Consider the following 144179-nt stretch of genomic DNA (forward strand, 5'->3'; position numbering starts at 1 on the left):
ACCATGTGCCGTTGACTGATCAGCCCGAGTAGCTGGGCTGCCTTTTGTGAAGGCCAAGCTGGAGGTAAGAGCTTTGATTTGCTTTTAAAGCTGGGGAAGGATTTCATTCCCAGCAGCAGTCTGCTTGGCCACCAGCACAAAACATTGCAGCTCATGGCTGTGCCATGAGAGCTGATTACACCTTGGCTGACCTGTCTTGACATTTAGATGTTTGGTAGAGCCAGCTCTGTGCTTGTTTGCTTGACCCTATCAGGACCTGGAAGGGCAACTAACGTTGACTAAAGTCAAGTAGCTCTGCTGTACAAATATAGGGTCTCCTGAGACCCCCCCCTGTTAGCAGCCCTCGCAATTGTGGCCAGCGAAGCTATAGGTTTTCATTAACAAAAGTGTTTTTAGTAGTGAAGGACTTTGAAAGGGATCCAAACTGAAGTGCAGAGGGTTAGGATGCTTGGCAGGGCTCTTAGTGGAGAAAGACTGGCAGCAGCTGGCATTCAGCATACACCAGGAACTGAAAAAGGCCATTCCTCGATTCCTATATCTCATTTAACTCAGGCAGTCTGTTGGGGTAACAGCGGCACTGCAAAGCAAAGATATTGCTAGTAGCAGTAGCACAACAGCTGCCATGTGCAGCATGAGAAATGAACCTAGTCAGTGGATAAACACCCTTGCGAAAGAGCAGAGGTCCAGGCCTCTGCGGCCATGGTGAGCAATTAGCACATGGAGGGCAGCATCGGATCCTGCTCTTCTTTACCTCGCTGTTAACATCTGTGGCTTCTTCTTACAGCAGAAATGGTTCCACATCCCTGTCACTTTGTGGCTGCGTGACACCCTGGCATGCGAGGCCTTGCATTTACAGCTCAACTTCACTGTTATTCCTGGAGAGATGGATTTTCCCTTGGTGAAAGCAGCATAGCTCCGAGGGAATGCAAGAGGGCTGTGCTGACTTGAGGTGAGCTGCCAGTTCAGTTTGCTGGGGGATTGCTTTTATTCTGTACCTCTACCATAGTCTCCAAGCGAACACCGTTTTAAACTCATCACTGCAGGGGTTGAAATCCCAACTGCTGATGGTACTACAGGGCTCTTCCAACACAGGCAATATTGAGGGTAACTCCTTCTGGATGCGGTGTGTGGTTGTGGGAAAGCTGAGCTGTCCCTTTCCCCTCTTATCAGTCTTCTGCCGAGCGGACGGATGACAGCTTTATTTCTGCAGGATGGAAAGACACCCATCTGATTTGTCTGGAAAAAAACTTCCAGCCAACATAAAGCATGAAAAAATACCCAGAAAAGCTTGACCTTCTCCTGGGCTGTTCCCTTGGTAACCATCACCTTGCTGCTCTGGTATTCAAAGGCAACTTCTAAACTTTTCAGAGGATATAACAAGGAGCCGCTCAAGCAGGGTCAGCAGGAGCTGGGAAATGAGTTTGCTTTGCTCCCTGGGCAGAGGCAGGGAGCCAGGCAAGGGGCAGGCTGCTATTCCCTCCTCCAATCACCGTCAGCTCATTTTGGGAAGGTATGAGCACGGCCGAGGTGTTCCCTCCCTTCCCTCCCAATTCCCTGCTCACAGAGCTGGGTTAGAGGATGAAGTCTGGTGTGGGTCAGCTCCTCAGCACCTCCAAGTTAAGCTCAAAGGATGAAACTAACTTGGAGGGGCAGAGGAGCATCTAAAGGGTATCCTGCCCATCAGAGTGCGGAGTGGGTATCTCCCAGCTTCTAAAAGGGATGCAATGGAAACATCTGGTCTAGATGGTTGCCTGGGATCTTCCATTTGTCATTGGAATACATACACAGCAACTTACAGCTGCCAGTTACTGCTGCCTTGTGTCCTCCATACATATTAAAAGCACATGCCTGCACAAACCTCTACTCTGTCACTGCAGATATACAATACATAGAAAATGCACTCCTGTATTTATTCATAGGTACATGCTCATTTATCAAAGAGGCAATCTCTGCTGGCATCAATATAATAAAGGGTCTCTCAAAGTAGTACTGCCAGGAGTCCTGTTTCCCCAGGGAATGTAATGCTGCCATGAATACGACAACAAGTCAACATGGGATAATGCTGCATCAGAGGGCAATAATTCCAGGGACACAAAGGGCTGTGTAAGTGCAGGTTAAGGGACACGGGAAACAACACGAGTGACTTCTACTTCTCTCTTCAGCATACAGCTGCACATCAAGTATCCTCTCTGTTCTGTATACGATCAAAGGCAGGTAGGCATGGAGGGGATAAGTGACATTTCCCCTGCCTAGCAACAGGTATTGATAAGCAAGGGAAATCAAACCTGTGCTTGAACCACTCCTGTGTGCTGGGCTCCACTCATCATACCGGCTTAGCACCCTCAGGAGCTGGGCTGCTCAGGGCAACCAGACAGGCATGAGCAAGCTCCAATCCAAAACCTGTGTGACCAGGTTTGCTTCCAGATGCAGGTTCAGGCTGGGCTCATGTTTGGTGCAGTCCAGTGGTGGTCACTTGGTCTCTATTGTTTTCTTCATCTGGGGGAGTGCGAGCACCCTTTGAGCTGAGGAAGGTGGTAGAGCAGTGATGTGGTTTGTATTCCTCACACAATAAGGCTCTTCATACAAGGAGTCAGTGTGATCGTGTGGATCAACTGAGCACAAAGTACTTACTGCCAGCTCCTGCATTTAAAGGAGGCCTCAGATTCCTGCTTAGCTTCACAGAGAGCCTTTATCTTGCTCTTCAGCCTTTCTAATGCTGGGGATGATTTATGGTTTCATGTGGAAAACACACAGAATGCCTGCATTTCCATGTCCATGAGGAAGTCTGCCTCCCATTTGTCACTGAGTTCACCATTTGGGCCTCTGCTTGGATGATTATCTCCATCTGACAGTGAGGTATTAGCTGTGGTCTGGGATTGCCTTCTTGTATTCATTCTGTGGTCATAACCATGAGGTTTTCACTATTTCTTTTTGATTCCTGGGTCTTTGACCAAGCACTAAGTCTTTGTAAACATGCTGATCTCCGCACTTCATAAATGTGAATGGGAATGACGGTTTGGATTGGGATTGGTAGGATTTGCGGTTTCTGCCTTGCTCTTCCTGAAGTTTCCTTTTGGGACAGGAAAACCCTTTTTTCCATCCCTGCTTATATTGCCTTGATGGAGCAAAACTGTTCGGTGGCCTTTGATGCTGAAGGATACAAGAACCTTGATTGCGGGGGTATTCATCCTGAAGCACCTTTGTGAGGGGGGACAGTGCTGCTATTTCCTCCACATCTACAGAGGGAGAACTGATCCTCAGTGAAACAACACCACAAAGGTTGCATGAGGCAAATGTAACCTGGCTGTCTGTAGGTCATTGTTTTTTGCTGGCTGCGTGTCCCTGAGTGACATGTCTACATATGTCCACCACTGCCCTGGGCATCCTGCTCCAATGCTTGACAACCCTTTCAGTGAAGAAATTGTTCCTGATCTCCAGTCTAAACCCCCCTTGGAGCAGTTTGAGGCTGTTTCCTCCCATTCTATCACTTGTTACTTGTGAAAAATGCAATCGGTGCGTCGCATCCTGGCAGGACAGCAGCATCCCGGGGAATGTCAGTGCCACAGAGCGAATGGCACGTGGACTCAGGAATGCTTTCCGACAGCTGGCTGGCAGGAGAGGCTTTATCCAGATGAGTCTGGAAATCGATATGCACAGCTGATATTGCTGGAAAGCAGAACTGGTGTGGGAATAGCTCGCACAGTGGGAATGCAGGGGAATCTTCAGCAAAGGCTTTTATCTACCAAACAATTCAGCTTGGGTGCAGCACGAAAGAGGTGTGTGTGCTGAAGCAGGGAGGGGAAAGGGGACTTCTTTTGCCTCTATTTATATACCCAGAAAGCTGTCCCAGCAATAAATAATTGCAAATAATAATCACAACATCAAATACAGGAAGGGCAAAGAAAGAGCCGCTCCCCCCCCCCCCCTTCATCTCTGGTGCTGGTGTTTGAGATGTCATCTGGATATGAAGCTGAGCCTGTTTCCAGTGCAAGGAGGATGGCAGCCAGTGCATCTTTATCACAATCTCTTTCATGCTCTGGTGAGCTCTGTGCTGCGTGCAGCAGCAGCACAGACAGAGATGCCAACCTGTCTCCGAGCAATCGGAAAGAGTTGGGCTGAAGCGTCAGCTGAATCCAAGAAGCCCCTTTGGGTGTTTTTCCAGAGTTGGCTGCTGGTTGTTTTCCATCCCCCTCCTGCTCTGTGCTAAGGCATGCGATGGGCCCTGCCTTTCCCTGCCTGAAAGGTCACTGATTTTTCATGTGGAAGAGTTATCGAGTTCATCGTCTTCTGCAGCTTCTAATGAACAGTATCCTCTTTATCTGCTTCCCGCAACCTCAGCGCCGGTGTCAGAGCTTGGAAGGGAAGATTGAAAGCACAGTTCAGTTTTAACACTGCAGAAACAGTCTCACGCTCTGGGGTGTTGCTCATCTGGTCAGGCTGCCAGAAGCATGTTGTGTTGCTGTGGTGACCCTCTGTAGCCTGCTCCTCCGGGCCAAGGGGATGGACACTCATCCCACAGCACCATTACACCATTTCCCTTCCATGTTTTGATCAGAAGAAGGAAATGGCAATGGGCAGAGCTCCCTTCTAGCCCCCTTCTAACACAGCAGTTCACCTTAGTGAGGCTTTAAAAGAGAGGATGAGCGAGATGGCTCAGTGGCAAAGTGAATCCAAGTATGAGAAGAAATTACATTCCCTAAGAGTGAGCTGGGACCTGTCCCTCTTTCCTCAACAGAAGGTTTCCCCCAAGCATGTCAGAATTTTACCCCATTTCATCAGTGTCAAACGGCTCTGGTTTGGGGGAAACTGGAATCACTGAGAACTATGAAGAAGAAGAAAACCTCACAGAAGAGCTGGAGAATGACATGGTCTCAGACAACGCACTGTACGTCAGGCCCTGAGTGGGGAAATACTCCCTGTGAACCCAGTGCTGAACTGAGAGCTGGGATGCAGGTATGCAATTCCGAGTCGTTTTGTTTAACCTGAAGAGCACTGATCTCTCTTTTTGCTGTTCCCCATCAGTGATTAGTCAATAATAGGAGGAGAGATTAACTAGAAACTTGTGTAAAGTTTTCTTCATCTTTCGTCCTCCTGATTTCTGCTCCTGAATCTCTCCTGTGGTCCCCACATCCTGGCCTTTGAGCACAATGTGTTTGCTCCACAGAGGAGCTCCTCCGAGCAGATTGCATTATGGCTGGAATAGGATACGTAGAGGAAAGGAGGCAGAGCAAAGGGGGAGCAGTGCCGAAGGAGAATGAGTTGACAAGGAGAAGTATGTGGAAGAGCACTTGGGACTTTGGATGAAAAGTAGTTCATCCCTTCTCAGCCCATTAATAAGTTAATAACTTATCAGAGATTAACTTAACACCTTGAGGCACAGAAGACATTGCCTTGTTCTCACATTAGCTTGGCTCTATTGTAATTCCTTTATCTTACCTTTTTTCCCCCCTCAGCTATTGCATACTCACCTGGGGCCACACTAGTATAACAGTATAAGATTCAATTACAAAAGACTACAATAGGAGTGCAGAATTCTCTTCCTGACATGCTGAATCAGTGCTCAGAAGCATTAATTATTGAGTGGATAGCAGAATTTAGTATTTCTTTTTTTTAAGTCGCAGTGGAAAAAGGAAAAACCCCCTTTGGCATCTCCTGTGCGTGGAGCAGCGATGCTCCAACGCAGGATGTGCTTGGCTCTTGAGGCAAGGCACAGGCAGGAGGAACAGGGACAGGAGAGGAGGAGCCAGGAGAAGATGGGGTGTTAAGAAGGAAAGGAAGGGATGAAGGGGAAGGAATGCCAAGCTGGCATGGTACCCTTCTGAGGAAGGAGCACCCCAGGCATGTTTGGCTCTTTCTATTTGCCTTGGTCTAAGCACAAGGCCTTTTATCACAAAGGAGAGCAGGGAGCCCATGTGGGGAGAAAGATAAAGGTCTGACCACTGGGCCTCTGCTTTGCCTGGATGGGGAATATCCTTATCAGCCCATTTGATGTCTTCCTGAGAGCCCCACCATTGTGTCCAGCACTCAGACATCCCTGTCCCTATCCCCAGAGCCGCCACTACCTCGAGCTTATCTCCTTGTTACAGGAGCCTCCATCTCTGGAGTACCTAAGCACATTTTACATGGTATGAACAGAGGGAACAAAGTAGCCTGTCCTCTCCCTGGCAGCTTCAGAGAAGCTTGGGTTTGAGGGGACTGGAAATGCAGCTCTTCTTTCTTATCTGGCAAGAGCTTGCAGATGGAGGCTTTGAGGCAGGGATGCTTATACTGCTGCCCTTTATTTTGTGAACCAAAAGATGATGCCAGGATCCAGGCGGGATAATGTGCCTTCTTTTATCCACACTAAGTCATGGAGTTTAACATCTCTCAGTGTCTCCTTGTCCCCTGCTACACATTGATTAGGTTCGCTGCAGCAAATGGAGCACTTTTTGCTGTACAGATCCCATATTCCCTCCCATTTTCCTTGGAGCAAATATAGAGAAACAGCAGTGCTCAGGGCATGGGTTTGCTTGGGATACCCCAGCAGACAGGAAGGGTTGGCCTGTTATTTCAGCTGGAGCAGCTCTAGGCTCACAGATGCCACTACAGAGTTACATGAGGATGACAAAGACCAGATGCAATTCCCTCATCTTTCTGCCATGCCTCCCCGTGCCTATATTTAAATGTATGTTTTCCATGGGGATGGAGACTTGGCTTTGGAACACAGGCGGAATTCTGCTGCCCCACACGGTTTGAGCCTTGTGTTCAGATGCACCGTGACAAAACCAGCCCTGTGTGTGCGAGAGGGAGCGAGGAGGATGACATCAGGATTACAAGCAGTGTCAGAGGAGACAGACTTGCCTTTCACAGGCTCTATTTGCATGGGTAACACAGGCTCCAAAGGCTTCTATCGCCTCCCTCCTTTGCCAGCGCTCTGTGTTAAAGCATTAAACATATGGCTCCACTTAAAGCAGGGGCCTGGCTCCCTGTGCAGGGTGAGGATTTCCCCCCTCATCCTCTTGGGAAAGTTTGGTTTGGAGTGAGTATGAAGGGCGGATGGAATCTGATTAGTCAGCAACGATGGCATCGCTGCACATAATCCAATCTCCCCACAGATGTCACACTGCCGGTTATAGGGAATGGCAGGAGGAGCAGCTGATCTAACAGGCCAGGACACAAAGCTGCAGGAGCCACACAGAAACCCATTCTGTGTTCCAACCAAGGAGGACAAAGCAGACATGTTTGGTCAGGTGATGGAGGAGATCTTAGAGGCTAAAGATCAGGCTAAAGCTGCTTTTCAGCGTAGATGACACTCTGTAATACCTTTAATTGGGCTAAAACATGAAATGGTGTGTTTCATGCTTGTGCTCAGAGCCAGATGGATTTGATTTAAAACTCATATAATCACATTAACTGTGTGCTGGTGAAAGATGCCCTCTCCCTTCACACAGCAGCAGAGGCAGGGCAAAGAGACCCTCACCCCATCATGGGGCACATCGACCCAAAAGGAGGAGTTTACCAAAACTTGGTGACCTCATCTTTCTTGCACATCTCTGCTGACACAGTGACGGTGTGCTTGTCTTCTGCTTTTGCTTTTCTTATGTGTTATCTATAAGCTTATATTAAGGCGGCCCAGCAGGTATCCAGGTAATGGTTATTTCTCCCTGCACCCTGCGAGATGAACTGGATTTTGCCTGGTGACTCAAACCAAAAGGTATGCTGTAGACACCTCATTTCTTATCCCCTGAGGCATCGATTTGGGTTTTCTATAGAGTTATATAGGATCTGAGTGGAGGTTGCTCTGATGTCCTTATCCATTCCCTCAGTGTGAGGCTCAGAGAAAGCTGCAAGATGTGACCATTACTGTAACAAATCAAATGTGCTTCCACAAGCAAGCCACTGAAGGTACAAAAGGCCCTCACCTCCCCCTTCCTCCTCCTTTTCTTCCTCTCTTCCCAGTCTTGGTTTCTCTCCCTTGAAAGATGCTACAGGGCTTTGTGTTTAATTAAGACACATTGTCCAACCAATTGGGAAGAAGGAAATAGCAGGAGATGTTTTACAAATAGAAACAATTCTTGTTCATTATCCCTTAATTGAGGCAACAAAAAGGTGCTGGAAAACATCCATCAGATGCACATTCATGTACATCATCAGAGAGGATTGGATTTAGGAACTCACAAAAGCGACGGCGAATGTTCCAATCAAGAGTTATACAGACAACAGGGAAAACAAAGAATCGGAGACACAAATACATCAGAATTAGCCCAATTACAGATTATATGTTTCTGGAAAACACATTCCCTGGCTCTCTTCCAGCATTTTCTTATTTCACACTCCTTTTCTGTCATTCCTAGCTGTGGTAGGGAACTCAGTGTTACTTCTGTCTCCTTTGGCCCTTGAGCTTCTCGCAAGGGGAAGCTATGGCTCTGGAGGGTGTTAGAGGAGCACGTAGTGAAGACACAACTGCCAACCTGCAGACTATCACCCCACATTGAACTCGGGGTACTCTGAGCATAACTTTGCCACCCTTGTTCCTTCCCATTCTGAAGTTCAGCTGCTCTGTTAAGCCACTGTTCTTGAGCGGAAGAGATAAATAACATGAGAGAGCTTGCTGAGGGGAGGATTTTGAGGCCAGGAAATCCTGTTACCCATTTAAGCGTACATTTTAAAACTTGCCTTCTCCTTTAAAGCTTCAGGCCTTCTCCTGAGCTCATTTACACTCTGACACCATGCAGAGTCAGCCTTTATTCCCACAGGTCTGCCAGACCCAAGTTCTTCGGCTTGTCATTTCTTAAAAGGTGCTTTGAGTTTTAAATGAGGGACAGAATATGCCAAGGACCCTCCAGATACCTCCTGAAATGTGAGTGTTCCTCGCTGCTTCCTGGAAGGAAAGCCGTCACCAGGACAAATGGCATCGCACCTCATTGAACTGGAGTAATAGACCCCAAACATGACAGGGTACTGCTAAAACTGCTCCTGATCAGTACCCACAGCTGTCGAGCTAATTATTCTCGCTGCCTTGACATAGATACTTAGATAGTCTCCAGGGTACCTGAGCATTTCACAATCTAATAGAGTTCTCTTTGCACATTCCTGAGAGACACCTATCCACCATCACCGCCTCCTCTCCTTCCCACTGGGATGACTGAAGGAGGCGGTGGCTTGGCAGCCAGTTCCAGTGCTGGGGAACATCATGGTGTTTCCCCTTGAGTAGCACACATCTCATTAACTGTATCTATTGCAGCATTAGACATGGAATTCAAGCTCCCATCAGTGATGGAAGGAAGAACTAGAGGTGAATTCTGCTCATCTGAAGAAAGGTGGAGAGCCTTGTGTGGGCTAAATCCCTCTAGGAAAGGGGAGCCGTGGGATAAGCATCCCAAGCTGGACCATCCTACAGGAAATCATGTGCTGCAGCAGAGCATCCCCTCAGCAGCCTAGGAATAGCTTGGAAGACATGAAACCAAACCTGAAGGCATCCTTGGGACACCCTACTTGAATCCAAAGGGAGTTTGGGCAGGAGCAGGAAGCTTAACAGTCTGTTGCTCAGCTCTCAAGGAGACTGTACAATACCCAGGTGAGGTTTTCCTGCGGGAAGGCTGGGGCAGGATATGGTTCTGTGTCCTGTTTTAGCTCAGTGGCTCTGTCTTTGCCTTCAGCGAAAAATCCCCCCACGATTTTCCCTTGTGCTTCCTCCAGCAGCTGCGATTCCCGCGTCGTTTTTCCCTGCCTTGTTTTGAAATTCCCACTGCGGACTATGGGAAGCGCTTGCGTTGTAGCTGGCGTTTGTTGGTTTTCTTTAGGTGGCTCAGGGCTGCAGGCATTCCTCATTACTTTTTTATTAGCCAATTTGAATACTCATTTAGCCCCACGAAGCGTGTGATGGGTTTTAATTGTTCCTTCAGAGGCATTTGGGCAGAGTCTGTCCTTGGTCCTCAGGAATAAGGCAGGATCCCACAGAGCACATATGAGAGGTGACAGCTGATGGAACAAGATTCATCAGTCTGGGCTCATTTCATGTCAATGGCAAGGGTGAGGCCTCGTTTTGTTTTGTCTCTTGCTTACCTTACAGCAGAGGAATCCTGTGTTTGGATATCCAGCTCCTGAGCACTGCTTTGGACCTGCTTCTCAGGTGTGCTGAGAACTCAGAACTGGACTAGACAGACCGTAGGTCTTTTCCATTCAAAAGCCAGACCAAAGCAGGGAGGTAATAACGGGATAGATGGTGGGAGGCAATCTGGTCCTGTCATTCTCAGGTTGTAAGGCCAAATAAATAAGCCATATCCCAGGGATGGATAGTCATGACGTGATACACACACCAGCTGCGGGGAGAGGGATGCCTGGGTCCTTTCAGCCCCTCTGGAAGGCTCGGGATACATTGCTGGGGTGGCAAAGGATAGAGCATCATCACTGAGGCCGTCCAAGCTGCGTGGCTGCTGTAGACAAATACGAACCTTTGGTCTCCTGGCCCATTAGTCCGTCAGTTTGCTCAAGCACTGAATCCACTTGCACACAAAAAGGTACATTCTGCTGCTTTTTCAAGTGTCTGGGATTCTATTGTGTACAAATTTACAAATGAACTGCTTGAGTGTTGACTAATGCTGCAGCCTGCAGTCAAGGTGAGAGCCCATTTATTTATAGGCTCTTCAAGGACAAGAAGACGTTGTATTTGTACAGTCTTCCAGTGGGTGCAGAGCACACAGCCTAACAGTTACCTGTCTCAGCCACGTTTCAGAGGAGGGACCCTCAAGGAAAACACACAGCTTAGCCCACATCTCCTGGCAGGAAGGTTATGCTGTGCCATCAGCTGTTGATGGTGGCAGAGCTGCAAATGTAGGAGGAAGGATGCCTTCCCTCACCATCAGTTTGATTGGATGTGTGTCCAGGAGGGTACTCGGGGTATCTACCTGAGCCGTGCCAGCAGCAGTGTGTGTGCAGCACCCATTCATTCAAATGAGGCTGTGTGTTTGCAATCGATGGGGCTGTCTGATCCCTGGATGCTGACGAGCTCCCTTTTGCTATTTCCCGTTGGTATTTACTTCAAAGGTGCATGACCACACAGATCACCACAATAACAAGAGCTCCCTAAAATGAATTAATGAAACTCTGAGTGTGTTTTACCCTGAGATCTCATGGTGCTTAACAAAGGAAAGGCACCATCGCTTCTTTTTATATGGGGGCAGAAAGAGGTGAAATGATTTATTTATCCACACTCATGCAGCGAATCGGTGGTAAAGCAGGGAGCTGGACCTTTCCAGCTGTGCTTTGAGGCTTCCTGTAATGTCCACTGGAACAGTCCTAAACCATTTACCCTTTGAGAATGCCTCCTGCCCCTGCTGCTTTGTGCAGAAACGAGCCCTGTGAAGGAAAGTTCAGCTCTGCAGTGGCCAGGGCTAGAGCAAGCAAAGAGCAGAGATCTGGTGTCTCAAAGCACATCGACTTAAATTCATGGTCAAAGAGGCAGAAGGGCACACAGAAAGGGCATGCAGGAAACGGGAATGGGAGAATATGAGATGCCTGGTGGATCTGGCCTTGAGATATTTAAACTCACTCCTGTGTTTAGAGGAGCTTGCGTCGGTTTGCCCTATGGACGTGCCTTTGGTGGGAGTTGGAGGAAAGGGTTTCTGCTCAGGCATCTGAGCAAAGAGCCTTTCTGCTTTGTCTATGGATTCTTCTGCATTCACAGCGCACAGCGTCGCTGTCATTAAGGCTCCAGGAAAACAGCACATCAGGGCACATCCAGAGGACAGAGATTGCTGAACCACTTGTGCTGAGCAGAGTAAAGGTGTGTAACAAAGCCCAGTGGGATGTGGTCCATGCGGCCTCTCAGCATGTTCATCAAATCCTCGTTCTTTGGGGCAAGGTTGGAGGCTCTGCCCGAGCATCCAGTCTATGGGAAAACATGATCCTGTGGGATATCTGCCTGCACTGCCCTTTGGCTGCAATGAGTGGTGGGAGTTTGGATGGGTGGGAGCTCTGAGAGGGCCATGGGCAGAGGAAAGGCCAGAAGTCCCCATTGCTTTGCATCGCTTGGTGAGGATGCACACGGATAGGGACAGCAAATCTACAGGTCCTTCCTACCTGGAGTACTGCTACCTCAGGCAGCCCAGCAGACATCATGTACCTGGGGTATTTACCCTGTATATCTAATCACTGCCAAGTGTTTAATTATGCAGGAGAAGATACCATTCAGGCTGAGATGTCTTGGCTTCATTAGAGAAGCTGCAGAAATCACTGTGCTCTACCCTTGGGCTCTGTGAAGGGAAATGCTGCTGATGGAGTCAACTGAATCCAGAGGGGACAGAAAGCCATTGAGCCCCAGGTTAGCAGAGGATTGCAAGGCAACCATGCCCATCAGTGTAACCAAGCTCCCAGGCAGTTTAAACGGGTGCTATGAGCTGATTACAGAATGTTTTCCCTGCAGCCCAGGGTTCTTGCTCCACATCCCCCCAAATTCCATTCACAGGGATGAATTTGCTGTTCATTAACAACAAATAATATCTCTCAATCCGTCTCGGGTAAGTGTCATTGTGGAATTGTTCTTTCACTTCCATTTTACAGGGATCCCTGTGATAAATTTAGCTTGTAAAGGGTGATTAAGGCACTTCATTATGTTTTAATGTGTCTTTAGGCCTATGTCTAATAGTTTTGCTCATTGTGGATCTCTCTGGGAATAGTCTGCTGCCGCAGCCCAGAAAAGAAGCCTGGGGTACAATGGGGCACCTCATCGACCTGGCCAGCACCAGCGACCCCTGCTTCATGGTGTGGAATATAGGGAAGTCCAGAACAGTGCCTCCGTTGCTGGAGGTCAGCATCTACCCCAGTGGGGTTATCATGGGAGGAAACAAGTTGGTACTTTCTTCCCCTCCCTACTCAGCTTATCAGTCTCAAAGCGCAGGGATGCAGGTGACAGGGAGGTCACAAGCAATTTGGGCCACACAGAACCTTGAATTCACCACCAGATTTGGGTACTCTCTCTAACAAGTAGCTCCTCAGAGCCTTGAATGGGTGAGGACAGTCAGTGAGGGGGTATTTGCACCCTAAACAGCAACCCAGAAAGCCTCCATCCCACACTGCTACGCCCTGAAGATGGCTAATTCCCCTTTTGTGCTTTGCTCAGCTGAAAACTTCATCCAGGCACACGTGGGAGCAGAAGTGCCCTGGTTTGGGAAGGCAGGCAATTATTTCCTGCCTCAAGGGAGAAAGTTCACACTGCGCTGTGCTTTGTGCTTCCTCCAGAGCAGAGCTCCTCCGATCGCTCCCAGGCTTTCTCAGCTGTTTGTCAGTCACCAGCTCTCTTCATGGACTATATAAGGAGCCCAAGTACCTCATTAAGATGTTTCCAATTGCTCTGTGCAGCCACGTGCGCGGCAATGCAGAGTGTAAAACCTAAATTAGACGCTGTAAAAGGCTCTCAGGAAGATGTCCACGGTTTAAGAATTCTGTCTACATGGGAGGGAGCATGTCCGAGCCCACTAAAGGCTTCTGCTCCATCACCTCCTCTGCCTTTCTCTTCCACTGCCACCCAGTGCCTGGTTTTTGTGGGTGGGCATTGGGACGTCATAAGGTAATGCAAAAGAGGAAGCTAATTTTGTTCTTCTTGCTCTCTCATATAGCATTTCCACTACGTACTTCAACTACTCTATTTTCAGGCACCTTTCATCTCTTTTAGAATTCTGAAGACCCATTGATAAAACTTTTTACATGATATTATGGCAGAGAGTTGGAATTCGATGATCTTAAGGTCCATTTCCAACCCAAAGCATTCTGTGATTCTATGATTATGAGAAATTCTAGATGCACCATCTTCTTTCTATATCTGCTGCTTCTTGTGAGCACCATATGAAGACTGAGCATGTTACTACAGATAACAGCATTGGGAATGAAGTGTTTAGCAAGGGAAATCTCTCCCATCCCTTCATGCATAGATGTAGTTGCGAGGGGTGCAATCCTTAACACAGGCAGACAGGACCTGTGTCCTACGGCAAGGCTAGCGTTGTGCTGATTCCTGGCACTTTGAGATAGCTGCAGCAGCCTTCCTCCCTCCCTGCATTCAACTGCTGTGCGGTGTTGCCACATAAAGAGGGACATCCTGGGAACGCAGCAATGGATGGATGCGCAGCAATGGATGGATGCGCTTCATAGATGAGCCATGCCATGCGCCATTCCTTCAGGATGATGAGCTGCTCAGTGGCCCGTGTGTTAGTCCTTGGGACATGCACTTTTTGTGCGGTCTGAGAAGAGCAAGGCAGTTGGTGCAGTCCCACAGAGTGCCCTTCTGGTCTGGTTAGAGCCTGTGAGCATCAAATGCTCTCATTCATTTATCGGAGGGTGATAAACAGCCTGGGAAATGCCTGCTTCACGCATTCTTGCTCTTTTCTCAATGTGACATCTTTAAAAGCGTATCTGCTAATGTCACAAGAGACCTGGAGGAAATCCTAGCCTGGCCAGCCTGGCGCTGGGTTTCCTGAAAGAGAAAATGCTCAGGTTGCTTTCTACAGGGCTGTTTCTACAGAAAATAAGGGATTTAAACACTCTTCTTTCCTAAAAGAAAATAATGTGCCCAATCTGGGACAAAGCTCTGCTCTTTAGACATGGGCATAATGCATTGGTGATCATATTTTGATCACATCACTTTGCCATGTTTCCGTGACTGGCAGAGCTGGGACTATGGATCAGGCAAAGGGCCACAGTGCTTGCCATGCTGTCAGTCAGCTTAAGGGTGGGAAGGAGAAAGTCATTCCTGTAACAGAATGGGAAGAAATCTATTTGATTCAGAACAAGGTGCTCACTGTTCCAAGAGCATGTACCCGTGTGGCTCTCCTTTAGCTGTCCCCAGGCTCTCTGCCCTCCCATGGGAGTCAAACTCCCTTTAAAGACCCTCTGATAAAGGGGAAACCTCATTCCCAGAGCTGACATTTAAGGAACACCATATGCTCCTCAGTGACCTCAGCCTGTTTCCTACCTTGTTTCTCTTTCTCCCCATAGAATACCAGAAGCACTTGCAACTCCCCTGAGCCAAGCTCACCAAGGCTGGATGGAAGCACTGGGAGCCACACAGGTGCCATGATGGGATAGACTCTGCGGTGCAGTGATTTTGCAGGAATCTGCAGCTTGTCCCTTGAAGAGGAGGCAGAAGCAAAGGCCCCGATGTCCTCAGCTGTGCAAAGCCTTTGGGCCATGATTGGAGCTCTGCAGCTGCTCCAGCATTAGCTTGCAGCAGAGCTGCTCAATGGGTATGTGTGCGATCATACAGCGCCCACCAGGGCGGGCACACGCTTCCATGTGCGCGGTGACCTTGAGCCGGGCTCGCTCCAAGGTTCCCATGCAGCTGCTGCTTTGCATTGCGAGCCATATGGCCGCCACCATAAACACTGCCTCTAATTGTAGCTCTCAACCTGCCAAAGTCCGAACCAGGGAGAGTGATGGGGACAGAAGCTGAGGGTGGGGATGAAACTGATAAATAAATCAGCGATTTGCCTGAAAAAGACCCAGGAAGGAGGAAAAAAGCAAAGGAAAGAAGTCCTGCAAGGCAGAAGGGTTCATTACTCTGATAAAAATCACCTTCTTTGACCTCGGGCACCTGAATCAGCTTTTTCCAAGTCCATATTTTACAGTAATGAAAGTGAGGAGGCACCAGGTGTGTGGGAAATGACAGCAAATTTGTGTCCAAAATAGCAGGGACGTCCCTTGTAATGGAGGGCTGGAGAGAACATGTTCCTAATCAAACTGCTGATCCTGACCTTGTTTCTGGAATCTGCTGCTTTTCAGTAAAGTGGGGTTATGCGTTATGGGGATTTAGAAGGTTCAGAGGGGCTCAAGGCAATGGTTTCGAATACATGGCTTGGTTTTATTAGCAGAGCATGGTCTTGTTCCTCCCTTGCCTGGCTGTTGTGCCAGTCTGTCCCTGGGCAAAGCTCATGCTAAGTAACTACCAGGTCAAAATGGAGATGCTTTTCACCTGTTGTTGTGACTGCCCCATCCCTGGCAGTGTTCAAGGGCAGGTTGCACACAGGGGCTTGGAGCAAGCTGCTCTAGTGGAAGGGGTCCCTGCCCATGGTAGGGGGCTGGAGCTGGATGAGCTTTAAGGTCCTTTTCAGCACAAACCAACCTGTGATTCACCCCACCAGATGCAGGCATGTCATTTTATTCAGGGAGGACCTTTCAACCAGCAATGCATAGGCATTCAGTGGGGTCCTCCAGGGTCTCGATTAGCTCTTTCATCTCAGAGGGGCCAGCCACAGCATTCTGCAGAGCTGGAAGACCCCAGGGATCAAAGGCTTTGGTTCAGTGAGGTCAGGAGAGGAGATATCCATAGACACTGCATGCTTTTCCAACAACGTCTACTTCCACAGCTCCAAGAGGAAAGCTCAGATCAAAGCCAAGATAACCCCAAAAGTGATGGGAGCAACCTGGGAGCTTTGTTTTGCAAGGTTAGGCCACTCATCTCCCTCTAACGTACCCAGGGACAGAGAGCATCCTGGTTATCCGCTTTGCCTTGGGGTCCCAGGAACTTTGCAGCATGAAGAAACCCACATTCCAGTTCTTTCAAAGAGAACTGTAATTACAAATCAAAGAGGAAAAGCTCTATCAGGAGCCAGCAAACCAGCAGAATAGGTAGACACCTCTGCCTCTAATTTATGTGAGCTTAGAACTCGTACCAAGATTGGCTTAATTACCTGGGAACAATGTATATCTCCTGGATTGCAGATCAGCTTGTTAGTGATACACTTTCCTTTACTTCCAGCTGAAATTGGTAATACATCCCTCACTCAAAACATTGTCTCCCAGTCACCATGGTTACTGCCAGGTTTTCCACAAGGACCCAGCATATTCATCTGTCAAGTATGCTAATGGGGAACGGACCCTGTCACACAAAGGAGCAGGCTATTCAAACATACACTTGCCAAATAATTGTACATGTCAAAAGAATGATGCTTGTTATTTGCCTAATATTATCCCCCAGAAGTGGGAAATAGTTCAGCTCTCAATGCAGAACGGCTTGCCCTTATCAAATAGGCAATTTGCTGATAATTTAGACTATTAGAGATCTTGGGGTGGGGAGACAAAGAGGGGGGTGGTGGTGGTGAATGCAAGTGGCCTTTTATAATTGCACTGAAAGCAAAATGGGACATAAAGTGCCCCAGCGGTGCAGCGACGAGGAGCATCAGGGGGGAGCACTGAGGGCCTAGGTGAGGGGCTGCTCGCAGGCTCCCCTCTCCCCTCGGCCAGGTAGCTGCTGGTGGGTGGTTAATGGTAATTGAGCAGGAGCACTTTCCTCCGCTGTGGTTTTTTATTGCTATTTATCTTCATGATGGGCCAATTTCCAATTTGTCTATTGTGGTAATTAAGCCAAAGAAAAACGTTACTGTAGGATTCCGCCAAGTTCCTGATGTTAGCAGCTGGAGTTGTCGAGCCTGTGCTGAAATAGCTGCGGCCAAGGCTATGGAGGGTCCTTTTCTCTCAGTGTGGGGCATTTAAAGGCTCTTCCCATTCAGAGCAGGTCAGCCCTGGCGCTGTGGCTGTCATCCACAGGCAAATGACTAGCAGAGAGGTGAGACCACAGACCCCACATCACCCGTGCCATACAGGGGAGGACAATCCTGGAGCACAGCTCTCTCCAGGTGAAGAACTAATGAATGTCTCTAAGCTGAGACTCGCAGTCTAAGCTGTAAAAGTGGCAAATACTCAGACATCTCTGTTTCTTTGAATGGGATGGGCAAAACCTCTCTCAATATCATCTCAGGGCAGGTGGGATTTCACGTATTATCGTTTCTCCCTTGTGTCGTTGTGTAAGGAAACAAGAGAGGCCACAGAAATTATTTCTTCTTCTCCCAACCCTTTTTCTACTCTTCCTCCACAAAGATCGGATTGATGCTTCAAAGAGCAGTGCTGCTGATGGAAGGCCGGGATGATGCAGCACCATCACATCCTCATTATGTGACGTTACTCCATCCCTGGCAGTGTTGAAGGCCAGGCTGGATGAGGCTTGGAGCAAGCTGCTCTAGTGGAAGGTGTGCCTGCCTGTGGCAGGGGTTGGAGCTGGATGAGCTTTAAGGTCCCTCCAACCCAAACCTGTCTGGGATTCCATGATTATTTGCTGGATGTGGCTGAGTTATGATTGTCTTCAATTGTGGATTCAGATTGCTGGCCCCCCCGTACTTGCTGTAAGAGTGAAATGCAGTTTATTTGCCTTGGGGAGGATGGAGAGACCTCCTCCTGACTGTAGCACTGAGTTCTGTTTGCCCTGGAAAAGCAAGGCCTTAAAATGCACATGGGGGAGGCAAAGTAATGTATGGTCAGGAAGTTGAGTTCAGGGGGTGACTAGTAAATATTGTGTGGGATGAGGACCAAGAGGGGTTGTAGTTTGCTCTCTCACAGTGTTTCTTGTGAACATTGTAAACCAAACGCTATCTTTATAATGAACAGAAAACAGAGGCAGAAAAAAACAACAACCAGCAAACGACCTAATCGGCTATTAAAATATTTCCAAGCAGTGGAATGAATACAATTCCCACCTCAGAACTTAATTTGCCTCTGTACAAAATTAACATAGATAAATAAATTAAAGGAAAAAACAACCTCATCCAAACTGCTTCCTAATAAAATGTGATCATAGTAATAATAAGCTGCTTCAGTGCGTGAATTTGGTTGTATTAATTCACCCCCGGTGTAATTGACAGCTCTCAGCCTTCAGCTTTCCGCTGAACAGCGTACTACGGCTGAGTTATTATACCTGGCACTTCAGACTCTTCCACATCTCATTGCCTAATTGTGTTCTCTTCTAGTAGGTGAGTGTTAAACTCAGACATTAAAGGATCTCTGCCAATTACCTGAAGCTCAACATTTGATCTGTCTGAAAATCTCAGCGCTCCTTGGGGGACTGCTCCTCTGTCTGCATCCTGAGTGCTGCCTCCTCCACTTGCTTAGCGCAAGCGTGAGTAACTCTACTCCTGGTTTTAAGGGGGTAACAAGAGGGAATAAACAGAGGGAATTCAGGCAAGCAATCCAGCCTCCCCTCTGCCTATTCAGCATTAATGCTAGCATTAATCCAGCAGCAGCTGCTAATTATATAGGATTTATAGGAGAATGTATTGCTTGCTTTGCCAGTTTTCCAGATGCCGTTTGACCGGTGCTTCTGTGTGATACCTTGTGCAAGCAGCAGCTTTTCTAGGATTACCTGCCCATTGTATTGCTTCTCCTGCTTGTAGTTCACTGCTGTGTTTCAGCCTGTGGTCATTGGAAAAGCCTGTATGGCTCCACGGTGCTTTGGAGACCCTTGTTTGCAAACCAATCAGTTAAATTAAGAAGCTGGATTCTCATTGCTGTGCGATGACACCTTCAATTTAGCTGGTACCCCAGTGAGGAAGTAAACAAACAATAAAAGTGTCACAATTCCTTCTAGTTCCATTAGACAAACAAGGAGTTTATTCAGCGTTTTGGCAAATGAAAATTTAAGCAAACTGTCAAGGGAGACGTTTTCCCCATCAGATGCTTTCTGAGAGGGGATTAGAACAAGAAAGAGCTATCACCCACCATGTCATTATAAACAAAGGCTCCTGTGAACCCCCTTTATTAAAGATTAGCAGCACTGATTACAGCCTCGAAGGCTGAGCCAAAGACAAATTAGAATCTCTTTGCCATGGGATAACTCACATTACCTTCCGGGGCACTGACACTGTTGCAAACAGCAGCATCCCGAGAGCAGAGAGTTTTCACCGCTGGCCATTCATCCTCTGCCATTTAGAAACAGCCCGGAGATCTGTCTAGACCTGTTTGCTGCCAGAGACCAACACTTCATTACACCTCCTGCCGTAGGAGACCAGCCAGTCATGCGATCAGGAATACCAGATTTTGGGCATTTCTCATGGATAACCCTTAAGGCTGTTTCAGAAAGGGTTGCCAAGCCAAGCGCCAAGGAGCTCTGTTCCAGCAGGGACAGACCAGGATGCTAATACGGTGCTTAGCAAGCCAAGGAAATTCAGCCTTCAATGCCATGTGGTGGCCACCGGCTTGGTGCAGAGTTAAAGACTCCTCAGGCTAGTTGCAAAGGGCTGAAATTACTGCCTGTGACTTCTAAACATCGGGATCCTGCTCTCGCCCACCAAAGTCCATGCACACATATATAGGAGATGTGTGTATATACCCTTCTGGCCATCAAAAATATCCTGGATAGCCCCAGGGACCAAGCAGAAACAGCTGCAGAAGGGATGTCAGTGCTGCTGTGCAGACTTCCCAGTGTGATGGAGACTGCCCTTCTGGCCTCCCAGATGGGGTTGTTGTCTTTACATCCAGCACAGGACAAGAATGTCTTTGTGGGTAAAGGAGAAAATAGCTAGGCTGTGTCACAACCATGTGGGGGGGGGTCAGCTGCCTCCATAGGAACCATTCCTGATGCAGCAGGGCAGGTCCGAGATGCGATGCTCCACTTAACGGTGTGGACCGACCTCTCCTGGATGAGAAGGACCACAGACCCACTGTCCCTCTCTCACAACACAATAACTGCACTGTTTCCCTCTTCTCTCCCCTTCCTACCCCAGACTCAGAGGGTTCATCTGATGATGGGAGTGAGGAGCCAGTGGAGGAATTGTGCTAACATGAACCTATCCCACCTGTCTCCAGAGGGGATTCATCTAGATCCCTGTAAGAAATCAATAACCAAATGTACCCATAATTTCCATGACCCCCTTGCAATCCTGCTTTTATTACCTTCCAACCCGTACCCATCCCACCTCCTAACTCCCCTTCCCTGAAGCCCACCGGTGTCCATAGAAAGCTGTTCTCCCAGGCAGGGAATGATGTTCAGAGCAAGCCTTTTTTTAGCAGCAAGGAGCTCAGGGTGGAATGAGCCCTGCCACTTGCACAGTCACAGCACCAGTCTTTGTTTATGTACCCAAGTGATGAGCAATTAAGTCAGAGACGACACATTCTATGCAGAGCACAGGCCTCATGATGTGCTTTCTATTAAGGCTGCCTCACATTTCCTATTATTAGACTCCACTTTCTGTTACTTACAACTTCTCCAAGTTCTAACCACTCAGGCTGAAATCCCCCCTCCTGGGTGCTGCTCCTGGCTGGACTGATCCTATTTTGCATGGAAAGTTTCTATCTGCCCTCGGGGAATCCCAAGCATGGTTGTGCAATCTGTGCTAATGGCTCTGAATGACTCACAGGGAGAAGGGGACATGGGAGAGCCAGGAGATGATACCAATGTAAACCAGGCTGTGTAATTAGGCTGAGATGGAGCTAAGCGCAAGGCAGAGGGGTCTTGTAGAGAGGCCTCTCTGATTTCCTGCTGCATGCTCTTTGTTCATAACGAGTGGAAGAGCGATCCTGCATTGTCTGGTTACATTTTCTTGGCCGTAAATTACAATACAGCTCGTCTGACCTCGGTGTCATCATCCCCAGCAAATTGCAACTGGTTCTCACACTGTTATTACGGAGCGCAATGCTATACAGGGCAGTCATTCTCCCTCTGCCTTCCATCACCTACACTTTCCTGTGCTCCTGAAACAGCCAAAAGCTTTCATTACTGTGTGACTGGAAAAGCGCCATGGGTTAAAGCAGCAAAAGGTGTGTGCCTCACAGGAGAAGGGCAACAAGTAGGGCTCTGAATTCCAGTTTTAGGGGCATGGGTAGAGCTGGTCAGTAGAAAAAAAAGGGAGGTGAATTGCCTCAGTTCATCCTTAGTGGGAGAAGCATCAAGGCAAGAGATTATAGTGAGCTTCCAGGAACCATAGCTTGGATATCTGGTGCAAGGTCTGGAGCAGGATGATGGTCTCCACCAAGCTGTGTCATCTCTGTGTCCTGTCAGAGCAGCATCTGGCAGAGGGGATACACAGATTTAAGATCAGGCTGCCCAGGGCTCACAAAGACAGGAAGAGATGCAAGGTCCTGTGGAAGAGATGCAAAGCTGCTGTGCTGAAATGCATTGCTTTAGGCAACACACTTGGACTATGCAAAGGTAAGGGAGGATTTAATCTATCGAGGAGGGAAAGGAAACACCCCCTGGTGAATGAGATATTGCTGGCAGACCTTACTTCTGCAAGTCCCTGCGATGTCTGGCAGAAGGGATCTCCTGATAGCAGTGTCTGGATTGTCTCTGTTGGGCTATTGCATCGTTTCCATTCCCCCCCCCCCCCCCCCCCCCCCATTCCCAGAGCCTGTGATCCCATTCCCAGAGGTCACCCTGGGATTTTATTAATCTGAGCTCCCAGCCCTGCAACAGATACGTTTATAAAGAAGCTAATCCCAGGAGCCTCTTTCCCCTCTCCCTATGGGATCAGGGATGGTAAGGGCAGTGAAACCCACATCGCTTTAAACAAAGTCAGATACACTGGGGAGCTGAAATGAAAAGAAAGGAGCTAAATTATTCCTGCCGAGTGTTGGTCCAGCAGCATCTCTGCTCCCTACGTGTGGCACAGCCTGCTAATGCTTCCCCTATCTGCCACCTCCCTCCCCAGAGTAGATGAGAAACAAACCCATTATCTGAAGGACATTTGTCTAAAACTCCCCTTTAGTGCCTTGGCTATCTGGGGCCTGCAGCTGTCACTTCCCTTTCTTCTTGCAATTGCTCCTACTGCAGCTAATAATGCATGTATCAGGCAGGATTTGCTTATTTACTTATTTGCCTGCATTTATTATTCAGGTATGAGATGAGCCTTTCTCTCCCCATGGCTTCAGCAGAAAACTCTAGTGTTCCAAAGAAGCAGCAGCTCCTGCCTCAGCCTCGAGGAATTGGTTTATTGATATATGGTGTCCCTGCAGCAGGCTCTGGGATGTGGGGTTTTCACCTGACCATTTCACCCCTTCCCATGGCAGCTCCTGAAGTGAAGCTCTCACAGTGGGACACGAAGCAATCCAAAAAGCAATTTACTTTGCTGACAATTTCCTCTCTCCCCAGAGGTGCGATTGGAGAGATTTCTGCATCGGAAGGAGCGAGGAGTCAGCGTTCCCTGCAGTGGAGATGGGATCAAAGGGCTGTGATGCCCCAGCCCGGGGTGATGGCAACCTCCATAGGTTCATGGTCCAGCCTCCGAGGGCAAGCAGGGCTTGGACACCTTGGAGGAGTTAGCTCATGGGATGTGGCCTTGCAGGCTCAATTTGGATAAATCAGTTCCTTGTCCTCTCCTCCCACTTCTTCTGTCTACCTCACCTTTCTGATGCTTTGGAAATGCTTCTTTTTTGGGGGTACACCAAATGTTCCTTTCGGAACAACCATGGAGGGTTTGAGGAAGGAGTTTCTCAAACACACGTACATCCTGCTTTATTTGATTGCCTGTGGCTATCTTTTGCTGTTTGCTCAAGGGCTGACAGAAAAGGACCTGAATGCTAAACCTACAGGTTTCCTCCTGCTCTATTAATCTCCCCCATTCAGGAAATAACCAGAAACTTCAGCTCTCTCCTGCTTCTGTCCATGGGATACCTCCTTTGGATGTTGCTGTATATCTAATGAGTGATGGGGCTCAGGTGGGGCAGAGGTGTAAGGAAAAGTTTGTGCTCAAGTGATTTGCCCTTGCTAATTAGATGACAGAACTGCAACAGAAAGCAATTGGTATGGATGCTGTGGGGAGACAAGAAAGAAATCCTTCACTTGCAAGCTGAAACAGCTGGAACACCAACTGCCCTTTTGTTTTCGGGAATAACGAAGCAGCTGTTTGAGATCTCAGAGAGATATAAAGGAGGGAGTTGATCTGACATCTGTAGGGGCATTGTTGTGCCTTTGGGGCTGGGAGGAATTTCACTTCTTTTCTCCCTTGGAACAGCAATGTATAAGCTTGAAAAACAGAGGTCATTCAGACCTTCCTCTGCTTTTGCCTGTTACTGCTGAATTAATAGGATGAAGCAATTTCCCTCACCTTTATAGGGTGTCTATGTAGGAGGGCAAAGAAGAGCAGAATTCAGCCCATAAGGTTTACAAATACAGGGTCTTGGCCAGTTAGTCACTGGGAAGCTTCTGGCCTTCTGTTCTGGCTGCTTAACTCAGCAGCCAGTTGGAACAAACAAGTGGCCCAGACCCTGAATGCTTCAGTAGCCAAAATGTACATTCAGTTCTGTGTATGAGAACTGGGTGGACCCGTGAGAACAGATGTGTATTTGGATTGGATCCAGGGCTTATGAACAATACTCTCTAAGGGAAAAGAGAAATGGTTCTTCCAGGCAATGGAAGAACTCTTTTCTGCACTACCACCCATGCGGTTGTACCAGTAACGCTCTGCGACTCAGGTTCCCTCCGCTCCCTGACCTGGGAGCTATGAATCGCTTTTTCAGTGGCAAAGAGTTAGGAAAACGAATTCATTCTGCTGTGTGTGACAAGCATTGCGTTGCTCACCAAGCTGAGGATTTCAGCCTGATTCCTGCTTCTGACAGACCATGCCTTCACCTCCTTGTTGGCAATGGGGACGTAATAACTGGTGCTTTACTCCCTCTGTTCCTTCCCCTCTACTACCAATTGGCCAACAAGCCCTCTCACAGTCAGTGTCCTGAGAGACACTGAAGCTGTTATATTGCACCCTGTGGCAACACTACTTTGTATGCAGTTTGGCTGACATGTAATAAAAAGCCTCTCCCCTCCACAGCACAATGGCCATCTCAGAGGAAAGAGGGATTCCCCTCCCACACATCCTTCATCACTTCAGGCCTTAGCCTTCGAGCCATGCATGTGCCCACCAAGTGTCCTCCGTGTCGCTCAGCAGAGATGCCACTTGCTTGTTGTACATTTGTGTAATGCAGCGTTTCACCTGTCCTAAGGGAAAGCAAAAAAGCAGAGCTCTAAGCTGAGGTTGTGTGTGCCCTGTATTGCTAAACGGCTGTGGATTGGTACAAGCTGTAGTGGTTCAAAAGCATGTCTTCACTGATATAACAGCGAGTACTCGGATTGCTAAAGGGAAAGAAGATGGGCTCCCTGTGCACTGTGCTGTTTGATTATATCTTTGCCTTTCCCCAAGTGCAGATGATGTTGCTCTGTTTGTTGGGTTTGGTTGGAGCGAGTTTAATTTGCTGGTTCTCCCTGCAGCCACCCTAGTCCTTCCAAAGCCAATTCTGGGATCATTTTTAAAGAAAATTAGAGAAAAACATAAAATTCTCTTCTCAGCTTTGTAAAATCCCACTGGGAAAAGAACCTTGAATGTGAAGCTGCTTTCCTCTGATAGTGAAGGTGGATGGATTCACTCGCGAGCATTTTCTGTTGAATTATAGCCAAATAATTTTGCAGCTTTCAATGTTTGGGTGGATGGGTTCTGTTTGAAAAACACCTGAACAGTTTTCCTCAAAGCAGAGAAACGGAACCTAAGTGATGTTTTCTATGGGTGTTTTACAGCTCTACAACAACTTCCCCAAAGCCTAAAATGAAATGGTTTGTGTAGAACATTACGTTTGACCCAGAATGACTTGAAACTTGGACCTGGCACTGCAGAGCCTCCTGCACTGGGAGCCTGCATCTCCCTTTCATCTTTATTCAGTTGCTTTCTTTTCAGGAGCACCACTTTTACCCAGAAGTGTAACAAAGCTTAATCAGAGGCCTTTTGTCATGGGCCATTTAGATCCTAAACACAGATTACAGGCAGAGTAATCTTTAACAGCAATACAGAGCAGAGATCTCTGTCATTGCTCAGGATCCATTCATGCAGTGTGTGATGTGCTAAGGAGCTGCCTTACTCAATCAGGGTGGGTTTATTCCCCTCCACCCGCCTTTCCTGCCTCATTTTCCACAGCTGTAAAGCCGATAATCTCTTACTTGCCTTCACATCCACCCTAACTTGACCTGTGTCTTCTTCACACACTGGGTGAAGTGTGATCACAGCTAAGCAACGACCATTAGACCCTATAAAATTAGGGTTAGCTGGGATGACTTCCTACATTAGATCAATTGAAGTCATTGGCTGGTGGAAAGAAAGTGTGATTCTCTCCTCTGTTAGCTGGGGCATGGCTCTGTTTTGTGACAGCATGGGGTGTGACCGTAGTTTTTCTCTTAAAGTCATTGATTCTGCTTTCTACCCCATCCTGTATTCTATCTGCTGCCTGTCCTGGAGGAGCCTCCTTGCCTCAAACTGAGCCTGGTTTCATTTCCCTTGGATGCACAGGATCCTCAGATCTGAGCATCACCTCAGAGGTGATCCTACTGTGGCCCAAAGAGAACTGGGTTCTTACTGAAAGTGGTGCAGACACCGCATTTCAGGTTATAAATCTCTCCTGAGCAGCTCATGAAATACCAGCACCCCGCACTCCAAACCAGGTCTCCAGTACCTGATGTCAGCCTTAATTTAGTACATTTAATAGGCCATGGAGGGGAAAGCAGCATTGAATTTAACTCCAAATGCCACTACTGGTTGTGATTTGGAGGGGTGACAATAGCAGCCAACGCTGAAGAACTGGTTGGGTTTTCCCACCCATGGCTGCTGCTTAATACAAATGTAATGAAATAGTAATTGTGTACTGAGCAAGGAAAACCCTGTATAAGATGATTAAGATATTCACTGAATGTTGCTGGCCAGGTCACAGCTTCTACATCCCTATTAGGAGGCTGTTGAACCTCACTAAATGTGTTTGCAATAACTACTCGCTATTTCATTACGGAGCAATAACTCTCCCTATTGAGTCTAAATTAAATCCTTATTTGAGACACTTCATTTAAGGCGTTACTGGGAAACCCACCTTGGAAGAGGTAGAGCCAGCCTTTGCTTTATGGCTTACAAGATTACATTATATACATACACATAAATGTCAGATTCCAGGGAATTTCACCTCAGAGGCTGCAGCCCACAGCCACAGTCCCCAGGGTCAGACTCAAGGCTCAGCCTGAGGCTGTTCATTGCATTTAGACCACCACAGGTCCTATGACTCCCTCCCTGCCCAGTGTTACCAGTTCCTCCCCTTTACAGCTGTGTGGGGAACCAGCATCCCTATTAAACTTCCCTCTAAAAAGGCTGCCAGAGCTGAATGCTGGAGTCTCCCCACGGTGTGTCCAATCTCCATGCTAAGCTCAACAGTATTAATGGCCTTCTGGAAGACGGTGTGAAACCAGTCCAAGCAGCTTGTTCCATCAGGAATGGGCAGGAGGGAAGTGTAGACAGGTTGATTTGTACATTGGAGTATGAACAAGATCCTTCTGCTAGCCTATGATGAGGTGAGCGGTTCACCTCCTGCACTCCATGGCCAGTGGAAGTCACAGCAAGAGGGTTTGCTCAGGGAGCCATCAGCTGGGTCATGCCCCTTGAAAAATGAAGGCTGTTATTCAGGATTTGAAACAAAAAGAATCTATAATATTGATTGTTCCTGACTGGGAGCATTAAAGGTAGATCTCAGAGAGCTTTGTAGACCTGTAGCTCTTCTCTACTAAGGCAACCGAAATGCCATTTCTAAGCTGCAGTAGAATGAGTGGTAGAGGGAAGATTACAGCTACATCTGCTGAATCCTCTCTCACCCACTTTTAGTTGGGTAAAGCAAAAGAGACCCCTTGAAGTGAACGTTTTCAGCACTCCTTTGAAAACTCAGCCCTCACCAGAGTGTATTTAGAAACCACAGTGGAAAGGGACAGTTTGTCTCACAAGATAATGGGATGGTTTTAGATCCTTCTGTTCTTAGGTCACTGGTCAAGGTTGGTGATGGTCTAATCTGCCATTGGAACAAATCTCATTCATTCACTGATTACTGCTGTTGTAGAAAGCACCTGCTCCATGGCTTCTCCTCTTTGTGGCAACCCAACCCAGGGCTGAGAGGGCACAGAAACTGGTCCCTGTTCTTCCCCATAAATGCTTCCATGAAGCAGCATGTGGGAAAGCCACCATGTCTGGGACTTCTGCACATCAGTAGTTCAGGGCAGCCCCTCTGTTTGAGGACATGTGCCTCTTGGCAGGTAAATTACATCTCTGAAACAAAGCATTCCTAGAAGAAGGGGCGAAATCTACCTCCCTTCTTTTTTACTTCCTCCCAATGGAGGCAATGTGCTGCAGAGAGACAGCTCTAATGAGCAAAACTCACCTGAATCCTTTAGAGCTGGAGACATTCACATCCTTATCAGGCTCCAGACTTAGCAGCTTGGGTCTATTTCTAATATAAAACAGAATGTTGCCTAAAAGCTATTGCTGCTTCTTGGAAAGAGATTTTGACTCTTGACAGTCCTGGTGCTGGGCTAACACAGTTATACCAGAGATTTCTCCTCCCAGGGTCCTTTTAAACTCAAGAGTCTGTGTTTATACAGTGCTTAGCCCAAAGGGAGCTCATTCTGTGTTGGCCCTTTGGCACTGCAGCAATAAACAGGATTAATAACTGGAGTCAGAAGGGCTTGGTACCCGTTAGAATTTCCCATGGACTATGCAGAAGGTGCTGTTCCTACAAGCATCTTGGCAGTGAATTATTTATGGGCAGCATAAGGATCGTAGTTCTTGCCAGTTTATGAGATTTATAACTAGCTGTGCTAGGTCCAGTGTGTGTGTGCCTGTGCATGTACGAGCATGGACTTGTTCAGCTGCTTCTCTCCAGCCCCTACTAGTTAAGGGAGATCTGCTCACATGCTACATTTCCAATATAAACACATCACTGTGACTCAGGCATGAGAAAATCCAGGAGAGGCAAAAGGATTGTTACTAAGGAAAAGAAAGAGCTTGTTTGGGTACCTCACCAAGAGATGCAAAGTTTTTCATCCAAGCACAGGCTGAGAAATGAAAACCCCAGATTATCTGAAGGGTGAGAAAGTTTGGTTTCCTTCCCGACTTCACAGCTTCTTAGAGCCCTGCCTGTGTGAGTTTTATTTGGAAACATGTGGACTTCTACCTCCTTTTATGCATATGCATCATTTTGATACCCAAGGAACTCCAGATGGGCAGTTCACTGGCTGGGTATTGGAAAGGATTTTAAGCACAATTCTCTTTTCAAACCCGTGGATGGGAGCACTTGCCTTCCAGCTAATGCCTGCTATTCTGATTCCAACAGATCTCAGAATAGATGTTATTAAAGGCTCATCTTTTCCTGCTCTCTCTGATACATCTGTGCTATGATGTTGCCAGTAAAATCATCACTGCATATGAAGGAGCTGGCCTGGGGCCATGGAGCTCTACAACACCTCTCTCTGAAGCAGCACAGGTGACTTGTGTTGCTATCAGCAGAGCTTCTGCTCTGAGGCAGGGAAGAGGTGACAGGAGCAAAGACCTTTATTGCTGCAAACTTCCTACGGCTGGAGCACGAGTGGCTGGAAGCAGAATGTTCTGCGAAGTTTTCTGTGAGCCCTTGTCAGCTCTGACTGCTGTAGAGAGAACCCGCTCGATAAATTGGATGGTTTAAATAATATATGGACTCTCCGGCTTAAAAACCGCTGCGCGAAGCACTCGGCTTGCAGCAGGTTCTTTCCTTCTCCTTTAAGAAGTTATCTTTGCCAGGCATCAAAATCTCACTTCTGACTTTTGGTTTTTGCTGTGGAAGGCTTCTGGTGAGAGCTGAGGGGGCTGGTGTGCATTTCGCAGCGCTGCTTTCATCCCATCTTCCTTAATTCCTTGTTTGTTTCTTTTTCTAAAGGTCATTTAAAGAATCTCTTGGCAGAGAAAGGAAAAAGGCTTTTTCCCCAACAAAATGACCCAGTCAATGCATTTCACGTGCCCAAACAAGCTCAGGTGCTTCCCCAGCCATCAGACACTTACTCTTATTGCTAGAGGTGTGTATCAAGCCTGAAGATCATCATCTCATTGTGCCACGGCTTTATGTCTTCATCCCCTCTCATCCAGCACTTGTGGTCCAAGAGATAAACCTGAGGAGGTGGAAGGAAGAGGTAATTATTTCAGTGCTGCAGGTGGGAAATGGAGTCACATATTCTGGTGCTTTAATCACGTTGCCATCTTCTTTCTCTGCCCCTCGGTTACTTCACGGTCTGATGACTGTGATAAGTGAGGACTTTCATAGGTCTACTCATTTCTGATTGACAAAAGATGCTTTCAGAGGACTCATCCATAAAGCTCTCCCTGGAAGTGTTCAAGATCAGGTTGGCCCCACGGCAGGGGCTTGGAACTGGATGAGCTTTAAGGTCCCTTCCAACACAAACCATTCTATGATTCCATGTCCTCTTACACAGGGCTGTCTAGCAGACTATATCCAAGATAAGGACAAAAATACCATGACAGACACTTTGCTCCCCGCATTGCTCTGCTGTGCCTGCAGTGTTCTCCTGGGTTGCCTCAGGATCCCCCAGTGAGACCTGTGCCTTCATCCCTGTTGAACCTGTCCTGCTTTCCTGGGGCGAGTAACAACAGCCAAACCATAACATCAAATATGTCAAGGAAGAGCTGCTCATGTGAGCATTGAAGAGCATGGAGCAGCTTTGTGCAACGGATAGAAGTCACTTCAGACAGAGCTGGTTTCAGCGTCTATAAATGCTTTCGTCATGCTAGGATCCTTCTGTAGTCAATGGGGAGAAATAGGCTCTTAAGGGTGTAATTCGTGTGACCTACTTTAGGCATCTACTTTGGAATGAGATGAATTACACCTCTGGCTCCATCGACTGTATATTGATGAGATGTCTGTCTACTATAAGAAAGGAGCTTTGGGTGACTAGCTTAAACTTAGAAGCCTGAATTTAATCAGATTAATCCACCCTGTATGTCTACACATGCTCCAGTTCTCTCTCTCGTTGCTGTGTAGACATGGCAGGGAGTGCCTTTTTTTTTTCCTTTGGAAGCCTGCAAATAAATCAGATTCAGCAAGCACTCAAAAAGGAGCGGCAATGAGATAGCGATGGCATGTGCAGGAAGCTGGGCAGGGAAAGAGATTTGCTTCCCTGTCTTTGGGAAAAAAAAAAGAAGTGCAGAAATCAAGGGCAATAAAGGTGATTTTTGTGCCTAAAAATAAATATATACTGGTGAAGGGAGGTTTCCTGGAGTTTCCTGGCGATTTGCCACAGAAAGGAAAAAGGTCCTCCCCTCCCTACTGAGCCATTCTTCCTTGAAAGGTTTGGACAATTACTGCATTTTACCTTTTCCACCACAGCGTGGATGCTTTCTTCTTTTTAACAGTTTGTCTATGAGCATTTTAGCTTCAGCTTAATAAGAGAGGATTGATGTTCACACTCTATGGAGAGGTTGTGCAGGGTGACTGTTTCTGCTTGTTGCAGCAAGAAGCTTATTGAAAAAGAGGCCTCAGGCAAGTGGGTGGGGGGGATAACAGTAAAAAGTAACCTGTCCTCTTCCTCCACTACAAAAAAGCCCCCACAACGAGGTGCAAAGAGAGGATAACAAAATCACAGGTGGTGTAAAATGATTGTCATCATGAGAATCGAAATCCTACCAAAACAGAATGATAATGCTTTATGTTCAACCCTCCCACTGGGAAGAAAAAGGAAATCTCACCTATTTGCCCTATGTTTCTGACAAAAGTGACTCGACTGCTTCAATCGAGAGCTACAAAAGAGTGCCTTGTTCCATTTCTTCATGTCAAGTGTCCACCTCCCTGAGCAGATCTGAGCTTCTGGAAGGCGCTCACACACCACCTTGAGAAGGGCTGTACAATGACCAAGAAATGATAAAGTGCATTTCAAAGGATGCTGTCACAAAACTATTTCTCTGATTATCACAGTGCTGCTTTGCAGCTGCACAGCAAAGAGCACTTTGGGAGCCTGACATCAAGACAGCACTCCCCTGCCAGGCCGTGTTCAATGCCTGATGGAAGAAGGGCCGATGGGGGCAGTGTCTGATATGCTTCCCATATAGCAAAGTGAACATTATCACATTATCACTTCTTTAGACACACACTGCCACTTCCCACCTCCCAGATTCAACCATTAGTAATCAAGAGCTAAATTTCTCACTTCTTGTCCTGTGGAATTCCACAACAGGACAAATGAGCTTTTCTGCACCAAACAAATAGACTTGGGTTGTGTCTTGTTCCCTCAGACCTCAGCAGAAATTGTCAGGCTAGGGGTGGACAGAGCAATAGCCTCAGACCGTATCAGCATGGTAAAGCCTCTCTTAAACTCTGAATATCATCCCAAATCTCTTTAAGCCTCGGAGTTTAAGATCAGTGGATGTGCCTCTGTAAACTGCGATTCAAGGCTTGGCTCTTCACTTAATACTGTGGGGATATAAAAGGTAGCTGGGATCTAAGGCACAAACATGAGAGTCTCCTGATCATCCCTCACCCATGCAAAAGTCACTCCAGGCTGAAATCCCCCTGCCATTTCATTTCCCCCTGTTGGTGAGTTAAACTGGATCATCTCCTGTTTGTCTTGGCGTGCAGGGTCATGAAAGGCAGAGGGTGGAAATACGGTTAGCAGCACAGGTTTGCATCAGAAGAATCCATGTTCTGCTGCAAAAGCACGGGGTCTGCTTTTTAATGACTTGCTTCTTTGTGTCTATTTTTACGTATTTGATCTCTTCCCCTTTGAAAAACACCAGCAGCAAAATACATCTGCTGACTGCACAGCGAAATGGGTGGAGGGCTGCAGAGATGGGTTGCAAGTGCTAGAAAATTGCCTGATAAGATGGGTAACTGCCAGGTAAGATGGAAGGTTTGAACACAGATCTGTAGGTCTCAGATGCAGAGATTTTAGCTCTTTCACTTCAAGGAGTGCCTGTGTAGATGAACCTGGTCAAAAAGAGGTGGTGTTTCCAAAAGGACCTTTGTGAGTGTGACTTCCCCCTGTCTACATGAATTACTTTGCATCAGTCAGCTTTGATCTTCTAAACTACCCCACAAGGCCATGGGCAGCTCCCTTTAAGGGCTTTTTTGCAGATTATTAGATGTAATGTACCTGTGATTTCAATATCACATCCTGCTCAGAACTCATCAGATCTCAGAACGGGTGTAAGTACCAGTGAAACTCTTGTTCCCATCTTAAACCAGTCAGTGGAATTAAACTCTTTAGATGTCAGATTACCTTCTAGTGAACCAAAGCAAGAACCGCAGAGAACAGGTTACTACAGCCTGTTCCCATCATCTGGCTGGGGGTCAGGAACTGCGGACACCTGTGAAAGACATTGCCACCTGAGCTGAAGGATGAGCCAATGGGCAAGAGCGGCCTCCCAGGTTCCTTATTCCATTACCAATCCTCAATGGTTCCATGGTTGTCATGACATCCTTCCTGACTGATACCTCTTGTCATTGACACAAGGATCTGCTCCCTCTCCACTTTGTGAGAAGCCAGGTAAAATAATTCCACCATGCCTTCCTTTTTATGAAAATGGAGCAAAGCGTGGCACGCAGATATTCAATCTCCCATCGGAGATAAAGCGCCTTCATTTACTAGCTCAGAAAATCAATACCTGTGATTTTATATGAGCATTTATTTTCACTTAACTCCTTTCTATCACTGAGCCACTGGGGGAAGACAGGAGAGCTTCATTTAGTGTAGTGGGCTTTGCAGGGAATGCTGCCGAGTGAATTGCACTTCACTGGGTGTACACATTCATCTGTCGGGCCAATATTCACCTTGTGCATGTCTTGTTTTCCCAGGCAGATTGTGTCCAGACATGGGGCAAACCATGGACCATGGGCTAACATCTTGGACTGTGGCACTGCTGCTTTTTTCATAGGAGCCTGTGTGGCCATGAGGTATCATCCCTCTGAGCTGGCAGATGACAGGATGGATCTTGGGGGCCAAAAGGATCATTTCTGGAGTCATGGACATCCCCTCCGATCTCTTCATGGGACCTCAGAGTGGTTTTCAAAGGTGTCTGGGACTCTGAATACCAGAGGAGTTGGTCTAGGGGTGTATTCACATCCCAACAGAGGGCTGACAACTAACACCGGCTCCTGCTCTTGGTGCTGGTGTGGTGGCATGCGGGTGGGTGAGGATATAAATACTAAACAGAGAAGTCAGGTTGTCAGCGTGCGGGGATGGAAATGAAGAGCACTGACCAGTGATGACCTTTTGTTTACATTTCCCTCCGAAAGGGAGAAATAATTGCAGTTTCTATGTGATGCTGCCTTCAAATTATACCCTCTCTCCCTGCTCTATTCAAGACCAGCCAGTGATGACATTAGAGTCTTGAATCAAACTAAGTGGTTACTATGGTGTCAGGCTGAAATTATGAATCTCAGAGCCCGCCAGCTTGGAGAAGGAGCAGTGGCGGACACATAATTAAAACTGGGAGAGAGAATAGAAGCCGCATTGTATCTGAATAGCAGCGAGATTGCACTTCCGAGGAGCAGTTACCAAAAAAAAGAGGAGGAGAAGGAAAAAAGATGTGCTTAGCAATGCAGTTAAATGCATAATCAGGGCCCAGGAACAATGCACTCTGCTGGTATTTTATTGCTGGCTGTACCTTCACGTCTCCAGTGGCTGCTTAGAGCCCTCCCTACAATCCAGCAGCCCCCTCACAGTTAAAAGATGACATAAACCAAACCACCTCCAGGCTTTGCATCCAGAAGACCGGCTTTGCATGGCGAAGCGACAACGTGCCAGGTGGCTGGATGTGGCCTCCACCATGATCCTTGCCCTGAGTGGGGCCACAAGCAGAGCACTGATTGACGAGGGGTGAGGAGGTAGGGCCGGGGTGTTGGGAAGCAGGACTGAGCTGGTAATTTCAGCGGTCATTAGCGGAGCTCATTGTGAGGCTGATAGATCTGCGCTGCTTTGTTACAGTTAAGTGGACTGATTGTGGAACACAGAAACGTTTCCAGTGACATGACAGCTAATTTAGAAAGGGGGGAGTGGTGGGGAAAGAACACGCATTATTCCATAATTATATCTCGCCCTGTTCCAGCCCCATGGCTGACTCCCCTGAGAACATAACTCTGGTTTCTCTGACACCCTGAACAAGAGCGAGATGGCAGGCTTCTCCCTTTGGGCTGCTGCACAGTAGGTCCCAACCTGCTTGTGGCCTATTATGCATTATCCTACTGCTGTACTCGTTAAACACCGCCGACGGCGCAATCCCACTAACCCTTTATAAAGGTTTCCATGAATCCTTTATAAAATGCACTGGATTTTGTTCTTGTCTTTCTGTTGGATGCTGGAGGATGCCCATTCACCCACCCTGCTGATGTCCAATGGACTAGATGGATGCTAAGCTATGCTATCTTGAGCAGGGAGAGCGATTCGCCCCAAAGCTTGCAATGATCTATTGCATTTAGACTTGGAGCATTTCGGCCAGAGCCCTGGGAAGAAACAGACCACCTTCCACTCCAGGCACCCCTCTGCATTGTTTCCAATGGGGCAGACATACAATTAATAGGTGATAAAAGAGCAGGTTGCATCATTAAGTACAATAAGGGGAGCCAGCAGAAGATGGTGCTGAGGTTTATCAGCCATGTCAGGGACATCATTTACCATGTACAGATGCTCTAAAGAAGATGTATGAATTCACCTTTTAAATAAGGGGGTTATTTTTTATCGCTAGGCTCAAAATACCTGAGCTGAATGCTCTCGGGGACAGATCTGCAGAAAGAATAGATGCTGTTTCCACCCTCTCCCACCTATACACATAATTAAAGGTTTGCAGAGCTGGAACCCAACACTGCTAAAGAAAAATACCACATCTTTTTAATTGAGCTCCTGTGTATGTAATAGAAAGAAATCCAGACTATGGCCAGTAGGCAGCACAGGAGTTGTCTTCCATCTTTCTTCTTTCATGTCTTTGAGGCTGCATTTCAAGAGGGAGAAGGGAAACTGATAGAAATGCAAAGCAGAGGGGTGGGAATTGGCAGGAATGCTGGTGGGGCGGGCCCGAAAGCTCTGCACTGGGAAAAGTCCTCAAATGCAGCTGCTGCTTCATGGGACCAGTGGCTATTTTTGATGCACTGCGGCTGTATTTGCACTTTCAATTGCTGTCATTAGGAAGGCAATGCCAACTGTTGTAATTAGTACATCAATATGGTTCATCGGAGGTAGCCACTTCCCTCTTTGAGCACCTGCTGGATGCCTTCCTATGCACAGAGGTCAGGTGAGTCTGCTCCAGTTATGCCAGTTGTAGTGTTACTTGCACATACCTCATGTAACCATAGATGTGCTTTGGATGGAGATCTGCAAGGCCCAAAGATGATGGCAGTTGGGCAAGCAAGACTGAAGCCTTTCTAGGCAAGAACTAAGGGAAGATTCTTGGCCACGTGGAACATCTTTAAACTGAAAGAAGGTGGATTGAAATGAGCTCTTAGGCAGAAGCTCTTCCCTGTGAGGGTGCTGAGGCGCTGGCACAGGGTGCCCACAGAAGCTGTGGCTGCCCCATCCCTGGCAGTGTTCAAGGGCAGGTTGGACACAGGGGCTTGGAGCAAGCTGCTCTAGTGGAAGGTGCCCCTACCCATGGCAGGGGTTGGAACTGGGTGAGTTTTAAGCTCTCTTCAAGACAAACCAGTCTGGGATTGTGGGATTCTGTGATTTCTTTGCAAATCTAACTTTTGCCTGAGTATGTCCCTGGCACAAATATTCCCTCCCCTGAAGGATCACAGAATAGAATAGTTAGGGTTGGAAAGGACCTTAAGATCATCAAGTGCCAACCCCCCTGCCATGAAAATGCCAAAGAATGTTGAAGTGAAGGAGATGGGGCTCAGTTTCCTGTGGGAGTGTCCTTAAGAAAGCAACTAAAAGAGTTCTGATTTTGGAAATATTCAAGGATCAATAGTAAGGTGCTCACTGCTGTGATGGATGCACATCTTCAGCAAGGAAACAGTGATAATGGTCATGGATTGCCACCTTGAAGGCTCCTTGGCAAACTTAGGAGAAGGTGTTATTTTTTGCAGTTATGGTTTTCATGAGAATCTTAGGTTTTTAAAGAAAACCCATCTGTCAGGAAAGATGTAAGTTAATCCCATCTTGAGGCAGAGGGGAATTCTTCCTTGTTCCACCTCATTTTTTCTTCCACTTAGAAAGATTTTAATGAATTCACTTTTCCCTAATGTTAGCCTATCTAGTTCTCCTTTCAACTGTTCATGGCCAGGCCTCAGTGGCCATCAGAATCCCTGTTATAGCAGAATATGAATGATACGATTAAGAAAAATATTCAGAAAATAGCAATATTTGGCTAAGTCTGTTGAGCTTTAATTAAAATTAATATTATACCTTATTGGAGCCGAAATTCTGAAGCATCACATGTAACTGAATATATTTAACCAATTAACTAAGTCAAACAAGGCTGTCTAAACTTAATCACAGACCTCTCCATTCCCCTATTACGTCAAGTGCTGCTAATGCTGTTATACTTTTGACAAGTGGCCGCTGGTAAATGAGCAAATCAATAATGTATTTGAGCTAGACAAGAGGCTGGGGGGGGGGGAAACTGAGCACATCTGCATTTCTGCCATGGCTTTTGCTGAGGATCTCAAAGCACTCTGTGAACCTTTAATGTGTTGAGCTTCCAGCAGTGTGGGGAGGCAGAACAAGGTGGGTGAATTATGGATGGCCCACAAGAAGCAGAGGGATAAAGGTCTAGATCCAGACAGGGGTTTAGATGCCATGCTAGAAGCTTGGCTTGTGGCAAACCTCACCCTGCCCATGCTCCCCACAGGACATCCCATGTCCCATGAGTAGAACTCCATCTCCTTCCATTCAGTTTGTGTTTTCCAATCTGAGGTTGCATGGACCAAACTCTGGCTACTTTAAGACTCATTTACACATTCATCCTCCACAGCTCTTTGGGATTCATGGTCCTCTCCTACTTGTGAATCTCTCCTGAGCAATCTCCACAGTGCTCCACATTATGTTTTATAGCTCGTTCTGGCATGAAGATGCAACACAGCTTGGTTAGCCATCCCCACTCTCTTGGAAGAGAACAGGGCCTTCCAAAATGCTGGTACTAGTGAAGTTTTAAATGCTCTGAAAGAACCAACATCGACTTTCCATTTGGGACCTTCTTGCAATAACAGTTAATCTCATTGCCGGGAACCTGCTCTTGATATTCATTCTGAATTTTCCCATTATAAGAACCGAAGTCTAGGGACATATTTGTAACATCCCTTGTACAATAAGTAAAATAAGTATTTATATAGTCACAACACTTGTCTGTTTAGCCTGAAATTTGAAAGACCTTTCCAAACACTAAAGCAATAACCCAGGTGAGGAGAGCAAACACTTTTAGACCCACTGTACAGGAGGAAATCAAGGCCATAAGAAATCCATGCATGATTTGCTTGATATAATGTATTGGGTCTATGGCTGAGCTGAGCCGAGTTTCCAGGATTCATTCCCTAATCTCTAGACAATTTTCCTGCATTTTTCAAAGACAAATGTTACACATTAGGATTGTTGTTCTTCCTCTTTATGGAATACATCTACAAAACAGTTTTCCAATAATGGGTCATTTATGTGGCATCACAGTGTGCTTAATGGACCTTCACATCCCCAGAGGAGTGACACACCACCCCTTATGGAATCAGGAGTTCAGTTCCAGTTCTGGCAGCTCTGGGATGAACTGGAGCAGTTTCCTTGACTCCAGTAGAGCCACTTGGGATCACTCCTAGTTTGAATCAGTGATGGCTGATATCCAGGAGGGCTCAGACCCCATTGCACAGCAACAGGAGGGTAAAGAGCAGTGATTGTACTCGAAGTAACCAGGTGCTCCTGAAAGATAACTCGTGCCCCTGAAAGCAGCAATGCAAAAGAAGGAAGTTTGGATAACAGCACATAAAACTGTTACACAAGAAAGGCATCTTTGGGTCACACTGATGCTGTGAAGCTGTGTTTAGGGTGTATGAAGGGGGTAGAAATTAATCTAAGATGGGTGAGGGAATTTCCTCAATAGAAGAAGGAAAGAGGCCCCAGATGGGGGCAGAAAGGGCAGTGAAGGCAAACACAACATGAGCTCCCAGATTTTCCGAGTGGGGACTTGGAACAACTTTATCATGGTGCCAAAAATCCCAGAGTTCCTTGGGCATCACCTTTTCTGCTCTGCCTCTGTGGGAGATGGCTTCATGAGATAATGATGTTATTTCAGCACAAACCTCTTTCATTCCTTCAGGGAATTACAAGAGGGAAAGGGAAAAGAAGGGGGGGTGGGAAGAAACCAATGTTATTTACTCCTCTGCAGCTGACATTAAAGGCTCCTTTAAGGGCCAGTGGGTTATTAACTTCCTGTCGCCTGCCACAATGATATGCTGTGACATATTGTCACCGCATTCCAGTGAAGCCTTAAACATTAATTGGGAAGTAAGATGAGTGAAGAGGCTTTAATGAGATACCTTGTTGTAACTTCTAACTTTACACATTATTTACAGTGATTCCACTAATGGTTCCATCCATCAGAGACAGGGAGAGGGACTGGGGAGGAGAGCAGGGGAAGGAGGGGGTGAAAAGGAAGAGATAGATATCAGAAGTTGAGTGAGAAAGTGCAGGAATAGAGTGGGAAGACGCTACAAGTTGTGGGACAGAGAGAGAAGGAGAAGGACAATCCCTCAGGTGTTTTTCCTCCCTGATTTACTTTCTTTCAGACGTTTAAAATTGAAACCAACAGGAGGTGAAAGCACCAAGAGACCAAAGACCATGGCAGGTATGATTTAGAAGATGTGGGGAGGCTGCACTCTTCAAGCTGGTGCTGCCTGGTGTAACACCCAAACTTGCAGTTGTGTGACAGCACAGAAACTCCATCCCTTTCCATCCAAACATGCACAGAAACAGCCCTTTCCATCAACAACACAGCTCTGCCCACCTCTGCAAAGCTAGCACCAGCCCTAAGGCTGAGAGAGGACCATTGCTTCACACCTTACATGCCCTCCAATCGCAGCCCTAAGCTATCAATGGGAAAGAAGCTGGATTGGCAACCTGAGACCCTAAAATCCCCTGGATAAGGGCCAGACCCCATTGTTGTGATGTTTGTCCTCCATTCAGCACTGGGATCAAAGCTAAGCAGGTAGCAGATGAACCCGGTTTCCATGCTCCCTTTATTCCTGTTGTGGTTTAAACCCAGTCAGGCAATTCGTTTGCTCACTTCCCCCCTTCTTGCCCTCCCCCTGCTCCCGGAGGGACGGAGAGGAGAGTCAAAAAGAATGCAACTCCCATGGGTTGAGGTAAGAACAGTTTAGTAACTAAGGTATAACACAAATCACTATTGCTACTACCAATAATAGCAGTGATAAAGGAAATAACAAGGGAAGAGAATACATCACCTCACCACCAGCCAACCGATAACTCACCCCCCAGGCCTGACCAAGCACCAACCCATACCTCCTCTAACCCTGCAGTCTCCCAGCCCTTCACGGGTCACTCCCAGTTACCTCCTGGGCATGACGTGCTGTGGTATGGAATACCTCTTTGGCTAGTTCACGTCAGGTGTCCTGTCTCTGCTTCCTCCCGGCTTCCCCTCCTCCCTGGCAGAGCATGAGGCTCACAAAGTCCTTGGCCAAACCAAAACACTGCTATCAGCTCTGTTCCTAGGCCGAAAGTCAAAACACTGCACTGCACCAGCTACCAAGAAGGAGAAACATGACTGCTACTGCTGAACCCAGGACAATTCCCTAAAAGAGTCATCTGAGCTTGTGAGTTGGATGGGTGAATACTGACGAGATGAAGATTTGACCCTGTTTGAATTAGGAGCAGAATGAGAAATCATTGAGTTTGAGGAAGACCACGATTATAATAGTATGGCCTGGCAGGAAGGTGCCCATAGCACCAGGCATTTACTTCCTAGCTAGGAGACACTTGCCTTGTATTACAGACTACACGGTTACAGGTTGCTCTGTGCGCCAGCAGGTTTGTGCGCTCCTGGTTTTGTTTCCTATTAAATCATTCCTATCTTTGCTAACAGCAGAGCCCCACATGCAATCACAGCTAATGGATTCCAGTTTTATTCCTCCATTTAAAGCACACTTTGCAGTCCTGGGCTGGCTGGCTGCTGAGACGGAGCAGACAAAGAGACAATTAATCGCAAGTATGGGTGTATAAAAAGCACCTGGGGATAGATCAGCTGGGGGAAACACGTGGAGCTGGAGAGCACATGCGCCAACAGCCCCTTTTCCCATGGAAAGTTGAAATCCCGAGCTCCACTCCCAGCTACCTGTCAAGGTTGGCGTGCCTTTAATTATAATGTCTGCGTGCTTCTTTAGGCACCATTTAATTCTCTCTGACAGCCAACGATTTAAAAATAAAGGCAAACACTGCGAAGCTGGTGGCAGATCGGAGCCGGGCGAGGGATGTGCTAATTGCCAGATGCTGTTCATTTGCCTCCGATCCATTACAAGAATTACAGGAGAAAGAAATGGAAGTAGGAAAGAGGGAGGAAAAAAAACCCAGCCCCACCTCCCCTGCACAAAGCTCTCTGCAGGTTTGACTCCACTGAACAGAGCACATTGGGGTGTTTCTGCATTAACAGCCTCACAGGCCAAGTCGCTTTATGCAATGGACTGTGGAGCATCTCTCTTGGGGTGCGGTGTTCAGCGGCTTCCAGGGCTAGCAAGGAAATCTTTCCCCACGGTGCAGCCATCTGTAGCTTCTCGCTGACATTTCCAGTAGCTAATCTGCTTTATCAGAGGTGAAAGATTTCCATAGCTGGTGGCTCGGGAGAACAGGAGGAGAAGTCAGGAAGTCAGGCTGGATTTAAAGTAACTCTTCACTTGAATGGTTGCTAACACCTAGACCCGAAATTTCTTGTGCTATTTAGTCTGGGAAAGAGGATTGCTGCTGCCAAGGGAAAGGAAACAAGGTCAAAGATGAAGACAGACAGCTTAGATTTGCTCCTAAGGCAAACCTGAGCTGGATTTGGGCTTAGCCCAGTGGGTTCCCCAATGAATTTTGCCTCTGTGAATACTAATGGGAGATTAATTTATTCACAGTTGATTCCTGGGGGGTGACTCAGGTGCCAAAACCAGGCATTTAAAGCCAATTAAGACACAGGGATCTATCAGAGAGATCCACGCAGAGCTTATAGAACATAGGAGCTAAGGGAAACCTAACCCTTCTGGAGCAGTTTGTCTCCTTCCAGGCAGTCACTGCATTAGATGCATCCCCTGGAGGGCAGGGTGTTGGTAACCAGCAAGGAGTAAGATCATCATTGATCCCTGCCAGCTCCTGGGGAAGCCACTGGTGTGGGATGTCATCCTCCCACGGCTGCAGGGTGATGAGCTGGAGGGCATCAGTGTGCAGCAGCAATTGTTGGGGAAGTCTGGGCTGCTCAATGGGATCACACATGGAGACCTTTCCATTCGGGACTGCAGTGTTTGGTACAGCTGCCAGCCCACATCACTCACTCTGGAGTGCCTTCTGCACAGCCAGGCCAGCTCAGGGAGTGAGGCTGGGTCCAAACACCCAGCAACATCTCATGGCTGCTGGTAGAGACAGAGGCACAGAGGACTTCAATTCTGGTTTAAGATAAAAGGGCCTCTCTTTCAACTGACAAGTGGATCCATTCATTAAACAAACCCTAAGACAATGCCTCTGACTCTTGTTCGTTGGGGTTACCCATCAGGCTGGGTGTTTGCTGTGAGCAGAAGGCAGCTGTGAAACGCTACATGTGCAGTGCTTCAATCTCGACTTCCAAATCAAAATCAAAGCAAGAAAGAAATGGTTGAAAATGGGGAAAGAAATGACTGAAAATGCAGCTTGTTGCCCTCTGAAAGGTGGCTGACAACCCGGTGCCATCCAAATGGCATCCTCTTGGACTCATCTCTGCCTCTCTTTTTCTCCTTGGTGTATTAGAAAATCCACTGAGCCTTCTTTTCCCACCAGCTCATAAAGCTCCTGTCAACAGGCCAGGCTTACTTAACACAGGAGTGATCCAGAAATGGGCTGGATATCCAGACAAAAAAGTCCCTTTGGGATAGGATGTGGCCTGGTGCAGGAAAGGGTGGATAACTTCACGCTGAGCCACCTTCCTTGCCTCCAAGTCAAGGTTATCCTGATGCAGACAAAGAATTACATATGCTCCTCAAATACGTAATTAGGCTCATGGCTCACATATAGCCACTGAGCCCGGAAGAACCAGAGCATCCATAACTATCAATGGGTTTTTTCAATTACTCATTCCTTTAAAAGCAAAAAGTAGGACAGGAGAGCTGTGAAGGAGGGTGTCAAGGCAAAATTAGTCTTCTGTCATTTGTGCTGCTCTAACCCACATAAAAAAGGTTCCCAACACCAGCGTTTGGGTCCTCCTTCCTCAGTGGGGTAAATGCAAGGAATTCATTAAACAGACAACCTGGCTGTGCCTAAATCCTTCATCTGTTGCAGGGATTTGTTTTAGAAAGCTCTGCTTTTGCATGAGATATATTTGGATTTGGAGCACAAAGAGTTTTGTCGTTTAATAGCTCTTCATTCTTATCGGGTTGGTCTTCCTTGGGGCTGTCCTTTTAGTTCTTTGGGAGTTTATTCTCATAACAGGCTCAACTATCCCTCTGTCAGACACTCTTTTAAAATGGCCCCTGTGCCATAAATTGATTCAGTTCAGGAAAATGCCTTCCTTTAACTGGTCCATATGGACAAGCAAAATCCGCTATTAACTGTGTGGCAATAACGTTTTACAAGGACATTTCTGGCTTTCTACCCACTACAGATTCAGTTTAATTTTGACAATATTTTTCAACCACTCTATGTCCTGTCCATACTTTGCTAAAGAGGTCAGATACCATGTACATGAACCCACTTGCAGCCCTCCCATGCTTTTGATGTCCAAACGCCATGCATGGACCATGGGAGGAGGAGACCTCTATGGTGTGTACTCCCCTGATGACAGGACATCATGCTGCCAGGCTGCAGCAGATGAAAGCATCTTCTGGTCAGGGTTCTCTTGAATATGTGAATATGTGGGCTATCGGCATGGGTCAGCTCATTGCTGCAGCATTACTCTGGTTTAGGGTTGGGGATCTGACAAAGAGGGGAGATTGAGATTGGCTCTTAGGCAGATTCCCTGTGAGGGTGCTGAGGTGCTGGCACAGGGTGCCCAGAGAAGCTGTGGCTGCCCCATCCCTGGCAGTGTTCAAGGCCAGGTTGGACACAGGGGCTTGGAGCAAGCTGCTCTAGTGGAAGGGGTCCCTGCCTGTGGCAGGGGCTGGAACTGGATGAGCTTTAAGGTCCCTTCCAACACAAACCAGTCTGGGATTATACAACAGGCTGGATTTAGCACCCATGCGTCGATAGCAAATCTCACCTCCATCCTTCTCCACACACATGACACTACTTGCTGCACTTTGCACCAAAAGTAGAGCTATTCTATGGGCTTTGAGATGTGCATCGTTTGCAAGTGGACCACAGCAGTCAGTTGAAATGCTCCTTACATGAGCTCTAGATAAAATGCAGGGTGAGTAGATGGGAGAGAGGGAACTATATTACCTTTTCTCTCTAATAAGAAGCGGTACAGAGAGAGAATACAGTATACAGCTCACTTAACTAATTTTCTAACCAGCAGTCATTGAAATGTTCTCTCTAGGATTAAAAGGGAGAAGGGTAGAGGCAGAATAATGAATCCAGACTGGCTGTTTGCAAGCTACAACCATATCATTATAAGAAGGAGTTTAAGGACATCCACTCTGGGAGAACAACAATCAAAACCAGAGGCCATTTCAGCCCACCATCAGCAGCACAATTAATTAAAATTAAATTCAAGAAAAAATAAGTTCCAGATGCCATCTGAATCAAATCCTCCATCTAAACAGTCCTCTCTGGGGCCATTGCTGCTGGTGCCCTGGTTTGAATGGAAAGATGCATCAGATGTAACCTATCTGTTTCCCACCTGCCGCTGCTCTCTGGCACATCGGTCCACATCTGCAGTCAATGCTCTTCTCTTACCCTATCCCAGGAAACGTGCCATGGGAGGTGGAAAGCAGGATGAAAGCTGGCATGGTTGCATCCATGGCTCTTCAGACACACTCAGCTTTGGCCAATTCTGCTCCTTGCTAAGCTTAATGAAATACAGCCCCGGTTTAGCCTAAAGCAAGTGATTGCCACAGCACTGTCACATCCCTGTGCGATGCTGCGCTATGTGCACACAGTAGGTTGAGAGGATTTCTGTAATGTGCTGCATTGCCCATTGCATGGCTCCAGCATGGAGAGGGCATCTGCCTGCTGCAAGCCTGCTGTCAGCCTTCTCTGCTGATCCCCACTGTTGTCACCCTCTAGCAGCTCCTGCCATACCCCCCCCAGAGCAAATCCTGGCCCTAATCCTCTCATATTACTGTTGGGCAATATCCCTCTAATTCAGCCTGAGAGCCCTTGTGTCATTTCAGCCACCATTTGAAAGCAAGCAGAGGACTTCAGGGGACTTACAATTCCTTTCTGTACTTTTCATTTAGATGAGATTCCCAAAGGATCACAGGAGAACCCAGATGATCCAGGCTGCACAGCATCCTTGTTAGATTAGACAGCATCCACTTCCCCCAGGCCACAACCCCAAGGACGTGGAATTACATGAGTTTTCCATCTCTCCCTTCCTGTTATAATCAATGGTAAGAAAATGAAATGCTGATAAAGGAAGAGAGTTATGTCCCTGGAGGCACATCCCTACCCTAGAGCACTTGGTCCCCTTTGGTTGCTTATAGTAACTCAGGCTTTTATCTCTCCTGCTCCCAGTCCTACAGATGTGTGGTGTCATCTCCCAGAATAAAATCCCAAGGGAGTAAATCTCAATCTCAGAGGTTTATCTCCCCTAAATCAGTATTACTCTTCTGTCCATACTGGGCCTGCCTTCCCCCTGCATCACTTCCTAGTCACTCAGGAAGAGCTCTGCTGCCTCACACAATAGGCAGGATTACTGTGGGTTTAGCCACCAGAACTGATTTGCCACTTGCATACCTTCCACCACCACTTTACTGTGTAACTGCATAATTATTTAGCAATGTCAGAAGTGCATCTAGATTAGAGGAGATGAAGCTGAGAGTGTCTTTGAAGAGATGCTTAAGAAGGGCTTGCTATGACACAGATACACCTGCAGGCATGGAGGAGAGGAGATGGGGAAGCTTTACTTTCAGACAGGGTCTCCAGAGGCTCTTTAGCCAAGAAAACGCAGTGGCATTATTAAAAAGTGTAATTGTGTCATCAGAATGGATGGCAGGATGCAGGCAGGGCTGAGGGTGGAACAGGGGAGACGGGGATTGCTTTACTGCATAGGCAGTAAATGGCATTCAGAGACTGATGCACGAGAAGGTACCTGGCATCTTCTCACTGACTTCAGGGAAAAGGGGATCAGGCCTTAAAATATCAAGAAGATGCTGAGTTTGCCCCACTGGGGATACTTTTGATTTATGCTGATATCATAGAATCACAGAGGGCTTTGGGTTGGAGGGACCTTAAAGCTCATCCAGTTCCAACCCCTGCTCCGGGCAGGGACCCCTTCCACTAGAGTAACTTGCTCCAAGCCCCTGTGTCCAATGTGGGCTTGAACACTGCCAGGGATGGGGCAGCCACAGCTTCTCTGGGCAAGATCTGCTACCTGAAAGCACCCAGACATCTCCATCTGTACGGTCCTTCAGGAAAGAGGAAACAAAACCTTTCAATTGATGCTTATTTGCCTGCATGTGAGGGAAGCAGATCTTAAATCTTCAGCATTGCATGATGCCTCATGTTATACCCCTATGGAAGAATCTGCCACCTTTGCCCCAACTGGCTCCAAGGCACTGCTGACACCTTGCACCACCTTCCTTCATGTCCCTGCTCCAAGGTGCTCCCATTCCCCATGTATACACTGCTCCATCCTCACTAGCCAGCACCCAGGGCTCGCTTTTATTCCTGGCGTGAGTTAGGTCATTGCAACGAGAGCCTTGGAGGCTCAACTGCTTTTAAAAGCCACTTAATAAAGCCAAGCAGAAAATCTAAAATGAGTTAAAGGAAACAAATGTGCATCTCAGTTCTTAAAATTCATAACATTCATCAGTGTCTCCGTGCAGCAGCACAACAGGAGGCAACATCAGCTCCCAGTGACTCTGCAGCTCCTGCCTGCACTGCTGCCAGCAGAATCCGTCCCTCTGTCACTGCTTCTACTGTCTCAGGGCATGTTAGATGGATGTCTGAGCTACTTCTGCCAGCATCTTTACTCTTGTAAGAGGCAAAGATCCTCCGCAGTCTAAACAAGCAGGACAGACGCACGTCCCGGTGCTCTGGGAAAGAGAGCGGTTGCTGGAGCTCTTTTACATGCTGTTCATCTCTGCCATTCCCTGCAAGTCACATAACTGGAGCTGCCAGGAGGGGAGGGATAATCACCTCTGTGCTCCAGTCCTCCCTCCAAAGCAAAGCGCTTCTAAAATTGGCAGTGCAGAGGTGCCAATTGCATTTGAGACGCGTTTCGAAACGCTGCTGAGGGTCAGAGGAACGACTCTGGAAATGGCATCTTGTTATTGCACACACTCGGTTTGTAGGCAAATCCTCTCCGAGTCGTCTCTGCAGGGCTGGCTGACAGACATAAACCCACAGGCCTGGATGTTCAGATGTGACCCTCAGGGCTCCTGCATCCCTACGGAGGCACAGCCCTTCCACATCCATGCTGCCCAACAGGGAGAGCCCCATGGCTGCTCCAAAGGCTTTGTAGCAGCAGGGATCGTGCCCAGTGACTTCATATAGCACTAAGCATGATGCCGTGGGTAGCAAGTTAGAGCAGTGTCTGGCTAAAATAGGTGGACGTAATGTGAATCACCAGGGCTGGACCAGGGCAGTGGTATCTGCAATGTGGGGTAGCTCTCTGGGCTGCAATAAGCCACAGTGGCGAGCAACAGCTCAGGACTAGGATGGATTAAGAGGTGACCTAATGCAGGGATGGAGGGGCTGTGCACTAAATCCCCTTCCAGCTTGCTGGCTTATTTCTGGGGGTATAAACCTTTATGACCCTCCTGACTTGGGGAATGACCTTTGTGACTTGCCTCTGATCAGCCCCCTAAAAACACTCCTCTAAACTTCTGTTTTCTGAGCTTTTTTCTGCTCTAACATCCATCAGATCATTGTCTCTTTATTCCTTCCTCCTCTTGCAAAGCCTTTGCTCCAATTCACTCCTCCAGATGAGGCCAAAAGCTGCTAGCATTTATCACTGTCACCAAAGTATCCCTTTCCTCTGTTTGCTGACACTTCTCCCACCGATCCCAATTACTGCCTGTCTTTCCTTCAATTCATCCAAATTCCCCATGCAACTTTGGAGCATCCATTTCAGCAAATGGGCAGCAGCCTGGCGAGTGCCCTGCCTCATCCCTGGCTGACTGGTTGCCTCCAACACACAGCATCCCCACTGCTCCCAGGCCAGATGAATGAAACTCTGTCAGGAGATGAGTGAATGAAGAAGAAAGAGCTGGTTTCCTTTTCCAGACACCTCCTGAATTCACAAGAATTCAGCTCTTGGTCAACAGCATCAGGCAGGGCATCACTGGAGTCCCAGACCCAGCACATTTAAGCACTGGTATTCATGTGTAGATCACATTTAACAAAGCCCAAATTGGCAAAGGAAATGGGAATGGTCCTGGGAACCTGGGATGAAGGATGCAGCTTATGAGACCAGGTAAATAGATCTCACCAGCAGGTCACAGAGGGACTTCAGTGTAATCCTTCCTATGCTTAAAGTCAAGCATGTATTTAACCACTTGGAGACCAGGGTAGTCCTTCTCCTCGCCAGCCTGCTGTTGCATTGCCTTGCTGGTGTCTAGGAGCATCACAGAGCCATTTCCAGCTAAACACTGCTCCATCTGCCCATGTCTGCAGTGGCATTTACATTTCAGTGCTGACATCAAATTGATAACTTCTCCACAGCCCTTTGCACCTTCCACCCCATCCATGTGTCGCTTCTCTGCACCCCTGGCTTATGGGGTTGCTCAAAGGTGAGGAGGGAGAAATCTGTTAAAGGGAAGATTGTTAAAGCCCTGAAAGAAGGCACATGAGGATGCTCCTAATAATCCTTCACTTTCCTAGCATATGATAACTGCCTCTTAAAATATTAAACAAATCATGTCATATGATCCCAAAAATAGGCTTCCCAATTGCAACTCTGCTCTCTCCTGAAGGTTTCTTGGCTGCTCTGGTTTAACCTTTTCTGGCATTTCACTGATTGTAGCAGCTGCTTTTCCAGAGGATTGCAAAACCTGATGCCCTTTCCCCATGTACACACGGGTACGTACACACCTACACACACCACTCGGCTTTCCCCACGTTTTGGTACAAGAATCAGTTCCCCACTATGCAAAGGCATTAATCCACCCGAGAAAATCAGAGGAATTGATGCTAACACACAGTGCTGCATAATCTCAACCTCTTTTTAGCTCTTCCATCACCTCTGTCTGGGCCAGTCCCCTCCAGGACAAGCCAGAAGATACACGCACCCATGGAGATTTTGGGGAGGCCGATGAGCACATGCACCCCTTGCAGGTTTAGGAGTACCCTGACTCCATCCCTTCCTTTCTGCTGCTGCAATGCTAATGGATGGAGTTCTATAAATATTTGATTGACCTGTCACTGCCATGCTGCTCTCATTTATCACTTGCTCAAGTCGGATCCAAATTACTTTGGAGTATTTTGTACCGTCTTTTACAGAGCGGTCAATTCTTTCCCTGCCAACCCACACTGCCCCTTTTGCCACAGCACAGCCTGTAACGGAGCAGCTCCTGAAAACAGCCCCTCCTGGGCCAGGCAGGAGCTAAAGTGCTCGGGGGAGTGGGACAGAGAAGGTGAACAACCTAAAGAGATGCAGAAATCACCCCAACTGGGCAGGCTGCTGCGTGAAGGGTGAACTCGCCCAAGGCTCGCTGTGAGGGAGCGCATACCGCAGTGTATGAGATCAACAGCCCCTCACTGCAATTGCCATAGTGCTGAGTCCCACAAGAGGATTACAGATTTACAAGAAATTCAGGTAATTTGCTCATCCCGTTACCCATAGGAAGTGAGTAATTCTCCCGCGCTCACCGCTCTAATCAGTGTGGGTATTTCACTAGCGAGGGCTTTGGAATAAATGAGGAGATGCAGTCCGTACAATCAAATCCTATTCTGTTCATTTTCACTCCTGTCTTCTGTAGATTTTTACATTTGGGATGAAATCAGTGAATTTTAGGGCTTGCTGAGATTGAAGTGACTGCGTTCAGTGATGCAGCCCCTGAGCACGCAGAGGCCGGGGCTGCTTTGCTCCGGTAACTATCCCCCTCGGGCTGCTGCTAAAGCCTTTCTCCCCATGCTGCCACATCCTTTAACCCTGATTTGATCCCCCCTGCGTCTGCTCCAGCACCCTCACAGCAGTCCAGCCCCAAAGCTCTCCCTGTTGATGCCACACAGCCTTTTACTATGGCTCTTACCAAGCAAAATCCGAGGGTCAAACCAGCTCTGGAAGCTAGCAGGGACTCAGAGCGTAGGTGGTGTGTAAATCCCATGGGCTGGGTTGCCTCTGCACAAATAAATCCTTCTCTCAGCCCTCAAAACCCAAAAGCCTGACACATTGAACTACCTCTATCATTAGAATTACCCCTCTCATTAGCTGTCCCGCTCCACCTCTTCCCTTCCACGTGTCAGCAATACACCGATCCATCCTGCTTAGCCCAGCTCTTACCTATATTCCAATTACTTTTTCATCTCCCCCACTGGCTGTTTTCAGTGCTATTATCTGCTGCATTTGCTGGATCTGCCTTCCAAGCGTTTGACTGATGCCTGATTCCTGTAACCAGAACATGCCTGTTGATTGGCCTGTCAATGGATTTCTTGGCAGAAAGGGCATTGGGCCTTGCAAATGTGAAACTGTATTTCAATCTCATTTAGGAGGAAAGAGAAAGGAGAAAGAAAAATATCCTAGAGCCACATTTTCCCTTTCTCTCTTTGAACAAGTGCTTTAAGTAAACAAGCATTTTGCCTTTTTCTAATAAGGTCATTTGTGACATCACTTTCTTCTCATACAAAGGAACATTTTGTGCTGTGTATTTTCAGCACTGGAATGCCCATCTTTATTTCCTTACAGGTTCTTCTCCGGGGAAGGAAGGAGCGGAGAGTGGGGAGGGAGATGTACATCCATCCCTGTCTCCTGCCTGCCTGCAGTGATACCTTGCTATAACAAGAGCATGGGAAACCGGCTCCTGGCCAGCCTGCCTCATGCCTGCTCGCAGCCAGAGAATGCACCTTTGACTTTCCTAAATAACAATGCAATTACCTGCAGGAGCTGGCAGCCAAAGTACGTGCTGAGAAATGGGCACCATTAAGAAGGAATTATCCCCTTTCAGGGAACGGCCAATGTGTTAAGTTGTAAAGGAGGAGAAAGATCCCAGCTCAAAACCATGCGATTGGTGGTGGGAGAATGGCTGCTTCCAGCCCAAGGATGGGGAAATCTGTGGTTTGAAGGATGAGCTGGATCCATTCTGCTCCCTGTGCTGTACCAGTGCAAACAAGCAGGTACCCACCATGCAACCACACATCATGCCGTACATAGCCACGGATGGGCCCCACTGCTGGAGACCTGAGCTCAAACCCACCCGCCCTTGTCACCCTCCTGTGGCTGAAGCAGGGTACCAGAATAGCTGCTATCACCTTGAACTGCCAAAAGCCCCGAGGTCAGGAGCTGTGTTTGCAAAGCAAAGTCAAATGAAGGGAAAAGAAATGACAGGAAGGACAGAGGCATAAATAAATTACTTGAGGTTGGCTTCCTTCCCTCTGTACCTTTAGGGCTGGACAGGTGAGGTCTCACACACTAAATACCCTTTTCCCACTGGCTTATTAAGGGCTTTTCAATACAAGATGACTGTGATCTATGCAGGAAGAGCCAGATTCTGTTCAGCATCAGAGGCAACCTTTGATCTTGCACCAAGCTACAGAGAGCACCTTGTGACATTTCCATCTCTAAATGCAACCCCAAGGAGCCCACCAGTGAGTTAAAACAGGGACAGGGCTGAAGTCACTGGTGCTGGCAGGACTGTGTCTGAAAACATTAGTGTGTTCAAACTCAGAGGCTTGCTCGAGACCTTTCCGGAAGACAAAAACAACCCTGGAAGACTTGGAAATGGATCTGGTAGGCTTACAGTGCTAAATAAATAACAGCACAATCAGGGAGCTTGAAAGATGACAGCGTTTTCTAGGTCACCTTGTCTTTGTTTTCCCCCTTGGCCAATACTGAGTGTTTTGTAGAGTGTAGCCTTGAGACCTCCTTCCAAACCACCCCTAAATGTTACAAGAAATGCAGTTTGACAACTGGTTAGTGGATACACACAGGCCTTGGCTTTGTAGGTGCTGAAGCTGTTGGAGTAGAGCTGTTAATCTAAGCGAGGTTGTTTGGAATATTTATTACCTTTTTAAGAGGAATGAGCTTGGGAAAAAGGAGTCTGGAAGCAGACTGTGCAGAACACTGCTCTCTGAAAAGGGATGGGTAATCACTTTCCTTCCTCCTAAGAGCCCTGACCCATTGCTCCCCGTCTCCCTCCCTTTCCCTATGTTCTCCTGGGTAGGGTGAGTCAGCCCAGATGCGGAAGAGGGGATGGACGTGGCCCTAGTGCCCTTTCAATGCTTCCTGGTGACAAACCTGGAAAACCAGGCAAAAATGGAATTTGCTGCCTAAAAGCCAGAGCGGAGGCAAACCAGAGCCTGGTGCTGGGGTTTCTGCAGGGTCGGGTCCATTTCTTCTTCTTGTGGAGAGAATGAAGTTTCTTCCCTATCTCTCTCCTGACTCTTCCAGCAAAGACCTTGCACAACCACAGGCAGTTGCAGTGAGGAAGATGTAAATATGTCAGGAAAGGCAGACCTAGTGCAGCATCTGTCATCCCCTTTGGATCAAGTGGTGGTCCCAAAGGATGGGTCATCATGGAGGGAACTCAGAGAGGGTGGAGCAAGCACATCCGCAAGGAGGCAGGCGACTGCTATAGAGGAGACCTGGGCTTTCAGCTCAAAAATCCTATTCCTGGGAAGCAAAGTAGGCTCAGGAGAGGCTTTTTGGCTTCCCCACCGAGACCTCAAGGCAAAGCATGGCTTCACCACAAGTGACCTGCAGAAATGCAGATCACTTCAGTCCTCTCCCTGGACTTCTTCGTATCACCGCTGGTTATGTCCAAGCCTGAATCGCGTTTCTCAGAGTCACATTCAAACCATTCCAGCTTCAGACAAAAACCCTCTTAGGCTCCCTTGCTGAGCCCTAAGGAAAAGGGGATGGGACAGGAGGCAGTTTTGGTTGCTATGGACTTGGTGCCATCGTATGTGGACTCTGAGCCCGGTGCTAGGAGCCAGGAGAACATCAGCAGTGGTGACTACAGGTACAACCTCGCTGTCCTGCCAATGTCCTTCTTCACCTTGCTACTTGCCCACTGCAAGGTGCTGGACTGAAGCACACTTAAGGGAAGGCTGACAGGAAGGAAGGAGAATGAAAACCTCATCAGCCTGAAAAGAAGCAGGCCAAGCAGAGGTTATTGCCCTGATACATCTCCTCTTTCCCCTCCCCATCATGCCGGCAGCCTCTTTAGCTTCACATGGAGGTTGTGAGGATTCATTAGTTAATGTTTGTGAAGCTCTGTATAGATGGAGAGAGCTATGTAAGTGCTAAGTATTATTATTATTACAGAGAGTCGCTGTTAAGGCAATGGATATGCTCTTAAGTGTCATTTCATATTTAATTAACATATAATAATTGTATTGCTAAACCTGCAGGTAAACCTTTATTCCTGACACTTCCTTTAAAGAGACATTGCAGCAGAGCTGCTGCTAATGGGCCTTGTCCCTGCTGGTCTCACCTGGCGAGGAGTGGGAGTAGCTGGGAGCAAGGGAAGCAGAGACAATGGGGAAGAAGAGCATCAAGGGCTGTTTGTCCCCTTCACTATACCTCCATGCACACACACCACTGTCCCACGGTGAACCTGGGTTTCCATCCCTGGTCTGCCCCCAAGGAAGGTGGGTTCTGCCCCTTGGGTGAAGGACATGAGTCTGCAGTCATTCCTATGGGATTTCCCTGAGACCAGGCTATTGGCAGCATCGCCCGGGCACCATCTATGTCTTCTAAGCAGCTAAACACATCTGCAGCAATGCACCTTGCCGTTACCGGTCGAAAGAAGGTAATAAAGAGGATGGAGAAGCATGAAAGCACAGCACGGGGAATTTCCCTGCTATTTCTCAGGGACATCTTTGCCAAGGAATGGTATTCTCAGAGCAAGGCTACGTATCTCCTACCGACAGAGGGAAGCAAGGAGGTATCATCTGTGGGGCCATCTGCTCCTGCAGCAAACGCGAAGGGGAAGCCACCTCTCCCACCTCCCAGCGATGTTTGCGTTCTCAAGAGAGGCAGGGGAAGTGGAAAAAGCAGCAGTCCATCGTTAGCTCCAAAGGAATCCTCCTACAGGAGACGCAGGAGGACGCCCGGGCCCTTCCCGTCTCTTTTCCTTACCTAAACGCCGCTTTCCTCTGAGATTTGTTGACAAATCAGTGCCCTCTATTGGGCATGGCCCCAAAAAGTCCATGGGACCGCTTAGCTTTCCTCCCGGCTTGTTCAAGGGATGCTGTAGTCCCAGCACCAAGCCCGGCACCCTGTCCTTGCAATCCCTTTCCCCATGGCAGACACGGAGGCAGCACTATGTGCTCTGAAGGTCACAGGCAATGAAGCTCCTGCCACCACCAAGGACCAGGCTCTGCTCCAGCTCTGGCCTCATCATCACCCTCCCCTTCTACCCCTGCAGCCCCCAAGGCAGATGAAGGGAGAGGGACCAGGAGCTCGCTCCTTGCCTTCCCCTTTCTTCCTCTGCGCTCATTTCTTTCAATTTGCTATGCTTCCCTTGTGGCTTTCAGCATCAGTTGGGGAGGGGAGAGGAGGGGAAGGAGAGAGGGATGATTTCCTAGCAGAGAGCCAGGGAAACCCTTTGTGTGCACAGCTGGGTAAGGATCTGTGGGCAAGCAGGGCTACAAAATACAAGGGAGGTGACAGGCACCTGAATGGCCCTGCAGGAGCCGAGGGGACGGATGTCAGCCCGCAGCTCGTGGTGAGATTTCCAATGTAAGCTCTGATGTAAGGTCAGACTGGGGGGCACAGAAGAACCAGCCAATCTTTTAGGCTGATTTCAGGTGTAACCTCACACAGTTCGGAACATAGGGGAGGTCAGTGAATGGGCAAAGTGCTGTTGGGACCTCGGGATGCTCTTACAGCATCTGGGGCTGCCACAGCTCACTATTTAATTGCCAGTTCAGGGTAATGCGTGCTTAGGGAGAGGTGGCACTGAAGCATGGCCAGGCTGCTGTGTGAAAGGGGTATCTGAAATTCATCCTTGGTGCAGGCACCGCATTTGTGTGATTTGAGGCTAAGGAAGAAGCACCTCTGACAGCACTGCTCGTTTTATGTGCCCCTCGTGGGCTTTGCTTTTCTGCCTGGATTCCCAACTGGTTTCACTTGCCAGGAATACCTGTCACAAACTTCAGCCATCCTGATGGACACAGGATCTGCATCTGTCACCTCCTCCTGCCCTCCCTTTGGCTGGGCAATCACCCATTGCAACGCAGAAGCTTTTGTAGCATCATTAAGGCAGCCCAGACTGCCATAAACCTGGTGCTCTCCAGGGACCTTCAATAAATGCTGGAATTTAAGTATAAGCCCTGCCCTTTCAGATCCAGTCATTCTCAGCTCACAATGTCCATGGCACTCCCTTCCTTATGGGATCAGACTGATGTGTAACACTACTATCTGAAAGCCTATTCCCATGACTCCTTGTCCTGTCTGTGTCCTCAGCAGATCCTTGGGGAGATGGTTTGCAGGGCTCCAACATGTTATTCCTTAGGAATCCCTTCACAACGGCTATAAGAAACTCCCCAGTTAAACCATCTTCCTTTGTACTCATTTCAGTCTACAGAGGAGAAGCAGTGAGATGTACTTGAGGAAGGACAGACCTGAAGAGGACACTTCAAGTCAGCATCTAAAATCAAAACCTGAAACCATTAAAAGCTTCAAACAACAGGTGGCAAATAATATATACACTTACTGCTGACATGATCTCCTCTGTGACACACTGAATTATAGCATGAATTGTTAATCCATCTCTGGGATTCAATCAGAGATTGAACCAAGCCCTCTCTCTAGAAGTACATCCCATGCATTGTGGATATTGCTGGTAGCTGCTGTTATCAATGCTCTCTTTCTCCCAAGAGCTTTTTTCAATAGCCATCACCCTGCATTGCAGGTTGTCCAATATACAGATGAAACAATGATAAAGAACAAGAGGAGAAAGCAAGCTCACATCACTACACATCTTAAGAGCGGATGGAAGACAATGTCACCACCGGTTCTAAAGGTGGATTAAACTACAGTTAAGGTGCCTGTATTTGAACACATTGTCCAGAGAGTGCACTGGCACCCAAACCCACAGTAATACTCGGAGCAATCCAGCATATTCAGGATGTAAGTGTGTTTCTACCTGTTAAGGGGAAAGGCAAGAGAGAGACTCCAGTTGCTATGGAAATCAGGCCATCTCCATGGGAATTCAGAAAGTAGAGTATCCTCTTGGCCGGTATATCAGGCACTGAGCAGCCATTTCTTGACCATGGCATTGAATAGATCTGAGCCACTCACAGGGCACACACTATTTCCCCACCACTACTGCCCTGCCTCAATGTCAGCTAAATTCATGCAGAACTGGGTTCTTACTGATAGAAGAACTTGTGGGGTGTTTGTGTGAAGGTGTCTTTTTGCTTCAGGTTCTGTTTGGGGCTGGGAGAACAGAAATTCTTGGGTTTGCAGCTCAGTCAATGGTTTTGTTTTCACATTTGTTGCTGTGAAATAAGAAAGGGCCAGGCAGGTATGCAGGGAATAAAAGAAATAAAGGCCACATTAAAGAACACCAGTAAGAACAGCTGAGAGTGTTGTGCAAGCCCACGTGTTGGGCAGGACTCCTCTCTTTGCATGAATAGACTAAATACCATTCATTATTAGGAAGGATGGAGGATGTGCCACTGGCTCTGCTGCTCCTGAGCACAGAGAGCCCCATGCACCAGGTCTCCCTGAAGACCACTGATCCTCACCTCTGCTCTTGCTCTATTGTCACCATATGGAGGAGGTTGAGAAGCCCCTAGATGAGTAGCGTGATGGGATGCTTTGCTGCAGAGCTCTTCTGCTTTATCATTATATTTAATTGCTGCTGGGCATTTGGTCCCTAGACCCCCGGAGACTGGATGAAGTGAAAAATGACTTCTGAAGCCAAAGGAAGCTTTGACATGAGTATCAGTGTGCAGACAATTGGCTGATGGAAAGCAGGTGATGGATTTACAGCACTGAAGCCCTTGGCTCCGACTGCTATGCAAACGCCATATATTATACCTGTAAGTCCTGTATAAGCCAAGAAGATTAAAAAACCTCATAGAAAAGATCTCCAGTTGGATAAGCCTGCATTCAAGGGGATGACTGCATTAGGGTACAAATGCATGTATGTCATTCAGAACCGGTGAAGTTAATGGGCTTTATTTGAATATAGCTCAGTGGGTAAGTAAGGCTCACAGACAGCAACGTCTGTCTGGAATACGTGTGCCGGCAAACACTGCCTGACACTGATGGAAAGCTGTTTGATGTAGTTCCATCTTTCAATTCATTTAGGGTTTTCGAGCTCAGGCTAAGTCGCCCAACTTAATTTGCAATCATTTAAAGTATGGGTTAAGTGAAGGTCACAGGCTACTCTCATTTAGAGGGAAGCCTCTGCAGCCCTCCCATGCTCTGACCTTTTCAGTGTTCCCTGATTCCACTGACCAGCTGTGCTCTTTATAGCACTGTTAACGTGTGAGCAACGTGTGGAGTGGTCATCTCCCACAGTCACGCAGAGGATGTTATAAGGCTAAAGGAGATGATACTATTCCCGGCAACAGCAGGTACCGAATCCCTAGGAACAGATTTGGTTCTGTATGCGTGCGGCAGGAACTTCCTGCTCGGCAAGGTCTGCATTAGAAGTAAAGCGATGTACACAGATGTAACCGGGTCACCTCCTTTCAGACAGCTCTGGCTGCAGGTTATCTCAGCAATCAGCTGAGGGGTTTAATACAGACAGTGATCCAGGCTGCCTCTGAGCTCTGAAATATAATGCTAAAAGAGAATTCCAGCAGTAATTCAAAGCCAGGAACTTGCGTCTTTCCCAAACTTTATACACAGAACCCTAGGAAACAGGAGGATGTGACATAACTGCAATTAACAGCAATGAGCACTGAGTGTGTAGTGGATGGGATATGCTCTCACTTCAAGGCAAAAACCTTGAGTCCATGCCCTACTATTTTTACACTGTAAATTCCCCCCCCCCGCCCCTTTCTGATCCAATTCCTACTTTTGCACCTCTCCTTCCTGCCTTTCCCAAGGAGAAATGGGAAAATGGTAAAACCAGACTGCCACACTCATCTTCCCAGGATCCTGCCTCCCGTGGCAGTGACTGGGCCCAGATGCATCCCAATCACGAGCTAGCTCTGGGACACCCAGCTTTTCCTAATGTCACAAACACCTGGAGGAGGGAAAAGCAGAGAGAATGAGAGGGGCTTTATCTCACTGTAATACACTAAACACACAGAAAGGGCCCAAAGTCTCAGCTTTTGCCCTAGGACTTCTGACTGCTGCAGGCTAAGCCTTCGAGCCCGAGATCCATGTGGAGAGCAGGGGGAAACCACTCAGCATTAAAAATTCAAGTTGTCCATCCATCAGTCAAGGGCTGACAGAGAGTTTCCAGTCTGCAGCTCTGATTAAAGCCCCACATAGGGCAGGAGGTAGAGCCCCCTCCTCCTCCTGAGCATCCCTGTGAAAGGACATGGGCCCCTCCAGTTATCTCCATCCCAGCCCAGCCAGGAAGAGCACAAAAGATGCCATTTGCCTCTCTAGACCACCTTTCAGCTTGGCAGGGAAAGGGCTGGTGTTACACATGCTGATAGTGATAGTACATGATATGCAGTCAGCAGTTTGTTGCAATCAGAGCTTCTGCTGAGCACGTACAACGCCTGCCCCTTTCCTGTTAATTGAATGTAAGCCCTTTGGTACTTTCCTCTCTTTGATCTCACTTGGAATGAGACGTAAGGCTATTAAGGCAGAGGAACTGGGCAAGCACAATGCTAGCAGTAATCTGTGTCAGGATGAAGGGATGTTACGCAAGAGACTAGGAATGAGATGGAGCGTGACTTCTTCCCCCCTCTTATTTTCTGATCCAATCCCAAATGGTGCTTTTTAATATTCACCAGATTGCAGCTACAAAGTGGTAAAACTGATGGACATAAGGGGGGGGAAATAATGCAATAAACACATGTAAAAAAGCAATTCTGCACCAAAACACCCCTGCACCTCTACAGCAAAGACTACCTGCTTCCCGGGGGATCTAAATGACTCTTTGAAGTGAATGCATGTTCAGCATGCAGCATTACTGCAGGATTTAAACACTACAAACCACAGCACGACAGAGAACTGCTGATCAGGTTGAAACCAAAGCAGGGAAAATGCCAAATACAGAGATGAGAAGATAATTTACTTCAATTCATTTTGTACCTGCAGCAAATCCTGTTTGGACTGGGTATGACTTGTAGGGGGAAATAGGTCTGTGATAGAAAGTGCAGAAACAGAGGTAAAATGTCAGCGTTAAGCTTCGTGCAAAGAAAAACCCAGCTCCCTGTCCTGGTCCTCTGTTTTCTCCCATGATTAATGAAGTGAGCATCTCTATATATAACATGTTACATATTTCAAAGCAAGTGATAAAACTAGCCAGTAAATACACATAACACCTCTGGAGGTGAATGTACAGCGCCTTTCAGATAGCATTGGCCATATTGCATCACCCCATTTTTCACATATAGGAATCTAAAACTACAAAGCCAAAGAATCTGTGTTTAGGACCTACAAAAACGCTTATTTTCAATCTGAAAGGACATTGAAACCAGTTATTATTTCAGCATTAAAGTTCATTGGAAACTTTTGGAATTGTGGCCCTAAAAAGATGGAAATAGAAACATCAAAAGAAACCCTGAAACACTTTGGATTGCTTGTGTTAAATAGGAAAAAGGTTATGCAGAACAGTTAACCCCCCCCCCCAGACCTTACATCACAAAAGGACACTTTTAGCCAGCTCAGGCCACAGGCTATATAGAACAAAAGAGGCAATTCCCATGTGCAATGATCCTCATGTCCAATAAAAACCTGACCATGTACTTTAGCACCTGCAATCACTGGTCCGATGGCCTCCTCCTCTTGCTTGCTTGGTGTCTTGGAGCTCTCCCGTCTGGTCTGGTCAGAGCAGGCTGGATGATCTCTGCTCTGCTCTTTCCACATTCAGTGACCACTGCAGTGACCCAAATCCCTGGCAGCACTTTTTAAGCAGGGAAACACGTACCTTGCAGCTACTTTGACAGAAACAAGCCTTGCTACAAGGCAGCAAACCCTTGTTCCTTTCTAACCCTTCTCCTTTTGAAGCTCTTTGGTGCTATGTCACTCCTTGACTGCCTCTGGAGGAGGTGATCCAGGCCAGCACACCTGAGAGCTCTGTGCTATTAGTAGCAAAAGCCAATGGGAAAACCTCCCCACCTGAGCCAGGAGCAACCACCAAGCTCACGTCACCAATGTGTTTGGTTTTGGGGCTCTCCTGCCAGCAGAGTCATCTCCTCCTTGCAGATACATGGCAAAAGCCACCTGCACACAGCAAGTCCCGAGCCTCCCTTGGTGGACAGAGCTCCCTGATAGGTGGTTTCATTGTCTGCTCTCCAAATACAATCACATGTGTATTAAAAATAGCAGCACATTGAAAACAAGATCCAGTGCTGGGAAAGCAAACATCATTCTGAACGTTACCATCCAACTGATCACATTTTACCTCTGCTGGTATCCCATTTTTCTGGCCTGAACCCGGGTCAGTTTTGCATATGTCCAATCTATTTTATATATACATGTTCACTCTATTTGCACACTCGGATGGGAGACATATGCCTCTTCTCATTTGGGCAGGCCATAGTGTTATTAAGATGGAAATGTGCAGGCTTGGGGATCCAACAGCAACATATGTTTAAAAATGAAAGATAATTCTTTACTTGTAACTACCAGAAGAACTCAGCGCTCTTGACTCCATGTATAATTACCATGAGACCTTAACAGCTTAATTCACTAGGTAATTACATGGTTATTTTTTTGTTCTATAAAAGGTAAAGAGGTAACATTTAATTTACAAGGTGCTGCATAATCCTGTAATTACTTGGTAATTTCCGTGTCGTCACACAATAAAAGCAGGGGCCTTCCCATGGCCCAGATACGACATGACGAAAAGTCAAAATGCAGTCAGCATTGTCAGGATATGCAAGGATTTCTTTGCCTCCTTCAGGTATGAAGTTGGGACAAGGAGGAGTGGAGAAAATGAATGACATGGGCCTGAAGTGCAGTGACAGCAGTTTGCAAGTCAGAAACTTCCCTCCTCGGTCAACAGCATCTCTTGCCCTCTAGAGTTACGGAGAGGCAGCATCCCTGTGGGTTCAGGTTCCTCCCTGTCTCTGTTTTCTTCCTTCGTGCCATTGCAGCCCATACATTAGAGCTAAAAGGAAAGGCTGTGATATGGGGTTTTGTTTCCATTACTGCCTGATTATTGTTTCTATCACTCAATAGCTAGTTTGGTTTCAGGATAATTTCTCCAAGTCTCCATGTAATGGAGCAGTGGTGATTACAAGGAAGATGGCAATTCTTGCCAGAAATGAACCCAGAGCTGCTGTTAAGAGCCCTTTACAGCTGCCTGACCTGTTAAAACACCAGAGAGGACACTTCCAGCTGTGCAATGTCCTGCACATCCTCCCTGCTCCTGCCCCGCTGCTCTCAGGATCCCCCTTCTTCCCTTGCTCCACCAGCACAGCATTCAGTGCTTCGTGCAGTGTCTGAACATGTTGTTCCACCCTTTCCACTTCATCTGCAGGGTTATCCACCCTGTCTTGTCAAATGGGGCTTTGGCGAACATACAGATCCTATTTACCCAGGGAAGATCAGCCGGAGCATGGTTACACCTGCATCACTTTCCCCTGCAAATCACAGCACGCTCAAAAAGGCCCTTTAAAAGGGGCAGGATCTGGCCCTTGAGCAGCACTGGGCACCTGCAGTTCCCATCACCTGCAAAGGCTTTGGGGACCCCCCTCCACTTGTGTCCAGGCCTGGGCTGTGACATTTGCTCTCAGGCAGAGAGGCAGCGTGAGAAAGTTGCTCTCCCTGCAGTCCCAGGGGAGGATTGGTGCTGGGCTGAGCCCTAGGCGAGGAGAGCAGCACCTGCAGTTGCTAACAATAACATAAAGAGCCTATTAATCTTCATGTTGCAGGGTATCAGTGGCTAGTGCCAGGAAATATCCCCCCCCAGCCATGTGCCTTTCCCTAGCTATGGACAGGACCATCGCTTCCTTCCCCTGGCCCATCCCTTTTCCTCTCTAATGGTGTCATTTTTTCCATGCTGTCCTCTAAGCTGCAGTGAGATCCCCCTTGCTGGGAGCAGGTAAGACAGGGCAGTAAATGAGACATCTACAGTGCAGCTCTCAACGTACACCACAGCCCTGATTAAAGAAGATCCTTATGCTGCCCATACACCACAGGCATCCACTCCCTCCACTCTTAACACAATAACCCATCGAACCTGCAGCCTAATGCATTAATAATCCACGAGTAAAGGTCCCAAAGTGCCCATTGACATTATAGCCATTAAGGTGCAGTGTGTCAATAACAATACCCAGCCCGAGAGCTCTGCCTGTGTGAGTGCAGGCTCGCAGCACCTGTGCTGTTTAATCCTACTTCCAAGTGGCATCAGCTCCTCTCTGATCCCGGGGGACTACCAGGACAAAAATCCCTTCCGACTGCTACCGTTTAACACGGAGGAAGGAGATGTTTCAGGGCTGGAAGGACGGAGGGATTCCGAGCCTGCTGCCTCTCACACCTCCCAGGATTTATGGAGCTCACATAGCCTGACCACAACAGCGTTCCTGCGCTGTTAATTTCCATGGCATTTGCTGTTACCACGAGCAGAGCGGTGCCCTCCTCTGGGATGCCAGCGCTCCATAGATAGAGGCGTCTTCCTCGGAGATGGAGATATTCCACGTAGGCCTATAAAAAGGAAAATTAATTGTGTCTACACACCCACACGTGTGCTTAAAATACCACTAATATTTCACATTGCTCCGGTGCCTTTCATCCTACAAGTTCAGGAAGCACTTGGAAACCTGAAGCTATCAACCCCCCCAATCCCTAAGAAAAGAGCCCTCTGCTTGGCAGCTCCTCAGAGCCACCAGCAGGTCAGGATAGGACATGGAGATGGGGCTGTTCATCTCTTAAGGAACAGCTGATGAGCAGAAGGCAATTTGAAAGAGGTGATATAAAGGATCAGCTCCTACCAGATTACGAGGCCATTTCCAAAGGAGGCATTTGGGAAAGCAGCAGCTCTATGAGGCATGTTCTACATCTGCAATAGGATTTTACCCCAGTGTGCACAGTGTGGGGTAGCTGTGCCGGGTGCCTGGAGGTTAGCGGTGCACACCAGCCCCTGGGGCCATCGGGATGCAAAAATGAGTGTGTTTACTCCTCTTGCTTTTCCTTCCCCTTTATGTACCCTTTGCTCAAAGGCTGATCCTGGGCTGCATCCCCACAGCGTGATCAGCAGGTCAAGGGAGGGGATTCTCCCCTTCTACCGCACTCTGAAGAGATGCTTCTAGGGGACAGCAGTTGCATTCAGGTTCATATGGACACAGACCCTTAAGGCCAAAGTCAAGCTGCAAGCTTCAAGCTACGTTAGATCAGCATCTGTGTGGATGCTGAGATGCAGGCACAGGGTGCCCAGAGGAGCTGTGGCTGCCCCATCCCTGGCAGTGTTCAAGGCCAGGTTGGACACAGGGGCTTGGAGCAAGCTGCTCTAGTGGAAGGCATCCCTGCCTGTGGCAGGGGCTGGAGCCGGATGAGCTTTAAGGTCCCTTCAACCCAAACCACTCTGTGACTGTATGTGTCTATGCAACTCTGGGCTCATAAACCCTCCAAACGGGGCTTATAGGAACCGCCCCAGATGTAGCTATAAGGCAGTCACAAGATTTCTTCTCCTCCTCCCTCCTTGGAGGTGGGTAAGCACCTCCTGCAAGCACTCCTACATGCTTCTTGGCTATAGCATCCAGTATTCAATGGTGCAATGCTGAATGCTACTTACCCACACCAGACACCCAGACCTTGAGGCATTCCTGAGCTTCCCTTTCTCTGGCACATTTTGCACCTCTTGAAGGTGTAAAGAAGGGTCCAGGACTCTGAATCTGGAGCCAGAAGGTTCAGTGTGTCTCCTCCCCATTAATGTGATGGACTGCACAAGTGGAAAGCAATGTGAGTGGTAACAAGAGGTTGTCAGTGACATGCAGGCATCAGCTAATGCTGTGCACACACCCATCACCGCTCACTTGCTGTACGCAGGCTTTAAGCAAAAGGTAGATGCTGGCTGTGAGAGGCAATAGGCAATGTCACCCTCCTGAATGTGACATGAGCTGACTTGAGGAATAAATAACAAGGAAAAGTCAACCCTAGAACTTGCAGAAAGCCTTGCAGGCTGCGAGGCTGGGTATGAATGAGCACTGCTCTTCCTTGAGGAGGGAGCAGTCGTGGATGGAGGTGGGGAGGGATGATGAGGAGCGGGGATCAGGAGAAATCAGAACAGCCTGGCAAGGGGGAAAGCTCGTAAGTGGACTCCAGAGGGTAGAGGTGGGCAGAAGGGGGTACCCCTTTCAATAAAACCAGTGTTTATGAGGGCAATCAAACTTCCCAAAGGGACTGTCCTTGGGAAAAGAGATACGCATCACACGCAGTGGGATGGAGGCATCAGTGGCACTTGTGTATGGCTCATCTTAAGCCTCCCTCTGGGGCACGGGGCCTCACTGGAGGTCCCATGTGCTCCTTACCGGTCCAGAGACTGCCAACATCACCCTGGTCACAAAGAGGTGGGTCACTGCTCCATTACCACACTGATCAACATCATGCTGCTGACCCACAGCAGAGCAGAGCGACAGAGACAGAAAGACCTGTTTGGCTGCCCCATGGCACTGAATTTACAACAGAAAGATTGCTCTGTTCAACCAAGCAAGGGATCTTCTGCATTGTCCCAGAATATCTCTTCCATGACTTGGTTAACCCCATGATTAACCCCAGGCCAGGCACCAGAAGCTCTGCTCTCCATAGAAAGAACGTGGAATATTGCTTATTGCATTCTCAGAGGGAGAAACGGCATCCTGAAGTGACCATCCCACTTGCAGACCTTAGGGGAATAGCAGTGCACTGTAGAAAGCCTGAACCAGACTTCCAGAAGCCCCATAAGGTTAGAGGAAAGGAAGCAAAAAGCTTAGCAGGAAACTTCCTTGTTTCATCCACACAGGCTGCCAAAAGAGGAGAGGAGAATGAGAAGGCAGAGGTTTGAAGCAGGGGTTGCTCACTGTGTTGGAAGCAGGAACTATCAGGTGCAATGAACGGCATTTGGCCCACATCCTGCAGTGTTGCTGCAGCCAATGGTATTTTTAGCAGGTTGATATAGATGTAAGCAAGATGAGGAGCTGGCAACGTGCGTATTTCCTACATGGAAGGCAGTCAAACTCCTGTTCTGAACATCAATCAGGGTAACCACTGACTCCCACAAGTGAAACATCCTCCAAGGAAGTGCTGCTGCTTTGAACTTCATGGGTCACTGCCCACCACTTCTGCACTTAGTGAGGGTTTTAAACAAACAAGGAGAAGGATTCTGCTCCTGACAAAGCAGCAGCAACACAAAAGCTGAAGCGTTGTGATTCCCTCAGCAGAGCTGCAAACAGAGATTTCGGCTGGGTCAGCCTCTGGCAGGAGATCTGCAGAACAGAGCCAAGACAGGGAGTGGGAAACTGGTCATACCATGCGGGAGGAAATACATGCATGGAAGTGGCAGACAGTGCATTTGCTTTCAAAGAGTATTTCCAGCCCAGTAACTTCAGGCACAAATGGCAATGCAATGCAAAGCGATGCTAAAGTCCTTTTCCACATCAAGCAACACTTGCTGGAGCTGACTGTGGACTGAAGTGCATTGGTTTTCCTTTGCAAGGTTTCTTGTTTCAATTCTCACATAGATGCCAGTGTCAGCAAGATGCTTGCTCTGAGGTCACAGCAGAGGGTAAATCACTCAGTTACACACAGGGGCCTTTCAAAGGGGATGTTGGTTCTATGCAATTCGTTTTCATACTGTGGTGGAAGCCGCGTTTCCCTCACCCCTCCCACCCCAATGCTGTGGCCAAACCTCATCTGAGCTTGGAGGTAACTGCCCAGACACAGCTGGCCTGGCCTGCAGTGCCACTGTGGGTACTTCACATGATGACAGTACCTATAGGAAGAAGGGGATGCGGAATTGTGCTGAGCACACACCAGCTTTGCCAGCTCGCCTGATCCCAGCATCACCATCTGTAAGAAGCTCTTGCTAGAAGAGCTTGGCACACTGATGCTCAGCCAGTCACAGTAGCAAAGGACCTTGGATAACCTGTGGCTGTTGATACAGTGCCTAAGGACACATCCCCTCTGCTCCCAAATCTACTGCTGCTTTGAAAGCATTCACCCATAGAGAGGATGCAACTGGCTTCAGCTACACTTTATGCATACAAGGGGCACTGCTGTGGTTTGCTCCACATACTTCAAAGCCTGGTAGATGTTTCTCCCTCACCTGTTTTCATAGATCCTGGGAAGAATGGAGAGATCTAAGGGTAGGTGCATCCCAGCTCCCTTAGGAAGCACAGCGGGTGTCCTTTGGTCTGGGGTCTGAAAGTCTGTTCACATGGAGTCTGAGATACAGGCTCTCCTCAGTGTCCACGCTGCAGATGGCAAAGGTTACATGTGCAACCCTAGCATCAGAAATGCACAGAGAAGCATTTGGGGCAGGGAAGGACTTTGAGGGGCTTTAATCACCTTTAAACCCCATCTCTGGATAAGTGCACTGGGCATGATGAGATTCTTTGACGTGACACCTCAGCCCTTTGCTAGCATCCAGTCATTCAGTTTTGGAAGGAAATTGTAGGCCAAAATCCCCAAATAGTAGCCCAGCAGCTATCCTTACTGAGACAAGGATCAGACAAGACAGGAGGAAGAACATGGGATATTGTAACCTTTGGCTCTGGGCTATCTTCTTCAGAGCTATACAGTTACATAGGGGCAAAGGAGAAGGGAAGTAACACGCTCGGCCCTGAATAACTCAGCTTTCCCCATCCCTTTCAAACCCTTTCCCATTATTTATTTTCATGTCGATTTTGCTGATTAATTATAAATGATGCAATCAAGGCCCCTTGCGTTTATGTCTGTTCCAATAACAGAGGTCACTGGTCATTCCCACAGGGACCCTGACTTCTGACCTCCCATCCGTATCCCTGACAGCTTTCCCTACCCAAACCAATGCATTGCAGTCATGCAGCCAAGGGGAAGTGTGTATGCCACTTCCCACCAGCGTTCCACTTCAGGGGAGGGAAAAGCAAAGCAAGAGGATGCTGAGGCAGGAGGATGCCAAATGGGATTTCCTACACTGAATGTCCACAGGCAGGGAGCCTTTTGGTTGGAAAGCATCCCCCATCCTTAGGGACGCTGTTCATAAGGATGGAGAGGCCAGCTCAAAGGGCTGACTTCCTCATCCAGTTCAACTATTTGCTATTCTATCTGCATGGCACACGACTGGAGGCATGGAAACCTTTTTCCTCTGTGGTTGCCTGACAGACCTTTGGAAATAGCAGAGTAAACCCAATCACACAACCAACAGATCAGGAAGGAAAACACTTCCCAGGGTGAATTAAGGAACACTGGTGGCTTTGGAGCTCTTTAGTGAATATCAAAGGACCCCATGATGTTCAGCACATCAGATTGGAGCAGGTTGATGGCATCTGTGCTGCTGTGGTGACCTGAGGCTCTAGGTGAGGGAAAGGCTAAGTGCTGTGTGATGCATGTATTCCCTTCCAAGGCCAGGTTGGACACAGGGGCTTGGAGCAAGCTGCTCCAGTGGAAGGGGTCCCTGCCAGTGGCAGGGGTTGGAGCTGGATGAGCTGTAAGGTCCCTTCCAACACAAACCAGTTTGGGATTCTCCCTGCCCAGCTCTGGGTATGAGATGCAGCATGGGGCTGTAGCATATGTAGTGGGAAGCTCCCTTTGCCAGCGTTCTGCCCTGAACTCCCTCCTACCCATGCTACTGGATGCATAACTTCCCTCCCAGAGGCTGGTGACAGAGGGGTGATGCAGAAACCCCTCTGTATTGGTTTTGCATGGCAAGGTTTGGTAGCAGGGAGGCTACAGGGGTGGCTTCTGAGAGAAGATGCTAGAAGCTTTCCCCATGCCCAATAAAGCCAATGCTGGCTGACTCCAAGACAAGCCCACCATTGGCCAAGGCCAAGGCCATAAGCAACAGTGGCAGCACCCCTGGGATAACATAGTTAAGAAAGGGGAATAAACCCCCTAGTAACTGTATCCAGAGCTATATGCAATAGAATAGATGAGAGAAACTGCTCTGCAGACCCCAGGGTAGAGTCTAGGGAGGGGTGGGGGAAGGATTTAAAGGTTTAGGGTTTGTTTCTTCAATATAATATTTTATATTTTAAATATCTATTATATATATTATATATTAAATATTATCCTACTCTGATTTGCTTGTTAATAAATTAAACTAATTTCTTCAAGTCAAGCTTATGCCAGTAACTGGGGAGTGATCTCTCCCTGTCCTTATCTCAACCAATGTTCCTTTCATTGTATTTTCTCCCCTCCTGTCCTGTTCAGGAGGGGGCTGATAGAGCAGCTTTGATGGGCACCTGGTACCCAGCCAGGATCAACCCACCACACTCTCAAATCAGCATCAATCAATCATTGCCATGAGCTGTTGGTGCTGTGCATTGGCAGACGTGCTCCTGCAGTCACTGACAGGGCTGGCTGTAGCTCAGGTTGTGCAAGCCAGGCACGTGTACCGCTGAGAAGCTCTGGTTTAGATGAGGTGGGCTGGAGATGGAGATAAACCCCATGGGTTTATTATAAGGCGATGCTTGCTCGCGTACAGGGTGACCTTGGAGAAAGATGCCCAAGTGGAAAAGCAAAGGAAGGAGTGGCGAGGGTTGATGGCACAAACCACAAACCATAGCTGGTCACTGGGGCTGTGGCAGTGCTCTGGCTGGCACTGCAGCGGAGATTAGAGATTCAGACAAACAGGATCAAAGTAATAGGCAGGGAATTTTACAGGCAACAATCTGATTGGACCTGAGCAGGGATTTATTCATGAAGAGCTGGAATTCACAGCAATCTGAACAGCTTTTTCATTACCCATCCAGCTCCCAGCAGTGACTCATGGCTCTGCAGAAAGCAGGTTCTGAGCTCTTGCACCAGGCCCTGTGAATTAATGCGGGCTCACAAAGGTCAGTGGCACAAAAACCAGATGGCTTCACGCAGTCCAGCAGAAGAGGTGACCTTAAACCTGAGCAGGATTTAATCCTCTGTCCAACAGTGGAATCAATGCAGTCATTATAACAGTGGTAGGGGTCTGGGTTGCTTAAACAAGCGCTCTCTGATTTGAAGGATAATCAGATCCAGAGACCAGGTTTGGCCATCTCTGGGAAACTGGGATTTTGCTGGGTTTACAGACCAGGCTTTCGTGGCTCTCTTACCTGCCAAAGAGCTGATTGAAACGATGAAACTACATGGCCACCAGAGCTCTTTGCATACATCCATCAGACTCATTAACACCCACTTAAAGTGTGCCAGCACCCCATACTCTGCTGAATTTGCACCTTCTTGAGCACTGCGAAGTCAGAGCCCTGGTCTAAGGCCAGATCATAGCAATGAGTTGAGCTCCACATGCAGAAAGGGGCTCATTTTGCTCTGGCAGAGCTTCCAATGCAGCCATCTCCTGTCCTTCTGTCTGGGATGAGCACTTGCTGCTGCATTAACTTCTGCTGTCAGCGTAGGGGCTGGCACTAAATCAGTGTCTGGGGAAGGGAGAGGATCACAGTGTAGGGAGAAACACCTTGTCCACATCTCTGCCTCAGGGCTGCATCCGTCGGCAGGGGAATGGTGGGTACCTCCGATTGCTGCAGCAGGATTGAGCAGCAGCCATAAGGGTCTGAGCTCAGCTTGTGCTCCTGTATTTCCCAGCACAAAACTCCACCCCTGTGAGCAATAGACACCGTTAAGGATAATCATGTGAGTTTATGCACTATGCTTTATAAGAGGGGGTAAAAAAGGATTGCTGTGATTTTCTTTGAGGGGGAAGGAAAGGGTTGAGTGCCCCCCTTCCCTTCTGAACAGAACTGCAAAGCAGAAGCACACACTTTGCTATGTGTCACTTGCTATGAGACCACCCATCCTACCCCTGCACAGGTACTCTACAACCTGGGACCTGCAGACCATGCTGTACCATGCCCCTTTGCATGCAGGATGGGCTGTCCCAGCTCACCTCCCTCCTCCAGCCGTCTGCCAGCAGTAGGACCACAAATCCACAGGCCTGGATGATTGACTCAAGGTACAAACTGAAGAGGTGAGCCTGATCCCACATCCCTATTAAAATGTATTAGCATCACCCGAGGGGGCTAGAAGGCAACAGCCTTTGAGGAGGTATCCTGAAGGAGAAGGAAGATTGCACCTGATTTAAGAAGGATGGAACTGAGCAGATGTGGTCAGTCAATGCAAACAGCCTAATTTCAAACAATCATCATCATCACTCCCAACTCCAAACATCAGGGTTTTCTTAGGTGAAAAATGATACAGCTTGTTTGGTGTCAATAAATCCAGCTCCTGAGTGGAAAAAAGCCCTTAAATATTTCAGCACTCGGGGACTGACTCATTCTGAGCTTGAAATTCAGAGGTTTGCAGCAAAAACTCCAGCTATGCTTGAGCTTAATGAGAAAGTACACAGGCAGGATCCTTAGGAGCTAAATTGGCTTCTGCATCCACTGGGTTACATTCACAGCATTGCACCAACCTTTCCTTTCCCTACTCCAAACCAGAAAGTTCTCCTCCTCATCTTCACAAAGACAAGGACTTCAGTCTGAGGCTTCAAGGCTTCATCCCTTCAGGTGCTCACTGGTCCAGGGGATGACAGCAGGAGCCTGTACATGCATAAACAGCACCAAGCCAGCATCCCCCTGCCACTGACACTGCCCTCTCCCCGTAAGGATTGCATTGCACATGCTAGATCTCTGCATTGAGTGTGATGAGTAGTGGGGATGATGCTCAGATGCTGTGAAGATGAGGAATAAGATCCTGCAGAGAAATGATGGGAAAAAGAGATTCTCTAATGTCCTATAGAAGGGAAGGACATTGGGGGACCCAGCATGAAACCCATCATGTTGGGAGACAAATGGGGACAAGCCAGAATGGTCTTCATCCAGGATGCTGTGTCCAGGTCTAAGGACAGTGCACAAAGGAGGGATCTCAGATTTGAGAGTGGGGCTTTGCTTAGTAGTGACAAGTCCTCGTGTGACCCAGATCCTGCCTGGGATGTTAGCAACAAGACAACTACTCAGTTCCCTCAGAGAACAGCACACCCCAATGGGGAGGGATGCCTGGCTCCAGCTGGCATTTTCCATGTGTAGGAAGTGCCTTCTTCCCATGGAACTTGGAAGCTTTCTCCAGCTTAAAGCTGACATACCCAAGAGGATGTCCAGCCCTGCCTCAATGGCATCCTGTTGTTCTGCTGGTTATACAGGGTGGAGAACGATGGGATGAGATAGTTCCTTTGGTTTCTATTTGACCCACGATTTTAAAAGCTGACTTCTCAGGTGCTAGGGGAGAAAGCAATAGGGGTAAGGGTCCAGCAGGCAAATTCAAAGCAGACATAGATCAGCTCAAATACATTGAGGTCCCAAGGAGTGTTGCCACTGACCAGGCTTGTGATAATGACTTTTGTACTCTGGGGATCAGATGTTGCTCTCAGTTGTATTAAATTAACTTTTAACATTATGGGGACTCTTTCAAGCAGGAACTCCTCTCAATAAGGATAAACTTTCCTTCCCTGAGTCCGAACTGAGAGAGAGACAGAGGCAGAGAGGGGGTCTGTAACATTGGGCCAGACTGGGAAGGAGGCAGAAAGTGTCAGTGTCGTGGCTTAAACCCAGTCAGCCATTCAGCCATGCAGTTGTTAGACCATTCCCCCCCTTCCTTCCCCCAGCTCCTGGAGGGATGGGGAGGAGAATGGAAAGAATGTAACTCCCATGGGCTGAGATAAGAGCAGCCCAGTAACTAAGGTATAACACAAATCACTGCTGCTACCACCAATAATAATAATGATAAGGGAAATAACAAGGGAAGAGAATACAACCGCTCACCACCCGCTGACCGATACCCAGCCCAACCCAAGCAGTGATCTCGCCCTTCCGGGTAGCTGCCCCCAGTTACATCCTGGGCATGACGTGCTGTGGTATGGAATATCCTTTTGGTTAGCTTGGGTCAGGTGTCCTGTCTCTGCTTCCTCACAGCTTCCCCTCCTCCCTGGCAGAGCATGAGACTCACAAAGTCCTTGGTCAGATTAAACATGACTGAGCAGCAACTAAAAACATCGGTGTTATCAGCGCTGTTCCCCGGCCGAAAGTCAAAACCACAGCACTGCACCAGCTACTAAGAAGGAGAAAAATGACTGCTACTGCTGAGCCCAGGACAGTCAGGATGGGGCTGGTACCTCATATGGTACCAAGATAAAATAAGAAACAGCAGCGTGAACAACAATAGGATTGGTAAAACTGCGCGTTTTCTCATCCCCATCCTCCTTGAAAGGTGGGGAGAGAATAAAAAAATATAGAAGGAAGAAAGAAAAAATAGGCCCTTGCAGCAAGAATACAGAAAATAAAGGGAAGGAAAGGGAGAGCTTGTTGAAGAGCATCTCTTTCCTTTGGGCACTGAAGTGTTCTGACATCAAATCTTCTCATTAAGAAGCCCTGTGTCTACCGTTGTGACATCTTTATTCACACACCCCAAGACTTCAAAGACTTCAGGAGATTTCCTTGGTGGATTTAACATAAAAATATTGGAGATGAAACAGAGCAAAAGGCAGCCTGGTACATTCTTGTTTTAATTAGACCTTGGGTGAAGGAAGGGGGGGTGAGGAAGGAACAGAGCCACCGAGATGCACATTAAGGTGTGAATGCAAACACACACACACAATCTTGATCATCAGGACTCAATTCCTTTCACAAGCATTTGGAATAGCAAACAGACCCCAAATCTCAGAGTAAGGATTTTTCTCCAGTCTCTAAAGCAGACCCACATTCATCTCTGGAATAAGAAAGTGCTGCAGGTGAAATCGCTGTTTCTGTTGCCTAAACAAAAAGCTTGAAGTGTAACTAATAAGAGGCGAAATTAAGGAGGAGGACAGCAAAAAGGCATGGAGGGAAGCGGAGAGATGAGCTAAGCATTCATTAGCAATGAAATGTGGATCTAAGGAGAACTGTTCCTGTTCTTTCCGTCGTTTGTCTTTCCTCCTTTTTTGTTGAATAATCTCTTTCCCAGTGAATTTCCAAGCCACTTGTTTGACTTACGAGCCATTGGTCCTACTTGAAATCTGCAGCGTGCCCTATTTGGCTCGAGTATGTAGGTGATCCAGCACGTTTCTGGGCTCCAGTGGGATGACACTAACTCCTCCCACTCTGATCTGCTCACTACTGAAACTGATTGGAATTTCAAAGTGGAAAACTTGGGGGGGGGTTGGCAAACAGTCACTATAGTTCTCTGAAACTGTCATTTCTTGGTTACCACCCCTCCCATCAAAACACATTCGCCTGAGTGTTCCTAGGAAGCAAAAGCCACAAAGAATTGCATTGGAATTAATTTGGAGCTGTTTAAAATGAATATTTATGAGCCCTTCCTCTCAGGCTCCAGCCAGGTCTAGGACCAAGGCAGCTGCTTCTTTGCACAGAGCAAATATCAAATAATAATTAATATCATAACTAAGGAAAATCTAAGTTCCGCTCACCTCAGTCGAGATGCTCTTGGGCCGTCTCTAGTAAGAGAAAAGGAAAGTCCCAACCTCCCGATGCCAGGCTTTCAAGTGTTAAGAGTCCAAATTTCACAGGGCATCTTTAGCTGGTTAGAAGGAGCATTGTTTCCAGCCTGCAGGACCTGATGTGCTGCTGGGGCCAGGTGGATAAGCAGGGGGACACTGCTCACTTCCAACACCTATTCAGCATTCCCTGTAGCTTGTGGAACCACCCACAAAAGCCATGACCCCCCAGCAATGGAGACTGTCCCCAGAGAGGGCACAGTAATTCTGGCACCAGAATTGAGCATCATCTGCAGATTCTAAGCAGCATTTTTAAACAGCTAAAAAACAACCCCAAAAGGAGCAAAATCTTCCCCCAGCCCTGCCCCTGTGTCAGGGCCTGATAATCTCTTCTCAATTAGAGCATTATTAACTAAGTCCTACACCTGGCCCTACTCGCTTGCAGCTATTCCTGCTGACAATGGCACTGATTAGCTGGTACTGCAATGAACCCGGTTGATCCCTCCAGTATCTACCACCCTCCTACAATTTACATTTCGCAGCCAGCTCTGGTTTGGATGGAAGGAGCGAGGTTTGTGCAGAAGCAAGATGAGGTTTAGGAGACAAGAGCAGCAGGAGCAAGCTGCCCTCATCACACAGATAAGATCCACCCAGGGACAGGGTAATAACTCCCCCAGTGGGTCTGTATTGCAGTTAATTATGGACCCAGCTGATAGCTAATAGGAACCAAGCAGATCCACGCGCCTGCTCTCACTCTGTAGCCTGTGGCTGCAAGCCAGTAAGAAAAGTGTGGGTATTGATTTGATTATCTTGTTTGTCCACCTAGACCTGCTACTTGCATCTGCTCTCCCCAGACTAAATCAAGTGTTTTTCCACTGATTAATTAATTCTAGTTTGTTTTCACTTCAAGTGCAAGATTTGGTGCTTATTGACACCCAAGTACCCACAGTCCTGAGCCGCAGGGGTTAAGTGATGCCCCAATGCTGCTTGAAGCTGAAGAGCTCCCATTTTGCCAAAAAAGAACTTTCTATATTGACTGAAACCTCTCCCTTTTCACCTGCATGGTTTCTAGAAGAGACAAAACTGCATCATTCAACAACCAGCCTCCTCCTGAGCTGAGGTCTCACAGCCCAGGCCTTTGGCTATCTCATCCCCTTCTTCTGGCCATGCAGCTTTATAGCCATGGAGGGACGTGTCCCACAGCCATTCCCGCAGCACTTGACCCCTTGGCTCCTGCAAAGGCAGGCTGTTGTGCTCCATTACACCCACCCATTGTCATAGCTCTCATAGAGGTGACAGGGGATAGGCAGGGGTGACATTCAGAAGAGAGGTTATTCTGTGCGTGATTGAGGTTTACACCTTTTCAAGGTCTTGTGTTCATTTCAATCAGTGCTACCAGTGCATTGGCCTCAGCCCAGTTGATTCTTAGAATCATGGAAGGGTTTGGGTTGGAAGGGACCTTAAATGCCTCAGCACCCTCACAGGGAAGAGCTTCTGCCTAAGAGCTCATCTCAGTCTCCCCTCTGGCAGGTTAAAGCCATTCCCCTTGGCCTGTCCCTACAGGCCCTTGTCCAAAGCCCCTCTCCAGGTTTCCTGTAGCCCCTTCAGGCACTGGAGCTGCTCTAAGGTCTCCCCTTCAGGAGCCTTCCCTTCCCCAGGCTGACCCAGCCCAGCTCTCTCAGCCTGGCTCCAGAGCAGAGCTGCTCCAGCCCTCACAGCATCTCCATGGCCTCCTCTGGACTCAATCGAGCAGGTCCATGTCCTTCTTGTGCTGATGGCCCCAGATTAGCAAGTTGCACTGCATTCTGTCATTAAAAGGCCAGAGAAATATGTGTATATAAATGCATGACTGCCTGTCGTTTGCCTAATACTCCTAAAACACATCAACAAGCTATAAATGCCAACAGGGCAAGGAAACTGGCAGTGAGAAGGGATTTATGGGCTAGCAACACCCATGGCTTGGCTCGCTTCTGCTGATGAGCTGCCCCAAGGGGACCCGGCTTCCTCAGTGCCAGGAGGCAGCTGTAAAAGCTCCACATTAGCAGTGTTTTACAAGGGGCTTTGCAAAGGAAGGCAATAATATTTACCTTCCTGGCAACAGAGGGAAACCAGGGGAGGAGGAGATTTTGGGAATGACCCAGCACAGCCCAGGAGCAGAGGCAGGACAAGAACACAGCATCCCACCGCTCTTTTGGGACCCATGGTACAATGGGTGCCATCAGAATTATCAATGTTCTTTTTATTTTCCTCTTTATCCATATACATGCAAAGATGGGCAATGGTCTGTTTTGACTTGCCATCTCTTCCCCAGTGTCTTCCCTGGGGACAGGGAGCCAGGGTTTGCATCCTTCCCCCTCAAAGCAAAGGCAGAAGCTGCTGTGATGCTGCTGAAAACACTGTGCTGCCCAAAACTTCCTCCCAGTGATGAATTAACTTCTCAGTGGCAAGGAACAGAGCCAGAAATAGCTCTCAGCCGGACCAGATGTCATCAGCTCCCGTATCTCAGGATTGCCTCTTTATCTGGGATTTGTAAAGTGCCCCCAAACATCCATGCAAGGAGATGATCTTGGCCAGATGTCTCTTTTGGAGGGGTGGTGCCTCTCCTGATGGGCCACAATGCTGTTGGTGTCTTGGGTGATGCTATGTGGGGACATCCCCCAGACCTTGCCCTGATCTGCACAAGGCAGATGCTGCTTATGTGGGTGCAGGAGATGGGCTTGGGGGGTGAGGGAGTTAGAAGATGAGGTGAACAGCGGGGCACAAGAAAAGACAGAAAGATTAATGGCAGGGACACCATCAAACCCCAAAGTTAGAATGGAAATGTTAATCATTAAAAGAGGGTCTCAGTGGAATTACTTGCTTTATGGCTCAGAATAAGAAATAGAAAGGGGAAAAGAAGGAGGAGAAGTCCCAGAAAGAATTACTTAGTGCTTTGTGTAATGAGCTGCCTTTCTTTTCGGTAGTTCCCTCTGGTGTCTTATCACTTACCCTGTGATTGACTGAGTCCTCTCTTTGCCTGCTCCTGCTAAATGGTGATTTGCCATCTGGTAGTCATAATTTCTTTTCTTTCGTTGTATTCTTTTTATTTTTTTTTTTTTTATCCTATATTCTTTTGTAATTAGAAAATAAATTACTTTTTCTTCTTTTTTTTTTTTTTAAACAGAAAAAGAAACACGTCTGGCGTGTTACTTACAGATGACAGCTGGAGTGAGCTCAGCAGTGAGGGAGAGGGAAGGGACTTGACTCCTGCCTCATTTGGACAGACCCCAACTGACATGCCAAGGGATGCATCAACTTTCCTATTGAGAGCACTGAGCGCTGAGGGAAGGGCTGGGTGAAGCAATGACTTCAGTGAGGTGTGAAAGCCCGTGTCTGAGGAAGAATGGGAAAGATGAAGGCCCTGAAGGGCTGGTGCAGCATGATAAGGATGTGTGTCTGTATGAGCAGGATATTGGATGGAAACAACCCGTGTGTGTATGATGGGCTATCGAGGCTATCAGCTTGCGTCCAGCCTGGATGTGGTGGTGTGTGTTGTGCCTCCCTGCAGCCTGGACTTGTAGGAGCGTGGTGTCCGCACGCAGCTCCATAGAGGACCTGTATCAGGCTTCAGCTTTGCACTGGCGCCTCTGTCACCACCAGCTATGGAGGGAGCCTTGAACATGCCGGATGCTGAGCAGCCTGCCTGAAATCAGGGAGCAGGATCTTCCCCACAGTGCTGACAGGCTACGCTTGCCAATGCCTAATTGCAGCCCCATTTCTCTCCTGCTTCTTGCCGGCCTCGTCTCTGCAGCCCATGTGCTCAGTCGCGCTGCCACGCTCTCATTATACCTTTGTAGAGCAGCAGCCCTCTCCCTGCTCTCATTTCAGTTGCCTCCTCAAGGTGCTCCAATAATTCAAGTGATAAATAATAACAATAATAACGCAGAAGCGGGTTGAATTGAGCTTGATTGCTCCGTGGCTGAGTTTGGGCTTGATTGACTGAAAGCAGCACATACCCCCCCAGTTGTTATCCTGAGAGCCTCATTTTCCCAGTGCCATGGCGCTCCTCGTAGCCTCAAACCCATCGGGCCTTGAGGCTGCTGCCAACACGCAACCCCGTCATTCCCAGAAAGACCTCGCTCCAAAGGACTGTTTGAATTCACTTTTTTCTGGCACATCATATAATGAGGCAAGAAAATGACAGGGAAAATATCCCACTTCTGTACAGTGCCAGCAGAGATGTGTTTTCCCTTGTTTTCTAAGGCTGGCTCACTGTTTTGTGAGAGGAAAGGTGCTGGTTTGCTGGGGCATCAGATACCTTTTTGGCTGGTTAAACTGGAGGTATCCACACCTTTCTGGTGTAAAAGCTGCCTGGTTATATATGTGCGTGCATTAAATAGGAAGGGAAAAGGATTACAAGCTTTAAATCAGCAAAAGATGCAGGGGACAACCATTCAACCATTGGATATCAATCTCCCCCTCAACACTGCTCCTGCAGGACCCATGACTGTTACACTCCCACTGCCATGCTCCCCTTGGCCATTACTGAAGAAACTCAATGATGGAGATGCCCAACTGCCCTCCCTCCGAAACTTGGGGCAAAAGGCAGCTCTCCATGGACTGCCTTGGTCTTTTCCTTCCCACCTTACACCAGCTCCCTCTGTTCCTGTGCTTGCATCAGTCCCTAGTTGGTCTGTGCTGTGTTTTCAAGGGAAATGCCTTTATCAGGAACAAGTGATTTGGTAACATCTTCGGTTGTGCCCAAGAAAGATGAGGAGCAAATGATCTGTGCGAGGTGGAGGCCGTGTTTGTCTTGGCTTAATACAGATGAATGAAGCAAAAGGAGGGGAAGAAAACAGCTCGTTTTCACTCATTCTCTAAGCAGCAGCCACTGTAGTGCTATAGCCAAGAGCATCAGAGAGACAGAAGGAATTGGAATAACAAGAAAACACCGCTGTACAGACCTAATTATAGTGATTGCACCTGTAAGAGGAAACAATAAGCAGCAAAATGAATAAACCTTCCTGGGACTCATTTCATCAATGAAGCGTGACCACGCAAAAGCTCCATGGAGAAAATCTACAAGGAAGGCATCAGCGTGCTCACGTCTTCTCCTTCCCGATCCCTCAGCCTGTAATCAGCTGGGCAAGGTAACCAGAGCAAGCTCATCCACTGCCTGTATGTGGCCATGCAAGGGTGCCTCCTCAGTCTTGGTATTACCTTTTCACCAGGGGCATTTACAGGCATTGGTTTCGGGTGAAAACTTTGGGAGTTTCGGACAGAACTGCACACAGGTCCCCAAAACCTTGTGAAAATCAGCCGTTATCTTAGGGGTGACGGGGCAGTTTGTCAATTCTCCTCAGTCAGGGATACTGCTGAGAACCCATTCCATCTGTGCTGATAACAAGCTCTTGGGGACCATCCCAGTGTCACCAGGAGCGCTGTGGGAAGGATGGTGCTCTCTATGGTTTAAATCTGCTATCAAATCATTCTTATATTGTGCAACATGGCGAAAAATTGCTCCTGCTCCTCTGCCTCCCCACCACCCATGGTCCCACATCCCTCCCTCCGGATCTGCTCTTTGATCCATGGGATCCTACCTGATGCCTCCTACTGAAGCTGTTCCCTGCTTCTGGCTGCCTTTGCCCTCACTCCCCTGTACCTTTCTGAGCTCCCAATTATAGCTCCTCTGCACTGCAGAGGCACATCTAACACCGAGCTTCGCATGCTTCTGCTGTTAGAGCAGACAAAGAGGATTAGCCTTTATAAAGAGTTAATGCCGGGGTTTTTGCATACACAGCCCCCTTCATCCAAAGATCTTAGAGCAGGGGAAGTATCATTAGCAGTGTCTTGTGGATGGGAAAATTGAAGCATGAGGAGATGAAATGAATTTGCTTATTGGATGATTATTCCCTTACCGGATTTGCCTCACATCTCACAGCCCACGTCCTGGGCCAAAGCCCTATTATAAGACATACAGCCCAGACAGAGGCAAAGCCAAAAACCCAAGGAATCCTATGACACTCAATCTCGTTTCTTCTTTTCTTGTTCCAAGACCACTAGCATGTACAAAAGGACAAAGAAACACCCCAAGCTTTGTAACGTGGCTGAATGACAGCCCTGGTGTCTGCAGTCCTTCAGGCATTCCCTGAATGCGCTGAACAATCACACCTCCAAAATATTGACCCAACAGCGTGTCTCAGCCCTGACTCAGGGAGGAAAGATGAATGAGCCCTTTGATGACTGTTACCATTGAAAAGGGGGCTGTGTTATTGTCAGATGGAGCAGGAGAGCCTGTAACAGTCACTTGGTGACACAAGCTTGGAGTTACCAGCCCTTAGGAGCTGCCTTCAAGCCACTGCTGGAGATACTGGTTTTCTTCCACTTCCCAGCACAAGACCTAGTAGTTAAAGGGCTCCATAGTGAATTAGAAATAACTTAAACCAGATCTAAAAGAAACTGGACAAATAATTCATGATGAATAATGTATTGGATGAATTTTGCCTCCTTTTTCTCTCCTGTTTGTGAGTTTTCTATGCTCGAGGTGTTGATTTCTCCAGCTAATTGATTGCTTGAAATTGGTTGCTGATGCAAATACTTCTTGGTCTGCTCTTTTCTTCAGGAGAAGGCCATTAAAGGTATCCCTGATCCAAAAGAGACTGACTAATTTCAATTGGTCACAGAGGCCACATGGCATAAATGTATGTTGTGGCATGAATATACATTTCTTCAATTCACTTCCTGAAAATATTCTTTCAAGCTGTTCTTTCCATTCAGATTGAGTGTTCCTGTGAGCATCCCTTCTAGGCAATATTCCCTGCTGCCTATTTGTGCAAAAGAAAGCCAAACAGATTCCAGAAGTTGGTCAAAACATACTCAAATGGAAAGAACCAGTAAGAGATGTTCAAACGGATGTGAAATAACTTACCTGCGTGTAGGAACATCTACATATGCACAGAAATAGCTCTTGCATTCATGTAAGCTTAAAATAAGTTTGTTTATATTAAAAAGAAACCAAAACCAGCCAGAATTAAAAACCTTTAACCAAATCCTGCCTCTATTCTAGGTATCATTGCATTAGCATCGATGGTTTTGGCACAGACAGGGTCAACGTATGCTCTAGGACATGTACCAGCCAACATGATACTGTTTTGTGGCCCCAAGCACTTCAGAAGCGCTGTCTTAAAGAAGAGATGAACTTTCAGCCTCTTCCACTAGAATGAAACTACAAGCTCCTTATATCACAACATCTATAACATCCAGCAAGCAGCAAAGAGGTGCACACATGGAGCAGGGAGGGTGAAAACAAGCCACCCAACCCGATAATGAAAAGCAAGCACTTGGCCTTGGTGTGGAGCATCTCAGATAAGTAGTTTAATTGCCAAGTTCTGGTGCTGGAGGGAGGGAAATCTAAGCTAAATTAAAAGATTAAAAAGATATTTTTTCATCAAGTGGCCAAATGGAAGAAGTGGACGAGTCTGCTTAGGAGAAAATGAGCAGAAAGGAACTGTGAATGTTGTGAAAATATATCCATTAGACCTGCCTTATCGAAACGTGCTTTTGCCAAGCATCCAGCCCTGCATCTCCATGGCAACATGGCCTCGTCAACAGAGAAGAAAGTGTTTTTGTCAGGATGGGCCCAAACACGTAAAAGCCATTTCGATTTGGGGGCAACACGGTCTTCTTCAATCAATAGTGCACACATAATAATGACTCCTGCCACTTTTCTCATAAATCTCCACTTTCTGCTTTCATTTCCTGTGGTTTGACATCACTGTGAGCTGGAACCAGGTTTAAATAACCTACAGGTTCCAGCCCCCTCTGCCCTCATCTGCAACGCACCACAAGTAGCTTTCTCCTCCGTAACACACTGGAGATGCAGTGTGCTTACAGGTGGGATCAGCTTGAGATAGGCTTTGAGGAATACCCTGGTGGCACCATGCACAGATGCAATGGCTGAGATTGCGGTCGTGACTGAGATGAGGGTTGGCCAAGTGGAGGATGAGTCTTCTTTAGGGCTTACTTCTGATGAGGTACAAAACCAAACACCCTGAGCATCTTAACTTGCAAAGAACTCGGGGTGTCCTTCCCAGCGCATGGGCAATAGGTCTTCTGTCTACACCCTATGAATAAAAACGTTTTGTCTTCTCTATATTCACTGCATTTCAAGTTTGAAATCTCATTAGTTGACAAGGATGATTTTATGTTTCCAAATAACCAGCTCAGCAGCTCCAATACAGAAACCACTGTGTGGCTAAAGGGGTTTCTATGTATATACAAGAGTCTGTGAGTATGTGTAACGGGGGGGGAGAGATGGAATATATAGGAGATGTAAATGCCTATTCTATTTGCCACTTAAATTAGTGGGTATTAGGCATATAATCCAACATATTGCTTTTAAAATCTCAGCAGTAGCCTGCTGAATGCTTTGCTGTGGATGTTACTAAAGAAATGTAAAATATCTTTTTCCATAATAACTACAATCTAGCTAGTCTTAAAGCAATGCCCTCTTTGTTGGTTTATGTTCTATTTGGCCATTTGTCGAGAGATTTTTGAACGTATTTAATCTCCAATTGAGAGAACATGTTTAATCCCCATTGAGAAGCATGATTTGGAGCACAGAGGCAAAAACAATTCCACATTTGTGCTTTTCAGCTAATGCAGACAGAGGGAAGCTATTTCTCCAGACAGGTTGTTGTTGCTTTTGAGTGCTATGCAAGGGGCAGCGATTCAGATCCTGCCTGTTCCCTGAGGGCTTTTGGCTTTTGAAAAGGGGAAGGATGGCATTTGGTCACTGCTACATTTGATTCCCAGACAAGCTTCCCAGCCTTGTAAGCACACGTTGCACATTGGTAGCGTTGCACCACTCAATGCTGTGGCCAGAGCCTGGAGCAAACGAAGATAGGGAGGTGGGTTTAAGTTATAGCAATGCTAATAAACCACAGAATAACAGAATCATGGAATGGTTTGGGTTGGAAGGGACCTTAAAGCTCATCCAGTTTCAACTCCCTGCCATGCTCAATGACACCTTCCACTAGAGCAGGTTGCTCCGAGCCCCATCCAATCCCACCTGGCAAATGAATGATTTGAATTCAGAAAGAGGCTGTCATTGCTGAACCGTATCCTGTTTGCAAATGAGTTACAAACCCCTGGCTTGACTCATCCCCAGTGAGACAGGATATTTCTCTGCAAGGGGGTTGTCATCAGTGTAGCTATGCAGAGTCTGTATCAGCATATACCTCTGCGAGGCCTCAAATGAACAGCGCTTGCTTCATTTACCTGGCACAGGGAGCAGAAACCCCTTAGGAATGAGTGCCGATACCACACTGCAGGCAGTGATAACTGGATGGGGTGCAAATAAGTATCCATATATTCCCATTTATCTGTCTGTATGCCTAACCATCTCCTGAATTGTCCAATCACTCATCATAGATGCTTTGATACAGGCTGAGCAGTGGCGTCACCTGGAAGCTGTCAGAACTGGGATAGTGCCTGGCAGGTCATGTACTGAGCAAGGGGACACTCAGAAATTGCTGTGTTGGTTCCTTCCTTCCTGACCAGACATTTCCAGGGTCAGTTGCTACTCTGGATGACCATCATTGGTGTCTGCAGTAATTGGTAAGAGACTTGAGCAGGAGATGGGCGAAGATGCAGGTTTTGTGAGCATCTGTTGTTGATGTGGGCTCATCTTTTCCAGTCACTGACAGAACAGTGCAGAAAATGGTCCATGGGCTGGAAATCATGAGCTGATTGTGTTTCAGCACTGGATTTCTCAGGACTGTTCTCCCTCTCCAGCTTCTTGTTCACCTGCTCTGGGCAGGGGTAGCCCTTCTCCACTGGGGGTTGGGACAGGCTTTTGACTATCCATATCGGAACATGCTGCATCCTGCACCCCAAAATGCCATTGCAGCACAGGATGCAGCAGGGGAGGAGGAATTAGGGTTAACCTTGGAGGAAAAGTTGGCCTAAAAGCAACTAACACACCACAAGGTTTACTGTTTTCATGGGAAACCCAGGATGCTGAAGATTCAGCTCAATCATTATGGCCTTGAGCTGGTCCCTGCCAGTCTCTCCCAACACAGATGGGCTTCATTGCACTGGTGGAAAACACATCCTAAAATCACTGGAATCTGGGAGGAGCCCTTTTATTTGCCTGCAATCAAGGCCAGGACTATTAATGAGATACTTTGCATATGCTTGGCTCATTGAGACAAAAGTTAAGGCAGCCTTTCCTCAGCAAGGAAAGCCATCCTGCTGGAACACTGATTAACAAGAAGCATGGCTGATAGGAGTAGATGAAAAGGAGATGAGTCAATGAGGTGGACCAGTGAGATAGGAAACAAACTGCCAGCATTTATTTCTGCCACTAACTCTTCCTGCAGCTTGAACTGAGTTCCCAGGCCCATCAGTGCCTCCATCTCCAATACGAGACCTGCGGTAGTGGTATTTTTCTTGTCTTTCAGGAGAATTAATTAATGTCTAAAAAGCACTTTGGGATCCCAAAATGAAAGGAGCAGAACAAGTGCAAAGTATTCTATTGTTTTATTATGTCCCCTCTAGACCAGGATGGAGGCATCTTGCCACTCACATAATTCCTTCCCTGCAGCTGCAGCCTCTTAAGAAACTAATACATACTACAGCTAGGTATGGAGAACAATCCAGACCCTCCCACCCATCATTTACCCCTCTCTCCTTGTCCTTCCCCTCCCTTGCTCTCTGTTGCATTAATAGCAGAGATGGCATTAAAGTAACTTTATCTCCTTTGTGCACACACATGCACACACACACAAACTCGACGGCAGGTAGTGTTGTGAGGCTTATTGCCGAGTGCGTAATGACTGCTTCTTTTTTGGATGAATGAATTCAGTGGGTGACAGGTATGTAATTCATGGCTTTGTAAAAAGCTTTGAGAGGAAGTGTATGAAATGTACTATATAAATGTCAATACACCGCACACTTTAAAGCCTGTGGGTTGAGTCATAGGGAGGGGAGATTTAAGGGGGAGAACATAAATAGCAGAAGAACAGCTGGTTTCTCTGGGTAATGATGACTGAAGATCTGAGCAGTGGCTGCTTAAACATACCCACTCGGCAGAGGTACTTGCACAGCCCTGTGTACCATAGTGCCTGAGCATCTCGCAGCCTGGAGTGCATTTATCCTCCAAGCAGAGAAAGATATTATATCAACGTGGAGGCATTAGGGAGCTTGGGTGACAACTCCTGGTTGGAAAGGAAAGCAGGGCTCACAAGCTCAGGCAGAGAGGAAAAAGACTTGGTAAGCTGCTTGTCAACCAACAGCCCCATGACCTGGCAATGTGCTCTCACACATGTCCCAGGCTGCATCCCGAGCAGCAGGTCAAGGGAGGGGATTCTCCCCCTCTCTTATGCTCTGATGAGATTAAATATAAGGTGGAAGTTCCCTGTTAGGGTGCCCAGAGAAGCTGTGGCTGCCCCATCCCTGGCAGTGTTCAAGGCCAGGTTGGACACAGGGGCTTGGAGCAAGCTGCTCTAGTGGAAGGGGTCCCTGCCCGTGGCAGGGGTTGGAGCTGGAGGAGCTTTAAGGTCCCTTCAACCCAAACCAGCCTGTGATTTATTCTGTGATTGACTCCATCATACCACAATGGGGTGAACATGCGCTGGGGACAGCTGTCTGCAGCTAGGGGTTAAAGGCAGTGCGTGTGGGCCATCTCCCACAGCCCTCACCCAGGCAGACGGCAGCAGCTTATTGCTGCTATCAATCTCTATCATTAGTTCAAGTGGCAGAGGTCAATGTGTTGAATTGAAAGGCTTTCAGCATACCAGTGACCCAAAGCCGGGGGTGGGGGGGGGGTGGGCATGGTGCTAAATGATGGGATTCCTGGGGCTTCCCTTATTTAAGTTTTTTTCTGGTTTTGATGACTAAAATTGCATAGAATCATAGAATATTTAGGGTTGGAAAGGACCCCAAGATGATCAAACTGATTTAAAAGCACCCTTAGCACAGCTGCAACAGCATTGTCATACCACAGTGTCATGTCCCTGCCTCCATGCACTGTACCCACCTCTACTAAAGCACCCATCAGCACCTTCACCTTGCCTGGTATCTCCTGTATGCAGCTCAGGTACCATTCCCCTGGGGAGGACCCATTCCAGTGCCGTTTCCTTCCATGCTCACTCCATGGCCCAGTGCCTTATTTACCGCTCTCACTCCTGCACTTAATACCAGTTGTATATTTCCTCAGTGCTACAGTGATCCTCACCTTAGCATCCGAGTGCCTCTCAAAGATTAAATTGTCTTCCTGCATCCGTGGCTGTGGAGCTGCCGGGAGAAATCCCAGCATGGGACCCATCCAGGGAAAGGCTGAGCACCATCTTCTTCCCCCTGACGTCGAGATGCTGAGTAATGCAGGGAATCAGATTTGAAGAGGCACTGCATTTACTGCTATCTCTGCACTCATCCTTCTTGCCTATGAATGAATATATGATTCTGGGGGACAAACGAGTGCAATCTCATTTCATAAAACCTTTACTCTTCCCTATTCTTTTTGAAGCTTTATTCTGCCCTACTTCCACTTCCTTTTTCTGGTGTTTTTGCATTACTGTTTTCTTTCTTTTCCTCTTGTCTTCTTTCCCCCCCCCCCATTTTGTCTTTATCTTCCTTTTCTTCTGCTGCCCTCCCAGCTTTTCATTACTGTCATCTTTTTTCCCAGCCACTGAACCCTTGATGTTGCTCTAATTGACAGACGGGGTTTAAAAGCACAATCGAAAGAGCCCGTCTTTTTAAATAGACTCCTGTCTCATCAAAAGATGTACAGCAACATTCCATTAGAGCACATCATTTGAAAATAGATTGGGCTTTTAGCAACTGCACTCCTATCTCTATAGTTAGGCTGCTCTGCTGGGATCATCCCTCCCCTTTGCCTGTGCCCATCAGATCCCCTTTTGGGGAGGGTAAAAGATATAGAAAAAGGAGATTAATGAATGTTTTGTTGTATTTGGGGTTTCTCCTCTCTGCAGCCCTCGGGTGCTTGTTCAGTCTCTTTGTTTCTTGTAGTCACAGCATGGAAAGTTTGGGACTGGAAATGGGGATGTAAGATGCAATGTGCATGTGTTGATGTTAATGAAGAGCAGCAAAACCCTGGCTCTATTGCACTGTGCGGTCTGGTACATTATGAACAGGGATTCAGCCATGGCTTCCCCAACCCATTTGGGCAGAACAGGATCTTAGCACCCTGTGCAGTAAAGCAGAGCAGAAACCAGCCACTGGGAGATGGCTCTGCCCTGTGGGCATGTCCATGGGAGCTTTTAAACTACATCGCTTGGGTACCAATAACATGATAATTGCCAGCTCCAGCAAGGCAGCCTCAGGAGCAGCTAAAGACAGACCCAAGGCACTGAAAAAGCCCTGGAACATCTTTGCTCTTCAGCAATTGAATGTCAAGGTGGCTGCAGCTGCAGTGGCCACTGGGTTATGTATGGATGAAGAGATAAGTTTGCTCCCACCTACCAGCAAATGTATTGAGTCTCTATTCAAAACCCTGCTGAGGGAAAGAGGAATGGCCAATTCTCACTTGCAGATCAGATGGATGCATAGGATATGTATTTGCTCTTTCTTAAATGTCCCAAAGACCTGCTTTCATACAGGCTGCCCCTCCTGCCACAAGTGTTTCACCCAGATGTGACAACAGAAAACATCATTTACCTTAGGGACTAAGCTCTCCTCTTCTTCCCAAACTTAGGGAAGCAAAACCCATTCCTGTTCTAAATCCAGTATTGATCAGTAGCTGGGATTTACTCATACACTCTTTCCACCCCCGTGCCCAAGTTATTCACTCTTGCTATGCCACTATTAAGTCCAAGACAGAGGCAACAGATACACTTTTCAGGCCCTATAAAGCAAGTGCTCAATGCTCCCTTTTTGCTTCCCATGTTCCTATTTCATGTGTAGCAGTGATAATCTGTCACTTTGTTGGATCCTCACAATAAACAGCTCCTCAGATTGATTAAAACTTCCCTGCTTGGCTCGGGCTGTGCATCGATTTTAGCTGCTGCTCCTTGCTTTGTGTACAGCACATCATAGAAATCAGAGATGGAAAAGACCTATTAGGTATCAATTGAAATAGCTGAGTGTTGTCCCCCCTCCTCCCCTGGGGGCTGGCAGGAATTATTCATTATAGTGCATTTGAGGCAACTTTTCCCAATTCTTCCTCAAATGCCCCCAAAACCTTCCCCATGCAAGACCCAGCCACACCTAACACCGGTGCTAGCACTAGCAGGAAAGCTGCCTCCCTGGTTCCTGGCCCATTGATCCTCTCCTCTCTGCTGGGTACAGAATGTCTCTCTGGAGCCCTCTAAATAAAGATGCTTCCTTGGGGCTGTCTCCTCTCAAAGGAAGACACAAACAAGCCAGGCTTTGAAGTTAATGGGCGTTTCTCTTACTCTCACACAGGATGCAGGCTCGTATAAAGAGCATCCCCACCCTCCCTTTCCTTTTGCGCTAGCCTTTTGGGAGCCAGTTTTCCTGCAGAGGTGAATGGGTGGGTTCAGAGGGTCCATCCCTGTTGAAGATAGGACTGTTGACACCAATTTACCCTCCAAGCTTGGATTTCTCCAGAGCAATTCCTCTCTGAGCTGATTACGGGTCCTTCCATCACCAGAATATGCAGGAGCTTGAACCCTTCTAAGCCACTGGCTTGATGGTTGTTCTCCTGTTTGCTGCCTTCCAGCCTGACCCTCAGCCACTTCATCAGGATGGACCTCTCAGAGGAGCCAAGGGAAGCAGCGTGAAAAGTGCCTTTGTGCTGAGCACATCATGCACACCCAAAGAGACCTCCCTGCAGCCTATTAACTTATGGGGGGAATACTTCTAATCATAGTGCAATAGGATAGGAGAAGTAACCCTACAGAAACGAGTAATTCTTTGCTGGTTTAGCTCCCCAAAGCAGCGGTGTTGTGCAAAGAGGACTGCATGGCTGGGAGCAGGAGATGCAGGTGAGGCATCCCATTGTTAGCTGCACAATAAACCTCATCCTTTGGCTAAAAGGCAGGAAGAAGGGATAAAGCAGCTGGCAGACAACTTTTACACCTCCCTATTCCCTAAAGTGTTGAGCAGCTTTTGGCTTGGCTGAGAATATTTTCCATCTCTATTGCCAGTAATGTGCAGAACAATGGAAAAATCATCCCTTGTTTTCTGCCTCCCTTTTGAAAAAATAAAGGGTTTCTGTGGACACATTAAAAGGGCTGGATTGAGCCAGCACAGATTCCACCCAAGCTCCCATTATCTCCCATTTTCCACCGGCTGGCTCTAAGCCTGCAGAGGCCCTTAGCCAAGGGAAAACAGGCACTGGATATGTCCACATAGGGGGAAACAGGTATCTTCTGTTGTGAGATCCACATCCCTGACTGTCCACCTTGCAGACCTACCAGCAGAAACTGTGGCTCCTGCACAGCCTGAAGACATTGGGATACAGGGCTGAGGGGGCACCAGGCTAGCTCTGGATGTGGATTCAGGAGGTGGCTGTGGTCTGCCCTGGAGATCAGGCTTATGGAGAGGACCACAGAGACTGGGGGGGATATGGGATAGGGAGGGGAAGCAAGGTCCAGCAGTAAAACCAATTTGCACGAGGAGCAGCAATTCCCTAGAGAGGGAAGGGGCTGGAGAGACAGCAAGATAGCATCCTCCCAAGGCTATTTATTTGTCTTATTTCCAGGCCAATACTTAGACCTTCATGCTTGCTATGCCTGCTGCCTTTCTGAAGTCAGCTCTATTAAAATCAGCTCTTGCAAGTAGTGAAATGGGAAAAACAGGGAGAAGGGAATGCTGTTTTTCTGTGGGCACACTTAGTGTTTCACCAGCACCCACTGCCTTCACTGCTGCAGCCCCTGCCTCCCAAATCCTGCCACACTCATCTGGCTCAAAGCCCTAAGCCCCATAGCCAGTTACTCCACATGAAAAATACAGGTTTCAACAAAGGTGACAGACCTGGTAGAGCAGAACCAGCTCTGGGCATCTTAAAAGCCTCTTTGTGATGCCAAGAAGGGAGTTTTCAGTGCGTTTGAGGAGGGGACAGTAACGCTCCCCCATGCTGATGAGCTGCACACAGAAGCAGTGTGGACCTAGGAAAAGTGTGGGTTCAGCAGAGACTTTGAACTCCCAGCTATTTGCCAACAGGAGAGTAAAACCTTTCCTTATCTCTCAGTGCATGGGCTTACCTGTGTGCTGCAAAACCGTGTTGTTCAGGCACAGGTAAGATTTCCTCAAGCCTTTCTTTCAGGCCATGTCTACACAGCTCAAATAGAGATTGGTTAACTCATTTACTGGTGATGGTTGCCACAAATAACCACAGGTTTTACAAGTATTCTTGTTTCAGAAACACCCACCCTGTTCCCACCTCTGGCTACACAAAGGGTTGATATGATGCTGATGCCCAACAGGCGGTGATGAAATCACTGGTGAGAAGATTGAGCCAACCAGGGTATGCAGGGATGAAATGGGAGACTTCTGGGTATGTCAGCCACTGACATAATGGGGTGGATCTTCTGGGAGCTGGGAATCGCTTCTACTCACTGTTTAGTGGGAGATGTCCCTGCCCATGGCAAGGGGGTTGGAACTGGATGATCTTAAGGTCCTTTCTAACCCTAACTATTCTATGATTCTTCCTTCTCATTAGCCACAGGGTACATCCACATGAGAGCAGTCAATACATGCCACTGCATCTGGGCAATAGGAGACGTGGTAGCTCTGTCAGTCCCTGTGTGACCCGAGGCACTCAGCCATAACAAGCTTCTCTTCTGCTTTCCCATAGTGAAGGGGGCAGAGGGAGGCTGTAAACCAGGTTGGAATCTGCAGATGAAGCACACTAGCAGGTCAGAGCTGGACTTTGTCTGATGATACATCAAGAATGATTACAGGATTTCAAAGGTTTCCCACTGGTACACAGACAATCTTAGTTTTCATTTGCCTCTTTTTCAGCATTTGTCCAAAATAACTCACTTTCACACAGTTTCTGCCCAAGGAATTTTCTAGCTTTGTGCTTAAAGAGGCTTAATAAATAAATAAAAGAAGCCACTGATGCCTCCTTGGCCCATGGGGAGAACTGGAAGCTTTAAATTCACTGCACAGATTCCCTGTCCCAGAGATGCTGCAGTTACTGACAGCTGCAGGGCTGGCACCTTCACTGGGAGCCTCTGATGTTGCCTCTCTCATTTCAATCAGTTTCCTTAGCTTTATGCTTCCCTTCTGCCACCCAGCTCCTCAGGGCTCTGCTCTCCCCCTGTCCTCATCCTTCTCCCTTTAACAGTCTCAGGGCCAAGACTAAGCCACCCTCAACCCCAGACTGCGTTGGAGCAGCTGAGCTACAAGATGCTCCAACCAAAGCTTTGTACAGAGACTTGGCCAAGGTTCCCCCCAGTGTTGTGGGTTTGCATCAGACCAGATCCTTCCACCAACCCCTGTCAAAATCCAACATTTACCTTTCAGAACCATAGGGAATAAGAGCCTGGGTTTGAGACTAGCTTTAGTTTTGCACCCAAATCCACACCCAGGCCCCAGTTCTCTCTGCATCAATGGTAGTTGTCACCCTATGGTGGACACCACACATAAATCAGCGAGGCTCGTTCCTAGGATTGAAGAGCATTAAAAAACCTTTACATTCAAGACCTTCAGATGGACCCTGAGATACATAAAGCGAGAAGACTTGTTCCAGCAGCTAATACAGACACAGCCTGCAGGAGATGATGTTGAATGTCTGTGATAATCAGGAGTAAGTACAGAGGAGGACTTCACTCCTAGCTAAACCGAGTGTTATGTTAATGAAATTCAGTTCATTACAGTTTAGATATAAAGACCTGTTGGAAGATCAAACTTTGCATATAATGCCCTACTCTGACAGTAATGTATTTGCCATGCAGTTAAAGCAAAAGGTTAAGGAAAAGCTCCGATTTTTAGGTAACTACACAAGCATAAAAATAATAATTACGTGGGTATGGACAGGGCATTTTCCCCTTTTCATTCATTCACCTCTAAGGCAGCCTCAGCTGAAGAAATTAAATTTGACAGGCGATTAGTCCGTAATGTGCTACAATCACTGCTGGTATTTGAAGGAAGAATTGAAAACAGACCTAGATGTTTAACTTTGAAATGGCTGCTTCAGATGTGATGGGCAGGAGCTTGGGTTTGGCATCAGGAGCTCAGCAACTTGCAGAACAGGCTGAGCTCATGCCCACAGGCAAGATAGGCTGGGTGAGGCCAGCTGTGAATATACAGCAGTAACCAGCATGGGTTTGCTTTTACCTGCTGCAAAGTTCATTGCTATTTCACTGCTTGGTCAGCAAACTCACAACAGATGACAAAGTCCAAGTCTCCAATCTTTATTGTTCTATAGCAAGCTGTGCTTCTGCCCTAAATGCTTCTTTTAACTGCACAGTCAGAGGAACTAGATCCTGAATTGTGGTTTATGTGTTCCCAAATGGCTCCATTACAAGTTTGAAGTCTGCATCTCAACTCCTGTACCTATGAGTTGGAAAGGGAAGGGATGAAGGTACCCAAGAAATGAGTTCAGACTCACTTCCCAGGTATCCTGCTGCTCTGCAGTATTGCTCCTCTGGCTGTGAAATGCCCTTGCTGCAATGCAGAACTGGCACCATAGGCTGCAGAGAGCCATCCCCAGCAGATCCCCATCTCTTTTCTCTGTCCCTTTTTCCCCATGGGCAAATGACTTCTGTGCTGTTTCTTGACGACTGTAATTCACAAAGAAGTTCCCCAGCATCACACTGCTAACAGGGATTGACCATGGTGCAGATAAACGGTCCTCCATACAAAGGCTGTTCACAGGTTAGGGGGGACAGAGAGGCTCCAGAGCACCCAGCTCTCCCACTGCGTCGTGGGGATGACTTTAAAGACATAAACCATGGATATTCACCCTCAGACTGGGAATTCATGGTTCAGGTGTCAAACGAATCTTCCCAGCTAAATCAAAGGTATAATCACAGATGTGGCTCAGTCAGCTTCCTGAAGCAGGAGCTGGCCTGTTGGGAAGAGCAGCCACTGCTCTCCCCTCAAAGGCTTTCTATAAAGTTAAGGCTTTCTCTACTAAGCTCTTTTCAACGTAAGTCATCCCTCAGCAGCACCTCTGGGGCAGGTTAGGGAAGCACTGATCAGCATCCAGCACATGCGATACCCTTCATCATATGGGTGAAAGCCTTGAACGTGGAGAGAACTCATCAGTAAAACTACCCTTATCTTTTAAATGAATGGAGCTCTTATCTTTAGACATTCAGGCCAAGGAGAAGCTGGACTGGGTCTTCACTTACCAGAGCTTTCCCAAATTTCCTGTCTTTTGATGGGAAGACACCCAGGAAGGGATACAAGAGCTTTTCACTGTGCTGGGACCAAACGCAGGTAGGAGCAGCAGGGACTATTCTATTGCTTTCAGTTGAAGATGCTCCCTCCTTGCTCTGCTGTCTGTTACAACAGGCTAAAAACAGCCTGCAGGTTCCAGTGCCCCCCTGGAGTGACTGTGCATGGCAAATAATCTCCATCACTGCATAGGAAGGAGTTCTTCAGGCCTGGTATAAATTGTTACCTCTGTGACAATCTGGATATAGTGAACAGCCTGGGATTAAGACAAGGTTTTTTCTTCCCTCACCAGCTTGCACTAGTAAACACTGATAACACTGAGGGCCTTTCTTCCCATTCCTATTTTGACAAACCCATTTTGTGTGTTCCTCAAAAGCCACTTCAGAGATGTTAACTAATCTCAGGCAGTCAATACAAGAGTAAGAAAAGAGATAAACATACTGATGCTCACTGCAGAGGTAAATCCTCTCTGTCCCCTCATATCCAGCCCCCACCTCATACCTGCAGCCTCCTTTGTGGCCTCCTCTTCAGCTGAAGGGCACAGAAACAGCAAAAAGGCATTCAGGATGCAAACTTCAAAGAACTCTTCACTGATCAGTTCCAAGAGGCACTGAAGCTCTGTCCTCGTCACTCACAGTGGGATGAGACACTCAAAGCCTTGTTTACCATAAGCTGGACCACACAAGCAGAAGCCCACCCCACATAGCTAGAAGGGCCTGCATTACTCCCAACAGGCTTTACATCACTTAAGAAGAGAGAAGGAGATGGAGGCAGGGCTTTGCTTGGCCAGTTATAAACACCAGCTCCAATGATCCATGTACCTCACCTGTGAGGGGGGAGGCTCCTCACAGGAGCAAGACCTGATATGGTTCACTTGTAGAGCCCAAGGTGGCCACCCAACACCTGAGTCCCCATCACTTCAAAGGGAAAGCATAAACTAAACCCATGTGCCAGCTGGACCTGTCCTAAGTTGCCCTTGCAGGGACACTGCAGATCGATGCTCCTATTAGATGGGAAGTGAGGAGCCAGTCTCATGAGCTCTTTAACTTTTACTGACTTCCATCCACCAATCTCTTGGCTATTTTAATTCCCCTTTGAAGGCAATAAAGGGAAGGCTTTTAGCTCACTGGGCTCACCTGAAATATCACAGTGAAGCGACTGAAACTCCACATCAGTATTCCCTGTGACTGCTGGTTCTGGTCGCTATTTCCTGACTTCCATGGCTCTTGGGTTTCCTTCTTTTCAATAAATGTGTGTGTTGGTTCTTCTCCGTGTGCTTGTTTCTCCTCCATCACGACAGACAGACAGATGGCTGGGACCATTTTGCTAGGCCAGAGCATTCTTGGCTGGGTTCCCCAGCTGAGTAATGTGGTGATGACTTAGTGATGTTTCCTCGCTGCTTCAATGCTAAGCAGGGAGGGAGAATGAGAGGGATTTATGAAGGGGTAGAGGAAGGGGAAAGTCAGATAATGACAAAGTTGGGGAAATATGAACAGCAAGGATGACTTTTGGCATGGCTTTTCCTTGAGTAACCTCAGCTGGGCTCAACGCAGCCTCTGGGAAGCTTTACAAGGCTTTAAACAAGGTCTCAGCGCACAAGCGTGTCCATGCGTTATTCCTTCTTTCCTTCTGCCACTGAAAACCAGGAGTGCAAAAGCAGCTTAGACACAACATTTCAAAGGGGGCTGAGGGTAGTGAGAAACTGCAAGGCAAACAGGACAGTTCCTATCTCCTCCCTACCTCCAGCCCGTGTGCAAGGGAAGATAACAGCGGCAGGAGAAAGCAGAGTCTGCCATGGAATTTAGCTCCTCTTTTTTCTCTTGTAACACGGAGAGAGGCAGAGACTGCATGTGCTTCTGAGGCGTCTCTGCCTGCTTTGAACCTTATCAACAGGGACTGTGCAATGCGGCTTCTCTTTCTCCCTCTCTTCCTCGAACTTTTGAAGCAAAACACTTACGTGCAAGGAATGTCGGAGCATCCGACAGCCAGGGAGATAGAGGAGAAAGCCAAGGAGCGGGGAGGAGGGGGCTATTGCTTCCCCTCCTCCTCTTCTTCTATTTTCTTTCCCTGTTTTCTTTCTTTGATTAAAGAAAGGAGGAAGGAAGAGAACAGGGTAGAGATGTCTTTCCCACCCCTCCCTTAACAAGTCTCAAGAGCATGGCCTGTGTTGAGTCAAGCAAGTTGTTAAGGAAGGATGGCTGTCAGTGGGATCTCAAAGATGCAATTCTCTTTTCCTAGGAATAAAGCAAAGAGAAAAGGCCTCTAGTCATGGCTGCTGGCTGTGTATGAGATGTTTTGCCTGTGCAAGACCTACAGGGAATCTGGGAGTGTGCTGGATCTGTTGATCTCCCATATTCAGTTTGAAAGGGATCGATTGCCACGTACCTGCACAAGTAGATTTAGTCCATATATGCATCACTACTGCTTTTCAAGCAGTATACTCTATTAGTAGATATTCAGATAGGTTCCTTAGTGCAGCTAGGTGTAAAATAGGCAAGGGAGGAGCAGGTAGGGTGTGCAGAAAAGCAGTAGGATGGCGGGTACATCAGGCCAGAAACAGGCATTTAGAATCAGAGCTGAGCTCTGCTGACGATCTGGTCCAGTACTTCTGTTAGCAAAAGGATTCTTGGTATCCAGCACCACGCTTACATTGTGCCCTGGCAGAGGCTGAATGAGTTAGGCAGAGGTTCAAATCAAAATCCCAGACCTGGACTTGGAAGAAGCCTGGAGCCAGATCTGAGCTTTTGCAGATGGTTCCTCTGTATATAATGAGGTCAATCAAAACATCTGATCTCAATACCCTTGAACTTCTGGAGGGGGGGAGCATGCATTTAAACCCAGGAATATGGGATCATCTGGACTGTGCAGTGGTCTCTGCCAATTGCTTTTCTTTCCTGGCAGGCTTGATATGTCCCAGCTGTACTGCTGACTCTCCTTTAGAAGATGCTTTAGGTAGAAACCTAAAGAAAACGAGCCTTTCTGGAGAGCCTTCTTTCCCTTAGGTGCTTTGTAGTTCAGGGAAACGCATGTAGTTCCTGCCTTACAGGGCAGGAATAAAAGGAGTGGGTGACTTGTAAAGCATCTCTTATTTTAATGACAAAGAAGGGGTGAAGAAGCAATGAAAGGGCTGTTCTCTTGAAGCCTTTCTTGTGAAATCAAGCAATGGAAAGTGGATCTTTTCTGAGTTCAGCCAGGCTCAGGGTCACCAAAAATCCCAAACACCCGGTTTTGTTCCCATTTTAACCTCACAGTTCCTTCTGCTCGGGAATTGCTAACGATAATAGGAAAGAAGGTGTAAAAAGTCTCAGGGATGAATGAGGACTGTGCCCGTGTGACCAGGGTGAAGTTGCTGGCATCAGTGGTTCTACATGAAGGGACTGAGCATCCCATCCGGTTTATCAGCTACCTCCTGAGAGATGACAAGATCTCCTTATACAGAACTGATAAGACAAGGGAGGAGGAGTCTGGAAGATGAGGGATATTACTTCCACTAAAACAACACAACCCTGGCAGTTTACAACCCCCTCCAGTGACACAGCAGAGAATCAAACTCATATTGAAGATGAGGAGGGAGACGCTGTTCAGCAGCAGTTCAGTGGAGGAGATACGGACACGGCATGGGTGTCAAGGGCTTGAAGGTGGGTAGAAGAGGAGCTTTGGAGCAAGGGAATGGGGAGTTTGCTGCAGAGCCCTATCAGGCAGTGCTTGTTGAGGGTGTGCAAAAGCAGGTGGCTTCTTTTTATCATGGGAAGGAGTGAGAAAAGTGTTTTCAATCCATCAGTGGGTACCAGGCTCCTGTTGGGTCATTTGGAGTCTATTTATGGTGCTGCTTATACTGAATCACAGCTTTCAGTCAATCTGTGTCCCCAAATGCTGTTCGCAGAGGAAAAAAAAAGGGAATTCAAGAGCAGAGGGTGTTTGGAGTGATGAAGGGAGAGGGCATGGACTGCGTGCTGCGTGCTGCTGTGAGACAGCTAGAAGTGGGGGGGCAGGACTCAGGGAGGGGAAGGACCCGACCACATGAAGGTGTGTGGGGAGACCAGCTCCTAGGTGAAGATGGAGGGGAACAACACCAGCACAAGCCCCAGCCAGAAGCTCATCCCAGGCCAGGTTGCAGGAGGGCCCTGTTTCTCTGTTCTCCTTTCTCTGCCTGCTGCACATCTCCGATTGCTGCTGTTCCATTCAGCTGTTTGGGCACTTGCATCTGGACTTGGCTTTCGCTGTTCAATGATTTGCAGCAGCGCACATGGCTCCTGCTCGAACTGGTCCTAACTGGGCTGGTGCCTCACTCAGCGCTGTCCCAGCACTCCCCACCCTGCACACGCTGCCTCGAGGTGTGCGAATTCGTTGCATCCAAAGCATCCTTCTCAGAGCAGCAGCCACCACGGAGCCAGAGCGATCTGATGCTCATGCTCCCTCCATCACTCCTAGAAGCAATAGTGCATATTTCCCTGGGAGCTCGTATCACTGTCTCGAGGGCCTGCCTCAGCCCATCCATGGAATAAAGAAGGATAAGGTCTTCTTCCCATTAGGTCCAGATATCCCATTTCCCTTCTTTTTCTTGCAAGAGGATTCTAGCAAAAATCAAAGAGCTCCAGGAGATGAATCATTGAATCCCAGACTGGGCTGGGTTGGAAGCAACTTTAAAGCTCATCCAGTTCCAACCCCCTGCCATGATGGGGATGGGGGATCAACAGGCTCAAGTAAAGGGAAATACAAGTGCTAGAATTGCCTTTTAAAGAGGAGAAAGGGAAGCAAGTCACCTATAGGTAAATTTAGAATGGCAGTTAGGAGGTGTCCCTGCCCACGGCAGGCATTGGAACTGGATGAGATTTAAGGTCCTTCCAACCCAAACCAGGCTGGGATTCTATGATCATGGGAAACTCAGATGGGCTTGGGATCCCACACACCTTTGCAGGGAGCAGCTGGGTAATCACTGCAGTTCAGCCTCACAGGATCATCACAGAATCACCCCCCTGGGTTCTCTCTGCATTTCCTATCCCCAGCAAGCCAAGTGTAACCAGAAATAACACTCGGGATCTTCCGACTGTTGCAAGGTGCGATCTGTGTGCAAATGTCCCATTGGTGACAGATTTCCTCAGGAAGGGAAAGTACAAAGTCACCCCTGAAATGAATTGGCTCGACGTGAGGAATTGAAACGCTAAATTAACCTGACACCAGGCTCTTCAGAACTGTGGATCTAGGGAAAGAATAAACAGGGTAAAATTCCTCTAGGACCAAGAGAGACCAAACATACCAGATCCAGTGTTATCCAGGACTCTGTGTGACCCAGCTACTATTGACTCTATGAGCAGCCATGTGTGAAAACAGTATTTTCACAAGCAACTCAGGATTTGATCCCAGCTGATACCCTTGTGTTTGTGGTGAAAATCACTGCTTTCAATGAGAAAATATCCCTAGGACCGCACCAGGGAGAAGTAGTTCTTTGTCTGCAGGGTGTTGAAACAAGATACAGACGCAAACACCAGGGACACTGCTCACTACACAAACAAGCTCCCCTTCCAACACCTTTGAAAGATGTGGGAGAAGTAACGCATGGCAACACGACTCATATTGATACTGCTTACAATGGTGCTGTTCATTGGGAAAATAAAGTGAACATATTAAAGGTTTATTTTGCTCTTTATATCAAATTACCTGTAGCTACTTGACTGCTCTGAGCTGCAGCAGAGACAAAAGCCTTCTTTATACAGAGCGAACAGTGAAGCATCTGCTACAATCAGAAGGCTGGAGCAGCTCTGCTCTGGAGCCAGGCTGAGAGAGCTGGGCTGGGTCAGCCTGGAGAAGAGAAGGCTCCTGAAGGGGAGACCTTAGAGCAGCTCCAGTGCCTAAAGGGGCTACAGGAAACCTGGAGAGGGGCTTTGGACAAGGGCCTGAAGGGACAGACCAAGGGGAATGGCTTTAACCTGCCAGAGGGGAGACTGAGATGAGCTCTTAGGCAGAAGCTCTTCCCTGTGAGGGTGCTGAGGCGCTGGCACAGGGTGCCCAGAGAAGCTGTGGCTGCCCCATCCCTGGCAGTGTTCAAGGGCAGGTTGGACACAGGGGCTTGGAGCAAGCTGCTCTAGTGGAAGGTGTTCCTGCCTGTGGCAGGGGTTAGGACTGGATGAGCTTTAAGGTCCCTTCAACACATCAAATGGTCTCCTACCTGCCCATGAAGTTTGGGGTCAGATTCAGGTGGGCAATGAGAAGAACCTGCCAAAAGAGGGGATCAGGGCATGATTACAGCAATGGAGACATGGGAAGGCTTCAAAGGCTTAGCTCCGAGCGATGCTGTGACACATCCTGCCTCTTCCTACTCCTCTGCTCTCTCCAAAACCGATAACAGGAAGCAGAGCAATCCTCCTGAATGGGTCAAATGAGCTTCTGAGTTCTCTCTTTCCCCTGAATCAAGGAACCTGCCTGTGGGTAATTAGTCTGCCAGTCCCATCCTGGTTTTAGAGGGTGACATGTTTGAAGAGGTCACAAGCTCATTCTTTCCCCCATCCTCCCTTTACCCTTTCTTTTGTGTCCCTATTCTTCTGGTTTTAATGATGCCCTCCTCTAGCACAAATTGACTCTGGTGGTAATTTGTCATGTCACCTTCAGGAAAATTTGGAGCACAATTGCAGAAGATTCATGGGGGAGGAAAAGCACCACATCTTTTATGTATTTCAGGTGGGGAAATATAAATCAAAAAGCCCAGGGACCTGTTTGCAGGGAGACAACGAGGAAAAACCAAAGTAAACCACAGTGAGTAAAGCTAAACGGTGTCAGACTGATCCTACACTGGGGGTTTAACATCACATTCAGTGATGTATTGGTTTATGTCAGGGTGAATTCAGTTGATGTAAACCAGGTTTTAGAGAGGCCCCAGCCCACAAGCTCCTCCCGTCAGACTCCTCTTCCTCACTTAAAAGTCAGGGTGAATGCTAACCCCAAGGGACATGGGTAAAAGGCTTCACACTGAGAGAGAGGTCTTGGGGTTAGGCTCTGATGTTGTAACCGCTTGAAGGGGTTGGTCACCCCTGGCCTTGGAGGAAATGACCTCTCTCAGATGATTTTGGCCTTGTGGATAATGGTCTGGAGTAAATTTGGGTAAATCTGGTTCATGTCTCAGCTCTTCTGAACCCCTTTTCTGAGGGAATGGTTCACCTGCTGTGCCTTAGAGGTTTGAAACCATTTTAAACCCGAGCACTTAAATCCCATTGGAAATGAATGGGAACTGGCTGAACAGTTCCTTACAACACCTTTGCAGTCAGAGGGTGATGCCCGTAATGACGGCGCTCACGTCCCCACAGCTCACCCTGCCCGTTTTGATACCAAAAGCCTCAGGAAAGGGATCATTCCCTCCCTTGTCCCCATGCAGCGCCCGGTCACCATGTGCTGTTACAGGAAGAACAGCACCGATGAGATGTGAAGGCACAGGCAGGCAGGTCTGCCTGTACTGCCTGCCTGTACATCCACCTCTGCATCCCTCTACAGCCGGTAACCAAAGAGCTCAAGGATTCTGCAGGCCAGCTGCATCTGGCTCTGGCCCCCTCCTTCACCTCAGCTGATTTAATGTTACAGGCACAAACCATTCCAGCCTCCTTTCTGCCTTTTCTTTTCCTGATGCATGATCGATCTATTTTAAAAGTACACACAGCGCTATGGTAGGAGAGATTAAACAGCAGCGTAGGAGAAGATCTCCTCTGGGGAAATCTGATTACACCCTTTTAGGGGGGTTTCCTTGTTGAGAGTCAGCCTGCATATTCCCACACTGTACTTGAAGGTCAGTCATTGTCTTATGCTGCTTCCTACAACAAAATCGAGAGGAGTATGATGAGATCTCTGAGCCACAAGAGAGCTCATTTGTTCAGCAAATCCAGCTGTGACCCTTTCTAATGTTTTCTTTCCCTTCTTCCCCTCTCTTCTGCTGCCTTGTTTTTAGCCAAATGCTTCCACTAACCCCCTCCCTATCCATATTGAGGGTATTCAGGGATGATTTCTGAAGTTTGGGTAAAGTCCATCAAATCCAACAAAGTGCCAGGCAGATTTGTTAGAGTCTAAACAGCCATCACGGTCTATGGGATCAAAGCCTTTGGGCTGCTTCTGCTTCTTCTTTGGGGGAAAAAGAGCCACGGTGAAGTCTTTATTTTACCAAGTACATCTGAACGTGACAGTCAGATCATGGGTGAAGCTCTAACCTGGGTCCAGCTCTGCAGATGCTGGCACTGTAATTTGTCTCCAGGAGTTGGGAACAACGAAGTGCTGTGCCATTGCCTGGATTCAGTCCTGATGTCGGTTCAGATGCTGATGGAGAATGGACCCTGCAGCCAATTGAAAGTGCTCTGGTCACAGGTTTCCTTATGAGTCTCTTCCCTGTGTGAAAAGCAGAGCTCTAGACTGTATGTATACATACGTGGGCATGGAATCTGCCTGCATGGAATCTGCCTGCATAGCCTGCAGAATCGTTAGACATCTGGAGAGCAACGACTCTTAACTTCACAGGTTTGCAACCCTTCATGGCTGTTCTCCAAGCAGTGCCTCTGTCTGCATTGAATTAATGAATTAGCAAAGCCAAGAGAGTAGCATGAACTTTCAGAAGATATACTTCAGTGCCCCTTATGGCTGATCTGGAAATGATGCTCATTAGAGCACTGTATGAGCAGGTAACCCAGAGATGTCAGGAAGGGCTGCAGGCTAAAGCAGCTAAGCAAAGGCTCCTCTTAGACGTTTGATTCCTCCCAGGGATGGCGTTAATAGCACCATTAATGTTGTATTTCTATTTAATCTCCAGGGACTGTGCCAGGTAAGCACCACATTTCTATCCGTGAACACAGCACCAGCCCTCTCTGAGGTCTGTATTGATGCCCATTGAAGGACAAATGGGAAGCACAAGCTGCTGCAGGAGCGTTCCCCTTTCCAGGTTCACTCCGGGCATGGGAAGGGAAGCCTGGACTGGCATGGAGACATCTGAGGGAGGGCAAATGGAACTCTTCCATTCCTGGAGGTCACCCATGCTCCTTCCCCGCTGTGCACTTGCATATGAAGGATATGGAGGGCAGGCAGAGACAGCCAAAAGAAAGTGCTGCACTAAGGGGGATTCTGAAGCTGTCATTACCAGGTTATGCACAGCGGGTCTAACTACCCACATATATTTACTGGAGACGAGGGGAATGAGGGTGCCAGGAAGAGGGGAGGAATGGGTGGGAAAACTGACAGTAATTACAGTGAAGTAATCAAAAACCTCCTGCTTTCCTCTGCCCCAACCCCGCTGTTTCATTACTTTTCACAAAGGAGAGACAGGGACATTATTTATCTTTGATCATTCCGGGATCAATCTGCAAACGTACAAACACCCTTAAAATCAGCCTTTGCCAACTGTTAAGCTCTGCGTTATCCCCTGGTTTCCAAAGGTCTCGGGGAGATGCAAAGGGGGAGATGGATGACTCCAGAGAGGCATTTAAGAAATGGTTTGAAGCAGCTTCCCCCATCCTGAGGAGCTCTGGCAGTTTGATTTCAGAAGCAGGTGATGGGGAGAGAAACAGGCTGTAGAAGGGAGACAGACACACAGACAGCAGTAGCTCGGCTGGTTTTTCTCACCCTGTCCATACAGATGGCTTGCTGGGGATTGGTTTATTCCTTCTGCTGTTTCCCACCTTCTTTATCTATCTTCCATGTTTTTGTGCCCTTCCTAATTCCACAGGTCAGCGATGGCTGTTTTCCATTGCCAGTTAATACCTTCAGAGCAGATAAGCTGGGGATTCTCTGTGTTTGATATATTTACCACACTGCTGCTCAACTCCCATGGTGTGCCTCAACTATTGATTTAAAAGAAAGCAAAACAACCCTCAAACCTCCCCATTCTATTCCCTTCTTCACTGCGGAAGCTTCTCATCCCCTTCCATGGGGAACATGAGGGATACGGCTCATTCATTTGATGGAGAGGGCTTGGAGCAAGCTGATCTAGTGGAAGGTGTCCCTGCCCGTGGCAGGGGTTGGAGCTGGATGAGCTTTAAGGTCCTTTCCAACCCAAACCAGTCTGGGGGGCTCTATCCCACTGAAGGCACACTTGTGTTAAGTCCCTGCAAAAGGACAACCTCTGCTTCTGAGGAGATGGGTGAATTTTCCCTCTAGGCTCTACCAGGACATCAGGGCATCTCCCGGAGATTTCCGGCTGATCTCCGTGTTCCTGTTTCAATGTTATTACCTTTTTTTCCCCTTTCTTTTTCATTTTCTTCTCTTTTTCTTTACCCTGCCTCATGTCACTGGCACTTGAACCAGCATTCCCTGCACTTTACAAGCAGTGATAGCCTGGCTTCCTGACGATGTACCACAAGACAAAGTTGGGCTGCTTATCAGTGAAAGGTACCTTGTCAACCGACTCAGGAGCAGTGTTATATTTAAACAGAAGCAGACAAAAAGCCATAGGGAATAGAAACCACTGCAGCAAAGGTATTAAAGAAGAGGCTGTTGTGTGAACAGGGATATGGGGGAGGTGAAGTCAGAGGCTTCGGAGTTAGCTGTGGGCTTAGTGTGTAACTTATTCTGTCGAACACTTGCCGTGAAATATCCTAACAATACCCAGGCACTCGTGGTAGCAGAGATATTATTACTTTGGGAGACAACAGAAATGGCCTTATCATTTTGACAATGGCTTTTTTCCCTTATTATCACTAAGTAGCAATATCTCTATTTCTCTGCCACTGCTGAGCAATTGTTTTTTGTGATAAATAAGGTCCTTTCTGTGATTTCTTTTTTCCCCACTTGTGTGCAAGTGGATATTAAACCAAGATTTTCACCCAACAGTGCGATATTAAAGAATACAGGAGTAGGTAAGAGCTGGAGCATATAACAGATGTCAGGACCCATTGGTCAGGAGGATGCTGCCCTGCATTAAGAAGTCTCTACAACAAAATCTGCATGCTATGACATGCAGTTTGTCCTCAGATACCCCTATAAAGGAATTTTCTCCAGCATGGCTGTAACTCTTACAAACACAATGGATTGCATTCTCCTCACTGTGCTCTCCAAATGCCTCAACTGATGGGGCCACATTCTTTCTTCCCTCCAGCCCCATTCCAGAGCTGGGAAAACCTGCACGGACTGAGCAGGAGTCAGACTGTGTATATATAGTTCTATTAGATATGGTGTATAGTGACGTCTGGATGTATTCACATTTGAGTCAGCCGAACATTTATCCTCATTTATCCTCTATTCTCTTCCCATTCCTTTCTCACGCCCATCCCCATGGTGTCTGAGCACTGCTGTCTACCTGACTTACCACCGATGTTATGGACGATCATCTGCCTGGGCTACGAGTGTGCTCTCCCATTATCCACCCATCATCCACAGTGGCTCTGTCTGGATACTTCTTTCTGCTGATACCATCAGCTGCCACCGTCTCTTCAATGCACAATAGAGAACCCTCCTATCTGAGCCCATTGCTATGGTTACAGGCATCCTGCGGGCAGTGGGATCAACAGGAGCCAGACATGAAGGTACTACTGCAGTATTTGCATAAGGGCTCCCTACCTGCTGTGGAACGGCCACGTTAGCCAAAACAACTCCATGCACATGGGCAGGCTGGGACATCAGGACTCAGTTTATGCCTTCTTGGCCTGGCTCATGGTAAGAACACTTTTAATGGAGGAAGAGAGACAATTTGCCATAGAGGATGACAGTACTCACCTCCCTTAGATATAAAATAATGGGGGAGGCCAGTTTTCCCCCTCTCCCCACCTTTACAGAGACCCTGCTTTGCAGAGAGCCCCTTGAACCAGCTACACACTAAGCTACTTGTTAGCCCCAGATGCCCAAGCACCAGGGAAGGGAGTCATCTATCATACACATGCTCCATCACTTCCATTGCGGTACTAAATGATGCGCTTAGAACCTGCCACTAAATGGAGAGAAAATGTGGCCAGCCTAACTGCTCTCAGGAAGTTAAATGCTTAAAATAATGTCACTGGAGGACTGATGAGGAAAGAACAGGAGGTAAAGTCTATTTTCCTTGTCTGTGAGGAGTTTCTTTCCCAAAACAGAGGAGGCACATAGTGAATTTAACCTCTACTCCTTTGGCTTTCCTCCCTTCTCTCTTGTCCACACACACATTCTCTCTGTCTTTTAAGGCTTATGCATTATGATTTGATGCAGGAGGATTTTTCATTACATGGTGTGAATGAGGCTTTAATACAAATCAGTCCGGAGAGTCTTTTGACAGGGTTTTCAAATAGTGCCCCTTGTCTCCCCGATGCAGCCGCACGTTATCTTCTTCCCACACTGACCTCTCTGTCTTTCCTCATTAAAGATCAAGTCCAGGCTGCGGAGCCCTCTCTCTTGTTGGAGCTCTTCACTGCTTTGTCTCACACAGTCACTCCTGCTGCTGACCGACAGCTCCTCACCCCCTCATTTCTGCACTGCATTAATTTCTCATTAATCTGCATCATGATTTATGAGCCTGAGATGATGGAAGACTTCTAGAGGAGCGTTTCTCATTTGGCCTGCTGGCTTTTCTGCCTTGCCCCTTCACCTGCCTTCTTCTAAAGCAAATTGGCCTCCTCTCCCGTGGTAGCTGTCTGCAGAGCATCGTCTCTGTGGATGGTCCAGATGGGGAGAAAGAGGTTAAGCTTGGTGCTTTCTGCCTGCTTTCCTTATAAATGTTTTCATAGACTCACAGAGTGGTCTGGGTTGGAAGGGACCTCAAAGCTCATCCAGCTCCAACCCCTGCCACAGGCAGGGACCCCTTTCACTGGAGCAGCTTGCTCCAAGCCCCTGTGTCCAACCTGCCCTTGAACACTGCCAGGGATGGGGCAGCCACAGCTTCTCTGGGCACCCTGTGCCAGCGCCTCAGCACCCTCACAGGGAAGAGCTTCTGCCTTATATCTAACCTAAATCTCCCCTCTTTTTGAGCAAAATCCATCCTCTGGAGCAATAAATGCTAGGGGGAAAAAGGACCCGCTTTCCTTTCTAAAGACCTTTAGTAGCTGCGTTGTGACTGTGCTGTGGCTCTGACTGCCGCCGAGTCTGGCAGCCCTGGGAGGTTGCTGCTAACCCTTCCTTGGAGAGCCTTCAGCAAGGAAACCTTCAACCACCCTCCAGGGATCAGCCACATCAGCAAGAGGGATGGTGACCCCTGGCACTGCAGAGAGCTTCAGGCCATGGGTGGATGAAGCACTGGGCTGTTTGAGGGCATGTTGCTATAAGGTGGTTTTAGTCTAGCTCAGGGCAATGGGGGAAAGAGCAAATATTCACACTCCTTGTGCTTATTTCATGGATCTCTGCTATAGCCCTACATCAAAACTATTGTCCCTTCCATTTGTAGAGGTGTGTATAAAACAATGGGAAATTACTCAGTTTTAGTAAGTCACCAGCATTTTGTGTGCTCCAAAACTCCTGAATCCGTAGAATCTGAGGCTACAAACAGAAATGGGATTTCCTCTGTTCTGGTTATCGGTGCATTGCTCTGGTCCTCAGGAGAGTCAGAAAACACAAAGAGGTGGAAAATGTTTTGCTTAGAAGACAAGAGAAGAAAATGCTGAATGCACCAGGCAGGACTGAATAAATGCAGCACATAGTTATGGGGAAGTGAATAAAGGAATCAGGAGGTATGGGAGAGGCAATGGCTGGAGGTTGATTACAAAACCCTTTGTGCTCTGCCTTGACTCCTCTGGTCTGCTGCTCTGTGAAGTCCATGGAAATATGGCTCTTGGCTTCCTGGTGGTGCAGTCAAGTTTCAGACCATTAAACCATGCTAAATTTCAGGCAGAAATACTCCTCACAACACAATAGCTCAGGAATCATAAGCATCATGGTCCCATCACAAAAGAGAAGAAAAACTACCTGAAGTTTTCCCTTGCGGAAAGAGGTTTGAATTCAGGAAAAGGGGATTTGTCCTGAATCTTTATTCTTATTCCTTTCCCAAATCACAATATTCACTAATGGATGCAGATCCTCTCACATACAGCGTGTGAAGCTGGTTCTCGCGCTCAGTCTGCCAAAGGGATGATTTATAAAAGCAGTGATGACCAGGACCAGCAATAGAGCTCAGTTGCTGCTGCACGAGTACGGAGTTGGTCTGACAGCAGTAGGGGAAAGCTGCTCCTTCGGGGCTGGGAACAGAAGGGGGAAATTGCTCAGCTTTTTGCCATTGTTTTAACTTGCTCTTTAGGAGAGCAATTTCTGAGCTGCTTGGAAAAGAGAAGAGTGAAAAAGAGAGCACTTCGTGTCCAAATCTTCCCCATTTGTTCATCCTTTGAACTGGGGTAGCGCGGCTCAAAAGGAAAGATCAGGAACTGTCTCTATGTAAATAGAGCTTTTAGAGAGCACAAAAGCTGTGTGTGTGGCGGGGGGAGAATGAGAAAATATTTTAATAGGTAACCTTTTATTTGGCAAAATAAGTATTACTTCCTATTATGATAAACAGTTGGCATATTTGAGAGGAAAATGTTTATACATATACATTACAATTACATATTCATTTGACTTTATATTACACACACAACTCAATTTGAATAAATGTCTGAAGCCAAAGGAATAAATTAGTATTGGTGCTGAGCACTTTCTTTGCCCTTCCCCATTGTGTTTGCAAGATTTGCATTTTATAGTTGCACATTAACAAATATGCATATTTCATTATGGTTTTGGATTAAAAGGTTATCATCTCTGTTACCCATTAGTAATAAACAAACACAGACTTTCCATGTGAATTTATCCCTGGCTCAGCTGTTTGCTGATTAGGTTGTTGTCGCTGGGTTTCCTTGTTTTCTCCTTGTGGAGAATCCCTAAAGCGGTTTCTAAAGTGCTTATTGTCCTCTGGGGAACAGTGAATGAGGAAAGGAGGCAGGGGAAGAAGAGCCAGAGGCATCATAAGGCAGTGAAAAGACAGGAAGGTAGAGCCTGGACCAATTTGCAGCCAGGTTAGGAGTTTAGCTTGGGCAAGTGGTCCCCAAAGTCCAGGCCCTGTGGCAAACAAAGATCCTTGGAAAACCTGGTTGAAGGCTGTGCAGGGCCAGGCATCCTCAGAAAGCTGCTGATGGGCAGGAAGCAATGAAGTGATCATTCCAGCATTCAAAGCCAGGGCGATTTCAAACCAGGCTGTTGGTGTGAGCCAAACCCTCTGAATCTGCACACTGGGAGACCTTGGACTTGGAGAAGTTGGCCCCTGGCATCAGCTGGGAAGGTGGATGAAGACATCACTTTGTTACTGGTACCCACAGGTGTGAGCCTCGATGGGGCACATTGCTTCAGCCGTGAGCGAATGAATGCTGAAATAGATCAGACTGAGCCCATCAGCCTGAAGTCTCAGCAGCTCTCGTTTCTTGACAACCTCATCACAGCACCTCAGTTCAACCTCTTTTGCCAGAAAACCTTGTTAATCACTTCTGTGTTTGCAGGTACTCTTAGAGCAGAGGTAGGAAGGGCTGGAGGCCCCCTGGTTGTGTGAGCTGGGGCCATTTATCACCACTCTGCAGTGAACAGAACAGATGCTGGGGGTGAGGGTTTAGAGCTGAATTTTGAGGAGGGTTTGTATTCAGCACCCAAACCCCATCAAGGACACATCCCTGTGGGCAGCAGGTACAGGAGGCTGCCCTGGAAGCTGATGTTGGAGGAAGGTGGCACCTCCCAGAAGGGATCATCTCTGGTGCTATTCACCAAGCTGACAATGGGGCTGGATCGGTGTCCTCTCATCATAGAGCTGTCCATGCTGTGTGATTATAGTCTTTGGCTCTAACTATTCACCTGCTGCAAATAAGCTCCATGTGTAAAAAATGATGGAAATTTAATGGATTTTTATTTTCCCTTTATTGGATTTTCCTTTCCTTGTCTTTTTAATACAACTTTGCCAGTCTGTGGGTGTGAATGCCTCCAAAGAAGCCATTTGGTTTGATTTTTTCCTCTTCTTCAGCAGGAAGGAAAATGAAAAGATTCAGTGGCTCTTCAGCAGCAGAAATAAAACCAGAGAGTCCCAGTGGGGCTATCCACACAGCAACTAGGATGCTACTTGGGGCTCAGCTGATGCGCCCTGCTGCTGTCATCTTGGTGCCGCTGTTCCCTCTCTAACCCTCTCTACAGACCCTTTGCTGTCCCAGACCAACTTTCATGTGTGTAAAGGCCAGGTCCGGGCACCCTTTACCAATGCCCTTTCCAAGTGTAAAAGCATGGACCCACACTTGTGGGTGTTTCTGAGCACTGGCACACCAGCACGGTGTGCACCATGCTGACTTACACCCCTCATTGCACTACTGACCTCTCTGATGTACCCAGAAGCAGAGGAACACTCCTCCTCCTGTACTGCCTATTCATTAAACACCAGCTTGGCTGGTTGCCTGAAATGCAGATCTTTATTTCCTGGAGGAAGAAACACTGCATTTGTTTTCCTTTCATTCTTCCTGATGCTCCCTGCATCCATCAGAAGGATTTGCCGCTTTCCCCCAGCTCTTGGTCTAGGTGACAGCTCCAACATGGGAATAAGCTCTGGGACAGTAAATGTTGTAGGAATCACAGAATCACACAATGGTTTGGGTTGAAGAGAGCTTAAAGCTCATCCAGCTCCAACCCCTGCCACGGGCAGGGACCCCTTCCACTAGAGCAGCTTGCTCCAAGCCCCTGTGTCCAACCTGGCCTTGAACATTGCCAGGGATGGGGCAGCCACAGCTTCTCTGGGCACCCTGTGCCAGCGCCTCAGCACCCTCACAGGGAAGAGCTTCTGCCTAAGAGCTCATCTCAGTCTCCCCTCGGGCAGGTTAAAGCCATTCCTCTTGTCCTGTCCCTACAGGCCCTGTAGAAATTCTATCTCCATATTTCCAATGTGACCCTAACAGCTATCAGCACCAAAGGGTGTTTGTGGGGACATCCCACTGGGGCCCCACCACCAGACTGTCTCACTCTCAGCTCTTGCAGGTGCATCCTTAGTGGAAAGCTCCTTGCTCAAGCTGTCATTCCTTGAAGGATTTATTTTTCCCAGCAGCTACACTGCCAAGCTGTTTGTGCCGGTGATGCGATGCCTGTGATAAGGACACAGCAGTCTCCTCCAGAACAGGCTGAAGGTGGTAATTCCCTTCACCTCAGCCACCAAACAACCATCAGATAATTGTGAATTTGGAGTGGAACTAAACAAGCCGTGCATAGCTGCGAGGCTTCATTGCCAGCTCCTAATCCTCTTAAATTATCGAGTCCCCCTGTAAACTATTAGCTAAGTATTTTGGAGAAGAGTCTCTGCTGTGTGTAGCCTCCTGTAACTCCACAGACTTCAGGCAGGGTCTAACTCAGTAAATTGAGAGATAACGCACCTCAAGTGCGTGCTTGAAACTTGGAGACCCCGGGTACCCATTGCTGCAGCCCTGCAAAGCCAGATGCTTTCATGGCACTGGAAAAGCTCAGTGGTTTGCACAGATTATTTCTGCGTGCAGGTGTCTTCTAAAGATACTGTCTCGACTTTATGAGCGTATAAAGCAGCTCTGATCCACAGCAATAAGAAATCTTCTGTAGTCATGTTCTGCAGGAGTTGGCCATTCATAAAGGGTTTTATTCAGAGCTTTTGCACATGAATGCCATCGTGTTGGAGCTGGTCAAATTATCCACTGAAAATGATTTCTGCAAATGATTTAAGCTCCTTTAGCAGCTTTCTCCCTGCCAGACTATCTGCAAGCAGATCATGGGTTTTATTAAAGTGTTGATTACTTGCAGTTTCGCAACTGTTCAAACTATAGTCACTGCAGCCAAATTTAAATGCTGCTGCATCCACAAATGGCTTGCAATGAGTAAGAGCTATTTCTGAGTTACTACTCATGCTGTACAGGTGGTCATCCATGTTGCTCAGCCTTGTTCCTGCTGCTGGGATGGAGGGGAGGGACATGCGACAAGGCAAGAATCCCTTTTTATTCAACAAATATATGGAGGCATGTGGAAGTGCTCAGCTAATCCATTGTACGAGTAATAAATAGAAGCTGTTCAAAAGATCTTCAAGTACACTTCCAGGAGGAATACTCCCAGCTACTTAACAGCACTGGTATCTCTGAAGCTCATTTATCCCCACTAATATTCTTGAAATAAACACTCAAGTGCTCATGAATAAACGCACCCTTTCTGACTGATGTGAAGCCATTCGTGGCTATACATTATTCCAACTGAATACTGTAATTCACTCTAATTCATACAAGGATGAGGAAATTGGTGGAGGAAATAATGAGATTGGAGGTAATGCAAGCACTGTCAGCAGTCTCATGAAAGGCCTTTGTAACATCTTCAGGCTAGAAACCATTCTCTGAGCTGCCCAAGGCTGACACAGGGCTGAAGCCCTGGTGGCTGCGTCTGTTATATTGTGAAGGTCATTAGTGCTTATAGACATGGAGGTTGATGATGAACCAACCTGGTGGCAATCAAGGTGAGCAACAGGAGGTGGCATCTCATGACATACACTTCTGGGGACACCTTCATATCCCTTTAGGAGCTATGGGTGCCTATGGGTGGCATAATACAGTTTCCTTTGTGATGTTCAATAAGCATCCAAGGGCAAGCCTGAGTCCTGCTGCGTTCCTGACCCACGTGATTGCAGGGTACCCCACTGCTGTAATATGGCAGAGTAAACTCACCCTGTTTCTTCTTCTTCCACAGCCTGTCAAACCTAGAGCTCCTTTTTTCTGCCTTTCCATCAGATACTTTGAATAAATCAGATTTTCAAAAGAGTTCAATGCTTTGATTTAGGATTTACATCATGAGAGAGATATGAAACCACCTCAGAAGTGCTAGGTACTGAATAGCCTAAATCTGACCCTTGGGCTTTAAACTAAAGGGAAGCTCACTTCTTTTGCCTTCCTGAGCCCTCTGTGTGGCACATAACAGAAAAGACACTTTCTGTCCAACAGAACCAGCAACCAAAAAGTACAAAATATAACAGGCAGCAAGAATTCCTTCCTACCAACATACATTTTCCTGCTTGGTAGGAAATGCAGTCGGGATAGGTAAGATAAAAAGGAAGGCGAAGAGTGGATAAGCATCAGTCTAATGGCAACAATACAATGTTCTCAGATAATGGAAAGATATAACAGCAAACAGTGAAAAGACGAGCAAGATAGTTCTGAGAGGGTGGAATAATATATGGAGGATAATATGTCAAGAAAACATCTAGGAAGACAGGAGCTATTTTTGGGCCACATAAAGTCAATGAGCTGCTCTGCAACCAGGCCCTTTTTTGGGAACTTCAGAATGTGTTCACTTATTTGCAGTGATTCTGAATGGTTTTCTCCATTGCTCAGTCACAGGAGATCAAGATTAAAACAGAGAAGATACACAACTGCCCAGCTCCTCTGTCACAGCATCCTTTCCACACTGACCTTCTCGCCACTAGAAGGGTGTCAGCCACAGCTCTATGTTTAAGTTTCATCCGGGCTCAAATGGGGTTATCTTGGCAGTGCTGTGTGAGCAGCTCCCAGTAAGTACAATCAAGGATTTACTAGGATCAGATTTGCCCTTTCCCCCCACGATTTGTTCATTCAAAATACTTCTTTTCATCTCTTGAATAGGTGTGAAGCTCTGCTAGAAACATCAGTTCACTGAGTACCCTGGTGGTATCCCACAGAGGTCCATGGGGACAGATAGTAACGAACAGGAGAAAAGGAAGGAGTGAAAAGGGGTTTTATAAGTGTGAAGTGGGTCACCAATTCCAGCACCCGCTTTGCCAGCTGATCCTTCTCTGGGTTTGTGTTCTCCACCATGGCTAATTCTGAGCATCTTTAAGTGGAACTCAATAACAAAAGCACAGACCCTTTAGACTGTTTGGATTATGCACCTATTTTGGGGTACATATCTCTGTCGAGGGTAAGATTTATTGCTCTTTAAGGATGGATTTTATCTTTCCTCCTTCTTTTCCTACCTGGCTTTGGGAATAATATGTGCACTGGGGAGGAATCAGCATTCCAAATACCATTCTAGTGCTGGGAAGGCATTTTTTCTCCCTTCTAATCTTTCCTATTAAAGAAAACAACACTGAATTTTGAGACGAACTTGTATAAGCTGTGATGGAGCAATGCTAATTCCCCAATTTCCACCATGTAGAGGAGAGACGGGGGCTTGCAAGTCCGTGGTAAAACGATAAGGCAGAGGCTTGGCAGCTAAACCTGAAACCCACATGGGGAAGAGCAGGGGATAAAGGAAGCAGCTGCTGACAGGATCATGTCCTGCTTTCCTTGCTTTTTATTTTTGGAGGAGGCTGGGGTAGCCTTCGATGTTTGCTCTGTTGACACATGTTGGCTGCCCAGGGTAGCTGTAATAGGCCCCTGTGGGAGGTGTGTAATTGAGATACACAGCATTCTGCATATTAACAGGAAGCACTTGTCCTGCCTTGAGGAAAAGCTGAAATCATCCCTCTCCCTTTGCCCTCCTGTTCTGCCTCTCGCCTCGGGGCAGCCGCATGGATTGATTTGCTGCAAGGAGGGTGGCACAGGGCTGCTGGGGTGAGGCAAGATGCAGCTAAAGGGACAACCAGAGCGGGTTAGAGTGGTGAAAGCATCCAGTTTAGCATCATATTATTAACACCATACTTACAGGAACTTTGCTATCAGGAGGAAGAAGATCCCAAACCCTGATGCTTTCTCCTTGCCTCTTTCCCACTAACCTGCTTTTTCTACTGACCAGAGCTGTACCATCACCTTTCCCCACCAGCCAGTGAACCACCTCCTGTTTTAGTTACTCACTTCCTGCCCTGTTGTCCCTCCCTGCTCCCCTCTCATCCTTCTGTCTTTATGTCTAAGGTGGTGTCATATCTTTCCCAAGCTTTGACTCATTTATGCTTCCTTCAGGTTGACCACTTCCACCGTTGCCAACCCTCTGGACAAGAAGACCTCACATTCACATTATTGTTAATATAATAACATATAATTACTCTGTTAATATAATAACAAAAGACATTATTGCTGTTGGAAGCCCAACTGAGGAATGCAGGAAAGCAGAAGATGCAGAGCAGCTGCATGGCGACAGGGCACGAGGAGGAAGGAATACACACCATAACCAGATGTCTTGGAATCCGCATTTTGAGATGAAGCTTGAAGTCTGGGTGGAGGTTTGGGAAACTTCAGTCAACACCAGCTTACCCCTGGCTTTGCCAATGCCTGTCTCCTCTCCAGCCCTATTTCAGGAGTCTTTTGATCACGCACTGTGCTGTGGGGCATTGCAGCTTGCCTGGGCAGAGGATTGGTGTTTCCACCCTGGGATTATCCAACCTGTGGGCCCCAGCGTTCCCCAGGAAGCTCAGTTTGCAAAGGTGTGTACGTGAGCAAGGAGGAAACCAGCACTGGGGACCCTAAAAGGTGATGGATAAGTGGGGGGTCAGGACTGGGAGGACAGACCCTGCAGCATGAGCATACTTGTTGTGATAGGGCTCAAACATTCAAGCCTCAAACCTCCAAATCCTCTTTTTGTGTTCTTTCTAGAGAACTGGCCTCCAGTTCCCAATTGCTTTTGACATCGCCTTCACCATCTCCATCTTCTGTGAAAGCCACACTAGAGCTCCTTTACACTCTGTTTCCAATGTCCTAGGGTCCAAGATGAGCTTAGATCTGTGGCAACATTAAGCCTGTTTGCTTTGTGGGGTTTTGGGCTGTGTTTGCGAACCTCCACACTTCCTGTATGTAGGGGCTGGTACCAAATCACACGCCCCCACCAAACTGTGAGTTCATATCTGAGCAATGAGGATCCAGGATCCAATAAGGATCCACCCAAAATGGTGAAATCTGGATTCAAGCATCACATCTGAATCCCATCTCCAGGGAAAACAAAGCAGAGCAAAGCAACACCTTGTTTCTTATAAAACCCCCTTGCAAGGAATAAATCCAGCTCTGCTTTCCAGGTACTCTGAGGCTGTTTCTACAAAGCAATGCTTCTCTCTGCATCTTTTCATTTATTATCATAGCCCCTGCCTTCCCTCCTTCCCCAGCCTGATTCATGCCTCTAATCACCTATGAAAACACAGTGTGTGCTTTTATGACCACCTTGTGCTTTCAAAGATGTGCCCACGGTGCTTAAACCCAGCCCTGACTCCTCTGTTCAGCCTCCTCTCCCCCAGTTACAACGAGCACAAGAAGAGCATCTATGATGCAGTGATGCTGGTGGGTTCCTCCTGCGGGTTGGACGCTCTGGCCTCTTCAGAGAACACTCTGGCTTGGCAGGGCTTTTGCCAGGGATCAGAATGCACGATGAGGACGAGCAGCTTGGTGAAGTCATATCTGGATGGGCCCTGCCTGCTGCTACAGCGGCTGCTGCTGCTTTCAACTCAGCCTGATGAAACCCTTTGTCTCCTGTGCTCCTTCCTGTTCCTATAGTCTGCAAACTAAAACAGGAGGGTGATGCAAGAGGGTGAGCAAGGATCTTCAGAGGAATCGGGGGAGCTTTGGATGTGCTTAGGTATGCAGACTACTTCCATCCAAGGGGCTGCAGGGCGTCCCTTTGCTGCTGGCACTTTATGCCTGTCATGGTGTTTGATGGTCCGAAGGGAGCTGCAGATGCTCCAAGGCAGTGCTGGGTATTCGCTCCATGGGGCTGTGAGGTCTCAGGCACCCGATGTGGCAGTGACATGACAGAGCTGTTTAAATGTAGTCCTATGAGAGAGAGACTCTTCCCATGCACCCAGTGAGCTGCCTTTGCCCTGGGGGGACCAAACCATCCTTCTCTTCACCCTCTGATGTCTGGAGATGTGTTTTCTCACGCTCTCTGCAAGACCTCTCTCTGCTCATTTAAATCCTTCCCAGCTTTCTGAGCACAGCAGCATCTCCCTGGGATGCTGCAGCCCCCTGCCCTTGAGCAGGCATCCATGCAGCTTATGGCAGCACCCAGGCATTCACTCTGCTTGCCAGAAGCACACAGCAAAAGCCCTTGAATAGCTTCGCCCAGAGTAATTCCTTTGGGAATCACAGGACCAGTTTGTACTCTCATCCCTTGGGTCTCCATAGCACGTGGGAGATGGGCTCAGCTACCATTTATTATAGCCACAAGGATGCTGCTGCCACGCTGGGTGCTGTGACCACACAGATCCCATCACAGTGATCCCATCACAGGGCACCTCACAGTGCTGCAATGGGCTCGCTGAAAAGCTTTGTACTTTGCCTTCTAAACGTGCCCAACCTCCTGCACCAGCTCCCGCATTGCTGCTGGCCCTCCCTGCTCCCTGGGGCAAAAACAGCTCCTTGACCATAAAGTGGAAAGAGCACAGATTTTATTGAGAGGCTGAGGCTTCCTTCCCAGTGCAGCTTTCCAGTGTCCCTGTCCCCTCAAGGGCTTTTTGTGCTCATTGGTAGCTACTTATAACTTCCTTGGGCTCCAACAGCCATAGATAAGCAGCTGCCTCTTCTGGATTTTAGCCCTGGTTTGAGGGTTGCCGGAGCAGGTATCCCTCCAGGGGCTCCTCACCTTCCCATCCAAATTAAGCCTAAATGTGTTTTATGTCCCCCCCCCCGCCCCTGGGATTCCTGCTCTTCTTTGCTCTCAGCCTTTAAAATGCCTGCCAATGTCTTCAGGCATCTCCTCACGTTTTGAGCAGCTCTGGCTCTTGGCCACGCTGCAGGCTGGCCTGGCAACCCTTGCAGCAAAGTGGCTTCTTATCCTTCCATATGGATTACAGTGAGGAGCGCTGTCTCAACTAGGACCACCCCCTGCCTGATCTGACTCCCTGTCCACCACCCCATCACTGGAATAGGACAGAGATGGCTGTAGAGAGCTGAGACCACCTTGTCATCCCTCCTTTTGTGCTGCTTCTCCTACTGTCTCAGCTTGTCTGCTTCTCATCCCTCTCCCCTTCACGTGTTCTGGCTTCTGCAGCAAGTGGTGTGGAATGATACAGGGGAATGATACAGGGGTATGAAGAGGAAGGAGTGGTCAGTCACTCCTTCCAACACTAAATATGCTCAAGACCATCAAGTGAAGCTCACAGGAGTCAGCCTCAAAGCAAACAAGAGGGTTGCTCTTCATGCAACAGGTTGTTTGGCAGGGAAGCTCCTTGTTAAGGGATGTTGTGCTATCAGATAGGTGGGCTTCAGGAGGAAATGGCTCAGGGAACAGAAGAGAGATCACATCTGGCTCAGGATAACCCTGGGGTGAAAATGGCTGGGGACTATCGAGGGGAAATGTCTCATGTACTTATTGTTCCTTAAGCTTCTCCTTAAGGAGAGAGCAGACGCAGGGCTATGGGGAACCGAGCCAGCTCTTCCTGGGCATCACCTCAACATCCTGACACACTGCAGATACTGCCATCGTCTTTACTTAGTGTCAATTCTGAAACAGAAACCTGCATTGTAGAAACTGGATATCATCTAAGTGTCTTTCTGCATGCCCTGGAACAGATTTGGTTAAATCCAACCTTCAGTGAGTCCCCACTTCCAAACTGTCCCACCATCACCCAGTGCTCAGGAGGCTGTAAGCAGCCAGGGGAGCAGTGGAGGTTCAGCAGTCAACCAGCAATGAGAAGGCAATAACAGCAATGCAGCATTCCTCCTACAACTAAAAACACATTCGTGTGATAAGAAGTGAAAAAAAGCCCTTTAAGTCTAAATGTAGCAGTGCCATCTGCTGACCTATGCAACAGGAATGTAAGCCTCACAGTCAGGACCTACGCTAGGAGTGCATCCATCCTTCCCTTCCTAATCCCTGCAAACCATCCCTGGATGAGAGGTTGATGCTGCAGGAGTCCTGTCATAGGGCATACAAAGGTGCAGCTCCTCAGCTGGTGTGAGCTTGCAGGGGGCTCCTGAGAAGCATTTATGGCAGGCAGTGCTGTGCCCTGAGCATCATCTCCCTACCTACATCTACATCCCTGCCACCCCTGAGCCTACTTCCCTAAAAAGTGGAGGGATCCTGCAGCCTGTCCTGGGAGCTTGGTGCTGTTCAGTTTAGATATCACATTTTCTTCATATTCTGTTTCGGATAGACCAAGGGGTTCTTTTGCTGTTGATGCTGCAGGTCAGTGTTTTCAGACTAGGAATAGGGGGAGCTGCCAGCAAGATCTGAGCACAGAGAAGCTTTGGACACCAAGCACCATGCAGGAAGCAGTTTGGGGTGGAAACACAACCTGCAGCATCCCTCTGCACATCTTCAAAGGAAGCAAAAAGCCCCCCTTGAGATGCAGGAGAAATCTGGCAGCTGGCAGTGAGGGCTGGTATCTGCCACATCATCATAGATGGATGTGATCCCCAACTGCTCAGGACCTTTAACTGATGCAGAGGCTCAGTGAGGCCTTTTTTCTCCCCCAGTTCTAGCAGCTGAGCAGCTTGCCATGGTACCACATCTTTCCATGATCATCTTCCACCATTCCAAGCTTGGATGATCATTTTGCTTTGTTTTCCACAGGAGGCTCCCTGATGTGGGCAGAAGTTCAGATGCTGGCTCTGAGTCAGAGTACAGGATCTGCCCTCCCTCTCCCAAACACTGTCTGCTCTGTAGCTCTGGATTGCTGCTGTGGACAACGTGTACAAGACAGCTCCTTGCATTTCTGTGACATGCTTAACATTTTAGGTCCATCAGGAAAGGAGAGGCAGGTGCAGACTGAACTGACACCCATCAGTCATTTGCTCTCTTTAATGAAACACGCATAGGCTGTCACTGAGTGGACGCTTGTTCTGCTTTATGGGCTCTTTGCCCAAAGAAGCTCTGGCTATGCAGAACTGCAGTAACACAGGAGGGAGTACCACTGCTACATGTCTGCCTGCACCAAACAAGTCTGAAAGGGACAGCTTTTAGGGTTCCCCGAGCCAAACCTCTTGCTCTGGGTCAACCCATCATCTCCTATCTAAAGCAGAGGCTGAGGCAGCCCTGCAGATGTCCCTGATTTGTCTCTTACTGCCATGCTAAAGAATGGCAGCTTCAGACCGACTTGGACTACTTCTCTTCAGCCTCCCACTACAAACCTCCTTTCCTCAGCCCCAATGGTGGGGCAAGACGTTGTGTTCAGTGGGGAACGCACCCACTGTGACAGCTCCATTTGCACCCCTGGGTTTCTGTTCCACCCTTGCTGCTGCTGACACCCCTGTCCTTGGTCACAGCACCATTTGCCTGTGATGGGCGCCTTCCTGAGATGGTGGCTTTGTCCCACTGCCCCTTCTGTGCTCTACATGAAAAGCCCTTTAGGAATTATCACAGAGGTGCCCACAACAGACTTATCAAAACCTTCCCTACACTAACTCTGCCCAGCCATAAGAAAATCCTTAAGGCATGTTCTCTAATCCACTCAAATCAGTGTCCACTGGAGGTGACAAAGGCATGTTCACTCTCTTGCTCTCACAAAAGAGGCCCCAAATGTCTTTGTTAGCCATAGAAAAGAGGAACTTTTGCTCCTGAGGATTCAGGGCTGTAGAGGTGGCAGAAGCCAGCCACCCCACACATGTCCCCACAGCGTCAAACGCTGAGCACACTGTATGGCTGCTTTGATGGAGGATGCTGATGCTGGAATGGTGGCCCTTCTTCCTGGGACATGGAAGCAGCACTATTGGAGCAGTGGCTTTGGTTTTCATATTGCCTGTCTGGTTCATTACTGATGGGGTAAGGACTGATAATAGGCCAAGCAGATCTCCAGGATCACTATGTCAGCTTCATAATGAATACTCCTGCAAACTAAGCTTATTGGGATTTAATCAGTAACGCTGTAATAATGCCACTGCCTGGGCTCAAGGTTACTAATTTATACAAACAGCTACGTTAATGTTTCGAAGCACCGAGTATTAATCGCATCAGTCTCGGTGTTAGACTCTGGTTGGTTAATGGCAGCTGCAAAACTCCACAACTCTTACTGTTGTGTAGGGAAAAACCATGGGGTTTGATCTCCTGCCTGTTGTTTTTAACTAGGCAAGAGGCAGCTGCGGACCAGGCTGGAGGGATTTGGATCATACGGGCCGGGGAGCGGTGTTTGAGATTCAAATCCCTTTTTGCTTGGATCTGTTCTTTTTCCTTTCCAGAGCATCTCCCCTTCCCCCTCCTCCCTCCTTCCCCTTAAATATATAAATAAATCGGAGCTGCTTGCATCGACAGTTCCAATTTGCCACAATTGGAAGCTGCACACATGAGAGAGCTCCGTGCAGCCAGCTCGCATTTGATTTTCAAATCTAGAATTAAAAGGAAAGAAGGGGGAAAAAAAGAGGGCCATGGGAGCCCAGGGAGGATTTGCATACATCAGAGCTCTCCACGAGCTAGGGCCTAAGCTCTTTCTCTGGGCTTGAATAAACTCCTATAAAAACAAGAGAAAAAGGGAAATGGAGGGACAAAAACTCCTGACCCTTTCTCTGGGTTTGACAGAGGCTCATCTCCTGCAATGGGGCTGGTAAAGCCTCTGCTGGACTAGGAGGAGGGGTCTGAGGTGGAGGCAAGGATAATGTAAACTGATGCTGGAGTGGAATGGGTCTTGTGCTGGCATCCAATAGACTTGGAAACAAATGTTAGACTTAGAAAGAATAGAGGTGGAGGAGCACACAGCACCACAAGGAGATGGATCTAAGTAGTGTTTAAATTGGTATTGTACCCTTGTTCTCTGTCCTTTTCCCCATACTCCTTCTTATCCTTGCACAGAGCCCTCAGTTTTCTTTCCTAGGATGTCAAAATTAAAACCACCTCCCAGCTCATCCCATTTTCCCCAGGGATTTTCCCTGCTCTTTCATGCCTGTGCGAGCGATTACAACCATGAACAACCCAATAACTCTCCGCAAGGAGATGGAGGGGGAGGGTTATCCAAACACAAGCTCCCAGCCTGGCACGGCCATCTCCAAAGATGGTCACCCTTCCCTCCTGTCTGCAATAGAAATGACAGAGATGCTCAAAAATCCTGGCACTGGCAGAGGAGCCAAACCCATGGCAAATCCAGCTGCTAAATAGTCTGAGGTAACCGGAATGAACTGCACTCCCAATCATGCTCCAGCTATGAGTGTGCTCTAAGAGTCTGTGATAAATATAACTTGGCTGAATGCAAGAATTTAGATCTCGCGCTAGATATTGAATTCATTACCTCTGCATGTGTCTATATCCAGAGGCTCTATGTGCCCTTATCTCATCTGCATCCAAACCACCCTTAATTTCACTGATGCTGACACTTAACTCTTGAAATGCTTCTACTCTGTCTGAAGAAGATCCACCAGTGAGCCAGGCCATACGGGGGCATCACAAAGGGGGAACCGTGTTAGGAAGGGGACCCCCTTTGGGGAGAAATCAGTTTGCATACAGTCCTGAAATACAGATTTATTCATTTTTAATGTGTTTTTTTCCTTGTTTCTTTCTCCTTGCAAAATCCAGGCCAGCTGGTGGGATTGACAGTAATGACTCCCAGTGAGCTGGACTCTAATCAGCTCAGCTGGAATAGGCTGAAGGACTTTTGGAAATCTAAACCACTCCAGCAAAATGGATTTATCTTCTCAATTAGCCACAGATGCCAGTGGGATCCACCAGGTGCACTACAGAATAGCCCCCCGTGGCGTAGCTTGGAGAAACCTTCCATTGCTGCAACTCAGCCGTGACTTTGGTCTCCCTCTTCAGAAAAAGGCAGTCAGAAATGAGGAATGAAACATGCATTTCCAAGCTGTCAGCAAAGTGAGTGATGAGATTTCCCCTTCCTAGATCACGTTGGTCAGGGGTTGAAAACCCCACTTGTGTGCGAGGAGGTCATCGAACATCTTGGCCAACAAGACCAAGTCAGCGCTTCGTAGTGACCTTCATTACCCAGATTAGAAAGGAAACTGGCACACCATATGCCAGACATAAAAGTCTTGAGCAATTCTCTTTTCAGCGCTGCACTCCTGGGTTTGGAGCCCAGCCAGACTGTGCTCTTTGAAACTTATAAATTGCTTTCAACTCCCAGACAGGGTAAAATCAAATTGGTGCAAGCTATGTCGCGTTGTTGATGAAGATGCAGACACAGTTAACCTTAACACGGACTTAGCACAACCTCATGGGAACATCTCAATAGGCACAGATGCTTCTTTTGGTTGGCCTTGGGAAAATAACCCACCAGTATTCCTGAAAGCTGTAGCATTAAAAGGAATGGGGCTTTCTTCATGCAGACTCCGGGTCTGAGCAGTGCAGCCCTTCCTTGCATGCCCATGAATGGTGAGGTATGAACTGGGACACACGGCAGTTGGTGCTATGCTGAGCTACGCATGTGTCTTAAGAGTCCTTTGGTTTTGCTGTATTTATGGCCACTACTCTCTGGCTATAATCCCTGCCCAAGCTCCATTTCAATCCCTTGTCCATACAGGACTGATTTTATCAGGTTTCTCCATCTGTAGCTGTAACAATAATTGACTGTTACAAGTCTGTCGGCTCTGGAATTCAGCCCTTGAAAGGAGCGTTCCTCACCCAGAGACAGGGATGGGTTAGCTGCAAGCAGCTGGATTTGCTTTCTGCATTACACTCATAGTAGACTCAATGACACTGCTTCCTCCATCCCGAATTTCTGTGATGCTGCAGTGTTTGCCATACTTCCCCCTGAGTTTTCCACCCTTCCTCAAGGGCCTGGAGTGTTGCCTGGAGCTCTCCTTCCTTTTGCACTGCAATGTGTCTGTCCCAAAGGATACCTGGCAAACACTCTCCCTCCTCTTCCCCTGCCCTACCCTCTCCTTGTCTTTCCTTTGTGGAGACCCAGTTTTCAGGAATATGACTGTAACTGTGATGGTTCTAACATCCTGCACAGAGGTTTTCTTTGTGCCTATGGTGTCTATTGCACCTGCAAGAGCTGAACCCTTATGGGGTGCCCCCTTCACTGGGGACTGTGGTGTCTATGCTCACTGTGGGCACCAGCACCAGTGAAGCCTGCAGGAACCTGGTACCATGTAGAATTTCAGCTGCCTGTCAAGTCTGATGGAAATTGGCCAAGTGGTTCAAAAGTTATTAGAGGGGAACTGACAGGCAGAATGACTGCCAAGGAAATCAGGCTAAAAATATGAACTTCCTGAGATAGCAACTTTGTTCTTTCATAATTATCAGCATAAAATACATGTATAACGCTTAGCACAGGCTTCTTCCTACCTTTCCACTGCTACTTTTCCTTCCCTTGCACTGCTGTCTTTAGAGGGTTGAAGATATGAAGCCACCTCTCCCTCTTTCCCTAGCTCCAGGGGATTCAGCAAGCTTCCCAGAGCAGAGGGAAGGATCTGTGCATTGTATCTCAAATAGAAGCGGAAATGACTGGGTCATCCTAGTGCTTGTACCGAGGGTATTTACTTACACATTCCCTGTGGGGAATGGGAATCTGCATTGCCAGTGAAACAGAAGAAAACTACTCGCTCAGAGTTGGGCTTTTTTCCATGAGATGGGGAAAGATCCAAAGTGAACCTGGCCTTGCTGTAGTGAGGGATGATGTGGACTATGCTATGGGGCACCCCTCTCCCAGCTGGAGGGGTTCTGTGGGGCACCATGCATGCATGATACAGGAGGATAAGGAGCCAAGAGGACAGGAATCTGTGCCCTTCCCTGTCCCCATCCCTGATCAGTGCAGTTTGGGATAGAGGGGACACAGGGAGAGGATGGGACAGGCCATGCATCACTGCCCTCCCTTCCATCAGCACCAGTCCCAGATTTCACAGCCCTTTCTCAAACCCAATTTTCCATCAGATTCACTTTTAGGGCAACAGAAATGCCAGATGTGGGAGAGGGCATAAGGGATGAGAGCATCAGTGGTAGGCAAAGAGGGAAGGCGTGGAGGGGACACACGGAGAATGGGAATATACAGGGAAAGAAACACTGTAAAAAGCAGTAAGTTCCTCTTCATATTGGCACAGCAATGTTTGCAGCATGGCTTAGCATGCCTCCTCCTGTTAAATAAATATTGTGACAGTTCTAATCCTAGTGAGCAGGGACGTAACCAGAACTTGGATTTTCACTGAGGGCAAACAGTAATGGGTACACTTTAAGTATTTCAAATAAGGCTCTAATTTAGATCTATGAAGACAGCGCTGTTTGTTAAATAAATATCAAGCTCATCTGGTACCAGGCCAGTTGTTGTGGTTAAGCAAGATATATCTAGCTAGTGGTTATTTAACTGAATGGTGGGTGAAAAAGGCTGCAAAATGCTTTTGAATTGGTAGAGAGAAGGAATGAGAAAAAGGAAAGGGAAGGGAGAAAGAGGGAAAAAAATGGGAAAAATAAGGTAACAAAAGAAGCACCTCTTTACCTTTTGTACCTAGACGTTGAAAGCTATTAAAGAAGACAGCTCCAGCCTGGCAAGGGAATGAGATATCATTTCATTGCTAAAAAGAAAATGACAAATGCTGGTTCATAACTAACACGCTACAAGCAGCCTATGAAATGTTAAGTGGAATACCTTACACTTCCCATATACCTTGAATGAATTAACAGGGATGCCACTCTCCATTTAATAGCCCAGTTCAATCCCTCCGCAACTCCATTTACTTCTTGTATATATTATTAAACTTCAGATGGCACTTACCTAATCAATATGCTGTCCTTTCATAAATCTAAATGGAGAAAATCCTGAGGTCCTTTGGGAAAACACGGAATGACTCATAAGGAGTTTGCTACTTTACTCTGAAATTCTCCAACCCCTTCCTCTGTGTAATCTCAGTACTTTGGCTTTTGAGGTTTGGTGACTTTTGGGGCTTCTTAAATAAGAAAATCATACAAAAGGATGAGATCTGCTATAGGGAAATGCTTAAAACAACCTGCACAGGTGGTCTGACTTCACAAAAATATGTCTTTGTATCAAACTGCATTATTTCCCTGCTGGATCTAGTTCTATGGGATTTTCTTTTTGGTGATGGAGTTGGGCAAGTTTGCTTCTAATCAAGTTTGGTGTTTCTGGGAAGATCTCTGGAATCATCAGCTTGGTGGAAGGTAACACCACCTGTATTAGACATAGCATCATAGAATGGTTTGGGTTGGATGCGCTTTCAAAGCTCATCTAGTCCAACCCCCCTGCAATGCCTGCAATGAGCAGGGACATCTTCAACTAGATCTGGTTGCCCAAAACCACATCCAGCCTGGCCTTGGATGTCTCCAGGGATGAGGTATCCATCATCTCTTTGGGCAGCCTGTGTCAGTGTTTTACCACCCTCACTGTAAAGAACTTCTTCCTCATGTTGCCTTAAAAATGAAGTGATGACTTTAGGACCAAGGAAACTATGACAGATTCAGTTAACATATACTAGAGGATTAACAGTCTCTGGCTACCTCTATAGAGAAACAGGGCACTGGGGTATTAGAAATGGCATGGCTTCACAGGAATTTGGTTGGATTGTGGAGCTTTTACCCACTACGTATCCTACTACATCCATCAGCAGTTGATATTGCTTAAGGGCCAAGTAAAACTCCAGCATATGTCCCTCTGCAGATGCTCTTTGGCCTGTGTCTAATGAACTGCTGGCCTTTGTCTGCCTTCCAGCACGAAGCTGCCCATTTCATCAAAGCCAGCAATGCTCTCCCTGCCTGGCAGCATAGCTGAAAGCCTGCAGAGCCCAGTGACTCAATGGGGTACAAAAGGTGGACTACTCTCATTGCTGAAATAGACTTTTGAGGAGTGAGTAAGGAGCCTCACCTTACTCCTGCACTTTATCTTCAGAAACAGCTCCTTCTAGACTTGCAGTTTAGCATTCTTCTGTGTTAAAAGAGACCTAATTGTAGCTTTACCCAATATTCCCCTAGCTTCTGGCCTGTAGAGTTTGATATCATTGCCACTCTGCAAGCTAATTCTTGCCCCCAGCGGGCTGGATGAAAAGTCTACCATGCAGGTAGCACACATTCACGTACTGCTTGTGCTTCACACTGTTTCCTCACCTCACATCCCATCCTCACAAGTGGTAGAATATCCCTCCATCCAGTGAGGACCCTGAGGAGAGCATTCTTCATTCATCTCTGGTTTTGAGGCCTCCAGATGATGCAGGTCTCATAGATGGTGGTGACTCAAGAATAACACAAGGATAACCCTAACATCTCCCTGCATGTTCTTCCATGGATCTCTCTATGAGCTGGTCTTGACATTGACCAAAAAAGTCCCTTTGTCACCTCAGTTAAAGGAATATTCCCTCACCTAGGCAGTATTATTCCCTCTCCCTTCAGTATCTTGGGACACTGATAGGAAGCACGTGTTTAGTGGTACCATCTGCACTTCTATCCACCCACTGAACTTTACATGCGCTCTTCTTTACCATTTGCTGCCCCAATACCTGTTTTCACTAAGTCTTCTCTTTTTGAGGAAGATTAGTTTCTAGCTTGAAAGCTTCTGCTGCTTGTGTCCACAGATTATAAACAGACTGACACCACTGCTGGGGATGATCTTCAGCTTTCCTTCAACCTTTTAAAGCCTTCCCATAAACAAGGGCAAAGCCTTTCTGATCCTTCTGTGTCTCTTCTCCCCCTCTTCAACAAAGGATGAGAATTAAACCTGCATCTGCTAAACTGACCAGCAGCACATGTCAAAGAAAGAAACACCCTGATCTTTGGCAGGTAATGAAGAAATAGATAATGATGCAAATAATTCTCCCGTGACTGTTGCTGGGAGTTTATTCGCATCCATCTATGTCCAGCTTGTCATGTTGCCATTAGTGATGCTCATAATACAGATGTTAACAAGGGCAAAAGGGTGACCTGTGGGTCTCCTGGAGTCACCTGTGATGCTGTCAGCTTGTAAGTTAGCTGTCAGATGGAGTTTACTCCAGGGGTAGTGACCAGACTGACATACAGAGGGAGGGGTGAGGAGGAAACGTGTGAGTGACACCTCCATGAAGAAGTGGCCCCACACAGTCTGATGGTACCAGTGTCACCAGTTGCCCAGGTAGTCTTCTGAAGCTCAGCCCTGCTTAAACCCTCCTCCGCAATAGGGAGCATTATGGATGTGTTGTCATGTCCTGGATGAGAATCACAATGTCTTGACGCCCTGTGCTATCCAGACACTTGGGATGTGGTTCCTTCTATCAGAGGGGTTGACTCTTATCTCAAAATAACCCATTATATGAAGCTGAAACCAAAAATAGGACAATTGAGGCACAGCCTAGAATTTCCCGAAAGTGTTTGCATCCTGGCTTTTTGTTCCACAAGCTGCAAAGGAAGCCCAGGTTTTTGTTTTGAATGCATTATGCTGCAGTCAATTATATTTTAGTCCTGCCTTGGTCAACAAAGCTTCGTACGAGTGATCCCAGTTGCCTGCTGGAAATGACAGGAAGAGAAAGGGGTGTGGGAGCACACAGTGATAGGGATATAACGGAGCAGAGAACAGTGCTGAGTGAGAAATGGTGCTGGGGAGAGGGGAGGAGGGGAATGCTGCTCCACAAGCAGGGGATGTGCCTGGTACACATCCCACTTCTCCCTAAACGCATGCACTGATGTGGTTACACACACACGCACACACAGATACTCCTTTGGCAACCATTTAGTGCACTGGACCTTGCATTAAAGTCCTGGCAGAGGTCACAGGCAAAAATTAATCTGCTCAACTTGCCATAGGCATCATCCATACCAATCCTGGCTGAGAGTACCACTGAAAATGAGTCTATCGTTGTCCTGCTCATCATTTCTCCACAGAAAATGTCGTGCCATTTGGAGAAATCTATTGTGACTGCTACCCCTTTCTTCCAAACTACTGAGGAGAGGACCAGAGAGGAGAGCTGTGGATCATGATTTACTACGAGGGTGCTGAGGCGCTGGCACAGGGTGCCCAGAGAAGCTGCGGCTGCCCCATCCCTGGCAGTGCTCAAGGCCAGGTTGGACACAGGGGCTTGGAGCAAGCTGCTCTAGTGGAAGGTGTCCCTGCCCATGGCAGGGGTCGGAGCTGGAGGAGCTTTAAGGTCCCTTCCAACCCAAACTACGATTCTGTGATTATGAGGGTCAGGATGAGCTGAGATTCCTACACGTGCTCTTGAAATGAGGCACAGCCACCAACAGCTCCATGAAAAATGAAAGCTGCCCACAACAGAGTGGATGTTCAGTGATAGTGATGCGGTAAGAAGAACAGAATAGTGCTGCAGAAGGTGCAGGGTGCACTGGTCAGCACTTTGGGGAAACAGCAAACGCAGCATCTGGCTTTGCTGTGCATGCTTCGGCCTGCACATTCCTGGCTTTTAATGAGCCTCTTACCCACCTGCTGAGCAGTCACCTTATGTCACCTCAACCCGTCCTGCGTGGGGCCAGCTTCTGCACATGCAGAGCACTGAAGCAGCACATCCACGGCGAGGCAGAGTCCTCAATCATATGGCCTGGCTGCAGGATGCCCTTTTGCAAATGGCAGAGGAAAACAGCCCTGGAAAACAACCCCCTTCCAAGCCTGCTGTTCACTTGGCTCCAGCGTTTGCCATGGCTTGGCTGTAGATTCCAGGTTCAGCAGCATGCTAAACAGCCAACATTATGTTTCTGCCAAGGAACAAGGCTCCCGACTACTGAAAACTCCGAGGGGCCCACTGGAGCTGTTGCTAAGCACAAGGGAAACCTGGTTAGCAAAGGCAACTCCATGCTTTTCCGAGTGTGCCTCAAATTTTCTGCTCCACCAGTCCCTCTGCTTTTGGACACCGTCCCCAAGATGCAGAAGGCTCTTTCTAACAGGCACGAGGATGCCAGGCCAAGTCTATCTCAGCAAACAATGGCCTTTATGAAGTGCTGCTGCTTTTGGATGCTGTCACAGCACATCCCTGGGATGATTTGAAGAAATTGGGTCAAAATCTGTCCTCTTCCTGCTGTCTGCTGGTTGGAGACCCAGTGAAATACTGGACAACCAAATGGTATCAGATGCATATCCTGAATCAGTCCCTGCTGACTTAAGAACCTCGGATATGTTGGACATAAGATCTTCTCCGCTTGTGTCAAACCACACAACAACATGATGGGGAAGGACACATCCCAGTCTAAAAAGGCTGGGATCTGTGCTGATGTTCTGCATGGCTTTTGCTATACCACCCAGTGCAGAAAAGGCATCAAAAGAAGCTTCCAAAGGGATAACTGGGCATAAACCTGTCAGGAAAATTAAAGAGCTGCAGACCCCTGCACCAATATATAAGCCATGCAAGTTGTCTTATGGAAGGCCCTAAATAATGGCATACTTTTAAGCCACTTTCTGTTTCTGGACTGCATCTGGCCCTGCTTTATTTAAACTATTATATATGGATGTGTTGGTTAAGGAACAGGATTTATGGAAGAAAGCTGGCAGTGTTTTGAGTCTGGCTTTCCAGGCACTGTTCTGGGTGCCCTTAATCACTGAGGGCTGATCTGACTGCTCATAAAGGAGAGGGGGTTGGTTCTGGTTTAGGTGAACAGAAATGTGCTCAGGCTGCAATCCAAGGCCATAGTGAGCTCACGCAGTGAGTTACCCCATCCCCTGAGTGCCTTTGGTGACATCTCTGGAACACAAGGAATCCTCAGAGTGGCAGAGTCATGATCACCATTAATTAAAGCTCATTGGAAGAAAGCTGATTTTCTAGAGGAGAGTTTGGAAAGTTTTCCAGGTAAATGTGACCAGGAGCAGTTTCCACTTGATTCTCATGCAAACTCAACTGGAAATGATCACAGACAAATAACAGCATTAAAGTGGAAGGAAATTACTGCATTGATTGCTTGACCTGAAGAACAATAATGAACCTCATCTATTACAACTGATTTTCCATAACATTATGTTACACAGAAAAGTTCAGATTAAAACCAGGAAGCTGAAAGTAAGACTAAGAATTAGCCACTACTGGCTGGTATTGGGCCAGGTTGGATGGGGCTTGGAGCAACCTGCTCTAGTGGAAGATGTCCCTGCCTGTGGCAGGAGGTTGGAACTGGATGAGCTTTAAGGTCCCTTTCAACTCAAACCATTCCATGATCCCATGATGCATTCTATGGTGAAAGCACCAAACCCTTTGCACAAGAACAACCCATAAGAGCCATGTCTGCAAGAGGCAGAAATGTTATCTACATCCAAATATGTGTGCTCAATAGAGACCCTGGCTAGTTGCTGAGACAGGAGTGAGGACCAGGTCCCCCATAGGAAGTCAGCTTTCAGCTGTCAAAGATGCTGCAGAAAAGAATCATAATTGTCTTTCTGTCCTTCCAGAAAAAGAGCAGTAATCACCTTGAGTTTTGTTCCTGCAAAACAGGCATTTTAGAGGGAATTTATGTAGGAAAACAAGCATTTTAGAGGGGAATTTATGCAGGAATTGCTCTGTGCAAGTTCTTGCTTTGCATTGTGTTGTTACATGTGCCATGGTGATATTCCTAGATTAGTCTAGACCCATTTTCAGGGAAATGTGCCCAAAACCTAAAGAAAAGCAGGAGTGAGAGAATTCAGCTCCCAACTGAACAGTAATTACTGCCATTTCCCCTCTATATTCTTCAGTGAGAGCTGAGGATTCAAATAGCCAGAGTCCCAGCAGCTGGCACACACATACAGGGCTTCAGTCCTTGCCTTCCCTAACACTGGCATTGCTTTCCCCTCCTGCCTCCTCGATCTTCAAAGGAAATTGTGTAAAAGGCCACTTTTAGCCTCATCACCGCTTAGAAGTCACTACTAAGCAACAACACTGCTCATTTGTATGAATGGAGGGTAGGGAAGTGTTGGTCACATCCCAAAGACTGAGCAGGACTGCTTGATGCCCTGAAGGGAAACAAATTGTTGATTAAAATCCAGTTCCTGTTTGGCAGGCAGGAACTACAACCACGATGATAAGGACAACTCCTGGGTGGCAGTCTCAGCCAAGCAAACATTACTCCAAAAAAGACTTATTTATCCCTGGAAAAGATATTGGCAGGCCACAGGCAGAACAGCTTTGCTGCATGGGCTGAATGCAAGATCTTTACCCTGGGAAGACCTGCTCCATGGTGAAGATGAGATTCAGGACAGGACCAGTGGACTGGGGGCCTTGGGAGACCAATTCCTCAGTTCAATCTTCCTGTGTACAGCTTTCCCTTAGACACCCCTCTTCAGATCATCATCTATAATGTTGCTTATCCAATGAGGAGTGAGAGGTTGCTCCAAGCCCCTGTGTCCAACCTGGCCTTGAACCCTGCCAGGGATGGGGCAGCCACAGCTTCTCTGGGCACCCTGTGCCAGCGCCTCAGCACCCTCACAGGGAAGAGCTTCTGCCTAAGAGCTCATCTCAGTCTCCCCTCTGGCAGGTTAAAGCCATTCCCCTTGGCCTGTCCCTACAGGCCCTTGTCCAAAGTCCCTCTCCAGGTTTCCTGTAGCCCCTTTAGGCACTGGAGCTGCTCTAAGGTCTCCCCTTCAGGAGCCTTCTCTTCTCCAGGCTGACCCAGCCCAGCTCTCTCAGCCTGGCTCCAGAGCAGAGCTGCTCCAGCCCTCGCAGCACCTCCATGGCCTCCTCTGGACTCAGTCCCTGCATGCACTCTACCCATACCCTTGCTTGGGAGGGCAGTGGGGGACAGGCAGCTACTGTGGTGCTCAGAAGCTATTTGTGACACCTCACTCCCCATTTTTCTCTAGTGTGCAGCAGAGGAAGGGGGCACATTCCTGACTGTGCTGGGTCTTGGAGGAACCATTAACAACACATCCCTGAACCTTGGGTAAATAAACTTCACTTGTACCATGTTGGGGTTTTCCTTCTTCCCTTCCCAGAGCTGTTGTCTGCGGCACTGTGAGCACCACAGATTGCAGGGGTTGGTCCCGACAGCTGCCGTGCTTCAGATGTGCTGTGCCAAGTGCACGCCTCGGCTCCCCACGTGCCACCCTCCTTCCCGGTCCCTCTGCTCGGGCAGCTCTTTGTGTGATCAGCACACAGCTGGTGGGTCGGGAACAGCAGGGTAGGAGGGGAGGATGCAAGGGGCAGCGTTGCTGAGGAGCTGGCGCTCCATCACTCTGCCAGGAGGGAGAACAGGGACATAAATGAGATGTACAGCGTTGGGAGCTGCTCCTTTGTATGTGGGCACTGTCTGCCACAGGAAGCATCTTCTCCTCGGCCTCTCGTGGGGATTTTGTAGCACAAAGCCTGTGGTCAAAAGGTTCTGTTTGCCTGCCGTGCCAGAGCGGCAAGGGCATGCGAGGTGGGATGAGCGCAGCTGGATGGCAGATCCCTAAGGAGAACACATTGGGCTTTGAGAAGTGACTGCTGCTTCTGTCAGCCAAATACAACACATGGTGGGAGGGGATGTGTGGAATTCCCAGCAGTGGGTTGGCTCACCCGTGTCTGCGCCTCTTTCATCCACCTCCTTGAGAACACTTGTGGGAAGGGTGTGGAAAAGAGCTAAGAATCATGGAATCTCATTTGGAAGGGACCTCAAGGATCGTCAAGTCCAGCCCTTCTAGGCAAGAAGATGGTGATTGCAGAGGATGATGGTTACTGCTGGTGGAGGTCTGGGTTCAATTTTGACTTCAACCTTCTTGCTACTTACACAAACAGCTGCATCATTTTCAAATGGAATACACTGAATCATAGAATCCCAGAGTGGTTTGGGTTGGAAGGGACCTTAAAGCTCATCCAGTTCCAACTCCCATGGTTTCATCAGCCATGCAGTGGCTCAGTCAGTCTTCAGCATCGAAGAAGCATCGCCTTCAGGTGGACAGCAGTGGGAGAATTATTTGCACTATAAGGATATCAGATCCTAACCCTTGAGAAGGGCCAGGAGCATGCAGAGATGTATTTGGACAGTACAATCCTGATCTTCCTGCTCTTTATCTGCTATATCTTCTTGTACGCATCACCAGAGAATAAGGCTGACAGATGATTTGGAAACCTGAGACCTCTTCAGAGGAATACAGCAGCACTTTTCTAACTCTGTATGCCTGCTTTCAGTTAAATGACAACAAAAAAGGCCTCACACGGTAGCAAATCTATCAACCTTGCATCTCAGTGTGAGTACCCAGAATCTTCTTATGCTGGGACATGGAAAACGAAGTTTTGTTTCCAGAGATAAAATAAATACCATGAGACTTCATTGACCAGTAACACATGGTGAATTACAAGGCAGCTGTATCCTCAGGGTGGCCCATAAGCTGAAATATGCTTCCATAAGATGCTCATCCTTTACAATTAAAGCATGAAATGGTACAAGCCAAATGACTATCCACAAACAATTTGTGAACACACACATCCACATGCACACAAATGCTTCATGATTTGTCACTGAAACCAGTAGCAAAGACAAGATGCAAGCAAGCCCCCTCAACAGTTAAAATAACACTTTTTGTTCTGTTTCAAGTCTTCTTGACAGCATAATCCCCCCTTTACAGCACTCTTCCTCTTCTGTGTTGAGCTGCTGGGAACCATGGCTGATCCTTCTGTGCTTCTCAGAGGTGCTGTGATGATGCCAGTTAACAATCACACAAGTTGACAGTCACTGCCCACAGTGCAGCTGACAAACATAGGCTCTCAGAACGGTTCGGGTTGGAAGGGACCTTCAAAGGTCACTTAGTCCAATCCCCTGCAATGAGCAGGGACATCTTCACCTAGGTCTGGATGCTCGGAACCACATCCAGCTTGGCCTTGAATCCTCACATACCCTGATGCTAACCCCTTTAAGATATCAAGGAGCAATGGTATCACTGAGTCTAAACTGCTGTCTCTTCTTTGCGCAGCTTCCATACAGGAAAACATCACCCCATCTCCCCATGTTCCTGCACCACCTCTGACAGTGCATTGGAACACACAGGTCTGAGCTGTGGTCTGACCATCTGAGCTGTTTTTCCAAGCAAAGGTCTTGGGGCAGAAGATATGGAGGAAAAAAAAAAAAGCAGGAAACTGGGAAAATTTTCCATCATCCTTGTGCAATGGTTCTTGCAATGACAGGTAACTCTTGTCCATCCTCTGCTCCCCACCCTGGGCAGGCAGGAGAGTGGTGCTGGGTTTGAGTTTGCTGTTTCTTCCATGCTCCCTCTGCCACATGTCAGTAACTCTCCTTATTTCTATATTAAAAGGTTGGTGAACACATAAATATCTCCTGTCCATTGGGTTCTGCCTGCAAGCACTGCCCTCCCCTCCTCACCCCCTCACTGCGCTGATTTCATGGGCCCGGAGGGAGGAGCTGCGAGCCACAGCTCATAAATCCCCATCATGTCAGGCAAATGCCTTCCCATCATTCAAAAGGAAAATCTGCTTCCCCCAAATAAATAACAGGAGGTAAAGAGAGTCCACGGGTAAGGCAACGGGGACACTTGTAAATCACTGTGCATTGGAAAACAGGCTGGGGGCTTAGGAAACCTGGATCGGTTCCTAAAGGAGGCAAGGAGACGTTCATGCGCATGAGAAGAACGACGCCCTTCTGCCTTTTCCACTCTCAGCAGATCAAATCATTACTGATAATGTATGTGTGGCCAGTGAGAGTGGTGGTGTAAAATACAGGATTCAGTGTGAGGTGAGGAATGAGAGAGAGGTTTTAGCACTGGAAGGTGAGTTGTAGTGGCAGTTGTGAAATCAAGTTGTCCTACCAGTATTAACCCATGCGCAACCCATTCCTCATCATTCAGATGCTGGAAGATGATGCCTTGGATGACTGAAAGAGAACAGCAGTATCTTTTTCATTAAATCATAGAATCCCAGCCTGGTTTGTGTTGAAGGGACCTTAAAGCTCATCCAGTTCCAACCCCTGCCACAGGCAGGGACCCCTTCCACTAGAGCAGCTTGCTCCAAGCCCCTGTGTCCAACCTGGCCTTGAACACTGCCAGGGATGGGGCAGCCACAGCTTCTCTGGGCACCCTGTGCCAGCGCCTCAGCACCCTCATGTACAAGGGTTGTGAGCTCTCATGGATGGGCAGGCAGCAGCTTTTTGTGCTCCCATACATGGGCACTAACAAAGTGAATGCGAACATGAGCTGAGACTTCACAAAAACAAACCCAGCTGGCATTAAACAAACTGTGTTGGAGGGGAGGTTAAGCATGACTTATCTCCACTCCCTACAGCGAGCAGTGGGAGGACCAGAAACAAACCCCAGCAACCCAGCTCCCTCACCACTTCTTTCATACTGCTATTAGCACTTGCTGCCTTCTTTGTGGATGTCTTCTCTTGCCCCACTGTGGGGAAGTCAGGGAAAAAAAGCCTTTGTTACGCTCAGAGTCGTGAGCAGGGAGTTAGAGCTAGGTGCATCCCTTGAGCAGTGGCTGTGCCAGGGTGAGCTGTGGACATGCTGCTTCTCTGTTTGCTTTTGTGTTGAGACTTGATGGGGGAAAGAGCGGAAAATATTGCTCTATTTTCCTCTCAAGCTTAGGGAGCAGGGTGGAAAAAGGCCCATTCTTTCCTTCATTGAGAAGTTTGGTCATGGAGGGCTGACTGTCCTTGTTTCCTAAATGTATATGGTGCCCTGGGGGAATGTCTGGTTTTGATTAGATAGTGTCTTGTGGAGAGTTCTTGATTCTGGGCTATCTGACTGTGAAAGGAGAGCGTGTGACTCCTTCCCTCCCCTGTGAACCGTGACTGAATAGCACCTCTGCCCAGGCAGGAGAGAGGGGCCCTCAGGCCAGCTGGGAATGTGCATTTATTATAAAGCAATGAAGTAGCAAAGATACCAGGAGACAGGAAGGATTTCTCAGGTTTGTCTTGCCTTTTCAGTGCTGCCACTCACCCCCTTAAAATGGGGGAATAAACATGTCCATGGGGAGGATCCCAGAGCAGCAGCCTCTCGAGGAAGAGATGCTCTCTGGAGACAGTGTTGTGCAATAGGGTTTAGTTTGGGACTGCAGGAGACTTGTGGGGTCTTAGAGAAGGAGCCCCGCATTTTCCGCTCCCATACACAGCCCCTGCTCAGGGACAAGGGGAGACCTGGGCCTCCTGCATACAGCAGCAAGGAAATGTCACCAGTGGGGATGACACCATCACCCTCCTTCGAGCCACTCACAGAACTAAAGGAGCCAAACCCAAGCCTGGCAGATGATGTCCCTAAAAGTGATCACTGGAAACTCTCCTTGGCATGGAGAAAATCAAGCCTTGCTTTTCCCATGCCCTATGCCATCACAGAGGTGGTGCAATGGGGAAGATAACAAGATCCCTTGCCTTTGCACAGTGTGGAGCTTAGGTGAGGAGTAAACACTCGTTTGCACTGGGAATAGGGAGCAAACATGACTTATAAATAGGCAGGAATTAGCACGTGCAGTTAGATGCCATTTTTAATGAGGTCATGTTATTAATTAAGATGGTGTTTCAGTAGTGCTTTAGCAGTGTTGATAAACAAGCCTCTGCCTGCAGACCGAGAGACGCCGTTTCAACACTGTCCCTTTTTACTTGGAGTTCAGGCTCGCAAGGAAAATGGGGGGATGAAGGACAAGAAAGGGCACTCTCCCATACACATACACCCTGCTTTATCTGCTGTGGGAAACAAAGATTTCCTCTGTGTGCCTTTGTATCTGTGTATGTCCCTATCAGATGCATTCACCTTGAGGAGCAAACAGGGACACTCGTTAGCCGAGTTCCCTCTCCAGGGATGCCTTGAGGGAAGGCAGACACTCTCTGAAGTGAAGTTCCCTTCTTTCCCAGGAGTTTTGCAAGGATTTCAGCACCTTAATGCCTGGCTGACAATCCGGGATAGATGCTGCGGCTGAAGCCCTGTTAATTCATCAGCAAGGAGGAACCTAATTGTTCGTTGCTCTGGTGACTGCCATGCGCAAGTATATCTTTCCCAAGTTCTGTGCCCTTTCATACTCCCTAGGGACCTTTCTTATTTAAGTTGAGCTGCTCTTCATTTGCATGAGTCATTGCACTGGGTGACAAGGAGAGAGAAAAAGAGTGTGAGAGCATCAGGTGGGACAGTCCTCTGAAAGATGCCTGATTCTGAGCTGCTCACTAATAATCTTCTTAAGACATACAGTGCAATAAGATTCTGCCCAGTGATTTCCTTCAATGTGGCTCTCAGGCTGCTGTAAGATGCATGAGGGCTCAGTGGGTTTCCCACTGAGGAGCTGCAAGATTTAAGTGCTCCCTGCTTTCCCAAGAGAGGAACAAGGGAGCACCAAACGAGGTGAGCACTCACAGGAACAGGGTGAGCCTAAAGGTGTTGTTCTCATCCCAGTGTGTGGATAAGCTGTGGGAATCCTTCTCACTGGGAACTCTGAGTACTTGAAGTTTGTATAGGTTCAGGGAGGGAATGAGGATGTTCATGGAAGAGGATTTCACCTGGATGATTGACTGGGAAGACATTGCCCAGTACATCCCTGAACCACAAAGAGCCGGATGGGAGATTATCTGGATATGAATTGCTGTATCCCTGCTCAACTCCTCCATTAATCTTGATGCTCTCCTGGGGGTGGTGAACAAGCCCAGCATCAGGGAGAAGTGCTCAGCATTTGCAGGATAGAGCTCAGAGCTGAAAATGCCTCAAGTCTGGGCTAGTTACCTCTGGGGATCTGCTTCAGGAAATCCCAGCGTTGAGTTCTGTGAATGGACAGAAGAAGTGTTTGCAAATACCCAGAGCCTTTATGTGATAAATATTACCTCAAATTAGCTGGCCAGATTAAAGAAGACATAGACAGATCGCCGATATTACCTCTGAACGTAGCAGGCAGAGCTGGAATCATTAAAATAAATGTCCTCCCAAGATTCCAGCTTTATTTATTATTATCATTATCAGTATTATTACAGTGTCTAAATGTATCCTGGGCTCCAGGGTACCACAGAGAATGATAACCCTGCCAAAATGGCCATCCATACTGCTGGCTGGGAACAGAGAGGAGGCTGCAGAGCTCCCCTAATGCCAGGGCTAAAATAAGCACTGCTGTCCCCAGGTGGATGTGAGTCACAGGTTGTACCTGCCGGTATTCCAAGCACAATCCAATGGGACCTGCAGTGTCCTCCACTTCAGGGGGATGTCCTGGTGTGCATTGATTTCTAACTCACAACCTCTTAGTGCAAGGAAGAAATAAAGGCTGTACAGTCTGGAGTGCCTTATGGCCTGGGCATAAAGGCATCTAAGTCCAGACTAAAGATGTGCCCACTCTCTGCACTGTCAGAGGTGAAGGCAGAATCAAAGGGAAGGTGTAGTGTGGGGAGCCTCAGGACTCCCATCCCTCTTCTCCTCAGCACAGAGCGAGGCAGGTGCTGCAGAAAAAGATGCCTTCCAATTTAATTCTAAGAATGTTGTGTCAATCACCCAAATGCTAAGCTGTATGTAATGATTTCCCTACGAAAAACACCTATCCTTTCTAATGTGTACTTGTGTACCTACTTGATAATATGCATTTCTATTGATCTACATACATAATTATGTTGGTATAAACCTCTTAAACATATGCCTGCAGTCTTATTAAAACAAAGGAACTGACTTGAAAATGGAGCTAATTCAACCTGGAACCTGTGGAGAGGAAAAGAACTGAGTCCCCCCTCGCAGAACTTTAATTGAGCTTCAAATATCAAAAATTCCCTGAAATATTAAAAGCTGGGTAGCAAAAGTGTGGCAAAACGTGAAGAACTGTTTTACACCAGATTACTTGTTCATTTTTTTTTTTCCAGGAAGCACTGGCTGATATTAAAGCACAACTGACGGTGTCTGCAAAATACTGCAAAGCTTTCTCCTTAATCCCTGAGCTTCTTCTGGATCATCCATCTTCTGCAGTGCTCCTGCTTTATTAACAAGACTGTCACAGTTACAGGACTGGCTGCAGACTTCCTCAGGGTCTTTCTGAGCACATCCCTCCCAGTAAACACGGGAGGTTTCTCTCCCTGAGGTGCCACTACTTGGTTCTCCATCCCCCACTTCTACAGTGCCTCTGGATTTTGCCATCCTTGCCCATTTAGCATAGGAATTAGGCACTGAATGAGAAGAAAAGGAGGCTGAATGAGTAGGAAGGTCTAAGCATGTGTCTGATGGTCAACCCCATCAGTTACTTGGATCTGTTGAGCTAACCCTGCAGTGCTGCCCTCCAAAGGCTTGGTTTTGGTCTGTCTTTCTTAGCCATCTTTCTACCTCACCCTGAATCTGATGGTCTTTTAAGATAGCCACCACCTTAGCCCTAGTTGCTGCTAGGTCCAGGCACCCGGCAAGCTGAGCAGGGCTAAGTCTAGACATCAAAGTGAATGGTCCTTTCATCATCTCTTGGACACCTGCAGAGAAAGGGCTTCTTGGGTTCATGGCTGGCTTCCTAGGCGAAACTGCAAACAGCCCTTACTGAGCCATGCAGTGTGTGCATCCAGCCACCATGACAGCCTTCTCTTCTCCAGGCTGAACCAGCCCAGCTCTCTCGGCTGCTCCAACCCTTGCAGCATCTCCATGGCCTCCTCTGGACTCATTTTCAGAGTCCAAGGTGGGATCAAAGTAGCAGGAATACAAAACACCCCTTAACCAACATGATGAGACCATCCCTCCCACAAGATGAAAGCTCAGTAGTAGTCAGGGAAGAAACTTCCTAGTGATGACCTCCAATGGAGCCAATATTTATTCCCCTTCCACGGTTCTCTGCTCACCATTCAGAAAGATGATCTTTCTCAATGCCAACTCATAGAGCTCTAGCCCTGATCGGAGGAGAATTCAGTCTGGCTCTTGCCTCTGTGCTGGCAATAACAATTCTTCACATGGAAATTAGCCGACAGATTTGATGATGATGCACGAGCCAGAAGAGAATACAGCTCGCTCTGCCATCGCTCTGCGGCCTCCTCCGGGAAAACAGGAGTAAAAATCCATTTGTGTTTGCAAACAAGATATGTCTTGAATGTTCACTGGGGACCTCTCGAGCAAGGAGGTGCCAATTTTGCTGTCGTTTTTCTAGACATCACACACAACCTGCAGCCCAAGCGCACGAGGCATTTTCTTCTCCAATAAAGACCTTTTGCCCTTGTGTCCTCTATTGAGAGTGCTTCAATTCCTGGAGGAATTTGTGTCCTTCCTAATGTGGTTACTAATCCGGGGAGCTCTCATGCAGAAAAGGAGAAAGGGAGCCCACAGGTCGTGCAGTTGCCTTCTCTTTCATTCAAGGCTGCAGATAAGCACAACTGCTTGGCAGCCACATTGCTGTAGCTACTGGGTCTTCATCAAATCCACCAGGACCATAAGGTCAACAAGGATTTCACAACAAGACAGGAGGGAAAACTAAGGCCTCTAAAGACATTATGTTCCAGTAGAGTCAGTGACATTTAGGACTTGGGCAGCTCTGAGAATGTATTCCCAGCTCCTTGCAAGGTTAGCTCCCCTTAATGCACTTCAGATGCAGAGTTTATCCAGAATTTACCCAGGAACTGAGTTTCACTGATGAACTGAAGGCTTCTTGACAATCTCTTGTCTTTCTCCCCTCCCCAAGCTTGTGATTGTGAAAAGGTACCTAGCGGCCAGGACAGACATTGCGGATTAGAGGCAGAAAGCTATTAGTGCTCTCCATTTCTAATTAAGGAGTAAAAATCTATAGCAAATTAGCCATCTAAATAGGAGGCAGCATCATAAACACCTTTGTAGTCCTTGGGCTAAATCCTTTTGCTCCTCCTGTAAACGACTGTTACCCTGAGCTCCACAGTTATCTCTGCAAGTGGATCTAATGTGAGAAAGCTTCATCAAATTCAAACAAGGAGTATAATGTTAGAGAGCAAATTAATGAGAAGCCTAATTTAAGACCATGGATACTAACTCAAAGGCAAATTTAGCCTGAGTATCTGAAAACACTGCGTAACAGGCCTGTGAAAGCAGGGATGTGTCTGAGAAAGAAGGCAAAAGAGCATTTAAAACTAGACTGGAGGAAACAGCCTGGTGCTGAGGGAGAAGCCCATGGTGAGAGGGGAGGACAGGATGGGTAAATGCAGCTTTTTGTCCTGGATGAAGGGGGAAAGCCTGCCTGAGTTTACAGTGACAAAGAGAATGGTGCTGCAAATCTCTTCTCATTTAAATTAGCAGGTCATCCTGGGAGACACGGGGAGGAGGAGGAGGGAGCGGAGGAGATCTGCTTGAAATGACTAAAAGAAAAACAAGGACATCTCAAAGGATGGAGGGAATTGCTTGGAAAATGCAGTTCACTTACACATGCCAGCTTAGCATAAAAAGGCACTAAAATGTGCAAGTCCCTGAACACAATACAGTGAATACAGCAAGTAAGAGATGTGGTCACAGGGAGTTTGTATCCAGGTGCTGGCTTAGTAATTGGGTCAGTGTCTGCACATTCCTGAGTACAGGTGTCCCGTAGGGAAGCAGCAGAGCATGCTCATAACCTCCCCTGTATCTCATGAATCCATCATCCATCCCCAGATAGCTTAATTCATTTAGAAGGGGGCTAAAAGAATCATTTGTTTCTAAACCCTAAATGAGGCAACAAATGTGACAGTGAAAGAGAGGGGAGGCTGGCTGGTGTCCTTGCTCAGCTCTTCGCTTTCCCTTGCTGAGCCAGGAGAGGTAGATTAAATCAGGAAACTGTTGTTGCAGGCTTGCATCCCCACATTTTCCCCTTGTCATAGCTGTTCTGCTCTGTTCTCCAGAGGATCCTGCGGGCTGTCTGCTGCTCGCTGCATGAGCAGCCCTTACAAAGGCTGAGAGCAGCACGCATTCTGCCTCCTGCCAGCGTCCTGTTTGCAGAGCCATTTGCTGTTAGATCCAGCAGATCTGAACATGCCCCATGGCATGGTAATAAGGCAGGAGGATTTGAGGAGGAGGGCTCTGGAAAGGCCTGGGGTGCCCACAGAAAGTCTCCACAACCTTGTCCTCCTCACTCTCTTCCACCAGCACCTTGCATGACATGAGGTTGCAAGGTTGGATGGGGCTTGGAGCAAGCTGCTCTAGTGGAAGGTGTCCCTGCCCGTGGCAGGGGTTGGAACTGGATGAGCTTTAAGGTCCCTTCCAACCCAAACCATTCCGTGATTCTATGACTAACATCTGCCACAGGTTCCTCTCTCCAAGGAGAGAAACTCTTGTACAGCCAGCAGCTTTATTAGGGGTTCCTCTTTTTAATGGTCAAGCTCCTTCACAGCAATAGGGGAGGAGGTGGGCAGAAGAAGGGATCCATCTGGCATTTGGAGACGGACTCAGCAAGCTTCACAGAGGCCTTTATTGCTGTGGGATTTGCTGGCAGCCACAAACCAAACTCTAATATGGAGGCACTTCCTCCTGTGGTTAAAATGATCATAAAGGACAAGTATGGAATACAAAGTCTGTAATACTACAGAGTCTCTGGGTAAGGTGATGCCCTGGGTTCAGCAGTAGCAGTCATGTTTCTCCTTCTTGGTAGCTTGTGCAGTGCAGTGTTTTGACTTTCGGCCTGGGAACAGAGCTGATAGCAATGTTTTGGTTTGGCCAAGGACTTTGTGAGCCTCATGCTCTGCCAGGGAGGAGGGGAAGCCGGGAGGAAGCAGAGACAGGACACCTGACCCAAACTGACCAAAGAGGTATTCCATACCACAGCACGTCATGCCCAGGATGTAACTGGGAGTTAGCCGGAAGGACTGGGAGACTGCAGGGTTGGAGGAGGTATGGGTCAGTGCTTGGTCGGACTGGGGAGGGCGAGTTACCGGTTGGCTGGTGGTGAGGTGATGTATTCTCTTCCCTTGTTACTTCCTTTATCACTGCGATTATTGGTAGTAGCAATAGTGATTTGTGTTATACCTTAGTTACTAAACTGTTCTTATCTCAACCCATGGGAGTTGCATTCTTTTCGGTTCTCCTCTCCATCCCTCTGGGAGTAGGGGGAGAGAAAGAAGGGGGGGAGTGAGTGAACGAGTTACCTGACTGGGTTTAAACCACGACAGGTGAAAACCCAAAGGAGAGACCTTGCAGCCAAGACCAGTCACTGTGATGGTCTAAATTAGAAGAGGAACATACTGAGTCACATGAGTGGCTCAGAAGTGAAAGGGGCAACTGGTACCTCTCTGACCACAATGGATGTGAGCAGTGTTTCCCCAAAACATCATCCCAGGCTGCTGAAGTTGTCTCGTGTTATTTGCACACACACTGAAATCACACAATTCAGTCTGAGGATCGGCAGACAGTGACTCCTGTAAATGTAAGAACATGAACAGGGGCTACTATTTGTCTTCAAAGCAATTTTGCTATTAGAGACAGAGAAGAAAACAAATCAAGCAAATTATATTTGTTTTAAAATGATCAATCTCCTCATCTGCCTCATTTGGCTGGTTTCCATGCTGGTCCGGGGTGAGTGCCTCAAGTTCTCCATTGTTTCTAATGACCTGTTGAGACTGAGGTTAATTGTCCCACTCAGACAGCTTTCATTAGCCTCCTTATTTAAATAAAAAGCACTTGTGAGATTTAGAAATACGGAGATGAATCAAAAACAGACAACTGGAGAAGGTTCTTATTTAGCTGGTTCCCCCCTTGCTTTTCACTGAGTAATGGCTACAAGCGGGCAAGTGGATCTGAAGAAGATCCAGAGCAAACCCAAAGGTTTCCTTCTGGTTATGAAGTTAGCCGATAGCTGCACCTTCATCAGAAAGGCATTAAGTCCAAGCCCATTGTGTTCATGGCTTTTTCGGATCAAGCCTTGAGATCATTGTAAACCCTTTGTAAATACCTGAAAAATGTAATTTACAGTCCCTTATGAAGGTAGCTCCTCGAAGACCCGGAGCCACGGGGTGGATCACTGGAAGGTATGGGGAGAGGTGCTCAATAACTCATTCTCTTACAAGCTGGGAGAACATTTAAATCAGTAATAAACTCAGTGGCACCTCCAAGCAAGGCCAGTGGCTGGAAAGGCAAAACTCCCATCAATTTTCCTTGAAAGACCTGTTGGAGAAACTCAGCTTGGAATCAAAATCCCTCCTGAAGTGCCCTGAAACTTTTCACTCTCCCAAATTCCACCGCAGTGGGCAGGTTTATAACTTGCCTGTGATTTTTAAGGCCACTACAGGGGCTGGATTTTTCAAAACATATCCAGTTCTGTTCCCATTTTCTGTTTCTTATTCTAATGTCTGTAGTGAAAGCAGAAATTATGCCAAATGTTAATGCCCGAGACAGAGAAGCGATTTCAGACTGGTCACTCACAGGGCTCTTTGATGCATCTTTAAAATACCTTCCAGCTCAGCTTCTCAGGGGCTTACACACACTTGCATCTGGCAGACATTCTCCTACTTTAACGTATTCCCTCGCTGTTTTGGGTGATGTTGTACCGTATTTCTGGACGTCTGATGGTCCGCTGCCAGTGGCCTGGACAAGGTCCAGACATTCCCTTGTCACGTAGCTCCTGAATGCAGGCACTGAACCCACTGTCCTGCTCTCTGCATGGGAGATGCATCACATAGCTTCTGGCTGGGTGGAAGGTCTGCTTTGTGCTAGCTTGGTTTTGTTGTGAAGCTCAGGAACAGTCAGGTCATGCCTGAAACCATCTCCATGGCTGTAGAAGCAGCCCAGGTACAAGCAGGGCTCTACCCTGTACCAAAATAAGCAGAGCAGATGCATGTCCCTATGAAAAGACTACTCCAGAAGTGTTTCTTTCAAGATCAAGCCCAGTTTCTCA

The 144179-nt window shown here is 47.7% G+C and overlaps 2 long non-coding RNA genes across 2 annotated transcripts; both read right to left on the reverse strand.

Moving 5' to 3' along the window:
* Window positions 1–21709: 21709 nt before the first annotated feature.
* Window positions 21710–60145, reverse strand: LOC134172594 (uncharacterized). The gene is made up of 3 exons (XR_009967963.1): window positions 59856–60145; window positions 29610–29716; window positions 21710–21873 (listed from the first exon to the last, which is right to left on the reverse strand). It is a non-coding gene; the product is annotated as an uncharacterized LOC134172594 (long non-coding RNA).
* A 31731-nt stretch (window positions 60146–91876) lies between these two features.
* On the reverse strand, window positions 91877–93700 carry LOC134172596 (uncharacterized). The gene is made up of 3 exons (XR_009967964.1): window positions 93454–93700; window positions 92516–92662; window positions 91877–92106 (listed from the first exon to the last, which is right to left on the reverse strand). It is a non-coding gene; the product is annotated as an uncharacterized LOC134172596 (long non-coding RNA).
* Window positions 93701–144179: the final 50479 nt, after the last annotated feature.

Source organism: Pezoporus occidentalis, unplaced genomic scaffold (genome assembly GCF_034315485.1).
Source record: "Pezoporus occidentalis ecotype Australia unplaced genomic scaffold, CSIRO_AGI_Poc_V1 ctg114, whole genome shotgun sequence".
Lineage (NCBI taxonomy): Eukaryota > Metazoa > Chordata > Aves > Psittaciformes > Psittacidae > Pezoporus > Pezoporus occidentalis.